This window comes from Acanthopagrus latus, chromosome 23 (assembly GCF_904848185.1).
Source record: "Acanthopagrus latus isolate v.2019 chromosome 23, fAcaLat1.1, whole genome shotgun sequence".
Classification (NCBI taxonomy): domain Eukaryota; kingdom Metazoa; phylum Chordata; class Actinopteri; order Spariformes; family Sparidae; genus Acanthopagrus; species Acanthopagrus latus.
Genome location: NC_051061.1, coordinates 2,564,365 through 2,708,543, shown reverse-complemented (window position 1 = coordinate 2,708,543; position 144,179 = coordinate 2,564,365). Strand labels below are relative to the sequence as shown.

Below are 144,179 nucleotides of genomic sequence, written 5' to 3'. Positions count from 1 at the left end.
GCTGACCAGTAAACAACATGTATTAACATACCAGTAGACAGCCCAGGTTTCTGCTGCCTGAGAATGAATGAATGATGAAACAGCTCATACCTGAACTCAGTCCTACATACTGTACAGGCTCTGATCAAGCCATGATCCAGCTGCTTCCTGTTTCTCCTCAGACAGCTGCTCCTCCAGACATTTTCCTCACAGCACAGTGGTTGAGTTGAAGTTGCAAAATTGTATTACTCAAGTTCATAGTTATTCTATAAATGATTACATAACAGCTGACAGAAATAGCCTATGTAGGCCCACTGTGGTTTGAAATGTACTTTAATGAATGCAAAACACTTCAAAAACATCCTACTCTTGGATTGTTTTGCAAGTCACAGCCTGTGTGTAACATTGAATACACTGGCTTTTGTTCCACCTCTGGCACTTACAATGTTGCCATGGTATAATATTGTTTGTGATGAGCAAGGTGTGCTGTCATGCTGATTTGAGACTGTTCTAAAAGTCGAGTTGACCAGTTGGCATATCGGCAGCGCTTTTGCATATAAAGGAAGAGCTATGTATGTATGGGGAATATGATGCCAGCCAATCCCAACTTGAATCCGGTTGAGTCAGTAGATAGTAGGTAGTAGGTTTTAGAACTGGTCACCACCCATAGTGCTTAAGTACCGCTCACAGACAGCCCACTCACATTCCTGGATTTCTTGATAATGCAAGGCACCGTAGTAATAGGCATGACTATACTTCATGTCCACGTTGCGCACCCTTGCTCGTGCATGAGCATCCATAACGTGGCAAAGTACACCTCATCCAACCGTGCCAGGGTGGTACGGAGCGCTCACACTTGTGAAACAAAGGGGACTTTGTGTTATGGTGTAGTTACATTTCTAGGACCTGAGCTGCTGCTGCTGCTGCTGCTGCTGCTGCTGCTGATGCTGCTGCTGCTGCCACGCCGCCACAGGGAAGGAGCAGGTGAGGTAGAAAGGAGGGGGGAGAGGCAGAACACAGCAAACACACAACCAGGCTGCCGCAGCAGCACCGGAGCACTTTGGGGGTCAAAAGTGCTTGGGCACAGTTCGGATTTCCTAGTGTGAGTGCGCCCTCAGTAGGCAAGTGGCAGTCAGTCTCTGGCATCTCATTTAGGTGTAGTTCTGTGTGTGTGGGTGTGTGTGCGTGTGTGTGTGTGTGTGTGTGTGTGTGCGTGTGTCTAAATGAACAGTCGTTTCCTGATGTAGCCACCATACTACACACAAGGAAATTCTTCTGTTCCTGAACAGTTTGCTTCCTTTGATTTGAGCTTCTATGAACTTCCCATGTAATGCTGCAGTGCACTTTTTCACTCTCTGGTGCGGGCAGTGACATTTTTTATGTGGTGTATCCCTTCGGCTATATAATGTACACGGAACAATGCAGCCTGAATGAAAGAGATGTGTAGGGTGAGGCGAGTTCACACTTTATACAGGCCTGATAGCTTTCGCGCGTGTGTGTGTGTGCGTGCGTGTGTGTGTGTGATAAAGTGATAGAAAGTGGATGACAAAGGCTGAGGAGGAACGAGGGCAGAGAGAGAGAGTGCGAAGGAGATGAAAGAGACTACGGGCGAGCAAAGAGTGCAGAGATAATGGACGGAAGAAAAGAAAAATAAGTAGGGCAGAGAGAGAGAGAGTGGGGTGGGGTGGGGGGGTATTTGAATTACAGATACTGACGATCACATTGACACAGAGAGTTTTAGAAAGCAGGAGAGGGAAGGGAGATGCAAAGACTGTCTCAGTTATACACACAGGAGTCCAGATCCAACAGTCCATGCGGGTCGGAGATGCATCGCCACAGTGTGGGAAAGGTCACAGGGGTCCTCTAGACTAACAAAGGACCTGCATCTGTATTCACTGTCATAGTGCTAAGAGTTACTCCTAACGATGGAAATTCTATGAAATTTCTTAGAATTATGACGTCTTCTGCAAAAATTAGATTTCATCTTGGTAAAGAAAAAAGTTATTCACAAAGTATCCTCTCCCTTACAAGAGCTCCTGAGGTATAATCTGCCAGTAGTGGAAAGGAGGACCTTTCAGAGCCTTAGGAGTGTCCTAATGGTAAAAAGATAAAGAGAAGGAAGAAGGAAGACTACACAGTGGCCCGACTCTCCCATCATCAATTCAAGATCTTGGTGGAAAATGAATGCAACTCTGATGGGAAATAAATGTTGTGACATTGCATAAGCTTATCAAAATGTTGTCACAGCAAATGGGTGCCATAATCAAAGCTAAAGATGGTCCTAGAACCAGTAGTGTGTTTGTGTGAGTGTGATTTAAATATTTAAAGATTCAAATGAATTGAGGATCGAAAAATATTGTTCACAAAATCGATGAGCATTTCACAACATTTCCTATTTTTAGGATGCAGACATAACAATTTGATAATAGATTTTTTTTCTTAAGTACATGACACTTGAAAGAGAAAAAGTAAAACACTTTGTCAAGTTTATCAAACCCCACTTTGTTCCTGATTTATCCAGGACAGCACCGGGCTTCTTGTCCTCCCTGGGACTCACAGTTGCATCCCTGCACAGAGCTGTCATGAGCATATTTTCTTTTACTCCCGACAGTAGGACAGAAGAGTGTGTGTATCAGTGATGTCGGCTGAACTCAGCCTCGTCATTAACCGTCTCCAGCATGATCTTTTTCTTTCTTTTGTTTTCTGAGCAGCTCCAGACAAACAGAATGTTACCACTCAGTTTTGCTGGCTGTTCGTTTCTCCTGCTGCAGAGATCCTCAGGGATCATTAAATTTTCATTTTGCTGTCCAACACACACACACACACACACACACACACACACACACACACACACTGATTATGGATTTACATTAAAAAAAAGTTCTCGCTGCTTGGGGTTAAGATATTGTGCAAGCTTGACAACATTTACATTTACATTTAGGGCATTTAGCAAATGCTTTTGTCCAAAACACCTTACATTAAGTACATTTGTCATAAGAAAGGAACTATGACATATCACCATCAATGGTGTAAAAAGAAAAAATAGAACAAGCTGACAAGTGCAAGGAAGCTGGGTTGCCCCTTGCTGTGTGCTGTTAGTAAGTTGAGGCTGCTCTTCTAAATCAGAAAGGAGAGAAGATGGCATTCAAAGGTTCACAAGTCTGATGAATTCATTGCTGAGGAAATTGATTAGAAGCGTTTCAAATAAATTTGAACATGTGTTGACAGTATAGATAAATGTACATAAAGTATTGTGAAGTCAGTATAAGTAATGCTTTTAATTAAAAGTGTATTATGTGTAGATTTTTCTTAGGACAAAATAAAACCAAATCAACCAACTTTAATTGCTTCTTTATCAATTAAGATCTGGACAGATACAGTGTAGGCTACAGCGATTCATTAATTAAACAGGTTTCTTTAAAAGTGATGGGAGACACAGTACTCCCATTAAATGATGTATCATGTTGTTTTGATCCACAGGCTTTAAATCTGCAAAAAGTAAAAAATGTCTGTTGCCGTTTTACTTTCACATCTGCCAGCTCTACTCGGTTTGACTCTGTGTAGCAGCCTACAAAGATGAACTTGTCCCAGTCCCTGAAGTTCTATCGAGGAATCACTGCTAACAAAGTGGCTCCACTATTCAGTTCCAAACATATTTCATTCACTTTAACTATTTCACTATAAAAGACCCCCGTTATTTAGTAAGTTAAAAGCTTTAATCATGAAGCAGCATCACAGGAAATGATGTGTTTTCACCTGCAGAGAGGTCCGACACCCATTCCTGTATGGATGCCTCCATGAACATCGCGATGAACCATGTCACTAGAAATAGAACAGGCAGATCAGCTTCATCAGCGACTATTGCACCTGATATTAACAGAGTGACAAGTCACAATTCATTAGACAAACGGGTTACCATTACCTAGAACCCCTCAAGCAAACATAAATAGAATGTTGTTAAATCTCATTGAGTTTCCATCCCGCTTTTCTCCTCATGATCCTAATACAAACACTGGAAGTATGGCATTTCTGTATCCAACCCAGTTTCATCCTGTCTCAGCCGTTCACCCAACGTTTGCCCTCCTATGTATGAAAAGAGACATTTGTCAACCTGTGAGGCATTGACATCAAACATTCTGCTATCTATAGCTATACACACACACAAATATACAGCGGTAAGTTATATATAGCGCAAAATCAGGGATCATGTTGCCTCAGGGGGCTTACAATCTGTACAGTGTACAACAGCCTCTGTCCTTAGAATGAGTAGATTTCACATTTATGAAACAGACCAACAAAATTACAGATCCCTGCATTCACCCAGCCCGTTCTGAGGGCCAGCCCGTACCACCCAACCCATCAGGGTATGCACTAAACAACAACCCATACCCAGCCTGACCCACAAAAACAACTTCAAGCATTATATTGTCTCAATTGTTAGGACTGAGTATTAAACAAAGAGCAGAACTGAGCGCTGTTGTGTTCTTCAAACTGCTGATCCTGTTTGTAGAGACGGAGGGTTCCGGTGCACAGTGCTCGCTTTCTCTTTTAGATTCAAATGGTGGCATTTATTGTTGACTGGCAGCAACAGAAGTTTGAACACTTGAACAGGTTTAAACGTTGAACACAAACTCTTCTCTTTCTCGCACACACAAAGGAACAATGTGTTCTTCCCATCGTAATGGTGAACTGTTATGTCGGGGTCTTCAGCAGTGTTTTAGCCTAGTGTTTGGTGGCAATACATTCACAGAATTTAACCTATTTTGGCATGCCTCAAGCATACAGCCAGCCGGGTTGAAAGCATGTTCACTGGAGGCACTTGTTTCTGGAATGCACCACACCAGCATGCTCAAGCCAGCATGGAGAGGAACCGGTATGTGTAATGGTAATCTCTCAAAAGAAGAGTAAAAAGAAGAAGAGGGAAAGAAGAGGAAATCCCTCTGGTGCATTTGGACAGTGATGTGAGTCTTTATCCACCGGCCCAAACCTGTGATTATTTGCTTGTAAGCTGACCCGAACCCACCCAACCCAGTAGCAGGGTTGGAATTTTGTCATTTTAGGGGCAAGGCCACATGACAGGGCACAAAGGCCACTGAACAAAATTTGATGGTTTATCAGATTGATGCCATAACATACTAAATTACAATAAGACACTACACTGCATATTAGGGAAGTTATTGAATATATATAATAGAAATTCCCCCAAATTATGGCAAAGCACATTTTTCCAAACAAACAGTTGAATCATAACCAGGAGGAGACCAGTGATGTGTGGAGTGATTTTGGTGACACTACATTTAATAATAGTTAAGTTATTGAATATTTTTTGCAGTATCTCTTTTCGGTGTTGCACTTTGTAGACGGTCCCTGCACACTCCTCTCACAGACGGCCGACCACAGAGATCAATGTTAATGTCCAGCCCGGAGGACCGCTTGTTTTGATGAAAATACAGTTGTAGCTCATTTGTCTACCTTACTACGGTAGTAAAGAGTTGTCGTTTGTGTTTTAACAATGTTTCACTTATGAGTTATTGATCCGGGACGTTAGAATCTCTTAATATATTTCCAACTTTACCAAACTAAATCCTACCACATAAGTCAGTTACGGATTCGATCAAAACCAGCTTGTGCTGTAAGTGTCATTCTTCCGTTTTGCTGCTGTTTGAGAGGCTCAGGCTTTCACATGAGATCATTGATGTGATGATGAGACTCCACCTGCGTGAGCCAACACCTCACTGAAATTCTATTCAAGGCAAGCCCACTACACTGCACTGGTGCTTTTTACATGGAACTTGGACAGGCCAGGGGCACAAAGGCCACTGTGGTTGTACGATGAATTTTTTTTTTCACAGGGCATAAAGGCCAACGTGTGAGGCATCAGCGGCCATGGCCATCATGGCCGCCATGAAATTCCCACCCTGCCCAGTAGTCAGCTGGTGGGTCCATCCATGCATCACTACTAGGGGCTTCCTAGTACTAGGTGTTAGGGTTCAGTGAGGCTGAGAACAATATACAACAATTTTACCACAATTATAGGCAAGTGCTGAACTAAGGACTAATTGAAAGTTAAGGCAAAGAAATTAGCTTTGGATTTGGATTTAAAGGCCTCAGTGGGGTCAGAATGTCTAGTGTCAGGGAGGTTATTCCAGAAGAAGATGGAACAACTGTTACAAATTGAGTAAAACCAAAAGTATCAGTAAGTGCCAAAAAGTCTTTACTCAAAGGGTTAGAGGCCTTATTCAGGTGAATATTGAAATTACCAATAAATAAGTTCTAACCAAAATGAGTGACAAGATCAGGGGTAAAATCTCCAACCTCTCCTTAAATCTGGTGGCCTGGTGGTCAATAATGAAGCAATATGAGGTGAAGTCCAATTCCCTGCATTAGTATAGCTGGGTGAGGTGGCTTCATCTGATAGAGAGAAAACTTTAACTTGATTAGGGTTTGGAAAAAGACCTAAAGCTGCAATCCTTCATATAATAACAATGGATCAAACGAACGTGTGTTATGTGCTTTGCATAGTTTAAGCCTTAAAATGGTAAATTACTTTCAATATACCTTTTTATAACTTCACAACTGTAACACCTACTATGCAACATTTCAGTATTGTGTTGCACTACTGCGTTGTAAGTACTGGTGGCTAAACCATCAGCAGGCTTCCATGTGTTGATAGGCAGCCTGCTCAGTATTGTCAGTATGTCAGAAATGATGTTTATATTACCCATATTTATTGTAGATATATTATTGATATATTTGGCATATGGCAGAGGGAGGGTTGTGCTCCTATTTATTTTGGTAAAATGGGTAGATGTTTGGATTGTAAATAAACTGGGATTCTTATTTATGTATTTAACTTGGTGGCAAATAAACTGGGGAAAGTAGTGAATATATTAGTTGTAAATACATTTGCGAGTCAAAAGAAGAAAAGGTGAGAAAGGGCAAGGGATATTTATCATTTTCTACCTACTCCTTTTCAGACACTGCTCCTATTTTTCGATTTTATTATTATGATGGTTTAATTTTTGGTTTGAAATAAAGTAATTAATTCTTTCTTTCTTTCTTTCTTTCTTTCTTTCTTTCTTTCTTTCTTTCTTTCTTTCTTTCTTTCTCTTATGTTTCAGTACATGGTTATGGACCAACAGCCTGCAGTGTCTTGAGTCTAACAGATTACCTCTTTTTCCCTCCCTCTTTCTCTCCATTGTAAATGTCTTTCTGCTCTTTACTCTGGCTAAGCTGCAGGGAGCCGCAAAATGGCTTTGGCTCAGGATATTTGTTTGTGCGTGAGAGTGTTTGCATGTGTAGCCTGCAGTGAGAACAAGTTGCAGCAGAAAGAATTAAAAAAAAAAAAAAAAAAACAGGAGGAAAATATGGAGACTGTTCTGAGCTCATGCCCATGTGCTCGGTCCTATACGTTTCTTCCTACAGCTGGCGTTCACCCTGCATCATCTTCTTTTCCTTTTGCACAGTCCAGCACCATAACAGCAGACATCACACCTGCAATTGTAGCGAGCAGGTTAAATTATCCACACCCACTTCACTGTCCTACATGCTAAACGTCACAAAACAGGAAATAAATACCTCTCAGGGAAGCTCTGGTCCATGGAAACCCTCTGAAAGGGAGGCACACAGGAGGCACCCTAATCAGATTTCAGTGTGAGGGAGCAGCAACTCTACTCAGAGTTTGGATTTACCAGGTTTGTCCAGCCGTCTCCCATGCCATCTGATTCATCCACCACCAGGTCGAGATCGGTTGATGGTTCTGCTCCTCTCTTCACCTGAGTGTCCAAGACATACAGCTGCAGATCTGATGATACAACTGCAAAGTCAATCAATGACCTCTGGTGGTCTGGTGCCATCTACACGAATGGACCACCTTATACCTGAACATGGAATACTTTCGTCCAGCACTGCAGCACTGAGCCAGGGGCTCTTGAGTATCCCCACGCCTGCCCAGCACCTCTCAACACAGGGCAACTCTGGACAAGGAGAGCCCCTGCAGGAGTTACAGGAGTTAGTATTTGGTACCTCTCTACCTGCTGCACCAGTTGCAGCTCCCTCCCACCTAGAGTACCAAGGGCTAGTCTGCAAAGACAGGATCAGGACGCCCAGGTCCCTGCCGTTGCTATCCATCACACACTGCACTCAACGTCATTTCTCTCTCCCTGGATGTTGTGAGGGGGCCAGCTCTATTTCCATCTGTTTCTTCAGGCTGAGCATTACTGGGCCCCATGGGCTGAAGCCCAGATGCTGGCTGGCAGTCTCCCCCTTCCCAGGTCTGACAACAAGTGTACGAATGACTGTGTGCGCATCCTGCACCTGCCATCTTTTGTTTGAAAACAAATGTAGTCATGTCCTTTAGTTTTGAGCATGAAGCTTGCTGTAATCAATAGCAGATGGGTTGTGGGTTGATTAAATAGGGTGAAGCATCTCCCCTTCATGAGAGATTCTCTTCGCATTTACTCACGAGACACAGTAGTGTAACTTAATTGATTATCTACATCTCCAGACACATTGACAGCATCAGTGGGGATTTATTGTAAATTAATGTTCTACTAATCCAAGAGTTCACACATACAAGCTAGTGAAATACTCTGGAGTAAAGCAGCCATCCTGTTAATCCTGAGCTCCATCAGAGCTGTCTAAAGATATTTATTTCAGAAGAACATTGGTGTGTGGGATTTTTTATCTTTGTTTTCAAACCATAAAGTTACTTAATGAACAATCTATTATGTTGTTAGACTCAGGAGGCAAATGGTCTACTCCACTCAGCCCTCCCTAAAAAAAACCCTTGTTGTGATAGAGATCCCCCTCCTCTCAGTCTCTGCGTTATCTTTGCTCTACGCCACAGAAGTGATGTGGAGATCGATCTTCTAGTGGTGGACCGCAAATCATTCAGCTCTGACTTCCCTGCAGTTCAAAGCCATGTTTGACATGTCAGGGAACATATAGCTTTATCTGTATGACCTGTGACTCTGTGCGAGGACACAGATAAAGAGTTACTGTGAAAGAGAGAAGGGGAAGCTGCCCTGACCTCTAGCATGGCAGCATGTGTGTGCCTCTGTGCATGTGGAGGTTCTTCCATATGCCCCATAAAGCCTCCTTATTGCTGTATATTACCGCTGTCAGTCTCTCCTCTGTGTGCATGTGCTTGTGCATGCAGTCATCCTTGTGTGGGAAAGTGGGGAAGTCTTTTTGTATCTCTCTAGATGTATTTATGAGTTTGTACATGCTTGTAATCGTGTGTGCGCGTGTGTATATCTGTGTAGGTGTGTGTGTTCATCGCCTGCATAGCTGCACACTCGGATGACTGAGTGTAATGTGTTTACACTTGAGAGAGTGTCCGGGCTTAAGGCTATTTCCTCTCCAGTTTCCATTTCCATCGTTTATCCCTTTTATCTGCAGCCCATAGAGACTGAAGGACTGTTTTTCTTTGTCTCAGCACAGGCGCTATCTGATCTAACCTCCGTGCTCCAATTTTACAGAAGCCAGCCCTTATACTATTTAACTCCTCTAAGCACCAACATACAGACCAGGATTAGATGTTAGAGGAGCAGGCCATCTGATAAGAGCCCATGTCATCAAGGTCATCAGATGGACAGCAGAGGTGTGGCTCAGTGATCAGAGACGCTTTCCTTAATCTAGAGGATGACACCTAAAACAGGACCAGTGAAACAGAGGATCCAGAACACTCAGGTGTCCTCAAGCAAATCACTGTGCTTGGTGTTTCACTGCTAAGCCTCACTTTACAGCCAGAGTCCATAGCCTGAAGGCTCTGTCATGCTGGGGCCTTTCTTTGTATAATTTTCAAGTGCACCCGGCAGGTGCTCCAGTTGTCTTCTCAATTACCTGTAGGTGTGAATGGCTGTCTGTCTGTGGGCCTGATCAGACCTACCCATTCGACTCTGTCCTGAGTCATCAGATCACAAGTGGACAGGACAGTCTCTCAGTTCACACCTCGCATTAACATGCATCTTGAGTGACCACTAGTGATTAGACCTCATTTCCCGGATCTAAATGAAAATGAACATGTACAACTGTCCACCAGTCCACCTCTAAATGTGATCTGAGTGATCAGATCTCAACTGTCTGTCAGTCTGTCTCCCAGGCACTCAGTTTTGTACATAGAGCTCATATCACTTGTGATAGGTGCAAAATATAGGTGCATTCATAGAAAATACTAAAAATACTAGCCCCTTGAGCTCTTTAGCATGTTCCCCTGCCCAGTCCTGAACCATTTTTCTGGTGTGGCTTGGTACATATTCATATTCATCTCTGGCTCGTCAAAGTTTATTATAAAACAACCTTCTGCTGATTCTCAGTTAGTCTCAGCTCCAAACACTTTTGAAAATATCTCTCTACTGAAGAAACCACACCTTGACCCAGGATCTCTAACTAATTACAGACCAGTATCCAACCTTCCCTTCTTCTCTGAAGTCTTAGAAAGTGTGAAAGTGTCCCAGCAACTTTCAGGTTACCTATTGAGTAATAATCTCCTTGAACCTTTTCAGCAGCTTTCAGAGCCTGTCACACCAAAACTGCAAACTGCATTTGATACCACAGATCATGGCATATTTTTAGACCGACTTGAAAGTCAATTTGGCATCTCTGGCCTGGCTCTAGCTTGGCTTAAATCTTAACTGTCTGAAAGAACACAGTGTGTTTCTAACAATAGCACTACATCAATATTTACTGGTGTGAAGTGTGGTGTTTCTCAGGGCTCTGTTCTGGGCCCTTTGCTCTTCTCTTTATAAATTTCACCTCTCGGCCAAATTATTCAGAGCTGTACTGTTTTAAAACAGTATGCACCTAAATGGACACTGAGAGACAGAGACGGAAACCAGTACGCTGAGTAGTTACTCACGTGTGCCAGTATGTATCTAATATTGCACTTTGTTAGGTAAAATGTGGCAGTAAATTTACTCTATCATGGCGCACAGTGTGCATAAGGTTAGGATGTTGGGGACTACATCTGAGGGGTAGTATGTGACGGGTTGTTATGTGACAGGAAGGAGTCACTCATCACAGAGTAATTCAACTCCAGGTCGATCAGTGCAGTGATCTGTTGCTAATGCCTCGGGGCTCTGGTAGATGGTAACACGCCCTGTTTCTTCAGATGACTGAATTCAAGAGCTGCCTGTGGTTCTCCTCATTCCTCTCCCACCACTATTTCACCTGTTCAAGGGTACAACATTTGCAGTGAATTCAATAAATTGCATTTTCCCTCTTAAATAGGTTTCAAACCATGAGAGCAGAGGTGAGCAAACTTTGGGGGATAAATCTGTTGTCAGTAAAACATAATCTATTCTAGAGTAGGTGTGGTGATCACAAGAGGAGGAGGAATACTGTTTGTCCTGAGGGTCGAGGAATCGCCATGCATCTGAGATTTCATATTCTGGGAGAGAAGAGTAGTACCTAGTAAGCCAGGTTTAGGAGAAGAACGGTCTAGAATTGTGTCCATCCAACAGTTGAAGTAACTCCCGAGGATTAAATGGATGGAGATGAGAAAATGAATGAATAAACGATCAAAGAGGCTGACATCATCTACATTTGGCATAAATATGTGGGCCAAAACAACCTTTATATTGAATAGCTTTCCTGGGGCAGTGACAAAGCTGCCACCTTTGTCGGCTGTAATTTGGATAGTAGTACATTTTGTGTTACGAGGATAGAGACACCCCTCGCTTTTCCCTGAAAGGTGAAGTGGAAGTGCTGCAGATATCTGGAGTTTTCCAAAGGGCACATACGTGCTTTCTTTTAACAAAGTTAAAACAAAGTGAACAACAAAGTTATTAAATCCCTTGATATTCCATCTCAGAATATTCAGATGGCTACCCGTTACATATTTTATGCAAGTCTTGTTGTTTTAAAGTGCTTGTATCGTGAGAGAACTGTCCCAAAAAAAATCCCCAAACAACAAAACCGTCGCAGATCCTTCGTCTTGACTTTCCCTACTCTGTAGATACACTTCTCAGCATTAAGGCCGCAATACCGCATTATTTCAGGTGCCTCAGACATGTGCACTAAAAAATTGAAAGTATACAAAAGTACATAAATGAGGAATACACGTCCACATCTACATTAACGTGCAGTCATAGGATGGCATGTTGAGCTCCCTCGGTTGTCAATGTATAGGCAGGCTGACTGAAAAGTGGGATTGAAATTAAAATGCACAGTGATATCAATAAAAAACAAATCACCAAGAATAATAGAGAGAATCTGTGGTGACCCGGTCCAGAATTCTTTCTACTGATACACAACAGGAGAAGAAGAAAAAAAAAAAAAACACAGACTTGTGTCTTTGGGGGAATAAACAAAGCTGGAAGGATTAGTTTCCATCTCAGTAAGGTAGAGGAGGGGAAAAAAAGGCTTGTGTCATCTGCCATGTTGCTATGGTTTCAACTGTGAGACTCAACAATGAGATGATGACTGAGGGCTTGTTTCATCTATTTTTCTGCCCCCCCACCCCAGTCCCTTTTCTTTCTGCCTCTCTTGAACAGTCATCACAGTGATGCTGAAAGCCATTCCACTAAATCAGTTGACCGAAATTTGAGTTTCTCCCAGGAAATGGCTCTTAACACAGCTTCAATCTCAGGGAAGAAGGGTGCAGGATACGGCTGGTGTCTGCAGAGATAATGGGAGGTGGAAGAGAGGGAAGGGGAAGGGAAAAGAAGATGACTTTGTAGGAATGCTTAAAGGAAATGGTGGAGGAAGAAATGTATGAGGTGGCTGGAAAGGAAACTAGGTGGATAGATTGGAGGAATGAAGCAGGGAAGAATGGGTTAGGATGAAAGAGACTGGGGAGGAAAGATGGAGGGAAGGATTCCAATGAGGAGGACAGGAAGGGCGACTGACAGCAATCCACTGAGATGATTACATAAAGAGAACGGAAATGTTGGAAGAGGGAGAACATTTAAGGCAGAAAGAAAGGGAGGTTAACCTGGGATGGAGAGAGGAAAAGAGAGTGATGTAAAGGTGGAGTGAAGCGAGGCGAGAGAGAAAAACAAAGCTGCCAGCAGATGCCTCTGTGGGGACGAGAGAGCAAACAAATGCAGGAGGGAATGAGTGTTTCATGGAGCCTCGTGGTTGTTTACTGCCCGGGTGGACGGGCCTGATAAGGGCGGAAGCCATCCACGAGTGTGTGTGTGTGTGTGTGTGTGTGTGTGTGTGTGTGTGTGTGTGGGTGTGTGTGTGTGTGTGTTTGGGGGGGGGGGCTTAGGTGTGGGAGAGAGGAGAGGGGGAATAATGACTGAGAGGAGGCTGGAGGCTTGATAAGAAAACTCATTCAGTCATATTTACACACAGCACCGCCTGGTGTGCTGTGCTGGGAACACACACACACACACACACACACACACACACACACACACACTAAATACAAACTGAATGGGTTTTTACCTCTACCGCACTAATCCCTATCTCTGTCCGTAACGTAACTGGATTTCTAACCCTTTCCTGTATCCGTCACGTTGAACATGTTTCCTTCCACCCCTTTTCTAGTATTTCAAGTTATTTTTAAATTGTATTTTGTGTTTACTAGCTTGCAGTCTTCTCCTTTACTGCCCGTCTTGGTGCATTACCGCTAGCTGTTGATCAAAGGAGTAATGTGAAACATCCTCTGGATTGTGTATTGCATCACTGGCATGTATGTGTTGAAGACACAGATCCACTGCTAACAGACTGCTAAGAGTCACAAACTCCACGGGGTACATTTAAGTACATTCTGAGTGACTGTGCTTAAGTATTTTTTGTCATCTGCTAATGTCCTCTGCTAGGGAAGTGTTCGACTTTTTGCATAGTAATTTATAGAATGAGAGTGTGTAATTATCCAAAAGAAAACAATATGTAAAGGTCTAAACTGTAGCTTTATATAATCAGCTAAAACATAAAATGCTGTATAAACAGTGATGAACCCATAATTATCCAATGAAATACACTGCCACTCAAAAGTATGGGGTAAAAAGAAATAATAAAAAGATACATGATTCATTCAGTTGGCTGGATTTCTTTCTTTTCTTTCAACATGTTGTAGGTCATCATGGCGTCTCCGCCGGTCATGGCTGTCCTCATGTGGGATTTGTTACGTTTAATAAACAAAATAATGCTCCCCTTCCTTGTGTTATGCATATGAGCAGAAAACACATCCACATCCATTCACATTTTAACAGCATCCGGTTTTCCTTTACGTTTTTACACATGCACAGACGTATAAAAGAACCAAAGAGACCTGACTGACAGTGTACATGCACTAAACAAAACATATGTTTTGGTGAAAAACTAGGTGTGTTTATCTAGATTCTCATTATTTTATAACTGCTTTTATCCAATAAAGCATATTGCATTATGTGACTCACAGGTTCTCATCTGGCAGCTTTATTAGATGGTACCCTCAGAACACTAGTCTCATCAACAGTAAAGAGACTTCAGGATGCTGGCGTTCCAGGCACAATGGCAAAGGAAAAAAAAAAAAGATTCCTTGTCCAAGTGTTGACTGTATTTTCTATTCATTTGGCCTCCAACCTTTGAGCGGTATTATAATGTCACTCTTACTGGTGTCATTTTCCATACTGAGTACGTTTACTTTGGATATTTTAAGTACCTTTTCCTGTAAATACTTCTGTAATGTTACTGAAGTAGGACTTCAAAGTTTACCTACGTTGAACTCCACGCAAGTTTCCCAACTGGATGTAAATGTTTTATTTGCCCCTTTGCTTACATGAAATGGAAATAAGCCGTTTTAACGTCAGGATTTTTCTTGTCTGGTGAGGACATTTGGATCCTAGAACTCCAACACACACACACACACACACACACACAAACACACACAGTCTCTCTCTCCCTTCTATCTCTTTCTTTCTCTCGATTGCTCCCTTACACACACAAACACACACATACACATACACTCTCTCTCTCTCTCTCTCTCTCTCTCTCTCTCTCTCTCTCTTTTTCTTTTTCTCTATCACTCCCTTACACACACACACACACATATAAAACACAGGCACAGAGGCACCCGAGGAAATAAAGAAATAAAATGCTTGGCTGAATAATGCCAGCAGGGAGGAACAGAACAAGAAGACAGAACTGAAAGAGAAGAGTCTGGAATAATGAAAAAACAGGGAAGTGGGGAGAAAGGCTTAAAAAGACTGAAAGGCAGTGAGATAGATAGAAAAAGAAAGAATAATCGACCAGGGTTTGTAAGATCCTTGCTAAAGAAAAAAAGAACAGCCTTTACAGCTTGGGTAGTTCTACTCAGCACTTAAAGAGACAACAATAATTTGTACACAACTCAACCCACACAGTAGATATCCAGAGAAAAGGACAGTGGAGAAATGACCAGCTATCAAGTGCCATATCCAGTTATTACACCTACCCCTCATTTGCAAGCCCAGTTCCCGCTCCAAACTAAACACTATACCTGTAGATATAACACAGTCAGCTGCCGCTGCCTTCATCTCTGCTTTTGACCATAAAAGAAGAAACACATACTTATTGTGATGAATAATAAGTGATTACGCCACAGTTTCTCTGAACTTTAACTTTCCTCATGAATTATGAACAGTTTTACAAAACAAAATTTGCTGCTCAGGCTCTCTTCCAGTTTAATTTTCGAGCGCTGCGAGCGCTCTAGACTATATTGATTGCTTGCTGATCAAACAAGCCACAGACCCACAAACAATGATACAACGAGCTGCTTGACAGATTTTGAGGTAAATTGAGTTGTTTTTACCTGCTGCTAACCTTAAATGTCTCAGCTCAGCCTGTACGAGAGGCACTGAACTGGAATATACCAGATGTCAAAACACATCAAATAGATGTAGAGGAGAGGAGAGGAGAGGAGAAAAGAGGGGGGGAGGAAGAGAAAAAAATCATGGGACGAAGCAAAAGTAGGAGAGTGAGGAACAGTTTATTGGGACAGTTCATTCAGTGGACCGAAGAATCACAGATGCCCTAGCAGCAATGAGACACCATAAAACACTACGACACAAGGGCGAGAGAGAGAGTAAGGGTCAAAGAAGGATACAGAAAACATAAAGGGAAGGGTGGTGAGAGAGACAGAGAGGGTGAGACAGGGAGTGCGAATAAAAACGGGTTAATGAGAGAAGATGAAGAAGAAAGCAAACAGGAAATCAGAGAGACAGCTAATAGGAGTCACTGACTATCTGAAACAACCTAAAGAGAGTTTATTGTTTCCTGTGTTGGGACACATGGATGAAGTTGTTCTTTTTGGATTTCAAAATGGACTCTGAACTGAACTCAGTTTCCCAGAATTCCCCAGTCTTCACACCGAGGTGCAAATTCAGCTTTGAGCCACTATTGGTCAGGGTGACAGATCCTCCCTCTAACCAGACAGTCATCCAGCTCTTTCCTTTGTGCCCTCTCTTCTCCACCACTCCTCTCCACCTCTCTCCTTACAGGGCTGCCTGTCCTCAAGCTCTCTTCTCATGGATTCTTCTGGGACTAACAGCTGCTGAGAGCTGCAAACTACATTTCCAGCAAGAACTTCTGCTCACTGCCGTTACACGAGGTCCTGCTAGTATTCCAGATCAGTTAGCGCCAGCAGCTGCGACACAAAGCTTACCAGCTGACTTCACAATCTGAGGACCACAAAGCAAGTTAGCGCCGAGCCGCTATCCCTGCAAAGGAAAGTCAGAATGCTAATGGTAATGTTGAACTGGGCCTAGATAGCATAGCATAACATAGCTCTGGTTGATGTAATGCACATGTGTCCAATCTGTGTGTTTGTTCACTGTGTTGGTGTTACTGTGATCTCAGGTCAGGTTACTGGTAGATTGCTTTGCTACATGGATAATTTGATGTTAGATGAATGATGCCTCACACAGTCTCAGGGTCTCTGCATGCAGATAACCATCTTCTATGACCTGGCATCACACACACACACACACACACACACTCCTTCAGCCTGGACCATATCATACCTACACGTGATATCAGTGAGCACGTGATGTGAGAACCACCATCGTTTTTTTGTTCTGCCAGACACACACACACACACACACACACACACACACACACACACACATGCAAGCACACCTATAAATCTCCTGAGACCCAGGAAAACATGTCCACTGCAGTGCACAACAGGGTTTTCTTGTTCTCAAGCGTGAAACATTTAAAGGTTGAGTACGTACCTGGAAAGATCCACTGGAGTCGTCCAGTAAAATACAACACCAAATACAGAACAAATAGCAAATGTATTTTTATCCTTTTGTAACCATTTCACTTGAAGCTTTTGTAATTTCTTCATTAGACGTTTAACTTTAGGTGGCGGCGATGGTATTTCATGAAGCATTCTGACTTTTTGGAGACACAGAGGGACACGCTGCACTTCATACATCTCACAAAGGTTTCCTTTTGTATCCAGGCCTTCTGCATCTGGAAGCACTGTGAATGTTGAGCATTTAGGGTAAATGGATTGCACTATATTCCCTTAGACTCTCCTCTGGTTGGGGCTTCCTTTTCTTGATTTCTGGGGAAATACTTCGTCGCTTGAGTCAGTTTCATCCCGTTCAATTTGAACTCCAGGTCTTTGCAGGTCGTTGCAGGGCCTGGCTGTCTTGTCAGTATTGAATCCGTTAGTTGGTTATGGCCAAATCAGTGAAGTGAAGCATGGTATGAACTTCCACTTCTTGGTTGGGCATGCAATAAAACTTGTAGCCATAATCATAATAATCAGTCTCTTAGCTCAAAGCAAAGCTTCACAACTTTTCAAGACAGTCTTAAAATATTCAGGAATCCCTATAAACATACACACAAGTTGCTGGCTGTATCATTCTTCCTGTTCACACTGTCTGATAAAAGAGCTCTTTCTAATATGTTTAGAATGTTAGTGATGGGAAACAGAATCTCAAGTCTGTCATCTGTACAAAAAATGACTCAAAAATCCATCAGAAGTTAATATGGCACTTTAGCAGCAGTGTGAAATAGATTAAACAAATAGATTTCTCTGAGATAAGTCTTAGTCAGTACATAATCCCACCTATTTGACAGTATCCTACCATTGCAGCTGAGCAAGGAAACACCTGTCTAAAGGAACACAGCCATAGGAGATACCACTTAAAAGGCCGTGACTACTGATGATGATGGATTACCAAAAAGTTTTGTGCAGACACTCGTGGTTTTCCCAAAAACAGATATGCTTCAACAGCTATTAAACTGATTGACTTGACATTTAGTTTGGACATTTCACTTTTCTTCGAGTGCCATCACCAGGTCCAAAAGCAATTACATTCCCATCCTCTCCGGATATAGACACACATAATATACCTGCTAAACATTCAGCTCAAAGCAGCACCATGGCTAAGTACAGCTCCACAGAGTTACCAGCGTGGACCATATAATCCTTACCGAATCACAGCTAAGTGCTCTGTGCCTGATCTAAATCATACACATGTAGGTAGAAGATCAGGAAATTCTCAGATGAATATTTTTGTACAGTGAAAGTGATTGGAAACAGATTTGGAAGGCAGTGACAAGTATTATTATTCCATCATCTTCTGATTTGGGAAGCAGCGTTTCATTCCAACAACTTGTGGAAGATACACTTAAAGATAGACATAGTCTCTTAACATGACATATAACTTACAAAAACAGTGTACTGTAGGTAGTAAGTACTGCTACTCTAATAAGGGACTTTCACAAAATCTAGGTTGCAATACCTAGGTTAAAAAGTATGCCAGTGTGACAAGATGGATCGTAGATGGATTTAGTAGTAGACCCAAAAGCAGACAGTGAACAGGGATCTCCTCTCTGTTCGCTATCTGCATAAAGGTGAATTTATTGAACACGATGAAGTATGGGCAGGTGGTGGTGAAGAGCTCCAACTTCAGCAGGTGGCTCCACGTGAGGAGGTGGAGGAGACTCACCGTGGTGCTCAGGGAGTCCAGGAGTGCAGAGTAGCAGAGGTGCTGGTGGCTGGGCGTCGTTTGGCCGAGGCTCTGCTCCAGGAGAAGTTCACACAGCGAAGAAGTGAAGAAACAGGCAAAGTTGGATGGAATGCAAAGACTAACTTGAAATACTAAAGATACAAGAAAAGACTGGAATCGAATCTCGTTAGTAGCCATGAAGGGAGAGATACCTGTGGCTGAACTGGTGGGTGAATTGTGTGAGAGGAGGGGTGTCGAGAGGTGACAGCAGAGGGCAGCTTCCAGATCTTGATTACCCGTTCCGTCTGCCTGGACTGAGGGTGGTATCCAGACGTGAGGCTGGATGTAGCACCCACCACTGTAACACCACTGATGCCACCGATGTATACACCTCGTCTTGCATTTATTGTTTGGTTTTGATTGTTTCAGTCACATTCAAATGCCAACAGCCGGTAAACACAGTCCATCAAGTTCGATTGAGACACCAAGCATCATCGAATCCACCTCTCCTCGTCCTGCTCAAGTCCTACGGTCTGTTGGCTCAGAATACAGTCTGCCTGTCGACTGAGTGCGACAGCTTGATCTGGGGTGAGGTGGTGGAGTCTGTTTTCTTGTTGCCTGGCCACCCTTAGTCCCAGACATTAGCCAGGAGCAGCTTTAAATCCAAGCTTGATTAGCATGACTCTTATCCCTACACTCTTCCTCTCCTCCCTGGAGCGGTCCGGTGGGTCAGGTCGGATGGTCCAGAGATGCCGCGGGCAGTGGCAGTCTGGAAGTCCACTGCTCTTCACCCCAAATCTTTTTACAATGCTTATGCATGTATTCCTGACATTGGTGATAAGTGCTGCAGCAATAAAGCCAAAAAAATAAGATCTGGTTTGGAGAGAGAAACAACTGAAGCTACAATGTGCTGTCAAACTAGTTTAATAATGACGTTAGCCACCTTAAGATACGTGTCACACCAGAACAATGTTACACAGTGTGGTCTCACTTTAACACATACATGGTAAACACATGTTGATATTAGGCACTTTAACGGCAACATGACCAATTCTGTCCTTTTTCTCGGAGGGCGAAGCTAAATCCTGCTCTAAATGCTTGTCACTAATAACATGGATTTAGGTCTATAATTGTTGGTTGCATGGCATTATGTAAAACACATCTGTTGGTGAGTTGTGCATTTATAGATTACCATTTACAAATAGAGAAGGGAAGGAAGGAAGGAAGGTAGGTAGAGAGCCCAATCTGTAGTTCTCCACCTCCACTGAAGCTGAAATGCCATGAAAATAAATCTATTTTCTCAGGGTATAAAAATACCACCAGTTCTGATATTCTTGCTGTCAGGGTAATGGCTTCTTTATATGGACTCTCTGTAGTCAGGAATTAAAGGGAAATGAAATGTAGGCATGCAAAAAATATACAACCTCTGGACATGCACGCACGTATGCACACACACACACACACACACACACACACACACATTTTGAACACAAGAACAAGCACATATGCAAACACCAACACACTGACAAACTCACACAAACACGCAAAAATACAGCCTCAAAACCAAGTCCACACACACACACACACACACACACTGCTGGCAACAACAACATGATAAAGCCAGTTAATGGGAAGCTAATTATTTGTGCAGCAGCAGCGTGGCGCCCTGCTATTCCAACCTGAGGCGTCCTTCGTCCAACAAGCCGTGTCCTGACTTATTAGCGAGAATTTCCAAGCTGCTGCAAACTATGTGATTATGTCTCAGCATCGGTCCGTCCATACTGCACTGAAATGTGTTTACATGGGGAATGATATAAAATACATCTTTATTTACACATGTTGCACCAAGGCATCTGAATTAATATGTGACTATCAACTGGTGATTGATACACCTGAGGCTTTCAGTGTCTCTCCTGATATTCATTTTACCTGATGGTGCCTCCTGGACCTGCTGCACTTCCCTCTATCCTCCTCACTGATAACGAATGCCCTGTGTAGCTTACTTTTCAAGGCAGCTGGAGCCGCAAGATCAGATGATCATGTGATCTTGCCAATGCATCTTGCAAGGCTTCAAGCGGTGCGCTTGTGTCCAAACACACAGGCGTTAAACCAGTCAGTGCGTTTTGCAGGACTGCTGGCAGCTAGAGATGGCAGCTGCAGGTGTTGTTCAGCTGTTAAGAGCAGCGAGAGAAGCAACTGTTTTTTTGAAGACGACATCTGGGGCACCTCCATAGTTTAGCTAAGTTAGGTTGCACAGCAGTAGAATGACAGCAAAGTTTCTTGAAGTGTTAATTCAAACCAAATGCCGCATTACACCAGATATAAATTCATGACAGGGTGCTTTGCTTGTTTTCTACTGCCACCCTCACCTCAGATCAGTCTGGAGCTGTAACATGGAACAGTCACAGTGTGGACCAGTCGGCACGAGAACAATAAAGTTCATGTGCCAATACAAACCTGAGAGCAGGCAGGGGCGCAACTTTGGCATGTTGATCCCTGTATAGGTGAATGCTAGGGGGAAAAAAAATTGAAAAACAATTACAATTTGTACCAGTGCTATTACTACTAATATTTCAAAATAAATGATATAAGCTCAGCACAGCAACATAACTTCATAGCAAACCCCAATAAATAATGGTTTATAAATTATTGATACTGTAGCAGAAACACAAGGTCCAAAAGACTGAAACCATACTGTGCTCAGGGAAGGAAAACAAGGAAAGAAGAGGGGAAAAAAGTGTTAACTTGCTAGCTTACTTCAGACAATAGTAGCATTGTTGAATAATAAATAGTATCATTGTTTAATGATCATTAAATAGCTATCTATCAATCAATAGATAGATGTCGACTACTTAAGACTAATATAGACTAATGATGAAAATACAATGAGATAGGATGTTTGTGCAATGCCTGATTTATATTATATTCTTAATTTATCACTTGTTTCTTTCTTCAGGTTTTATTTGGTGTGATATTTTTGACTGAAAAGAAATATAACCTTCAATATTTACATGCAGTTTCTCTGTGGGTGTATGAAAATTGATTGTGAATTTGACTGTGATGCAAGGGGGCGCCAGCCTAGGGCACCAAATTACTCAGGGCCGGCACTGCTGACAGAGTGAACTATTTGCAAGAATCATGCCGTATTCCAGAGCTCAAAAATGTTTCACCTCCTGCTGGAAACGCACAGTGAAACATTACTCAACATTAAGTTGTAATTCCTATTTAGAACTCCATCAACCTCGACTTCATCGCGAAGCAGTTTGATAACACACAACAAGCTCCCATGGGGAGGGGATAGGATGTATTTGTAGAATACAGTATTTGTATCAGGCTAGTGAATTGAATACTTAGACATATTTTCCATCTTAAAAAAGGCCCTTTTTTTTCTTTTCAGTGCCGCCAACTCACTGAAGTTACCTGTGACTGAGAGGTGACATGAACAACAGCTGATCAACTATCATGTCAATAAAACCAAAGCCCTCTGGTGTCCAGGGAAGAACAGGAAAAATGAGGAGAAGGGGACGAGAAACAGGAAACAGACCAAGGTAATTTGATCATCTGCATGGTAGTTACCAGGGATGTAACGATATACAGGAAATTGTGATTGAAGATGCCACTATACCAAGACTGGGACTGGGACTATATCTAACAACCTATCACATGGTTATTATTTCATGGCTTTAACAATGGAAATCAGTATAGTTGCAGTCTCCTGTGTCTCCTTATCAGACAGCTCAAGAAGACAAAATCATTCTCATAAGATCCAGCAGGCTTCACCTTTGCCTGGTTGGCTACTTTAAGGTAAGCAGAAGGACCTCAAGTAAAAGTAAAAACAGATTGTACATGAATTAAAAAAAACTGTACACAAAACATTTGTTATTAAAGGACATTATCATTTCTTCCCTTTTTTTTAATATTGTAACAAATATCACAGACTATATATTGCGATGATATTGTACCATGAGTTTTTGGTAAACTGGTCGACTGGTTTCCAGATTTTCTGGGACGCGTGGGAACAACTGTTGGTTCACTTTTGGTCACGAGTTACAGAGTTTGAGGGAACATTTGTGCCTGAGTCACGTCAGATAGATTTGTATCAGCAGTGGTAGCTCTTATATGGTGTGCAGTGAAGTGAATTTCTGCCTCACGAAACCCAAACAAGTTTAACCACCACATCATTTGTTTTTCTTTCCCAAGGAAACCTTCAGTCAGCAGTTGAGGTTGCAGTTCATAAGCACCTTCATGGATCGCTGCTGCAGTCGGGCTGTTAAACTGGAGTGAGGATAATTCCCAAAGGCTCTCATCCCATCTGTTATGAGGGGTTTAATTCTGGTTGGCGTCCTGTAGAAGTAGGCGTGGTTTATGCAGGGCTGATGGAAGCAGGGTCAGAACTGATGCTGCACCTGGGGGCCAGTGACTCTGACTCATCAGCCTTCATTAGTCACACCTGTGAGAGGAGATGAGCTTTGAGTTGAATGGACACCAAAGGCAACACATATGGAGACAAAAGAGACACTGAGTTTATGGAGAATATCTTGATAGCAGCATAAAACACCAGCTCCAGATCGGAGCAGTGCCCAATGTGACTACAGGTGTTTATTCCTCCAAAAAGCTCTGGCTCCACAACCAACACCCTCGTCCAGAACTGGCAGGCTCTGAGCAGCTGAGCAGTCACAGCAGATCATATCCTTCCCCCAGAACACATTAATGCTTGAATTAGACACAACGCTCCCCTGTTGTGAGCTGCACGCTCCCAGAACTGATCAGACAGCTGGCAACAATTGGGTTCCTGACATGGGAGTCACTGATGATGTGTGACGGAGCAGCTCTGTCACTAACTGTGGGCAGCACACACACACACACACACACACACACACACACACACACACACACCCCTGTCCGCTACACGGCTCTCCAACCCGTTTACGTCGCAGTTGAAGACATCCCGTAATTATTCATTCTCTTAACTGTTTAGTAACATGATCAAGGGTGCACACTTTTTACATAATCAGTTCCCGCTCGCCTTGTCCTCGGCCATGCAGGCGAAACAAGGGTGAAACCGTTTGCTTTGTTTGTTTTTGAAGTGTTTAAAGTAGAACCCTGCTACAAGGATTTCTGTATGGTACGTTTCCATCACAGCTGATTGGAGCTGGAGCGATAAAAACCTGTGTCTACACTACTCCAGAGGCCTTTTACATGGTAAGTGATGCTGATTTTACCCTGATTTTCTCACTGAAGACAAAAGCAAGATGTCAGCGGGTGTTAGTGGGTTTTTTGTCCAGGGCAAATAAATTATGTAGGCAGAACTGCCATTTTGCCCTGAGGGTAGTGCCAGAGGAGAGCTCAAAAGGGAAAAGGCTTCAGTACAGTAGCTGTGACATATCTCTACCCACACAAGGGTTAAAACCTTATGTTTGTTCATGGATTTGAGTCAGACCATGTTTGCATTGACTTGTTGCAGAAGCTAAACGTAAGACACTTGAGTCACTCCGGCCCCACTAAGGACGGAGAATCAGATGTCTGACTCACTCTGACTGACATTGTTGGACATTTCAGTCTGTTGAGTAACATTATTGTAGTCCTTGTTACTTGTCTTGCTCTTTTATTTGTCCTCTTTCAGTCTCTTTCTGTTTTCATTTTCCTCCTTATCTGTTGTCAGTCAGTCTTTATCTACCAGTCTGACACTGAAAGCATTTGACAGAAGCTGGCAAGCCTCCTGTTTCCCACTGTTTGTCTCTTATCTGTCTTTTCACAACCACACTCAGTTTGTGTCATCTCTGACAGCAAACACTGTACATTTGAGGGCTGTATCATTTTAATAGTAATCAGTAACAAGGGATTTGAATGCCAAGTCAACAAGTTGAGATAATAATATTCTTCTCTGATACATTTGAACTCTTGTACTGAAGGCTTGTTTTGGTAAATTCTACAAGAGCCCAGGCAGAGGTGTCTATATGATGGTCGTCCCAAATACCTGAGCTAGACCATTCATTCAGCATACATAATCTCAATACTGAGAGAGAGCACAGGGGAAAAAACAGGCTTGATTCAAAGAGACTGAAACTGAAATAAGAAAATGAATCGCTTGTGATTTGGAAATAATAGGCTTTTTTTCTTTCATGCATGAGATCTGACCTTCATCTGAACTGTATAACTGTCACCCATTTGTGGTCACTGTTGCATGCTGAGTGAACTAGAGTAGAGCAGTCAGTAGAGTGTAAATGACCCATGAACAGGCCAAAATGTGACTGCAAAAGACTTGGTAATCGCTGGTTTTAGGCTAGCCAATTGTCATGAGTGCCTGCTATGTTGTAATGCATGTTGTGAAATGGCAAATACTGCGGAAAAGACAAAAGGCTTCACAACGCAACCTGGTCTCAATGCACCAAAATTTGGCACCACCTGGCCTTAATTCAGTACTTGGAAGAGCCAACATTATTCTGTCAGTTAAAGTGTCGCCAGTAGAAACTAAATTCCAAACTGAAGCGGTTGTGAATCACTTGAGCTGTTTAGCTCTGCAGGCGAGATGACACCCACCGTTGTTCCAAACAAGCACTAGACGCAACTAGGTAGTTTAAAAAATTGGCCACTTTAATTTATCATTTTAGAAAATTCAATTTATTAAAAATGTTGCGATCCAGATAAAATACAGAGGACATTACCTCCGTGTCCTTTTTTTGCCATGTAACAATAGACACCTGGGAAGTGCTGAAGAGGATGTTGAGGGAATGGCTAAGAACATGGACACTTGGGGAAACTCGACCTAGCCTTACTTTGTGATCAGAGCCATGTTCAGATAATAATAGCCCAGTAAAAACCACAGCCTCCTCGTGAGCCCAGTCACTGCCAAAAGGCTGCCAACACAGAGCAAAATAACACTGAAGCAGGCTTAACTTTTGCTTGACCACAACATGATGTAATGCAGCAAGGTGCTACAGTGGCCAGTCAAATTTCTTTGGAACACAAATGCCATATGTCTACTATTTGCTTCACACTACTGCATCAATGGACAAAATATTGTTTGATAACTTCCTGGAGTTATATTAAATGTCTGTATTAACTGTCGCACAGTATTTAAGGTCCCATTTGTAAGAAAAGTTGATTTTTGTGTCTCATTCCTAACCTGTCAAATAGTGACGTATTGGGATTGTAGGCTGGACCGGCCAAGCTCACATCATTCTGAACTGCCTGGATCACATTTGTCCTCTCAAATGTACCTGAACAACACACAAACACAGAACATTGCCTCTTTGCGGTGCAGTTTTTCTCCTCCCTTTCCCTGCCATTTATTTCAAGTCCTGTCATTCCTTCAGTCATGTTCTCTGTCTTTAACCTTGTCTTTTTTTTTTTTAATAATGGAGAAAAAAGTGTATTTTATGTCCTCTCTCAATTCATTTTTCTCTGTCTCTCCTTTGATCTCCCACTGGCCCAACAGCCACCAGGAGTCCCATTGCTGTTGAATACATTTTTATTATAAGAGAAATAAACAAACCTTATTTTTTTCCATGACTGGATGAACTGAATAAACAAACTGACCTTAAAGGACAACAAAATGTATACTGTTTTACTCTGTCTACACGTGGCGGACCCTGCCACCTCTCTAGCTTCAAACAGTATTCTGGGACTTTATTTTCTTCTTATGGACAAAATACACATTTCTGAGTTTGTGTTGTTACTCAGTTAGGACTGTACATATTAAAATTCTGTGTTTGAGTTTCTGTAAAATAACAAAGTGCACCTTGAAGTATCTGAACACTTCTTGCTCAACTGTTTTCCTGTTTAACATGTTTTAACAAACATATAAACACAACACGTTTGGTTTTGCTTGTGACATCTGTGGCCTCTAATTGTGACCACTCCAAAGCACACCTGTGCATTAACGATGCTATTATTTTGTGCTCAAAATCTGTGAGAAATTGTAACTTTCTGTGCTTAAAGTAAGACTTAAATCTTTCACATCAACTAGTGAAAAACTAGAGTTAAAAAAAAAAGGTGGTGCAGTTATATTTCTGTCGATTGTATATTCTTAATTCTCCTCATAGGGTCCTGGAAAAGCTGGGACCACCCCTGCACCCTGTCTCTCCCTGCTCTTGTCTCGTGTTTTTGAAACCGTTTCCTCTCTCTAGTCATGCTTCCAGAGTGATGTGCAGCAGTTATCACTGTCTCTCAGAGTGTGCCCCATATAATGTTAGAAGCAGTTATCAATCTGTCCGTGCGAGTCTCTGAATAATACGAGAAAGAATGCTCTGAAGTCATTACCAGAAATACTGGCCAGTGGATGATTTGAAGATCAGCAATGAGCCTCTTGGCCTCTGAAAGACAATTTAAAAATGAGCTCCTTATCTCATCTTTCCCAGCGTTCAAATCCAGTCAGGAGCACCTGACCCCATCCCTCACCGCCGATGTGCATTAAAAGGTTGTCCATGGTGGGCGTAAATTTGAAAAATGTCACATGGCCATTTGAGAAAGGATATGCTCACCACAGTTCATCATTCAGTGTCTCTAAAATTGTCAAAGCTTGTGAGAAAGTGTCATCACTGTCTGAGAATCTCTTTCAGTCCTTGAAAGTGAACAATTATGTGTTTCAGTTTGGTTATCAATCACTTGTGTATGGTGTAGATGTCACTTTTTTTTGAGGGCGAGATCTAATCTTGAAAGGACTCCAGGTGATGTTGATTGATGTGACAATGAAGACTGCAGAGTTTGATGTTTGAATGAGAATGCTCATCTGTTCTGCTGCAGCGGTTTTCAGCTCAGAGTCACGCTGCAGTGATGATGAGCAGAGCGGCTGTCTGCCGTTTACTGCCGACTCCTCCTTAACTCTGTTAATTTATCTCCGATTAGGTCACAAATTCGATTCAAAAGTGAAAATCGATCAAAATGAGCTTTCAGTTGTGATCATCAAACTCAGAGTATTCTTTTCTTCTTACATTTTTCGCCTTACATACATGTTTGTTGATGTGAAAAGGTACAAAACACAAAAGTCAAGTAAACTCCATCTGCTTCAGCTTTCATTTAAAACAGCTGACAACGACCCATCTTTCTTCAAGCTCTGCCCCACGGTGTCAGTGAAGGAAAGGACCCAGACGGGCCCAAGATTCTTTAACACTGCCACCAAGTGGTACAGCGCTTTAGCATCACATGTAGTATCCATCCATCAATTCACACACACATATATTACCCTGTTCAGGGTTGTGGGGCTTGAGAGTGCCAATATAAATAAAGGACACCTACAAGTTAAATGCAAAGAACACTGAACTGATGCCTCTATGACCTACATAAGCAAACAAGACTGGCCATTGTTATTTTTAATGCCTGTCACCTGGTTGGACTCTGACATATCCAGGTCAGACAAGCACGTAACAAACTGCTGGTTATTGTGCTTATATAATGCTATTTCATGTAAATACTGTTCAAACTGTTTAAATGTATTGTCACCATACTATTATTTATCTATTTTATTATTATTTCCAGTATCGATAACCAAGTCTTCCCGGTGCAGTATTGTTTCTGACCATTTTTTTTAGGATGACATTAACAGTAAATACGAAAGACAGACTAAACTACTATTTGTTCTCTCCAGTTGTGGCACCACCACATTGTTTGGGCCAAATCTACAAGCTTTTAACTGTAAATGGCAGCAAGTAGTGGTCAGCACCATCTGGTCCAACCTCTTTACCCCTTTTTAACCAGGGTGGTTCAGATGCTCGTTCAGAGCCAGTACTTTCTCTGGAACTAGTTCTTTGTGTTTTGAGAGCCAAAGAACTGGCTCTAGGCCAGGTAGACTGGTTCCACAGGTTTCTGGTCAAGAACAAATTACATTGACTGCCATCTTGAAAGCCAGAGTGAGTGGAACATCTTCTGAATTATCCATGGGAGAATAAACAAAAGTTTTTTTTCACTATTTTCACTAATCAAAGTCAGTGGCAGATGTAACTGTTGGCACGCAAAGCCAGGAGCAGCAATCACAGTCAGTGTAGATTGCACACTTCCTTAACTGTGTTTTAGCAATACTGGGAAACGGGAGACATATCCAGCGACCGAATGACGTGACTCTGCAGTGGCTCTCATTTTTGTGGAAAAGCAAACCGGTTCTTAAAAGGTTCACATGTTAAGCCAACTTTGAATCAGCACTAGCACCAGGCCAGAACCAGCACTTGGTTCACTTAGGTAGAGAATGGGTTTGATGCCGCCCCCTGGTCCCTGCAAAGGTCACACAGCAGCACCAGAGTTTGGATGCCTTCAAGAGTGTAGAGCAGCACACGACATTTCATGTGTTGGCTGCAGTCTTCCTCAGGGAGTGATTCAGGAGGGGGACCAGAAGGAGGATGTTTTTGTCCAGATGATAAATGGCCAAAAGTCCAAAGAGAAACTGGGCTGAGTCCCACGTGAGAGAGGCTTTCACTTTTACAGGTCAAATCTGAGGGATTGCAGATCAGCAGCAGGTTGTGTTGAGTCACCCCGAGAGTCCTGTCAGTTCTCAGCAGGAGTCAGCGTTGTCTTGTCAACAGTTATGGAGGAGTGCAACAGATGGTGGATTTGCTTTTTGGTGTGCAATTAAGTGTGATGTGGCAGGATGCAGATGTCAGGAGATACGCTGTGAATGCATAAGAGATGCAGTGAAACTCAAGGAAGGGAGTGGTAGCTGTAAATATTTGTAAGATACAACAATGAAGGTAATCTCATAACAATTATCAACTGGTTAGTTATGTAATCGTCACATACTCAGTCATAAACATTATAACGTATAGCTCAGTTCTTACATTATCAGTAAAATACAAGAGTGGTAATAATCAAAATAAAATAGTCATGTAGATTAAATAGATTAAAATGGCGAATGGTGGAACAATTAAACTATGTGATCGATAATGATTTAAGTAAAAATGAATCAGCATTAATGCTTGATATTTCTCTGACCTGGTCGTTCTTTTCATCTTACAGTGCAGGGGTATGCAACTAAGATTTGTATAGGTCTAGTTAGAGGAAATTTCCTTAAGCAAAAGTGATCATGATAATGTTTAACTGAGGTTACAATTAAATGTGATATACAGTATATTGTAGTAGCCTAGTAGTTGTATCAATGTCTGCATGTAATCAAATAAAGAACAGTTCAAAAACATTTCAACAATATTTATTGTCACTTAACATTTAACTATACAGATGAATAATACTGTATATATGTATGTTCTTCTCTGCATTAAAAAATAATATAGTGAAGATAAATAAAATAGCTTTTTAAAAATGGTGCATCTGAAAAATTAAGTGTAGCAGCAGCAGCTTGTTTCCCTTTTTCTTACTTTTTCTTTCTGTTAATATTTCACATCTTAACAGTCTCAAGCAGTTTTACAACAGACAGATCTCGACACATCTTCACAATTGAACAGTTTTACAGTATTTCTTACACATTTTGTTGCTCATGTTGGGCTCTCAGACTGCTTATTTTCTGTGACCTCAGTTCAGACTTGAGTGAGTATGTTTGGTCAAAAGAGTTGTGCTTTCTCCCATAGTGTCGTTTCACATCGACACTTATTGTGAGTGCCACAGTCCCTGAGTGTATGAGAGTGGTTCTGAGCTTAGCGTGAAGAAGGAATATTAATGTTCTGTATTGCTCACTCGTCTTTCCGCCTGTCACTCACTCTCTTATCTGTCTGTATTCAAAGTCGCAGTGTTCATCGCATGCAATGCACAGATTTGACTGGCTGAGTAGCATTGCGTGGACGGCTTAACTCACATGCAACTGGTCTATTGATTTCCAGATCCGCTAAACCAGTACTGTAATGTAAAATACTTAAATAATAATTTATTGACTATAAGTCCAGGTCAGTATATGATCGTCCTGGTCAGGTGACCTAGAGTAACCTGTGTTGTGGTATATCATGGGTGAAATAAGGAAAAAACATAGTCCTATTCATGAAGATCAGAAGATCAGAATAAGATATTGCTTAATTCTATGGTATGCAGGATGCTGCTAAATATAGTAAGTTGGGGTGAGTTGCTTGGTGTGACGATGCTGAATGCATTATTAACCAGATATGGAGGTAAATACATGTATTTTGATTTGGCACACACACACCCACACTGCTAACATCCTTATGTAATGTTAGGGTGTCCTAGAGGTGACTTCACCTTATTATTCACATGTTGCCAGCTCCAGAGCTTTGGACAAGAAGCTAATCCCAGAATACAATATTGTTAATATCAGATGCAGGTAAATAGTGAACACCATAGAACTCCATGTCATAGTGACATCCAGTTCGCACCTTTGCTCACCTTTACCGCTGTTATTTGTCACAAGATCTCCTGTTAATTCAGGACCTGCTGTTCACTCCGTGTCCAACGGTTGTCCGCACGGTGTTTTCACCTTGCCTCTTCACCTCACCTCCACACCCATCTGCTTACCTGCTCTCAGCATTCACTCTCCTCATGGCTCTGGTTTGCTTCCTGCTTCATTAGCTGCTCAATGCTCACTGTCTTCATCAGCTTCATCAGAGGGGGAAGTGTGGAGAGTCAAGGTCATTCTCAATCTATACAAGTGAGCCCGTTCACATACCAGCATACATGTGATCCATTGTTTTTTTTTATCAAATGTTGGATTTAAACTCAAACCAAATGGCTTTTTTTTTCTGACAACTACAAGAACAGTAAAAACTCAAAGGAGTTCGAAAGAATCTTTACTACATATCACATTTTGAAACTCTTTCAACTTCCATCCAGTCATCTGTTAAGTCTTAGTACTGTATGAGAAGAGTGGAATTGAACCGGTGAAGGCAGGAACAAGGAAACAGCCTCCTGTGAGAGCCTGTTCTGCATACCATGTTAAGCTGTGAGGCTGCCAACACAAATGTGGGGCACACAGCTCGCAGCCACAGGTAAAGTAGAAGAAGAGTGTGTGTGTGTGTGTGTGTGTGTGTGTGTGTGTGTGTGTGTGTGTGTGTGTGTGTGTGTGTGTGTGTGTGTGCATAGCTCCTCGAAAATTGTGCCACACTTTTATTTTTTAACCGTCATTTTATTCATCTTTGCTGCTGCAACACAGCGCGCCTATGGCAGAAATACAGTCAGAATCATGGCCACACCACCCCAGGGAGGCAGAGAGTCAGAACACCAGCCAAACTAATCCAGCTTGGTTTGAGGCTGCTTCTGGCTAATGTCTGGTAGCGGGACATGAAATCAGAGACTGCTGTGTCCACAGAGACCTGTCTCTACCACAGCATCTCAGATCAAGCTGCTGCACTCAGCGGGCGGACCGTCTTCTGAGCGGACAGAGCTGGACAAGGATGAGGAATGGTGGACTCTGTATTTAAAACATCAATGCTTGGGAGCCCCACCCCTCGTCGAAGTTGATGGACAGAGTTTCCCAGATGTTGTACCTCATGATTAACACATGGAATCTTGATGGAAAATGCTTGCTGCAGATACTAGATCTGGTGATATTAAATTATGGCCAGCAATTATGGGTAGTTAAAAACTCCAGTCAAACTGGACTATTGTGTTTGAAATTAGATAAGGCTTGATTGAACTGAAGGGGAGTGCTGGGCCTTGGCAGAGGTATGCGCAATACTGGGTGCCATGCTTGTTAACAAAATCATTTGGACAAGAACATTTTCACAGTGTGGCATCTTCTTTTAACCATTAGTCGGTCGATCAGAGGATCTCCAGGCATATTATTTTTACCACTTTTCCATGAGTCTACACCAGGTAGCAGCACAATAACGTTGTTACTGTGAATTCTTTTGGACATGATGATCATGTAGTGAAAATCTGATATCATGTCAGCTGTAATTCACACTTTATGGTGGTGCAATACTAAGTTGCTGCAGTACTCTTATAGACAAAGTGCATGACAAACCCAAGACAAAGTATGTGAACCCTTCGGAATTACCTGGATGTCTGCATATAATGCAGATGGTCATAAAATGCATTCTGATCTTCGCAACAATAGACAAACACAGTCGTATTAAACTAATACCACACAAAAATGATGTGTTTTCTTGTTTTTCTTGAACACATCATGGAAACATTCACAGTGCAGGGTGGAAAAAGTCAGTGAACTCTTGGATTTAACAACTGGTTGACCCTCCTTCGGCAGCAATAACCTCAACCAAATGTTTCCATAGTTGCAGATGAGACCTGCACAAAGGTCAGGAGGAATTATGGACCGTTCCTCTTTACAAAACTGTTTCAGTTCAGCAGTATTCTTGGGATGTCTGGTGTGAATCGCTCTCCTGAGGTCATGCCACAGCATCTCAATCGGGTTGAGGTCAGGACGCTGACTGGGCCTCTCCAGAAGGCGTATTTTCTTCTGTTGAAGCCAGTCTGTTTCTGTTTATTTCTGGGCTTTGGGTCGTTGTCCTGTTGCATCACCCATCTTCTGTTGAGCTTCAATTGGTGGATAGATGGCCTTAAGTTTTCCTGCAAAATGTCTTGATAAACTTGAGAATTCATTTTTCCGTCAATGACAGCAATCTGTCCAGACACTAGGATGACGTTTTGATGTTAGTGTGCTGTGCCTTTTTTTTCTCCGCACATAGTGTTGTGAGTTCCTTCCAAACACCTCAACTTTGGTTTCATCTGCCCTGTATAATGTGGGTAGTGAAGGGGAAGGTTATGGTCTGTTTTTAATGGTGGTTTCTCCTATTAGCTCAAGACACGGTAGGCAACACGTGGCGATTTCTGCATGACCTTTTATTACACTTTATGGACCATACCATGCCAGCTCTCTATGGCACTAGTTATTACATGCATACATGAACTAACAGTCTGATGATCCTACACCAGCACACTACAAAATAAAATAAAAAGGGGGTTTTCACTCTGTTGGCAGTGTCTTTACGCAAGATGGAGCGGAAGTACACCTGCTCTTCTTTTAGGCACAGGTTACATTACCCACTAAACAAAAGGAGGCGCTACATACAATAACTCTAACTGTTACAACAGGATGTTCTGCCAGTAGTGCTGTGGAAGATCCAGGTGTTCTTTTGCAAACTTCAAACATGCAGCAATGTTTTTTATTTTTTGGACAGCAGTGGCTTCCTCCGTGGTGTCCTCCCATGAACTCTATTCTTGTTTAGTGTATTTTATATATCGTAGATTCGTCAAGAGAGATGTTAGCATGTGCCAGAGATTTGTGTAAGTCTATGTGTTTTGGCCGATCGTCCACATGGACCCTGTAAACGCACTTTTTTAAAATCTGGTCTCTGGGTGGAAAAATTCGAAAGCGCTGCCCTTGCGTTCTCGTGTGGACAGCGAATCTGCATACTTTGCGTACGCATGATGATGCCATCGCCCCAACCGTCGACCTCTGGCCTTCGACCTCTTACCCCCGCAAAGTCTCATTACAACAACAACAACGGCGGACTACATGCTTGTGTTTGTGCTGCAGAAGATATTGAGCCTATCAGGGTTGCTAGGGCAAAATATTCTGCTCCTCTGCCACTACGCTTAGCGAAAAAGGAGTATGGACAACCATCTAGCCATTTTCATCTTCTTCTTGCTTTGTTCGGTTTCTACTTCTACTGTCTGTTTGTATACAGCGTGCAAGCTATATGCGCATCCTCCGTCTCTTCTTCTCCGTTCTTGGTGAATTTCGCGCCACCTATAGGCTGGAATTTGAACTAAAGCTTGTTGAGTCATTTACAATGGATCCATTTGGGCATGAATATTCTTGAAGCGATGCCAAGGGAGACGGGGATATAAAGATTATTTTGGTATGTGTGGACATGGCCTAGGATTCTTCTTCAGCTCACTGAGCATTCTGCGCTGTGCTCTTGCAGTCATCTTTACAGAGCGGCCACTTCTAGGGAGAGAAGCAACAGTGCTGAACCTTCTCCATTTATAGACAATTTGTCTTACCGTGGACTGATGAACATCAAGGACTTAAGAGATACTTTTGTGACCCTTTTATAGGGCAGGGAAACTTTAGCCAACACCTCCAACCTCGTCTCACTTTGACTCTCCTCCAGGTTGGCTGACTCCTGACTCCAACTAGCTCTTTTTCCACCCTGCACTGTGAATGTTTACATGTTGCGTTCAATAAAAACATGAAAACATATAATTATTTTTGTGGTATTAGTTTAAGCAGACTGTGTTTGTCTATTGTTGTGATTTAGATGAAGATCAGAACACATTTTATGACCGGTTTATGCAGAGGATAAATGTACAAGGTGGAAGCACATGGGGGAAGTGACACAGAGCTGTAAGTCAGTGCTGTGGGTGGCTGGCTCTGCACCAGAGAGGTTTCCACAAAGTAATGACGCTCTGGGCACGTATCACACACACATTGTGCATGTGAGAATCCTCACGTATGCCTAGAACGGCATGGCGATGGGTGTTATGTAAGCCCTCAGCTGTGTCTTACAGACAGCAAGAGCTTTCCAGTTTTTTTCAGGCTTCTGTGAAACTGACTCGACTGAGCTGTCTGAGGTAATGTAACACAACCTCCCCAGTCACGTAGGAAGACATTTATTATTATTATTATTATTTGCAGTTATTTAAATTAGTTCTTAAACCATGTATCAACTTGACCTTGAACTTGTAACTGTTTTTTGCTCAGTTCAGTCAATTTGTCTTCTTAAAAAAATCTATGATTTCTGTAGTGGCTGAGCTGGGCTTTAATCATACTGCCTATAATCGTTTCCAGTGTTTTAATTCGATGATGTGAACATGGATTTTGGCTAACCACTTCACTTACTGTCACCTTTTATGGGTTACATTTCAAAATTACAAAATAAAAGTACACAAGGGCTCAATTTGTTTAAGGTCTTTGGTATATTCATGATGCATTCAAAAGACCTCTACAGAGCTGCTGGGCAGAATTTTTGATCAACTCATGAAGTGACTGCCTGTGAGACAAGAATAAGGGAATACAAACGTGGTCTTTCAGCATCATCCTTCAAACCGTCAGAGCCCGACGACACAATTACCACATCCTCCTACTGGGTGACTCTGCGCGTCAGTCCTGTTGAAAGCTGAACTCTAATTGGACAGTCCCCGGTGAGGTCACGCCCCCGGCTCTGCTCCTCCACCGCTCGTGCCTCTCCTTCCTCTCTCCATCGCTCTCATTTTACAACAGCAGCTCCTGTCAGCCTCCGTCTGTCTCTCCCTGCACGTAGCACCAACCCGGTGAGTTTCCTTTACTCCATCCACGAATTTGAAACATTAGCCCAGAAAAAAAATGGCACTTTTACTTATGTTGACTTCATAAGTCTAGCTTCGCGTCGTTAGTATTGCATTTATCCAAGCACTTGTGACATTATTATTATAGTTACTACTTTAAAAATGTACAGAATTGTCTTCAACAAAACATGACTTTGCCACAGTAAAGTGTCTGGATGAAGGTGGAGTCACTTTTCTTGCTGAAGTCCGTGTGTTGCTAGCTGGGAACTCCCAGCGCAACTCAAAGTCACTCTGATGGCTGGTAAGGACGCGGAAGTTCCGCCATGAGAAGCTACAGTGTGTTACTACAGTATATTCGGACACTGCTGTGGGGTACAGACAGGGAAATACTGCTGGCAAAACTAGTATTTCCTGAAGGGACATGGTCTAACTTCCTGGTACTGAAGACACTCGCTGACCGTGACGCAGTTTTAACCAGTGCTTTATTATCGGCTGAAGTTATGCGGCCAAGTGTTCGGATACCGGGGGGGGGGACACTGAGGAGTTTATACAAACTCAGTTTTACGACAAGCGCATCAACAAGAGGTTCTTGGATGAAAATAAGGTCCAATAACACTGTTTGAAGCTAGAAATGTGGCAGGGTCCGCCACATACAAACAGAGAAAAACGTTTTAAAATGTGTTATCCTTTTAAGGTCATTTCATGGAAACAGAGACAGTTTGATCATTTATTTTGTTTGGGCAAAAAGTTTTCTTCTGAGACTGTGATTGATATCTTCTTTAAAACGACAGGGTGCTCCTTTAAATTGCTGAAGAATTGGAGTACAACAAAATACTCAGCATCAAGTAAAGGTCCTTCATTCACCATCGTACTTGTCAAAGTATTACAGCATTATTAACAAAAGTGGGTTAGTCTACTAACTTTTAGGTAGTTTAGCCTAGTGGTTCCCAACCTAGGCACCAGATATATTATGAGATACTAAATGGGAGAGGAAAGAAGAAAAATCACAGTTCTGATAGACATATGTGTACCCTTCATTTAAAGCTTTCAGTCATATCATATCGGCACCAGTGCCACTCCCCATCAGCCTTACCCTCTGGGCCCTGAAAACCTCCCTCTTCTGAGGTCCACAAACTAGCAAATGGCAACTACTGCAGTTGCTCAAGTGATATGCTGCCCCCTATTTGTTTAACATTTGAATTTGATGGAACAAAAAGATAAAGATATGAAAGTGAATGTGTGTGTGTGTGTGTGTGTGTGTGTGTGTGTGTGTGTGTGTGTGTGTGTCATGAACAGTATCAGTGAGGTTCAGTTTGAAATAGTTTGTACAGAAGAATATACAGAGCTGCTGAAGTGGAGAATGCTCTTGTCAACTGACTTGACAAATTTCTTGGGTCTTTCTTCACGTTTCCTTTTCAGGAGCAGTCATTGTGTGGTTTGAGTTTGAGTAAGGCTGCGCAATCCCCCACTGTTTCTGTGACAAAGAAATAAGTCAATATTGCTCTCTCTCTTTTTCTGGTCTTGTCTCCATCCCAGTCATCATGACTCACGCGTATCCCTTCCTGAGTACTGAGCAGAAGAAGGAGCTCAGTGATATCGCTCAGAGGATTGTAGCTGCTGGAAAAGGCATCCTGGCAGCTGATGAATCCACAGGTAAGACTGCAGGAGGCACAGACTGAGTGACCCCAACCAGCACACGAGAAGGGGGCAGTAATGAGTGACATGCAACTGGATCACACTGATCCTGTTAACCACAATGACCAACCACAGTCCACTCCAGCCTCACAGCAATCACATTAAGACAGTTAGAACATCTTTTAGCTGAGTTTGTATTTGAAAAAACAAGGATGTATATCCAATACAAGGCTGCTGAAAATATAAAAGCACATCCTCTATTTTATACATGCGACACATTTTAGTAGAAACTGACTGATACATGAGCAAGACCGGTATTACTGGCTAAGTTGAACTCATCTCAGATAGAACTATTGATGCAGAAATCAATAAAGTCATAATATGAACATACAGAATATACAAAGTTTGAGGTTTGATCAGCAGAGTGCACTGACCAGCTTCACCTTACACCATGAAATGTGTCAGACACCTGGAGCCACAATTCATTAATCACCACATTTAAAGCTCCTTCTCAGACGTGTTGGTGTAACACTTACAATCACCATTATTTAAACGTTATTTGACTGTTAACAAACAATGAAATGCTTCATAAACCATTTATTACGCAGTTGTTTAATGTAAAGTTACAACGGATGTTTTAAAACATTTGGGATTCCTTAAATATATGATTTATAAAGCATTGCTTAGTTTGTTAAGTGAAGTAACTATTAACTTAACATTTAATCAACCTGTCAAATCTGTCATCTACAGTCAAACACAGTGGCTAAAATGTTGGTACAGCAACATTATTTGCTGCATGCAGTAGGGTTGTAGACAAAATAACTGAAACTCCACAGAAATAAAGAAACACTGCTCAAAAAACATGAAGGGTTTAAAGATACAGAGGCAGGGACATTTGTGGTATAGTTTTGTCATGTTTTCCTTTCTAAGTACTCAACACCAATGATTACACTGAGCTTTAAACAGCAGTCACCGCTTTCTTGTCTCCTGTAAGTTATTCTAAATAAGATGCAGCAATTACGGTCCCAACTTCTCTCTCATGACACCTTTTCCAATAATCATATATACTTAACATTTTCACTAACTATTTTAGAATAAATGTTGTTAAGGTTTAGAGTTTAAGAAAGACATTTTTTACCTCTTGAGGTGTTAAAAAAGAGAGAGCCCGAAGTGCTCACAGCTCATAGACATAAAGATTGGCCTTTCAAGCTGCAGTCAACTTCTACAAAGTTTGTAGGGCTGCAGATTTCTATTATTTTCAATCAAGATGATGTTATCAAAGCTCTTGAACTCAGTCCACAACCCAAAGATATACAGTTTACTGTCATAGACGAAGAGGGAACCAGAGAAAATTCACGTTCAAAAAGCTAGAATCATTGATAGCTCAATAATTGCAGGACTTGGCAGTTCTAAAAGTTTGAGCATCCAAGGGAGCCAGTAGTGTAGAAGCTGAAAAACACTGGATTCTACACATCCTAAAATGCAGCTTAATGTTCTTCTTGTAAGATTCTGGTGAATGCCCATGTCCTTTACGCTCCAGTTTGCACTGCACGGTCTCCTTTAAAAATATGGGGCGCCGCATAGCTCAGTCGGTAGCGCGCGCGACCCATGTGCCGAGGCTCTGCAGCGGACCCGGGTTCGACTCCCGGCCCGGGTCCCTTTGCTGCGTGTCACTCCCCGTCTCGTTTCCTGTCCAACTCTTCAAGCTGTTCTATCAAATAAAGCCAGAAAAGGCCAAAAAAATACTTTAAAAAAAAAATATGCAGTCTCTCTCACTCCACTCGTCTTTCCTGTCTTCACGCACCTCTAGGCAGTATGGCCAAGCGCTTCCAGAACATCAACACCGAGAACACGGAGGAGAACAGGAGGTTGTACCGCCAGCTCCTCTTCACTGCCGACGAACAGGTCAACCCCTGCATCGGCGGTGTCATATTCTTCCACGAGACGCTCTACCAGAAGACGGATGACGGCAAGCTCTTCCCCCAGCTGGTCAAAGAGAAGGGCATGGTGGTTGGCATCAAGGTGGACAAGGGTGTGGTCCCTCTCGCTGGCACCAACGGAGAGACCACTACTCAAGGTGCAGTGATGCCGTGTACTACTGTGATAGCAGGAAAACTACCGGTACTGTTGTTATGGCCTAAGATGCTTAAGTTGCCAATATTGACAAAATGAGTGATTGTTGATGTGTTTTACTATCATGATGGAGGGAACCATGGCACAGAAAGGCTTTTAGTTTATAAAAACTTAAACATAAACATGTGTATTGTATAACATTGTCCTTGGTTTCTTTGCCACAAAATGTAAGGAATAGTCTCTCCGCGGTCCACACATCAAAACATATCCAAATAGAGCATTAATACAATTATTAAGGCAAGTTTCAAAATAAATCATGTATAAGTGGATCAAATTAACATGCATGAATAAACAATGTGCCAGGCAAATGGCAGCTAATGAGTACAACAGTACAGCTACGCTTAAGCCCTCAACCATCCATAAAATTAGTGACAACTAAGAAGTCATCAGAATGTGTACTAAGTACAGGCGGTGTTGGTGAGTAGTAATGCAAGCTTAATTAAATTTAATTCAATTACATTATACAGTAGCAGTTTGGTAGCATAGCTGTTTTTAGAACCACATAACATTTCCACCAGGAGTATGGTAACCAAATGCTCTGTCACTGCATTTTACATTCGTCAGAGGATTAAAAAGCTCCGAATATTTAAATGCTCCGCCACCCTGCAGAATTTTAACCTTCAGCTGGCACCATCCTCTGATTCAGGAGAGAATCAACATAGCAAGTACTGAGCAGAGAGACAGAGAATGGGACTGGCACCCTGTTGCAGCCTGACCCCTCACTGAAAAGTAGCTTCCCCAACACAGTATGGAGCTGGAGGCAGGACTTGGTTAGATTGTCTTGGCACTGAGACTGGAAGCAGGAGGAAACACCTAGCTTGGCTCTGTCACTAGTGTGACAACATACACCTACCTGCGGTGCTAATCAACCCCACTGTATCACATGTTTGTGTACAAACTTGAACATGAACACTTTGTCAGGTTTTGGACGAGTTTCATGTTGGCTGTTTTATCAACATTTTCATCTCACTCTCTAAAACAAATGTAGTTTTTAGCTCTACCTTTGACCAAAGTTTCTGACTACAGGGCAGATGCACCTTCATGTTTCACCTTTCGGCCTATTACTCCACTGTCATTGCAAAACTTCCCATAGTCAAAAATCATGGGTACTTATTATACCTATGCATGTAGTTTAGACAGCATATTGACATGCATGATTATCTTAACACACATACTTTGTATATGTGTTTGTGCAGATATTCTGAAACGTGATGAAGTGATGAAATAGACATACTTTTCCAAAGATATTTCAAACTGAAATAGACACAGTCAGTAAGCCGCTCTGGTTCGGTCAAAAAAAGTCCTCGATTCACAGAGTGAAATATGGAAATTATATGACTCTATGTGCCATTTACCCCTAATGCTGATGTCTGACTCTGTCTCCACTGCTGTTTCATTTCTCCCATCTTCCCATCTGCCATGTCTTCTCAATCCTGGAGTCATAGTCCTGGTCAGATCACCTGCAAACTGTATCCCCTGTCTTTAGACTGGCAACAGAGTCCAATCTCAGTTCGGTGTCGATCCATGTTCATTGGGGCGTCATATTTTACAGATAATACCTTTAATGTTTTCCGGTTGTCCGCTCCTTCTCTCGGCACTCAAGCTTACTGTCTGTGCTGTGTCTCTGTCAGGTCTGGATGGGCTCTATGAGCGCTGTGCTCAGTACAAGAAGGACGGTGCTGACTTTGCCAAGTGGCGATGTGTGTTAAAAATCACCTCCACCACCCCGTCCCAGCTGGCCATCATGGAGAACGCCAATGTGCTGGCCCGCTACGCCAGCATCTGCCAGATGGTTAGACACACACACACACACACACACACACACACACACACACACACACACATACATACACAGTCAACCGCCACACACATTTACATTCCAGTCAAAGAACCCTGTTTTGTTAACGTAGTGATGTGACACAGCAGTTACACCATTCAGTACACAGTTGGCCCAACAAGTAACTGTGTAAAAGTTGGTAAACAAGTCACAACCCCAATAGAGGAAGTGCTGTTGTCTGTTGTTGTGACGCTGGTAGCTCTGTTCGCTTCCATCCATTACTTACCTTCCTCCCTTGCTGTCCTCCCACCCCCAGCATGGCATTGTGCCCATCGTGGAGCCTGAGATTCTCCCAGACGGTGACCACGACCTGCAGCAATGCCAGTATGTGACTGAGAAGGTGAGTGATGGATACCGTAACGCAGAGATGAACTGACTGGCATAATAACAGGTATTAGCCTGTTATTGCGGGTCACACCTAATATGATGGAGAGGAATGCAACTGTGACTGTTGCTAAAGCAGGAAAACACCATCGTCACTGTGAAGGTGGCATGCTCCCAGCAACAGACTGTGTGCTGGCCTGCAGTGTAGTGCCATGTGATGCATATTTTCACTTTTGTTGAAAGGGGTCATGTCTGATCTTGTTGTGCCTGCTTCTCCTGATGTGCGTGTCAGCAAAGGCATACAGACGGTATCTAGGTAACAGCTGGAGTTAACTGTGAATGGCTGGTGTTTGTTTAACAACAGGCTTTCCATTAAAAGCACAACAAATTCAATATGCTACAAGCGTGGCAAAGCTAACTCAGAGCACACGTTTGTGAGGACGCACTGGATTTATTTTGTTTGCCATAAAATATTAGCTAAAGTCTTCAGTCTCGAAAAGGCAGCAATGAGACTTAAAATACTATACCAGTTAACAAACATAGAGGTACATAGGTGTTCTTTGGAGTCCTCTCACCTGTAAGTCTGATATCAGACAATATTAAATCCACACCATTTCTTCATCAGCCATTAATCTCCCTGATCAACACTGCTGCTAGTATCACTAATGAAACACTATATCAGCCTTTAAAGCCACTATGATTCATATTTATGTGAACAGCTTTTCAAGTCACTGTGATGGCCTGTGCTGGTTTTTTATATATTTAAAGAGTTTATTATAAGAGTTTTCAAATGCAGACAGTGCAACATACGTTTATTTAATGTAGATTAATTAATTGTAGAACACCTCAGACAACATCAGAAACATAGGACATGAAAGTAAAATAAATAAATAAATACATTTACAACACAAAAAACAACAATACAAACGATAACAAAGTGTGTGTGGGGAGGGACCTACGTCTGCTGTCTAGAAGTGAATTTTTCTTTGAAATAGAGTAGAAATGGGCATCAAACCTTATCAAACCTCTTGGATGAGCCTCTTGATGAATATTTCAGCTTTTCTAACTTCAGAAATGACATACCATTGTGTACACATTGGGAATGTGATGATGGTTTGGCGGATTTCCACTTTAACAATAAGAGTCTCCGTGCTAGTAATGACGAAAAGGCCACTGCGTCACCCTGTGCCACTGACAACGAGCTTTCCATAGAGGCAACCCCAAATATGGCGATTGCTGGATCTAGTGGTATCTCTTTCTCACAAACATATGTAAAAGTCTCAAAAATGGCAGCCCAGAATGGAACCAAGGCAGGGAAGGGCCAAAACATGTGACAATAGGTGGCCTCATCCTGATGGCACCGGGAGCAGATCGGCTCTGCATCTTAGCAAGTTTACTTTTTGAGAAATGGATCCTGTGGATGACCTTGAATTGTAATAGACCATGCCTCACACACACAGACGGTGAATGGATGCGTACGACCACACACTGCCAGACTGTGTCTGAAACATCCAACCGTGGTGGTGGCTCTGTCTTACACGTGTCATAATGTCACAGCGCCGGCGTTATTGCTAGTTTCTGCTAGTTTTACTGCATTTTTCACACCCAGCACCCATTTGGTACCTACACCCCGTTGCAAATGCACTTGACGGCACCTGTGCACCCATGGGTGCGTAGGTCTTGAAATGAAGTGTGTTCATGCACACTATTGGTAAATTGCTTTCTTTAGGCAGCAGAAAACTTACTGTGGAAAGTGTACTATTATTCAGATAGCACGATGTGCCTATACTGGAGGGTTCACAACGACCGCACACTCTGCTTTAATGATTCTAGAGGCTGCTTTCAGCCATTCTTAAGTTTTTAATGTGAAAGAGCTTTTGGATGTGTAGAATAACATAGAACATTAATTAACATCAGATCCTGACCGAGCCTGTCAGCGTGTCGGGAGATTTAAGAGAGACCCAAATGCACATTTATGCTCGACACTCAGCTGCTTAACTTCATTGATTATATAATGGAGAGACTCACTTAATGTGTCTGCTTCTGAGGGATAACTGCAGCTCATGTCACTAATACTTTCTTTATTAAAGATGTAGTTTTAATTAACCTGTCCATTGTGTAAGCACGTCTGGCTTTTAAAGGGAATAGGAGATGACCCTCTGATTGGCTCTCTGTTACAACGAAAACACAGCTATGATTAATTAAAAGTCTAAATACAACCCCTTTGTTTGTCACGCCTTACTTTTCCAGTCTCTCTCTGAGATAAAACCAGGATATCTGGTCCATAATAAGAAACTTTGCCCAATCTCTGGTCATTTCAGTGAGAGAGCATTCCTATTGGCTATACAAGTGTGTGTGTGTTCGTGTCCCTTCAGATGGGGAAAGCCTGATTCAGTAATGACGTAAGTGCCTGTGTGTGTGTGTGTGTGTGTGTGTGTGTGTGTGTGTGTGTGTGTGTGTGTGTGTGTGTGTGTGTGTGCGCGCGCGCGTGTGCATGTGTGTGTGTGTGTGTGTGTGGACAGACATCAAAGCTGCTTCTCGTGAAGCCTGGGGTGCCATGTGCCATGGGGCCATGGAGAAGGGCAACTAACTTATTAGTTAGTTAGTAACTTATTTTGCTGCTGCTTAAACTTGTGGGTTTGGTGGGAAACAAACTCAATATGGAATTGGCTTCAGGGGAATTAAGTCATGTTTCTCTCTCTCTCTCTCTCTCTCTCTCTCTCTCTCTCTCTTCCAGGTGTTGGCAGCTGTCTACAAGGCGCTGTCTGATCACCACGTCTATTTGGAAGGCACGCTGCTCAAACCCAACATGGTGACTGCTGGACACTCCTGCCCCAGAAAGTACAGCCCTCAGGAGATTGCCATGGCAACTGTTACTGCCCTGCGCCGCACCGTGCCCCCTGCGGTGCCAGGTGAGCTGGACACACTGAACTGGATGGTTACCACTAGTTTACAGTACCATATTTCTACCTGACCTCGCTTCTGTCCATTCTCCTCCCCCAGGTGTTACCTTCCTGTCAGGCGGTCAGAGTGAGGAGGAGGCCACCATCAACCTGAACGCCATCAACCAGTGTCCCCTGCACCGGCCCTGGGCTCTCACCTTCTCCTTCGGCCGGGCTCTGCAGGCCTCGGCACTGAAGGCCTGGGGAGGCAAGAAGGAGAACGGCAAGGCCTGCCAGGACCAGTACATCAAGAGAGCCCTGGTAAGGAGGGGGGAGGAGGAGAGATGTAGTTCGGTAGTTTTTGTGTAATCCTGCTGTCAAACCAACTAACCAACAAACAGGACAGGGGTGAAAACATAACCTCCTCGGTGGAGGTAATAAAACAAGTTTAATTGTATTGAATGATTGTTTTCTCTTTGTTTCTCCACAGAGTAACAGCAAGGCAGCTCTGGGGAAGTATGTGTCTTCAGGAGAGGGTGGAGCAGCAGCTCAGGACAGTCTGTTTGTGGCTGACCACGCCTACTGAAGCCTGCTTCTCCTCAGTGCTCTTCATCCCCATTCCACCCAGTCACTCCACAGCTTCCCATCACTCCCAGCTGTGACAGGCTGTAACAGCCTGAATCACACACGCTAACCAATCATTCAACATTATGTTATTAGGGATAAGAGTTCCTGCTCTATAATGCCTTAAAATCTGACTTTGGACTTACAAAGTCAGTGTTACTGTATGGCCACTCAGTGTGTTGTGTCACTTTATTTTTTGTTTGCACACTTAAACCCCACAGATAGAAAGAGGTCCCCTACTGAACTGCCCCTGGTTTATACTTCCATCTGTGGTTTCCAACATTGTCATAATGATCCTAAAGTATGCGTGCTTTCATTATTCGACTGCTGGAGGGACACTTTGTAGAGGACGTTATACTGAAAATACAGTGTTAATAAAGTGTATGCACTGGAAAGAGAGAGATTCAAATTAAAATATTCCACGACTGATGATGTCCTGTGTTCTTTTGGTCACTTTGTGTACATTCATTAAGTTCAATCATTGATTTTGTAGGGCAGTGGTGATGTGCTGCACTGTAATACTTTACCTCTAGTGAATATATTGCATGTCTTATCTAATCAGTGTTTTGACCGTACAATAACTTGTCTTTGGGATGGTGTTGCAGCGACCAGTATTTGATGACCGGGGTTGAGACTCAGCATCCAGCTGTCAGTGCTTTCTGTCTGACTGACAAAGGATGCTGAGCACAACTTGGCTTAAGTAGGTTCTAAGAATCTCATTGTAACTTACCCACATGTGGTCTGTAAATCTCAATCTCACACCTGCCTCCTGATTTCCCCTTACATAATGCAGCACAAATGAGGGTTTAGTCAGGAATATTCAACAAAGCATTTAACTTCTGAAAATGAGATCATCAGTGACTGTAAAGGAGACTGAAGCCAGGCCACTTGTCTCTGATTCATACTGTTCATAAAACTAATGCAAAGTTCACTACAGGCTTTGATACATACGCGTCGTGAACTGCAAGACCCCTAAATGTCTAGCAAGAAAATCCTTTTATTCAAGTGTAGTCTTTGACATGGAAATGATCTTATTTTAAACCAAAGTAGGGTTTTTATGAATAACTACACTCTCTTCCTGTTTTTAAATGCTGTCTTACAGTAAAGTGATTTTCTGAACTTAGCTCAAATTTGATCCAACATACTGATTTTTGATTTAGTCATCACATTCGCAAAGTGGTTTTGAGACGATTTTAAAATATCGAGGTATACATTGTAATACAGCCTAAAGATATTTCCATATTATTTTAAGGTGTGTCGCCCAGCCCTATTATAAGGTCAGGGTATTTGTTGAAAATTCAATTGACAACAGAACTGATGCATAAAAACTACACCATGTTTTTGTAGGCATTTTTATTTTAAAACATTGTTTGGGTTAACGAGGCCTCCATCGTGTAAGCAGAGCAAAGTGCATCTCCTACCAATAACGTGCAGCTTAAGTACTGAGTTTTCATCAAAACACTTCAGATCTCCAGATGTACAGACTAACAAAAGAATTTTTTGCCTGCATCGTCTCAGTGGAACAACAGAGATCACTTCAAAACATTAAAGTCTTTACATTTTGTGTCATTTCTGTCTTGAGCAGGGGTTAGGGAGTTGGTGGTGATGATCAATCGAGTGATCCTTTGAGTGATCCTTCCCCTGGAGTCTGCCACTGGTGCCAGCAGAGTCAGCATGCAGACTTTGAAGAGGACGTCCTCCTCACATGTTGGTGCTCATCCTGGTCTGGCTGTTGGCTGGTGTCAATTCACCCTGGCTGCCTTCTCTAGGCGGTGACTGGGAAGACACAGTATAGTTATTATCATAGGCTACCCAGGAAGTGCAGACACAGGTGTGTGCAGTATGATCACCCCTCATTTGTTGAATCCTATTACTTTTTCACATGAGCGGTAATACAAGGTGCTTTTCTCCCAGTCTACTATTTAACTGCTGCTGAGATGAAGAACTTCTGTATGAGCCATGACGAAGAATAAAAAACACTTTCTCTACCTTGACATGGATCTGGTTGCGCAGCACAGCGGCTCGGAGGATCATCGCTTTGGCTCGTCTCTGGAACTCTTTGCCCATATGGAGTGACTTCTCAAACGTGGTGCTCCTCTGATCCACATCCCTCGCATAGAGAATCTATCACAATGGCAGTGTGAGTACTCTGTAAATGAATACTGACTTGTTTCAACAGTGTGTGTGTGTGTGAGAGCTAGTGAGCTTGTTTCACCTTGCTATGGGAGTCGATCCGTGCATTGATAAGCCCCTCCAGTATGAGTTGGGTGAGCTCATCTTCCAGAGCTGCTACTGTGGTGTTGAAGGCCTGCGCCATCTTCGTCATGTCTGCTGACACGTACGGGCTGAAATACTGAAAACACACACACACAACTGTCATGTGTCTATCATGCTGCTAATAGACAGATGCTTCTTGTTCTTCAATGCATACTTCCTTTTTACTGACATGACTCAAAGAAAATACTTATTTAACTTTGAAAATGACAAAAAAAAAAAAAAAATAGGACCGCTTTAAATGCATCACTAGTACTAATTTGAGTGGTGAGTGACTGACTTGTGTTCTGAACAGAAGTAGTGCAAGCAGTCGCAAGGTTTCCATCCAGATCTAGCGCTCATTTGAACAGAATTTCCAGAAAATTGGGCACAAAAAATATAAATTAACGTGTTTCCAACTACTACTGTGTTCTAAGTATGAGGAGGTTCATGGAGCCGTAAAGCAGGTGGCACTAACACCTCAGTCTGTGCCATTAAACCAGCGACAGAATAACAGGACACAACAAGATGAGGTGAATAAAAAGTTGAGCCCAAGCATTAAAAAAACCATATGGAATACGCAATGGAAATGGAAATATGACATTTCTGTTTGTTCACTGAAAAGTCAACATGTATATTAGAATTTTCTATATCTTCAAAGCTTGAATGGATATTTCAGTCAAAATGTTTCATGTACAACCGAGATTCCAAAAAGGTTGGGATGCTGTCTGAAACGTACATAAAACAGAATGTGATCATTTATTCACGATTTATTGATCAGGTCAGTTTCCACTGAACACCGTCACGTTTCATTTTTAGAATCCACTTTTTTCCCTCGACTTTTCCCCTTCAGGATTTTGAGCACCATTTGAAAATGCATGGAAGTTCACTGCGTGTCTCACCTGAATGAGGGCTCTGTTCCTGATCTGGCTGTACAGAGTTTTGACATGTGGGGCCAGGTACATGTCCAACAGGAGGTTATCCTGCAGGAAACATCACAGTCACTCAGCCCCGTACACACACTCAAATTGATCATTACAAAATACATTGTGCACTGCCATGTCAGACCATCATAACCTGTGTGCAGTCACAAACTGAGTTAAAAGCGACAGTTACTCTATCACAACTGTACTGACTGTAGGTTTCTGCTCTGACCTTCATTTCATCCAGCAGCTTGAGACAGGACGCGTACTTGGACTCATAGAACTTGAAGATGATGTCGCGGATCTGAGGCTCCAACTCTAGAAATAACTTGAAGGAGCTGAGGACAGAAAAAAAAAAGATTAATACAATTACTCACATGTACCAAGACATTTTTCAGTTTCTATATACTGAACTACTGCCACCTACCTGCTGGAGATGACGTTACGTTGGAGCTCCTGTCGGTCAAACGTGGCCAAAGCGCACAAGCCTCCGTACACAGCTACGTTACTGGGTGACAGGAGCTGCAGGGAACACACACATTACTCATCAGGTTTATTCTGTTGTCACTCGACTGCAGCATCACTACTGGCAACTGCAACTGAATCCTCATAAAGAATACTTATAATCCCATATGTATATGTACTTGGATTGATAGTTCACCGTAACACTTTCTCTTGTTATGTTTAACAACCCAATGTAAGTGATTGGCTGAGTTAAAAAAGCAAAAAAAAAAAAGAAAAAGAAATGTAACTATTTTACAATTTACTGCAACATTTGTAGGCAGTGGTATCTGAGTAAATAGAAACACCTACCTAACAAGTCTGTAACTTATTGGACAGACAGAATGATGAGGCCTCATGTAACAGATTTCTTTGCCTGTGTCTTTAGATTGACATGAAAAAGGGTTTGTTTGTGGCGTCACTCACCTCTGGACAGTCACAGTGGTCAAAAGAAGCCTGCAGGAAGCACTTGGCAGCTGGTTTATATTTGCGTGAGGCCAACTCTGCCAGGCCTGAAACACCAATCAACAAATTCAGACTCACATTATACCAAACTACATTATTCCCCCCCAAAAAAGGGACACATAATTACTCTCTACAGACAAAGCAATTATGTGTCATAATGTTTTCAGTGAGGCAGCCCTTACTGATGGCTTTCAGGGCAGTTTGGTCAAACAGTAAAAGAATTTACTTCATTTTTTTTTAGACATGATTATCAGACAGCTAATTTCCAGGTCATGTTCAAACCCAACTTCAGGTCGTACCGAGTGACATTATCATCATCACAGAACATAATACGGTCTTACCTGCAGCACATTTTAATTTGGTGAGGACTGCTTGATTTTGGCTATCTCGCTCTCCTCTTTGCTAAACAACAAGAGACATAAACAGCATCAGCTACATGCACTTGTTATCTCCATTACAAGCTTTGGAAATTGTATTGCCAAGCAATTGTTTGTGTGATGTAGCTGTTTAGATCTTGACACTTAACGGTTGAGACAGTGGAGAATACGGGTACTCACCTCTGCTATTTCTGGCGTGGATTCTGCTTTGTTGACGTAGCTCAATACATGGGACCAGTTCTGGAGGTAAACGCTAACCTGTGTGCACAGAGAAGAGGTCGTGCTTCTTCATATACTTCTTCAATATATCAAATTCAAAGAGAGGTTTGTAGTGCCGGTTTAAGGAGGAAAAATTCAGGACATAAAATTGTGAGGCACTTTGATGACCTGAGAACAATCAGGTACTGGAAAATTAGAAGAGTGAGCTGCTGTTAGCTGATGAGCACAGCACAGCTGGATGAAAGTGGGAGGGTGAAACTTGTCTTGAAGATAGAGACAAAACTTTACTGTCACTCATTGACAGAAAAACCTAATCAAGTTACATGATTTTTTTTTCAAAGCGCAGGGATTAACTTTTCAGTAAACGATGGAGGCAAGATATTTGTAGCTAACAGGTTGGTTCCAAAGAGTTCTACAACTCAACTGTCTCTCAATTCAACTTTTCACCAGCATTACCCAGAAAGCCCCATGTCTACTCACTGAAAAACTTGTTTTGTTACGTTACACTGGCAAGGCTATCATTTTAATTTTAGAGGGTTAATTCAATTGTAGTGGACAACAATGCAGTTTGATTTAATGATGGAAGTGAAATCTGATGGAAGACAACCTCATTGTTTTATAATATATCAGAGTAATCGGCAATGATCGGCTTTATGAAGTCTGCTTCATAAAGAGGCCTGGTATATTCTGCAGTCAAGATAAATATAGACTCTAAAGGTCACTATTTGAGGGCATAACTGTATCTCAGCTTAAGGGTGCTTAATGCCATTAACTTAAAGGATCCATATGAAGTAATCACTGACAGACACATCTAAGGAATATATTCATATGAAAGTTAAGTTAGTTCAGCACAATGGCTGCTGCCATGACACAGAAGTAGAAGATTGTGTACCTTGATGACATTCAGACACATGTTGATGACATGCTTAGCACTGGTACAGTAGTCTCTGGCTCGGGAGTAGCACTTGAGGGCGTTACTTAGATCACCACAGTCTAGGTAATGGTCCCCCAAGTCATCATGGCCTCTCCTAGAGAGAGGGAGTAGAATGAGAGGAGGGTGTGAAGAGGTAGATAATTTAAAGTAAATTGTATAGCACGACTTGAACACTGCTAAATTTATTACATTTAGTTTTTATTGTTTTTAACAAAAAAAAATTCATCTACTTGAACATAAAATTCATGACAAGTAGAGACTTTGGGTTTCTGTAAAACCATGACCTGTGATATCATACCTGATGCTCTCTTTAATGGAGTTTCCTTTGTAGTTCTTGAGATCGGTGTCCAGTTTCTCCAGTTTGAGCAGAGCCTTTTTCCTAGTGGACTCGGCCCAGGCTGAGTCAAGAGGAGGAGGAACAGCCCCACCTTCAGGTACTGTATCCGGCACACCCTGCACCTCCCTGTTGGTACATAATTAATAAACAAACTAGAATTACCTTGTGTCAGATGAATGCCTCTGCCAACCAGTCAAGTTGAAGTTAACGTCCATGTTCGTCCAGACTTATATAACATATGAACAAGCCAAACTCCTGAACTCCAAAAAAAACACAATAAAATCTAAATGCAGTCCTTTCCAAATGAACTGTTAACTGACAACAGTTTTACCAAGTGTTCCTGAGCCAGCCCCAGGTAGTAATATCCATTATATCAGCATCACACAGTGGTCACCCCAGCCTTGCTTGTGAAAGACTGAGCCTTTTGAAGCCCCATCGTCCCATGTCCCATTTATACCCAGTCATGATATCACATCTTCCCAATGAACCCGTTTATCCCCATGTCTCTGTGTATGCAGAACAACCACAAACCTCTTTGGTAAACGTGCAAAGCTAAGCTCGCTAACACACCGCTTTCAAACCAGAATTGCCTCTTTCAGACCAAGATCTCAGTTATCATGCCATGTCATCAACTATATTACCGTGTGGCCTCTGTGAGTTTGCGGTGGATCTCTTCATAAGTGTCGACATTGAAAGTCCTCTGGACGAAGGTGAGGGCCATCTTCAGGGCTTCCACTCGGAGCTGAGGGCAGTGCTCAGCAATGAACTGAAGCCTCTCAATTCGCATTAATCCACTGTAGCTGGTCGCATACTGCTCCAGGTCCTGCACACAGAGAGGCACAGGACAGAGATCTTATGGAAAAAAAACGTCAAAACTGCCCATCTGTAATGTACATGGGACATCCGCAATCATCCGCAATCATCCACACCATCAGCAATCAATTTAACTAGGTGATAATCAAAACTCACTGCTACTTATAAAGTAATAATGATAAATAATGTACCATAATATCCTTTTTTGTGAGAACAGAAACACTTGGAGTGGCTGAGCCTTTACAGTTATAAACTCATGACGTTTTAACAGGGTTAGTAGTGACAATGATTAATCAATCCATTCCTGTTCTTGAAATTCTATTGGTACATTGCATGCTTCAACCTGATACCAGGTCACATTTAAATGACATCAGGAAGAGACACAGGGCACAAAACTTTTATGCCAGCAGAAGGAGAGGTCAGCAGACACGTCTGTTCTGCAATGTTCCAATTGAGCATGTGTACAGTGGAGTCGGTGTAAACCCTTGGATGAAGGAACGCAACAACACTGCAGAGAAGAAGACTTCTATCATGGAAAAGTTCCAGATTGCTGAAGGCCCACATGCACTAAAAGCGCCTGAACTGAAGAATGTCATTTTATGCACCTAATGCCAACTCCACACAATCAGCAGTACTTTCGGAAAAACCCACTATATGTGAAACTCACATTCATCTGTAATGATTGCAGCCCAGGTGCCCAGGGATTCCTCAACACACGCAAATACATAAAACACATGCAGCTTATCAAATCCAACACAAAAACACTACCTGTCTCTGCACTGCTCTGATAATCTCCTCTTCCCCTGCCTCACAAAAACCATCATTATCATTATTATATCAGCGCTCTACAAATGGGTAATGTGGCTGCAGAAAAGCAGCTATGGTCAAGTGTTTTTTTTCTATGGTACAGCGATGATTCACAACAAACGAAATATAGTTTACAACCTGTAAGAAATGTGTTTTATAAAAAAGGAAGCCCGAGGCCCGACCCGACCCGACCCGGCTCATTTGCGTACATTTCTGGGGGTCCGGTCAGGTTTGTCAGGCCATGATGACCCACTGAGAACTCTACACAGAAGGGGGGCCTGAGCCGATCCAAGCAGACATTTTACAAGAGGTGGGGTGACACTGCACCTAACTAACACACACTTACAAAATATGTCTTTTGTGTGAGTGACAAAACAACTTATGTCAGTTTAACTGCTCGCTGGCAACCAAGGACATACATACAGAGAGTATGCTGCATGAGAAAACACAGCAGTACAGACTGACTGTAGCGAGATGGCTTGCCTTTAATTGTGTGACTTTATGACCTCACACTACATCACAGAGTCACACATTTGCATAATGTATGCCTCACAGCTAGTTTGGCAGATAAGATTTGTTGAGGAATCGCTGCTCTTTTGTTGTTAGCGGTACTGGGTCAGGCATGTGTGAGTTGACCAATCAGCAGAGACCGGGCGTTCAGAAGGAGACAGCTTCAAGAAACAGGAGTTACAATGGATGGATGGATGGAAAACATCAGATTAACACACAGAAGAACAAAAAGAGCATCCTGTCATGGTTCAGTTATAATCCAAGTGCCCTGTGGAGCACCTTTCAGTTGAAGTGGACAGCAGTAGGGAAGGCTGCACCATCATCTGGCTCAAAAGTAGCGCAGCCACTTCAATACCAGTCAGCGCTGGAACTGACAGTGTGGGAGCAGTGAAGAGAAATGAGACAGGCTGCTTTGTATCATGCTGCTCTGCATCACCAAGCTCTGTGTTTGCACCACAGTTAGTTGTGCAGTTGGAGACAAGACTCTGTTCAAGTTGACAGTCTGCCAGGCTTTCGTCCGAGGTGTATTCAGTGTATATTGATGCAGCTGATGAAACTGTTCATTGATTCAGCTCACAAAAAGCAAGTCGACACAGGGGAGCGTCTCAACTGATGATTCAAACCAACAACCTATAAAAAGGGCAGCACTAGAACCTGATGACACCTGAACGCCTACAAACAGGGATTTCCATCACTGCCACGAAGGCGTCACGCAGATAATTACTGTCATGGGACTGACAGATTGTGTGCCATCGTTGGGTTAGTGTTAGGGTGAGTGAGTGTATCATATAAAAGTCTATCTAGACAATACCAGTGTTGGGTTCTCCACTATGTAGTTGGTGTCTGGGGCATTCTGCTGGTCTTCCTGTGGGTCTGCATCAATCTGCATGGGCTCCACAGACCCCTGAGAGAAACAAAGCAGAAGTCAGCAGAAGCAACAGAATGAGACATGATCCACATTTTAGCTAAATAACATAAAAAACAAAAAACAAACACTGTAATAAAAATGTTGCATATGCTTACACTTACATATAGACTCAGCCCTTTTATAGCTCCCATATTTTACAAGTTTAAGTCAAAGATATGAGGCTTTGTCTGTGTATACAAAAGGCATTTTTAAGGGTACAATTCCTTAGAATCTGTATATCTGTTTTGTGCAGGACTAGTATTACCTGGGAACATCACGTGATCAAATTTCATAATTGTTCACATGTGACAACAGAACATACAGAACAGATGAAATGGCCTAGTATTACCACATGACATTTGTCTTTAGCGAAGATTATAAGACTGTCAACAAGTGAATAATTACACCAAACACTGTAAACAAGGCTGAACAAGGAACCTCATTTCACAACCGTGTGCCATCTGTAGAACGAGCTACTAACCAGCACTAATGCAGTCTGACCCCGACCCTCTCTCTGCTTAGCTCTACGTATGACCCACATCTAAAACTACTACGTCTATAAGTGCAGGGTCTCTGCAGCTCTGCAGGATAATGTGTCACACCTGCAGCGTTCTTGAGAACCCCTCATCCAAAAACTTCGCACTCAACCCTGGACTCCCCTGAGCCCTCAGCAGTACATCTACCATGTGTGAGGTTGATCGAATGGACAGTTGTCAAGAAAACTGAGGGACAAGACAGATTTCTTCCTTTTTGGTTAGGTGGCAGGCAAAAAACAAGGTACAGTATCAGTATGTTGTCCACACAGGGGTTTTTTTTAATCATTAGACGGTAAATTCATAATGTCGCTGGGGTACAGCAAACACAAATGAATTGTAATGCAATGACCTGTGGTCTACTGTTATTGATTAAGAGCCCTGACTGCAATGTAAAACATCATCATGGGATGGTTTAACATTGCTAATGGTAGTTGCAAATGCATTTGTGAATGGCTGTGTGAGAACCGATTGTATTGACAATGCTGTAGTGCACAACGGTGAATGTTTGCTGATTAAAAGAGAGAAAGAGAAAACGGCTCTTAAGCCTTGTGTTGATGTATGGTTTGCAACAAGCAAGGCAAAATGACCATGTTCGATTCTGAAAAAAAAAAAAAAAAAAATACAGCATTAGACTGGCAGACTTACCAGACCAGTCACCGGCAGCAAGACCTGCACATGTTGTGTTTTGGTGCTGGTCTCAGCTGGTTTTTCCAGCAGTGAGGTAACTTAGTCTGGCGTTGTCACTGATGCAACAAACATTATGCTAACACTAGCTTTAACAGCCTTTAATAAACAAACACTGATGATACTGGTTATCAAGGTTGGACCTAAGAGAAACTTATTGCAATTTATTAATGGTATACTAGCATACGTTAATATTGCGTGTGCTTCCGTATACCATATGTACACGGAGAGAGATCCCATTCTCGCTACTATTCAGAGCTAACGTGACACTGCTAATAACAGGAAGTTGGCTTGGTAATGCTAGCTTTCGTTAGCTACAGCCTACAATGATGACAACAAATGACTCTGCAGTCTCTGTTATGGTTTAGTTTATTGAAGAATCAAACTTGAGATGTACGTACATTAGTAAAAGCTAACTTCCGGTGTCATTCGTGGTTTTGTTAGTGTATCGCTAACGACAGGGCTGTTATCGTCAATGTTAATGTTGTTAGCCAACGGAGGCCTTCAGTCACTTGTTAGCCTTCAACTCCACACTCCATTAAAACGATCCAATTTCAACACCGTTTGGCTTACTGATATGTGCATTCATTAAAAACGTATAAAAGACTTTGATGGTCATTCCAAGCAGTAATTTCTTCAATAAATTCGTAATGTATGAGCTATCCCTTCGTTTATTTACTAAGATACACTGTAACGTTAGTGGATTGCAGTAAGTTAGCGTTAGAGTTAGCAGACATGCCGACCAATTTTAAGGTAGAGTTCTTTAAAATGTAGCTGTGTTTGAATCCAACAGCATATTGCTCCGTATATGATTTATAAGCCAACACAAGCTAAGACACTAATGATTATTGCAATGTCGTTGGGATCTTTAACGGCGTACTGAAGCGTTTCTATAGCTAACCTAGCTAACGCTCGCTAAGGTTACACCGGGGGAATGAAGACTCGTCGTGTTCAGTTTCCAGCTGTCTTTGCTGGTTGGATTTGCACAGCTGCGATGGTTAAGACTTACCTGAAAGTTAAAGACTTGCACGGGCAAAGGCATCTTATTTATTTCTGATTTCGGTGTCCTTGTAGTTTGGCTGTCAGCCTCTGAGTGGGCTGGTTCCACAGCTATCTGGTTGCAGTGATAGGAGCAGGAGCGTTGCTACGGCTCGCGGGAAGGCGCAGTTTGACATCTTGTTCTTCTTCTGCGTTGAACGAGCGCGAAAGCAGGAAGTTGCACGAAGTCACCTGCTGCACCGGAGTGTACACCGTTTTAAGAAGACTTTCTGGAAATTAGACCTGAATCCAGAAAGATATTACTGAAAGAAACCTCCTCACTTCCATCAGTTTTCCACATTCTTTTCCCGAGTCTTCATTGCAAATGTTTATTTTCCTTTGCACTGCACTGCTCAGACTCAGTAAACGGGAGCATGCCTATGTTCCCACATTTCTAAGATTTTAATTTCCAAAATTAGGCCCTATGTTCCCACATTTCCTAAGCCTAATTTTAACCCTTTCCTTTCCCTAAACCTAAGTCTTAAATTGAAGGGAGATGTAGGAATACAATACCTAATTTTGAAAAAGGGCTTGTGCGAACATAGGGCCTAATTTTAAGAAAATGCTTAGTAATATGGGAACATAGTGGTGTGGGAACATAGGGCTGTGGGAACATAGGGCTGTGGGAACATAAGGCTGTGGGAACATAGGACTGTGGGAACATAGGACTGTGGGAACATAAGGCTGTGGGAACATAGGGCTGTGGGAACATATGGCTGTGGGAACATAGGGCTGTGGGAACATAAGGCTGTGGGAACATAGGACTGTGGGAACATAGGACTGTGGGAACATAAGGCTGTGGGAACATAGGGCTGTGGGAACATAAGGCTGTGGGAACATAGGGCTGTGGGAACATAGGGCTGTGGGAACATAAGGCTGTGGGAACATAGGACTGTGGGAACATAGGACTGTGGGAACATAAGGCTGTGGGAACATAGGGCTGTGGGAACATATGGCTGTGGGAACATAGGACTGTGGGAACATAGGACTGTGGGATCATAGGGCTGTGGGAACATAGGGCTGTGGGAACATAGGGCTGTGGGAACATAGGACTGTGGGAACATAAGGCTGTGGGAACATAGGGCTGTGGGAACATAGGACTGTGGGAACAGAGGGCTGTGGGAACATAGGACTGCGAGAACATAGGACTGTGGGAACATAGGGCTGGCCCCCAGTAAAACAATACTGACAGTGTCCCCATTCTTTCTCTATTCCTTTTAGTAGAAGTACACTACCCAACAAATATTGCCTCTGTTTTAGTTCAGCTGTAAAGGAAGAATTTGTGAATGTTAATGAAAATGTATGTATTTTATTATTTTTGTTTTATCCGCAAAACCTTTCTAGATCTTTCAAGCAAAAACAGAGTTGCTACATTTTCCTAAACAACTGCAGTAGCTGGGGACTTGTTTTGAAGCATTAGAAATAACAGCAAAAAAAAAAAAAAACGTAAATCATCTTTTCCACGCATCATGATTGTTGCACTCATGATACCGTGGTTTGTAGTCACCCGCCAAGTCAATCGCTCCACCTTCCACTTCCCTCTATATCCTCAGTGGAGGTTGGTACGTGCACTAGGACATGAGCTGCTGAGCCTCCATTACAACCCGCAGCCAACCAGCACACACACATTCAGAACACTGTGTCAAGAATCATCCTCCAGATTTGCAGTGTAGCATTGTAGCATTGCTTTATCAACTTGGATCATTTTCTTTTTAAACAGTCCACAACACTGATAAGGGAGTGAAATGCTAGACTGCTCCCCAAAACCTGTCGCCTTCATTACACACTATGCAACGAAGTGAGCTAAAGATGCCATGAAGCATTTAAAGCCCACTGATAGGTGATCCTGAGTCACAGGACGCTTATTTCAGTCAGATGATGTTTTAGAGAAAAGCAGGCCTGATTTCACTCGATCCTGTCAGCAGTGCGTGGGAGCCCATTTCTTTAAAATTTGAAATCATTTTGATGGTACAGTATCTTGTATCAGGATGAATGGTGTCTTTGTCACAGCTCCTCTGCCCACTAGCACTTGTTTCGGCACTATGTAACTTGAGTACGAGGGTGGGATCACTGTTACATTACAAGATACAACAATTTCATGACATAAGGCATTCTGTTAGTAGTTAGCACCTACACTAGCTCTGACAAATTATGAGAGACCTGAGGTTTGTATTTACAATAGTGGTGTTGCACTCTGACACTGCAGGGGGCGCCAAATTGCTTCATTTACCATCCCTTCCACCTTTTCCTTGCCTTATGAGAATGTTCTGAAATGTTTTGACTTGAGCCAGAAATGTTACTAATTCATAACATTCAGCTATTTTTATTTCTTTATTGATTTATTCTTCCTGCTGGCAGTGATGACATGGGGACGGAGGCTTACGTCACAGTCAGATGTAAATTCACACAGGGGCCATTAGACGTGCAGCCACTAAACCAGAAACCTTTGACTGTAATCCATATATGCAAATAGAGACGCACTCTCTGCAAATGAGCTTCACCTCAGTCAGATCGGAGGGTGCGCGCTTCTGAGACTGAGCCAAGAGGTCAGGGACACAGTGCTTGTCTGTTACAATCCCAGTTTTTTATGTTCTCTTGTTTCCTGTTTTATTTTTAATCTGTTCCTTCATGTGTCCAGTCTTGCTTTTCCCTCCCTCCTTCCACTGTTCACCTTTCTTCCACCTGTCCTTTTCCTGCCTCACTCCACCTGTACCTGATCTCCTTGTTAGTGTGTGTGTGTATATAGTCTTTGTTCTCCCTCATGTCTTTGTCAGTTTGACCTGTCTAGCCACGTGATGCCACCCTGTTAACCCCACCACTGTCTCCCTCCGTGTCTCCCCACTGGTTGAGTTTTCATTCATTGTACTTTGTTTTGTTGCACTTTGTTCTAGCTTTTTGTTGTTATTTTTGTCTGTTGTCTTTTGTCCTTGTGACTCCTTTTTGTTTTTTCTAGATCTCTCAGTTTTTGTACCATTCAGCTTTTGTTTAATGAGGCTCGCAGTTTGTTTCCTAATCCTGCCTCCCGTGCCTTGTCTGTATGTGGGTCCTCACACTGTTTGCCAAACCATAACACTTTTCTACCTCTTGTCAATAACTCTTCTTACAGTGTCTTTCGTCTTACTCCTTCTATTTGTATTTGAACTATGTTTACAAGCGCAATAAAACATCTTCCACACTGTGTAGCTGCAGTCTGTCCACATCTCTTCTCCTACTGATGAACCCTAACAGCAACAAGTGGAGAGAGATGTTCATTAAAATGCAGTGGCTACTGAAGGATTTCACATTTTTTGTTGTCTGGTGTCAAATAACAATCTTAAGAGTGTTGTTGTCCTCACATTAGTGTGGGCAGGAAATCAAATAAATGTGTGACATGCATACAAAGTGTATATTCATCACATAAGTATACATGTATTTCCATTCTTAGGCAGCTTAGAAATGCCTTGGAATAATGTTTGACAGCATTTTGTTTTTATTCTCTGTATGAAAATTGGGAGATTTGACCAAGAAGTCATTAACATTTAGAATTATCATGGGGGAACAGTGAGTCTGACTCATGGTCTACACTGGAACACTGTTGGTGAAGTGATCGCTCAGAAATGTCAAAGTCTATTGTCAGGTCCACATGACATCATTAAAGATGTGTATGAAATAGTGACACCATTCTAATCTCCCTCCCTGACTCCTATCCTATCCTGCCAATGCTGACCAGGCACTTTTCTATCCTTTGCTGCACGTCACAGCTCACAATCCCTATTATTAATGCTATAAATAGCCAATAAGCTACCAGCGGTTCATTTTACACCCACAGGACTGCCACAACTCGAGTAGTGGATGAAGCGTTCAGATCCCTCACTCGAGTGACTGTTCACAAAAGTAAAATGAAATTGATCAGTGAAGGGAAAGCTTCATTTAAAAATACCGTACTAGCTTCATCATCCCTCCCGAGAAGCTCAATTCAGTAAGTGGCCGAGACAACATAACACTTGTCGTCCTCCTTTGGCCCCGGCGAAGAACGGCAACACGGCCCCAAATGAAATGAACTCAGTGCCCCCCGCCCCGCCCCCCCCACTCTGTGAGTACGCGCTGCAGCAGAGACAGAAACGGACTGGGTTCAGGAGTGGAGGTGCATTTATATAAATGTCCCTGTTGTTGCTGTGGGCGATATGTGAGCGTGTTCGTTGTAAAAATACAGATAACACACCCGGACAACCGAATTCGTAATAGGCTCTCAGCGCGCGCACACATGTGTCAGCACTGGCCGCGAGACTGCGGTAAAAAGCGGCTGTCTGTCGCGAGCTCCTACTGTGACGGAAACTTTAATTCATCTGAATGAGTTTAGAGATTTGCGCGTGCCGTGTGACGGAGTGTGGTAACCGAACACGGCGATTAATCTCACGAGAGCTCGTCTAAGCCGCATCCACCCATCCAACCATCCATCCATCCATCCGTCCGTCCATCCACCCTGCACCCAGGAGTGAAGTTCGTGAGCAGAAGAAGCGGACGAACAGCGCAGCGCTCCTCCATTCAGCCATCACAGCTCCCGTTGCGGTGTGATGTAGCGGTCCGGTCTCTCTGGAAACAAGGACAAACCTCGCGCCCGTGTCGGTTTTTTTCACAGTGTTATGCTCGGCTCTGAAATTAGCAGTCGACCAGTACAGAAAACCGGCTTCCCCTGTTTCACATGGGCGAAGACGAGGAGCGGTTGTGCGCCCAGACTCGCAGCGGAGGACACGAAGCAAACGGAGATAGCGGAGCATCCCTTGACCCGGCCAGAGAGAGGAAATATGCGGAGCTGTTCACTCAGCTAGACCTGAATAAAGATGGAAGGGTTGACATCAATGAACTGAGGATCGGACTGGCCGCTCGCGGTCTGCACCAGGGAGAGGCAGAGGAGGTGAGGCCGCTGTTATTAGCCTGCTCCAAGCAGGGGAGGCAGGCTGATGCTCGGACAGGTGCACCCACACTTCAGCTCCAACACGCAGGCTAAACCTCCAGCTAACTCTGACGCAGCCCCATCTGCTTTATTTATTATGATGGAGGGAGGCATGCAGTGATGAAGTGATACTGGACCAGCTTATGGCAAATTATAAACAGAAAAGGCTGGCAGAGGTTATAGCCGCAACATAACATGCTTATATCTTAAAGGGGCACTATGTAGTTCAGTTCAAACTCATTTTAACATATACAGTAACAACGAGGTAACAATGCAAACTCTGAAATATTAACTTTTCCATAAGTGAATAAACAAGCTGTTCTCAGAGGGAAATAGGGTCCCAGAATACTGTTTGAAACTAAAAAGGTGGCAGGGTCCGCCACATGTAAGCAGTAATGTTGTTCACTTTGTTGATTCAGTCATGAAATCAAAGAGAGCTTTTTGTTGATACCGCTTTTCCAAGGAAATGAGCGGGTCTACACAGGTTTTTTTGAAACGCAGGTCAACCCACAAAAAAATCGCCCATTGACCCCATTACCACTTCCCGCAGGCAAGGCAGCCCATCTGTGACCTTATCTGAAGGGTTACATTGTACGTCACTGACATCACATTTCACAGTCACGAATCTGCCAGAAGTTGTAACAGAAGAGAAAACAGAAATAGACCCATTGTGAAAGCAGCGTCTGTAAAATGGTGGATAAATTATATTGAGCGTCTCAACCTCCCACGAAATGCCTCGTTTCAGTGTCATAATTTGAGCTGTTAGGTCCACGAAGATTTGGAAAGATTAAATTATTTTATCCCCATTCAAGGTAGCTGGGCGCTAAACCAGAAGTTAGTCGGCTCAGGCGATGAGTTAGGTGTTTTCATAGCCGGGAAGTCGAGCTTGTTTTGGCTTCAGAACACCGCAGCTTTCACAGGATTAAATGGGGCTCCATCTCCAACACTGTGTCCAGTAATAAAACATACTTGAGAAGACCACATCCCAAACACCTGGATGTTGATAACGCGTCTTCACTTCTTGCGTCGAAATTCAGCATGTTCACCTGGGTCTTATGTTTAGATCAGAGCTGAGCTGAGATGATAAAGACCTGTGTCACCTGCAGAGTCAATTGACCCAGGTGTAAATGCCGAGTTTACACATTCCCATTGCACACAAACGCCTGATAGTAGCGGGTTTAAGTGGGAATTTTTGACCAGTGGAAAAGGGATATTAGTTTGTTAAGGCATGAAAAAAATCAGTCAATGAAGAACTTTCTCTTCTGATTAAAATTTCTTCCCAAAAACTACAGAGTGCTCCTTTAATCGGCTGACTTCAATCCAACCTGATTAAGAAGCCGAGCATAGCACCGTGAATGACCTCCCTTCGACATTACTCATATATCCCCAGTGACAAACATTTATATTCGTGTATTCGTATTCTCAGGGAGCTTCTAACTTTGCTTCAAACCTCTAGCAAGGAGTCTGAGCTTAAACGTGACTCAGGAAACTACTTAGAGCAACTCTGAGAGAGGCAGGGACTGGAACTTTAATCATAGTGAGGAGGCAGGGTTGACACCTTGCCTTTGCTTGGTCTTTAAAAGCTGTGATCGGTGATAATGGGCATAGAATCGGCTGATTAATCATAGAATTTATTCTTGATTAAGACATGGCGTAATAATGCACGAATATCTTGCAGACCTTGTAGGACCTACTCTGCTCCTTGCCTGTTGACATGTGACATAGCTTTTTTTCTAACATGTATTCACTATGTGGGTTATTTCAGGAGGCCTACTGAGTTTTTGTATTAACAAGTGTAAAGCCATACTAAAGGGCGCGCACCAGTGAGGAGAGTTATATCACAAGTGGGAGACCACACACAATCTCCATCTGTTGTGTCAGAAATCCCTGTTGTTCTGAGCCAGTTCACTGACTTAGTAACCTCCCTGGTAACATTGAGACTTTTCCAGTACACCACCTAAAACACTGCTCAATAAAGTATGAGAGCACTGTGTGAGGTTACACTCTCGTTCTCTCCGTTACAGCCAAGGCAGCCGCTCTAGTGTCGACGCTGTTGGACGTTTGTACAGCAAACAACAAAATCAAACTCTTTTTTTTTTTTTTCAGAGCAATTTCTCAGACTGTTGAAGTGGTCTATCTGCACACAGTTGCTGAGATGTTGTCCTAGTGCATGCATGGAAGCACATTTCTAGAAAAAGAAAGTATTTTGCATTCCTCTCAGATAGCAAGTTGACACATGCACAGTTGTAGTGCCCACATAACCCACCTCCTCCAGAAGTTAATTAACTTAGATGTTGTTGTGCTTAACACACAGTACACAAACCTTGTTATATCTTTTCATAAAAATTGGAAATTTTATGACTCTGGTGTTGTAGCATTTTTTCCCCCTGTGGTATTGAATATTTGAATATCACCATTTTTCAAGGCACTGTATCACAGTTGGAAATTCCAGTTGGCCTATCATGACAACACTAAAAGCCACATTATGTAACTCCTTTACCTTAAAGTAGCAGCTTCAAAGCCATTCAAAGTTTTCATGTTGTCCTAGTACGCATTACACCATGTAACGTACTGAGTTACTTTATAAAATGACGACTGAGCACTGAGTAAAGCTGAATAAATCTCCATACCTTTCATCTGCATTTTTGTAGCCAATAAGGATATCCAGTCACCAACAGGCCAATGAAAACCCTGACATACAAACATAAAAGCCGGAACTGTGCAGCAGGTGCAAACCTCTTTGATGCCTGCTATTGATAATGCATTGAACAGTTAAAAAGTAACTAATGCCCTGAGTCGAGTTTAGGATGAGTTATTTTGTTACCAGTACTCTTAATTGTAACTGAGTAATATTTAAGCAATGTCACGGCACTGTAGATTTCTACATATTGTTGCTTTAAATAAGTTTAGGGATCTTAAAGCTGGAACCAAATTTATCTGCAAACTTGTGCTTCATTCGCTCCACCCAGGTTATTCAGTGGATGGTGAAGGAATGGCTCACCCCACTCTGCTTCTGATTGGCTAGTACTTGTGGGTTCGGTTGGTTGGGTTTAGGCATGAGGAGTAATGATTGGTTAGTGTTAGGGTAAGGATATCAGGGCTACGCCAAACAGAGTCAGAGTAGGTATCGGAAGTAGAATGGATTTATTAAGAGAAATCTGAATAGATTTGGAGCCATAGCCTTTTTCGTTCCTGTGACAGCTACTTAGTGGTGAATGAAGCCAAAGAAGTTCAAATTGTACATACAGATAGTATTTTTTACCATCACTATGTAGTTCAGACTATTTTACACTGTTTGTTCTGGCTTTGAATAGTATTAGTACGATAAAACAGTGCAGCTGTGTCTCTTGGGTGAGACTGTCATTAATCAACCTCTAGCAGGTCAATCACTCATTTGTGTGGCCTGGTTATAACACCATATAAAGACAACCTGTCCCAGTTTGTAAAGGAATCCAACCCTTAGTGGATGAATATTTTAACAGCCTATCTGCAAAACAAACCTGCTACACTGCTGACCTTGGCTGACAACTGATTTGTCAGTCCTGCTCTATTATTTTCTACTATTTTATTTGTGCCTAGAGCAGACAGTCATTTGAATGGTTGTGAATATAGCTGCATGACTCCTTTTACCACATTCTCTTTTATACATTATCTAGGCCATCCAGACCAAAGCCCATCCTTATCCAATCGCTTAAAGTGAAAGATGGAACACAAAATCCTTCACTTTTACTCTTTTTCACAAACTTAAGAAATTAACTTGTTCTTCTTGCTAATGCAGAATTAAAAGGTAGCTCCCAGGAGATTTGAAACTCTGTTTACAAGTACATTCTAAACTACCTCCTCTGATTATATTTGTGCCTTTAACTCATCAGCCTGTGGTTTATAACTTCAGTGTCACATAGACAGACGGGAAATTTGTATATCCATCTCAGACTTTCTGAAACCTCACAGTTGAAAATATTTCTTGCATATACACACAATAATTCTACAGGTGCAAATGATATTTGTGTGCACAAAACTGTTTCAGCAAGAACTATTTCCACAGTTGCAGGCCTGTATTATTCATTCGTTTTTAGTTGTTTTTGTTGTTGTTGTTGTGTTTTTTACAAAGTTCCACATGCAGAGTTGTGTATGCACTCTTTTCACTTGCACACAAAAGGTGATGTAAAACTGCAGGCAGTGACAATATTGTGAACATTATTTCAAAAGATCAAAATAGTAATGCCTCTCACTTGCTTCCAACTGGGCTTTATATTCAACAAATCTTCCAAAACGTTTCACTGTCAGTGGCTTCCAAAATGATTCATTTACTGTAGGCACTGGCACTGATATGCCACCAACACATAGATGAAAGCAGGCATTGTTGCCTGTCTTCACAGGAAAGGCAACATGCAAGTCTTTAGAGAGATATCAGTAGGGTCTGCAGACACACACAATCTGAAATGGTGTGGATGAATGTCATTAGGTCTACTTAAACATGAACCCCTTGAAAAAATAAGGGTCAGGGAGACTTAATTCAGTTCACTGAAGAGTCCTTATTTCCAAAGTATAAAAAGCCAAGTCATTCCCTCAAATTTAGTACAAAAACCTACTCTGGCATAGAGTAATTAGCTGAAAGCACCTCTATAACTTTTGAGGGCTCTCATGTTGAAAGGCACCCAGTTGCTGATGTGTTCCCAGCTAACTAAGTAAATGAAGTCAAATTAAACTTGGATGTTTTTATACAACTGAGGGCTTGGAGGCTCGAGAGGCAATTTAAAATGTTTCTATGAAATTGAGGCAAATGTGTTGGTTTGGTAAATATAGAGTTACTGAGCAGTCATATTAAGGGTGAAAGAAGAAGAAAGAAGAAAATAAATTCTTTGGAAAATCACCAACAACTAACCCATTATTCTTCACTGTGCAGCCCACCCCCCCAGTTTTAAGGTATCCTAGTAACAAATAGACAAACAAATGGTACTGAAACTCAACCTCATTAAATACAGAGCCTGTGTCATCAGCTGTTGACAGCCCCTAGTTCCAAGCAGAAGATGAATGCTAACAGAAAGTAGAAACAGATTTTTGTACTTTTTTGTTAAGTCCTTACTTTACATAGGAATGTTCATTTTTTTGTGATACACTTTAAAATGCACATATTTGTCATGTTATCTTTATGGAATTGATTTCCTAATATTTCCAAGACATTGACATGGATTCAAAAACCATGTCAATTGAGACTTTTTTTTTTTTTTTTACATAATTGGATTCTACTGGAAGTGTAACATTTTACAACAACTGTCCAATGACAGCTGCGAAGATACATGATATAATTAATATTAATATTTATGTAAGAAATTTCAACTCAAATTTCAAATTCAAATTTTAACTCACACATTTCACGCAATTCAACTCAATACAGCCTGTCAGTCTCCTGCAGTAGGTCTAATGCCACACTGGATCTGAAAAGTACAGTAACTACACACTTTTTTAAAGAAGTGCAGTAGACTAATTTTTTTAACAAACCAAAACTATGCATAAGTCCTGGGTTAAAATATGTCTTCATTTTCACACCAGGATCAGCAGCAGCCAGTGTCAACTGCAAGTGCTGAAGGAGAGCAACGTGTTCTTATTTAACTTTTTCTGGTACAAGCTATTTTTCATTTTTAACAAATCATGCTTTTCAGAAAGTGGTGGGGACGTGTACCGTGTAAATGAAACCTATGTGTTTACTGACGTCATGTTACATTCTTTGAATAATTGTTGCTGCTGTAGGCCAAAAATGTGACGTGCAGGCCTTTAGTTTTAATTTAAATGTTGCCACACTGGTATGTGTACTTCTGCTACAGTGAAGGTGTAGAAAAGTAAACAGTACATGAGAATGTTTTTCCACCCTTCTGTGCACAGGAACTAGTATTCTATGTCTCTCTTTCTCTCTGTGTCCTAGAGATTTTGTTTGCAGCCAGGTAAGATGTGGTTTACTTCTTGACTTTCACAGGGAGCACAGTGCTTTACATCCTGTCCTCTGCTCTCCTCACTTGTGTATGTGTCGCACTTTCTATTGACCACTGTCACTTCCATGCCATCTACATTACCCTACATACCCTCATCTGCACAGCCATACATCTACCCTCTCTACCCGCTCATCACATCCTAACCAGTCTGTTGTCCCTGCTAAATGACTGACAGCCTGCCTCCGTCCCCACAGATAGTCCTCGAGAGTGACATCAACCACGATGGTTTGCTGGACTTCCAGGAGTTCTCCCAGTACCTGTGGGCTCATGAGAAGAGGCTTTGGGTCATGTTCCACAGTGTGGACCGCAACAATGATGGTGTGGGCACACCACAGTGGTGCACATATTCAGATATATTAAATATCAACTTCATACAGAAATTCAATATCACGTTCATATTAACATTAAATATCACTTTCATATCAACATTAAATATCACCTTTATATTAACATTAGATATAAGATATATAGTGACATTAATTATCACCGTTTTGTTTTTTTTTCAAAGAATGCAGAACACTGTTTACAAACAGGTGCTGTTCTTTCTTGTAGGGCGAATTGATGTGGGAGAGATCCAGCACTTACTGCAGAAGCTTGGCATGGAGGTCACCATGGAGCAGGCCTCCAGAATACTGCAAAGGTACAGCATGTGTGCTGTGTGTGCTGTCTGTGTGTGTGTGTGTGTGTGTGTGTGTGTGTGTGTGTGTGTGTGTGTGTGTGTGTGTGTGTGTGTGTGTGTGTGTGTGTGTGTGTGTGTGTGTGTGAGTGAGAGAGAGAGAGAGAGACCCACAAAAGGAAAGAAAATAAAAAGAGGTGGTGTCCAGTAGTTTCCTCCTAATGGCAAGAATTTCACTTTAACATTAATGAAGGGATGGGTCATCTTTAACAAGACGAAGAAGTGCTGACAGGCATTAGCAGGCATTATCTACTCACTCGCATGCCAATGAAACGTGAAGTTTCAAAGTCCTAGATATTTCTGGAGTTTCACAGCACAAGAGTGCTGCGGCATTCTCCCGAACCACTGAGGTCGACCGGGACTTGTTTTAAATAGAAAGAAACAACTCAAAAAACATAATGGCTCCATATAGTGTGCCTAGTGTAATCCAAGATCCCAAATTGATTTGAAAAGTTCTTATTTACACCAGTTTATGACAGCACATTCTACCTCCCTGATCCCAAATAACAATAATAGTTACTTATAATAATATGAAGAATTCAGAAGAGGTCTAATAGAAGGTTTGACCTATCTGGGATCTAACTGATACTAAACATAGATAGTGTCAAGAGACCTATGTAACATATACAAGAGATCATAAATCCTTTTTAGTGCATTACAGAGCGGTACCAATTAAGTGTTTTGCTACAAATTCATTAAGGCAAGAAGAAAACTACACACATTTGAAGAAAAAAAAAAGGTTTATTTTGAGGCAGTGAGGTCTGTGGGACCCCAAACAATGAGAATGTAAAGTGAGTCAAAATCGGAGAACTGGCTATTAGTTATTAGGAGTTCAGTGGAGAGCCTGCTGATGCTGCTCTCTATTCCATACCAAGTGTCATGGCAAGCTGTTCAGCAACTGTTACAGATACCTTCCTTTTGATTACTGTGGGACAGGCAATTGACCAACCAACCAACTTTGTCATTGCAATCCAAAATAATACCTTCTGTTACCTCATATTATGATTATACTGATAGATTAGCAGCTTCTGTTTATTTATGTGATAAATTAAGTTTATCAATTATTTAAATTGTGATGCCAGCAGCCATATGTGTTCTTTATTGGTATAACTCTCACTTCCAGTATGGACAGAGATGGAACCATGACCGTTGACTGGACTGAATGGCGTGATCACTTCCTGTTCAACCCTTTCCACAACATGGAGGAGATTGTCCGCTACTGGAAACACTCCCATGTGAGTTTCCAGCAACCAGTAACAGTAATGTTGCAGATGTTAATGATAGGTGACTTTAGACTTCTGAGAACAGGAGCAGGACACATATAGTGTAACAATGCAAAACAGGAAAGGACAGGTGAGACTTAACATATAGGGTCAGTAGTGGTGCAGAAAATTAAGCAGATGTGTCCAAGATTGTACACTTAACTTAACTGAAAGGTCCTTCAATTTGTAATGTCATACAGATGTTTGACATTGGGGAACACCTGACCGTGCCAGATGAGTTCTCAGAGCGGGAGCGACGGTCAGGTCTGGTGTGGAGGCAGCTGGTTGCTGGAGCGATGGCAGGGGCTGTGTCCCGGACAGGAACTGCTCCTTTGGACCGCCTGAAAGTCTTCCTGCAGGTGGGTCATTTGGCTGCCACTCCTGCTGATGCATTATTATGGATCCCACAGGTTTACTTGCAAGTCCCACCCATCCTACTAGGCCACTGATTGGTTGACTTTGGTGGTTGCATTCTCTACTCCTACCTCAAATTGTTAACAGACATTGTCCTATGGTTATGTTGCTTTTTCTTGTAGTTCTGATACAGTGCTTTATCAGCCTTGTTTTCTCAGTAAACACACTGACCTCTTCAGACTTTGTTCCAGTCTGTTGCTGCTCCCTTTTAGGGTAACCCATCTGGAATGTCTTTAGAATATGCAGAGCAAGCAGATCAGGTGACCATAGGGTAGGCTGGTACCACGCTGGTCCAGTAACTACTCACTGCTGCTGTGACAGCTGAAGAGGACAAGTCATTGCACCAGCTCAGCCAATGGGTGTCTGTATAACAAACCATCTGTAAGAAAAGCACAGACACAGAAACACCAGACAGCCAGTGAGCATGAAGTTAGGATGTAGCATACCAGCTTGGCAATGCAGAGTAGGGTGGGTCTTGCAAGAAAGCCAGTGAACTCCATTATTACACCCTACCGATACCCAAACTTTAAGATCAGTGATGAACGAACTTGTTTAACATTGTAATGTAAGATGTGTAGTATATGCATTATGTTATGCACATGGTATTTAACAGGTCATCATTGTCTTGTGAATCTTCTATCTTGCAGAGTCTGAGCCTCACTCTTTTCCTCAAATCCGATCAGATATTCACTTATACAGAAATGAAACAAAGCACATGGTGGGTAGTTCGGGTGGGTGGTTGGAGTATTCCCAGCTAAAACACAGAGTGAGGTTGGCTCTGCTTGCTGAAATGTCAGCAGCAGCACTCACAAACCTCCTCCTGATTTATAATAGTCATTTTTACAAAGGGCTGATGAAATATTACCAATTGAATATGGTTTAGCAGGTTTGAACATACATGAAGCGCACTCATGTGGCAGAGCATGTGCCGCATATATAGAGGCCGAGCGCCATATAATATCCAGGCAAACGTGAAATTACACCATTAGGTCATTTAATTATTATTTTGGCACTCGAAAATAATGGTGACAACATTCTGTATTTGTACTGCACCTGTTCTTTCCTGGGGTTGGATGTGCACCCTAGCCTACAGTAACATCTCAGATTTTGCCAGATGGTAATAAAATGACTGACCTGGGGGTATGTGTCCAGGTACATGGCTCTACATCTCGGGGGATTAATCTGTGGTCCGGGCTGAGGGGGATGGTCCAGGAGGGAGGCGTCTCCTCGCTCTGGAGGGGAAATGGTATCAATGTCCTCAAAATTGCGCCTGAATCTGCCATCAAGTTTATGGCCTACGAACAGGTCAGTGCACTCCCATCAGTCATCTTGGAGCATCAAATCAAACTACTTTTAATTCTGTGTAAACTTTTTCACTTCCTTTCTTTCATGCTGCGTCATATCACCTCCTAACATCATACATTTTTTATGACGCCCCCCTCCAACTGGTCCTTCTCTTTCTCTAGATCAAATGGCTGATCCGTGGCAGTAAAGAGGGGGGCAGTTTAAGGGTACAGGAGAGGTTCATTGCCGGCTCTCTAGCTGGAGCTACTGCCCAGACCATCATCTACCCCATGGAGGTCAGTTTAACTTTTGTGTAACTGAAAAGTGAAACGATAAGCACGACTGACTATCAAAGGTTTGTAGCCAAGCACCGTATCTCACTGGACTAAGGATGTTCTGAGGATCTTTAAGTATAGCATTGGAGCCTTTAAGCCTCCTACTTATTGTGCAGGGTGTGTTGGTTAGTTTACTTCCTGTCTTCAAAAATTTACTTTTATCTCCGCTATTTTATACTAACTAGGTCCCAACAGCTTGCAAATGTTTTTCTAGTGTATTTATTTATCTAAGCATCTTCACACTGACTAAAAACTGCTTAATTCTGGGTTACACGAATAAACAAGAAACTCGAATATTCTTCAAACTAACGTTAGATGAATTAATCTTAGTTGGTGCAACCCACACTGATCTTAGTGAACTCTGTTTTGACTGTATGAATGACTAGGACACTGACGTCCTGCAAGGTGAAGCTTTTGTAGCAAAGTACCCTAAATTACTGTTGTTATGTTTGAACTGAAGCAAGTCGCAGCATAATAATAATAATAATACAAGTGCATCCAGCCTACATTCCTTTCACCATGTTTCTTTTGAATTCTTCTACTTTCTTCAACCTCCTCCTGTCCCACTCCTTTGGGTAGGTGCTAAAGACCCGTCTCACATTAAGAAAGACAGGACAGTACTCAGGTATGGCTGATTGTGCCAGACAGATCCTGAAGAAAGAAGGAGTCCGGGCTTTCTACAGGGGCTACCTTCCAAACACACTGGGAATAATCCCCTATGCTGGCATCGACTTGGCTGTGTACGAGGTGTGTGTACATGTGTCTAAAGTATTTTTTATCTAATGTTTTGTATAGTTTAACCACTCTTACAAAATAGGTGAACTGTAGTGGAAACCCGGTAACACATCTTTTTATAGGTCTGGTAATTTCATGTTAAGTAGCTGGTAATTGCAGTGTAACATATTTGATTTTCTGACTCTCTGAAGGAAATACAAGTCATTGTTGTGTGATATTGTGCTGTACTTCATGTACTTCCATGATGGGCAGTGTTGTGAAAAGAAGTCTAACTTCGTTCTTTCTTTCTTTCTTTCTTTGGTTTGCATGCTGGTGCTGAACTGCCACTAATAGTGGTGCCCGTTTTTCTGCTTAGTGGAAAGTAGCAGAACAGTATTATTAAATCATATTGGAGTCATTTTCGATGTATTTTGATGTAATTATTTGGGTGTTTTGGGGGTAATTTCAAGGAAACTGCAGATATGTTGCCATGAAATTCGCTGACCTTAAAAATGAAGTGTTACTGAAACCCTTACCGTAACAATAATCACAGAAGGTCTGAGAATTGGACCAGAAATCATGTTATTTGGAGGTAAATAGATTGCTGGTATAAGGAAGTAATGTCAACCTCCAAAGAAAGAACTAATCATTCTGTATTTTTCTTATTGTCAACTGATCCCATGAAAAGACTCAAACCAACAATGTGTTCTAGTCTTCTCTCTTCCCATATACAGCCCTGGAAAAAAATAAGAGACCACTATTTTGTTTTATTGTATTAACTACTGACAACATTTCTCCCAAATTCTTAATAAAAATATTGTCATTTACAGCATGTATTTGGAGAAAATGACAAATGATCTAAATAACAAAAAAAGATACAGGGTTCAGACTTAAATTAAGAAACAAAGAAAACAAGTTCATACTCATTTCTGAACAACACAATACTATGTTTTAAACACAACGTTTTAATTTAGGAAGAGTTCAGCAATCCATAAGTGGTGGAATAACTGTGATTGTCAATCACAGCTATCATGCGTCCTGCCATGCTCTCCACCAGTCTTTCACATTGCTGTTGAGTGACTTTATGCCACTCCTGGTGCAAAAATTCAAGCAGCTCTGCTTTGTTTTATGGCTTGTGACCATCCATCTTCCTTTTGTTCACATTCCAGAGGTTTTCAATGGGTTCAGGCCTGGATTAGGCTGGCTATGAGAGGGTCTTGATCTGGCTGTCCTTCATCCACACCATGATTGACTTAGCTGTGTGGCATGGAGCATTGTCCTGCTGGAAAAATCAATCCTTAGTGTTGGGGAACACTGTCAGAAGCAGAGGGAAGCAAGTTTTCTTCTAGGATAACCTCGTAGGTGGCTTGATTCATGCATCCCCATCACTGATCCACCATTAAATTTTCAATGTGGGTGAGAAACTGTGGCCCGTGGGCCTCTACATGTCTCCATCTAACCATTAGACAACTAGGTGTTTGACAAAGCTGAAAAATTGGACTCATCAGAGAAGATGACCTGACTCAAGTCCTCTATGGTCCAATCCTTATGGTCTTTTCAAAACCTCAGCCTTGCTCTTCTTTGCTTTTCATTGATGAATGGTTTTTTTCTAGTTTTACATTTCTTGAGCCCTGCCTGTAGAAGCCTGTTTAGAACCATTCTCTCCGTGCACTTCTCCCCAGCTGCCATTTGCCATTCTTTTTGATTCCAATTACTTTTGAGGTACTAGTTGAAAAAAAAAGTGGTCTCTTAATTTTTTTTTGCCTCTTGCACCTAATCAGTGCTTCATTAAGTAGAATGAGGTGTGCTTGTGTTGTAATTCAACGGACACTGGAATTGAATGGCTTTCATACATCGTACCGATGCTGATTTCAGAAAAATTTGCAGTGGTCTCTTAATTTTTTCTTGCCTCTTGTAACATGACTTTTCCTCCACACTTTTCCTGTGTTGTCTAAACTCTTTCTAACTGCTCCTGCTTTAAGACTCTGAAGAATGCCTGGCTCCAGAGGTACTGTGTGGATTCAGCAGATCCAGGAGTTTTAGTTCTGCTGGGCTGTGGTACCATCTCCAGCACCTGTGGCCAGCTGGCATCTTATCCCCTCGCTCTCATCCGGACACGTATGCAGGCACAAGGTGAGATATACTGTTGATTCAGACAGATTCTAACAGTGCTGATCCATCTGTGGATCTGCTTCTTATATGTGCCCTCCCCAGTAACCCCTATCATCCTCATCTTTCAGCCACCACTGAGGGTAAACCCAAGCTGACCATGGTGGGCCAGTTCAAGTACATCATATCTCATGAAGGTGTACCCGGCCTGTATCGCGGCATCACCCCCAACTTCCTCAAAGTCATTCCAGCTGTCAGCATCTCCTATGTGGTGTACGAGCACATGAAGAAAGTCCTTGGGGTGGGTTTCTACTGAAACAAAGAAGAGGAACTAAGGCAAGGACTTTATTATACTTGAGCGAGAAGAATCAGAAGAGAGGGGATCACGCAGTTCCTCGGACCCCCGAAGAAAAGGAGAGGAAGTCTAGAATGAGGAGACAGCCATTTAACAGACCAGCGTTCCACTGCTGTATGCTGTACTTCCTGTTGACTCAGTCAGGTTCAAGCTTGTGTAGCTTTCCAGGAGGTAGATCATGTTCACTTATGTTTTCATTCATATTCATGGAAGTGCTTTTACAGAGTGATAGAAATACATGGAATGAGACATTAGCTGCTTTGTGGTAAAATAAAATAGATACAGGTGCACCTACTACCTACTGTCTGCTCATGTCTAACTCCTCAGCATCCTAGCACATACTGTGGCTAAATGAGTACTGTGAAGTGGTACCAGCAGCCTGGGAGCACTTAAGTATTTGAACAGCACCCCGGTGTTTAGTTTGTGTGCTACTTTGAAATGATATATGGGTGTGAGGTGGAAGAAGCACTGATGGCATTTATGATGTTATCACTATAATATTGCTGTCTACATACTTAAAGAGTCTCAGGGTACTGGATGTTATTCTTACTGGTAATATGAGGTGTCAGTGGACTCCAGTTTCACGGCAGTGTAGTAAGGCAGTATTACAGGTAGAGTCCGTTCATTCTGGCCTGAAACATCTTTCTGTGGAAAGTTCCTTCCACGGCCCATTTGTGTGATGTATTGTTGTAAACTTTAAGCCTTCAACACTGCAAACCTTAGCATAGTTGTAATTTAGCATATATTAGTTTCATTTATTCAGAAAACACTGTTATCAGTCTCTGTATTCTGTCCAGAGTCCCTTCAGAAAAAAAAACATTTGTCTGCCACAGTTGTAGTAGTGAAAGATGTACAGAGTAGATGTGTCACCCACATCTGGATCAACATACAGGAGACAGGAGATTAAAGCCAGAGTGAGCGCATACTGATGCTGTGTTATCTGCTGTGTCCGCTTGTTTTCCACCAGGAAACTAGAGGTCAGTGACAGATGATGAGTCATCCCAAACATACAAAACCTTCTGATTGTCCTGACATGTATTTGATTTTCTAAACTTAAATCCTTTTTTGTTTTTTCAAATATTATGTTAATTGTTCCCTGCACTGGAGCTTCAGCCAAAAACCTGTACCTTAGCTACATCCTTAGTCATAGTATGACAGAGGGAATCTACTGCAATTTTGAGAGGAAATTGGGAGCACATGATTGAGTGTGTTTGTGTGCATGGTATTTTATCATATTTAGGTATAACTTGAATATGAACTGCACAAAGTGTTCCTCTGTAGTTTGTTGGTTTAGTTCTGAAGTAGCTGCATGTCAAGGGAGTGGTGACACACTCCCAAAGACTTTGAATGTCATTATTTGCATCCTGGGCAAACACATGTATTATCTGTATAATTATGCTTATGAACGCTGATTCCCCTAAGATTTTTATTTTTTTTCTTCCCTTGCAAGTGAAACTATGAATGCTTGTTGCCACTGAGGCCTTGCAAGCATGACAGACAATATTTGTAAAGCATGAGTGCACGTTTCCAAGCCTTTTGTCAAAGTTTAGCCAGCTAGCTTCACTGTGTGAGGACTGTATTGCCTTTCTTCTATGAGCTATTTTCAACCCATAAGAGAGAGCTATTGTCGTATTTGAGAACAAATGCCGCAAAGAGAGCATTCTAGTTTTGATAAATGATCGATATCAGTTGAATGTGTAGTGCAAACCACATGCAGTGATGAAATCAAATCAGTGACATTGTACAAAGAAGAGGGCTCAAATTGTTCACTGGTAAAATATGTCCGCATTGTGCAATTATTTACATCTATATATCCGCAACATCCTAATTTAACATTTATTTATACATGTTCATCTCTAAAGCTGCACTCATTCATTTCTGGCCACATGGAGGCAGTGGAATAGTAAGAAAAATACAAAACAGACATATTAGCAGCCAATAACATTGTCATAGTCCACACGTTATAATGCAGTAATATTAGCACTGATTGGGAGTCACGTCCCCCTTTCACACACATATGCACACACACAGACACACAAACACACACACAGACACACACACATGCACCTTGATCATTTTCTGATAGTCCATAAATTCTCCACTGTGATCACCAGCTATTCTCTACCTGCATTTGTGTACCTTATGCTGCTGAGAAAGTACTGTACAGTGGCTTTATTATAGCTTTTTCTTATTTTTTTTTTTTTTTTACTAAAAACAGCTGCCTGTGACAATGTTGATGAGAAATGGGTCCAAAATCTAAGACAATGTGAAAAGGGGCAAAAAAAACGCTGAATTGAGCTACAGAGTTGGTGATAATTCTTGGTGGGTTTGTCACTAAAAGTCACACCTTACGCAAAACTCATAGTTCTTGTGACTAAAAAAAATATTGATTGGTGCAGCTTTATATACACATTTAAATATAAACAACATAGCTGACAAGTTTTTCTCTTATATTCAGTTGGTTGCGCTGAAGAAATATTATGTGGATGAAGGTTCTCAGTTATCCAAGTCATGGTAATTCTAAGTTCTGTATCGTAGGCAACTGGAGGTCTTTCACTTTCTTGAAGACGTTTTACTTCTCAGCCAAGAGGCTTCATTAGGCTTGTGTAGGAGTGTCCCCACAGAGTTGTTAATGACACATGTGAGCTCAGAGTTTCAAAGTCTTTAGGGCCACTTGTGGGTTGTTGAACCAAGAGGCCTTCGTGTGGGTGGCAAGGGCAAGGTGAGCCTAGGTGTGAATGGTTGTTAGGCTGTCTGTGGAGGGAACCCGGTGCTGCATTGTAGGTGGGAGATTAGGAATGTTGTAGTCCACCTCCTCGATTCAAAGGTCATTCCACTTGAGGTAGATGGACTTCTTGGACTGTGCAGTACACAATGCAGAAGATGGAAGCCTCTAAAAGATCCAGAGCAGACAAAGAGGAGGAGACATGAAAACATAACAATAATCATTCCTTATGTCGCAGGAATATCTGAGAAACTCAAGAGGATCTTCAATAAACATCATATTCCGGACTTCAAACCTACCAACATGCTGAGGCAGAAACTTGTCCATCTAAGGACAAAACACCCAGGCATAAGCAGAGCAATGCAGTTTATGCTATTCACTGCAGCCAGGACTGCACAGATTTGTAAACATAGAAATAGAAATATATGTTTGGCAGATTATTTCTTTGTTGTAACAATGCGTCTTGGCAATGCAGCTTAAACTGTTGAAAAGTATTTTATTTCCCTCTTAAATGGTGCCACATCTATAAGGCTCATGCATGTGTGGGACACAAATGTCCTTACTTTTTGTGCTAGGTTTACCTTACTGACACAAAACAACCTCTCCATAATCTTGGCTTCATCTTGGCCAGAGACGACTGATGGTTTGAAAGAGGAGTAAAAGAATCCATCCATGTCAAACTGGAATGACCATCTTTGAACAGAGGAGGTGGACTAGTCCATGACACATTGAACAGCATAAACTACATTAATCTGTTTATGCCTGGGTGTTTTGTCCTTTGGGATGGACGAAGTTCTGCCTCACATGGTTGCTAGGTTTGAAGTGAACCAAGATATGTTGTTTATATAAGATCCTTGTGAGTTTCTCAGATATTCCTGCAACATAGGGAATAACGATGTTGTTACGTTTTCATGTCTCCTCCTCTCTGTCTGCTCTGGATAATTAAACTGTTTTGTCAAATGTCCAGTTTGGGTAGCCACAGGTTTCAGTTGCTCCCCTGATGTGCTTCTGTTCCTTCTCCTTCCCCTCTGTCTTTGGTGGTCTCAGCCGGATGATTAAGGCCTCTGCTGACCACCAGCTTGTGCTACGGTAGGTGACGATTTTGTACATTTTTTGTACACCTCAATGTTGAGGCTTCTGTCTTCTTCAGTGTGTACTTCACAGTCCAAGAAGAAGTCTTTGAACAGAGGAGGTGGACTACGACATTACTTATCACCCTCCTACAATGCAGTACTGAGTTCCCTCTGCAGACAGCTTAACAACCATTCACACCTGGGCTCACCTAGCCCCAGCAACCCACATGAAGGCCAGCTGGTTCAACAACCCACAAGTTGCCTTAACAACTCTGAAACTCAGAGCTCACGTGTCTTTAACGACTCTGTAAGGACACTCCCACACAGAGTTTAAAAGCCTTCAACTCCCCTCCAGTTAGTTAGAACTGAAGAAACCTCTTGGCTTAGAGGTGAAACATCTTCAAGAAACTGAACTCCAGTTGCCGACAGTATAGCACTTAGAATGAATAAATATTATTTTTTTGGTGATATTGTACATTGTTTATGTAAAGTCTAGAAAATAAGCTTGTGCACTGTACATACAAATTATTTCCATACATAGTTTCTTAGTTCTTGTTAACTACAACATTATTTGTTCTAATTTTATGAGTTCTAACTAGTGATCTTAAAGCGATACTGTACTGAAATCTAAAAAAAAAAGAAAATATCCACTTATATAACCTACTTTTGTAAGAGATTCAAAAATGTTGCACACAGGCAAAGTAAGGAAGAAAAATATTAAGAGATAATACAATTGAGTGGTTGATTATGTCCCAGACTTGGAATGGTAACAGGCATAAATAAATGCTAATCACGTGATGTTTGGTGTCTAAATTGAAGTATATGGATTTGTAAAATGAATAATAAAAAGTAAAGAGCCCAACAGACATCAAACACCTGAAGCAGTTTGGGGCTAACTGTACAACTTATTGGAGAGCTTTATTACTCAGAAATGATGAACAACAATGCCATATGTGCATCTGAAATGTGTCCACATTGGAGTGTTCAAAAAGCAAAATGATAATATGGTGTGACATTTTTAACACATTTTTTACAAGGTGAACTTTGTTCCCAAACAACAATGTATTTCATCTGTAGGAAGATGTATGACTGATGTGAGCTGTATATGTTAAGATGGTTTTAAAGTCTCTTTAAATAAAATAAAAATATGTTTAAGTCTATGTTTTCCTGACCATCATCGTCTCCTTCTTTTAGTTTAAGTTGTATTTGGGGCTTGCACTGAATTAAAGCCTTATCAGAAGTCATGTGATCAGTGGGTCTGAATGTAGTAGAAGTAGATGCTCTCTGAACCTGTGAGTGTACATATACAGTCTGTTCCCTGTGAAGTTGTCAGTACCTTGTTCAGATATGTTTCAGTGCTGCTGATGTAATGTGGAGATGGGTACCAGTGATGTTCTACCCGCTGTAGAACCTTCCTGTCCTGGGCCGTGCACATACTATGTGAATTTGCCTCTTGGCATGCTTTCTGTTCCATTTCCTCTGTAAAAGTTGACTTGGCACCACCTTCCTTTCACCTCTCTTTAAGAAATAGAGATTTTCTGTGTTTTGTCACCCTGCATGTTATACTCAGCAGTATTCAAATCTGGACCCACAATGCAGATGCTGTTCTAATGAAGAAAAACAAAAGGGTTCAAAATGAAGCAGCAGCTCCCAGGAAGTCCACAGTGGATCATCCAGAGCTGGGTTTCTGCTGAGACAACAGAGGGAGACAAACATGCGACAAGATGGGAGGGGAAAGCACAGGAGAAACAAGGGGGAAGTGACAAAGCACAGCAGATGCTAACACTGCATATTCATCATGATAACATTTAGTTAAGTTAAGGATTCGGCAGACCACAGATACATTGAAATGTGTGTGACATAGGCAACCATATTAACATGTCTAAAAACATGCCTTATCACGTTCACATTACAACATTACATCAGGACTGGCAAGCCAGTGACTGCAGGTTAGGTCTGTGTCGCAACAGCTGTAAATATGACACCACAGGATATTTTAAAGGAGACCATTAGTAGCCATATTTGTGGTGACAAAAACAGAACAAAACAAAACAATTTTTTTTTTTTTTTTACTGAAAATCAGGTCATTACCTCATGTAATAGTGATTGTAAGGCACTTATTATTTGTACATCACCTAAAAGTGTCATGGACTTAAAACAGAACTTTGCTGATGTTCAGCCAGGATTGTATCACTGTTATATTGGTAGTAAAACACTCCTCCTCACACCTCACACTGATACTAAGCGTTAAAATTAAAAAAAAAAAAATGAACATTTAACACAAACATAAAGAGGGATGTTACAGCGTTACACAATCTAATATACTGTAACCTCTCAGAAACAGTGTATTATCTGACAGAGCAGATGTGTCCAGTGTATTAACTGAATTGTTTATTAAGAGTCACCTGCTGGGCTGGGACACCTGGCATGTCTAACAGTGAATGAATTTATGAGTTTGTGTTAGGACCAGATCCTAGGCAGGCACATTAATGTTTGTATAGTGCCCTTGCTTTGGAAATTTGCATGTGGTTCCTCGGGTGCTTCTTGACTTCTTGACAACTCATTTAAAAAGAACAAGTCATCCATAACTAAGCCAGTAAGCTTAGTACGCTTAAGCTAAGTACAGTAGCTCCATTATAGTAAAAAATACTGTAATATAAAAATACTCCATAATAAGTACAAGTACCACGCTGCAATTGCCTCTTAAAATATCAGAACTATAAGCAGTTGGTAAATTGGCCCCCGTGATTGTTTATTACTGTGATTATTGACACTGCCTGAGGACTAACGCACTATAAATAAATAAATAAATAAATGATAAGTTCCGGTGAACACTTTAACCGAATGGTAAAAGAAAAAAGAAAAAAAAGAAGAAAAGGAAAAAAAAAAGAAAAGAAAAGAATCCTCGGCCGTCGTCATCTGACTGACCAGTAGTCTGCCAGAGCGTGACGTCGGCGCTGCCAGCGTGGAAGGCACGTCGCCAATCCAGGAAGTAAACTGTCCGGTTTAGCCAGAGGAGTGCAGAAGGAAGCCGGAGCAGGACGGACGTGTCAAATTCACTGAAGAGCAGAAGACCCGTGAAGGCACCCCGCGACGTTTTCTCCCCACAGGCCTCCTGCATCCCCCCTCCTCCGCGGCAGAGGCGGCCGGGCTGTCCGCTGCGTGTGCACTGACGGTAAGGAGAGCTCGGTCTGTGCTGTGTGTTGGTTGCTAACCCTGTGTCAGCCCTGTGACAGGCAGCGAACACACACTTCCTTTGCGGTGCTCTGTGACCCGCCGGCTGCCAGAACACTTAGACGAAACGTCCGTTTTCAGAGTAACGCTGCTTGCTGCTCTCGCCTCCTGTGTGTCCGCTGAGAGACTGCTGCTGACATTGCGGGTGTCGAGGAGGAGACAGCAGCCGTGGGGCTGCTCAGAGGATCCTCCTATTAATGACATCAGCGGTGCACCTGCCAAAACTGTGCCACGTACTTGATCTGACTCCATGCAAAATGTAAATAGACTGATAACTGTGACAGGGTCGTAGAGGCGCTGCTATAACTGTGGTGACAGTCAGAATCATAATAGTTATTAAAATATTCATTTTCACAGCAAAAAGAGTTCAAACATCAGACCGTACAGAATGGCAATGTGTTGACACATAGGATGAAACATCAAGAAGATGAGTTGAACCTGTTGTATTTGTAGAGATTATTATTATTATATATCTACAGTGGAAACATTTGAGCGCTTAGGATGATAAAAAAAAAAAAAAAAAAAGAAGAATATTAACCAGCACATACTTCAAAACTAGCATGAATTGCAAAGTTCTGCAGTGACTGGGCCCCTGACAGCACCGTCAGGATAGAGTTGCTTTGATTTTTACTAAATTTAGAGGGATCACTCATAAAGACAATATTAGGCATATTTTGCCCAACAGGAGGTCAGCCATCTTGGATTTAAGGATGCAGTGATTAACTAATCTCACTTATAACCATGGTTTAAAGCATCCCATTTTTTTTTTAACAGTGAAGGCTCTGGTACACCGAAGTGATAATGTGACCAATGTGACTATTTTTGTATGTAGGAAGTGTTGTATGGACAAACTACATAAATAAAAGGAAAAGAAGCGAGCCTGACATGTCGCTGAGGAGGACTTTTCTTTTTCTTTTTTCTTTTTTTTTTTTTTACAATTTCAGAACAGGACAACTTGATTGTAAATGCAGTACATGTTCCACTAGGAAGTTTTTACACAACAAATGATGCTGTGAAATATGAAATCACCCCTCTTCACCCATTACATGTTAGTCTTTCTCAGCTTCAGGTGTGAATAAACAACAGGTTAAGAGTTTGTTTTTTTTTTAATGCAAAAATATGAAGTTATTGGTTATCATATCCGTTTGGTCATGAGAAGCAAGTAGTTATCTGAAAAAAAAAATCCATATGAAGCATCCCCAATAACTGTGAAACCAGGAAACAGGGATTGTTTCCTAAGGCTATAATCACAACACGAGAATCCATCCCTCCTTGGATTTCACACGTTTACTTGATTTCGTTGAAATTTAGCTTTGAGGCCTGTAGGATGCCTGATATTTTTCACTCATGTTGCTTGATTCCAATGTGTTCTAGTTGGCATTTGTGGTATTACAGAGAAAAAATCCCCTGCAGCCCAAATAAAGCATTTTCCATTTAAAAGCAGACATCTGTCAGATTGTTGTGGGGACACTTCCAACTGCAAACTAGGTCGATTATGACCTTTTGAACTTCTATAATTTTTTAACTTCCCTCAAGCTGATACAAGTGATTTAAGAATATGTGATATCATCACAATGTAAAGACTAGAGGCAGAGTGGAACCTCGGGGGCAGGGCCTACAGGGGAAACTCCTGCATATATTCAGCGGGCTGTATAACCAGGAAGTAAAGCTGGAGGTTAGAAATGTTTATTGGTGTGTGCCATACAGACACCGTCTTTGTGTCCTGTACCAGTTCTATTATACTCTACATCTATGGTTGCCCCCAAAGACTAAATTAACATCAGATGATAGCTGATGTGGCAGTCTTTTTTGTAATCTATGAGAATGTTAATTTATCTGTATGTACCATTTTACTAACAGATTGATATTTGACTTAAAGTGCTATATCAGCCTGTTTTTCCTTGGGACATTTACAGTGTGCTGCTGTATTTCTGCTCTAAAAAACTTACAAGTCCAATTTAATGTGTTCATTTCAGGCCTTGAAATAGTGGAGGCTTTACTGGGTGTGTATTACAGGATTGGTGTGTTTACTCTAAATGTTGATCCATGCAGCCTGTTCAGACAGGACAGACCCTTGGGTTGTGCCCTCTGTAGATAACTAGCTATACTTTGGTCTTTTTATGGCTCACATTCCCTCTCAGTGTACATGTAGATTTGCTTCATGCAGCAAACAATGTCTATATTTGACGCTGATAGACACATTGTATATGTTTTTATATGTAAGTGCATGCTGTGAATGCATTATCATTGCATCTAAATGTGTGCATCATAACATTTTGTATTGTGTCACTCACACACACTCACCGCTGTTGCAGTGTTTGTAATGACTGATTATGAAATGTTTTTCCTAATATTCTCTTTAACTGTCTCCCAGCACACACACACCTCTCACACACGCACACACATACAACACACACACCATAGATGATGGTGGACTCCACGCTGACTCAAGTGGGCAAGAATCTGAGTGAAGCCATGAGAATCTTGGGAGATGGACAGAGGTAAGGACAAAGACTACTGGACCTTTTCAACAACAATGACTCTGACAGTTCTGGGATGTCAGGGAAATTTGGAGCAAACTTGCCAAATTAATAAAGCATCTTTAAGTCCATTTTAGGTAGAATTTTTAACCAATGAGAAAATGAAGTCAACTTTGTATAATCAACCACGTTAGATCATCTTGGCATCTCTGTTTGTGCTGTGCCTCTTTTTAGAGAGCTGGAGGTGGGAACAGAGAGGCAACGCTTCAGCAGAAGCAGCATCCCTGGACCTCTGCAGGGGGAGTAAGAGACACACACACACACGCACACACACACACACACACACACACACACACGCACACACACTCACATACACAGACATATACATAATGAGATTGGGTTGGAATTTAAAGTTAGTTGTATATAAACATTTTTTAAAAAACATGTTTTTTTTAAAATCCATTTTTACACAGAGACTAGTGCTTACATGCAGGTTTTTAAAAGTAGGTGATCCTGATGATAATGTGTGGTCAAACACTTTTCCTCATTGCCAGTAGACAAGTTTGCCTTTCTGTGTTTTTTTTCTTTTCTGGTATATCACTTTCTATGAAACTAAGACACTGGAGATTAAAGCCGTAGAGGGCAGAATGGTGTCCAGTGACAATATGACAATGGTCACCTTTTCATACATTCTGTCAAACTCAAGGCAGACTGTATCATGCTTACGCACTGCTTGTTCAAAGACTAATAGAAAGCCATTCTTGTTTGTATTTCTTTCTCAGATTTTTTTTCCACTGTTTTTCATGTACTGTATTTGTTGGGTTTGATGCATTTAAAAGGGCTCTCTCAGGACGAGCATTGTAAATTAGCTTGATTAACTTGGGCTATAAATGTTGTAGTGTGTGGCAGGTTATGTTACACACCTTTAAAAATAAACATCAGGTGAATAGATAATAAACGCCAACTGTCAGATCTTCAGTGTATGTCAAAGTAAAGTGCAGGAAAATGGGGGGAAAAAACTGAGGCTGCTTGTTTCTACAATCAGACATTATATTTTCACAATCCAATGTTCATTTTTTTTTTTTTTTTTTTTTTTTTTTACAATTTGATATATATTCAAACATTCACTGACTGAGGATTTTTTTTCTTGTTTCTGGTTCACTAACCAACTAGATAATTAGTAGTAAGCACTAGTATTTTCAAACTAATCAACACCTGGTTTAAAGAGTACAGATGATTATTTTTTTGTGACTTTAGATTCAGACTTAACTCAGAGGTATCATTAAGGACCCTCGCCAAGACCTTTATTTGTTTCACTTACTTAATTACTGTAGTCATTTATTTAAACCACAAAATAGCTCTTATATGTGGTAAATGTCTCTTTAATTACCCTGCAAATCTTCCAGTTTTTAGTGAAGTGTGAGATTTAGTACATTTGGCACACTTATGAGTGACAGAATTATGAAAGAATGGTTAAAATCAAAGCAGCAGAGTCCGCGATGCCTTGACTTTTAGCTCAGAGACACTGGATTCTTTAATTTCCATTATTCAACACAACAGCATCTTCTATTATACAACTGATCAGTAAGAAAGCATGAAACTGTCCTGGCACTGTCAGTGGCAGAGATGGGTGTGAATTTTCCACATGTTTATGTGTGTGCAGCTGTGTCCTCATGCAAATTCACAGGATAACAATTGCTCAATATAAGATCTCACAAACTCCACAGAATAAGTCTGCTCAAGTTGGCCAATAAAATATGTTTTCCCAGCGTATTCAAAGCAAAGAGCTGTGTAGAGATCACTGACACCACTCTGAGCAGTTCATTTTAAATAGAAACTAATTAAACCAAGTCCAAATGTATTACTGTGATTGATGAATTATCCTCTGACAGCTGGGGCAAAGAACAGTATCTTTAGTATTTGGGGCAATGTGTAAGGCCCACTTACTAGCTTCTCCTAAACTTGTAATTGCATTTCATTTTCTTACCACAACTACAATGCACCACAGTTAAAGGTCCCATCTCTGCTGCTGGGTCTGCACGTCTGGTTGGGAATCACACTCAGAAATCAACTCCTTTAACTAAGTCCCTTGTAGGTCAATAAAGTGAACATTAGACACAGCACTTAACATGATTATTATTATTATTATTATCTAAAGTGTGTTCTTAGTTAGAGACTATGGTTAGCTGACTCTGCTGAACAAATCATTATGCAATATGGGTTTGTACTGTCACAAATGTTGGCGATAAAGCAATTCAAATGTTTAAGTTTAATGTCGTCCTCATGACATTTTTAACACTGTGGGGACTGAATGTCTCTCTTGTCAGTTCCGATCTCAACCAGCAATATGTCTAAGTCTGGTTACTTGGATAGGTGCATTTAGTAAGAGAGGGTGAGTTGTTTGGATGTTCATATTTTGCATTGTGGCCAGAGTTTGAAGTTATTTTTAGGAAACCTGAAGCGCTGAAGCTGATGATTTGTTTCCTTGTGTTTCCTGTGCAGTGGTCAGGATGTCGCCGCTATACTGCACCTCGTTCACAACCTCATACATGAAGAGGAGGAGGAAGAGGACAAGCCCAGCCAACAGTAAGTCGGACTAACCCGTTAGAAACATCACAAACACAGTGCTGTGAGCATGTTGTAATTTGACTGTCACAAGTGAACCATTTCATGTTAAGACTATTTGAATCTCCCTTTCTGCATCATGTTGAATCAAAATCCACAACATAAAGAATGAATTGTAACTATGAGTTCAGACTATGCAATTTCCAGTGTTGGTGGAGAGTATCTCTAGGTGTAAAGTCATGACAGTGAAAAGGCTGAGTCATGTTAGGTGTGTCATCTACTCACTGCTCTTGATTATAAAAAACACATTAATTTACAGTACCTGCATCATGCTAGTCTACTTTAAGACTCTTGTAGAGAAGCAGATCATTCAAAAACAACTCCCAAACTGGCATGATGCTAGAGGGAAGGAAAGCAACAATATAACAGTACAACAAAGCTAATGTAGTTTTACTGATCAGAGAAGAGATACTCCTTCATGTCAATAAGTAATGGTAGAGGAAATAACACAGTATAAAGTGTGTGATGTGGCTGCTGTATGCTGTCTCCAGTAGGATGCAGAACGTGGGAGAACAGGGTCACATGGCCTTGCTAGGTCACAGCCTTGCAGCCTACATCTCAGTTTTGGACCGAGAGCGACTGCGGAAGCTGACCACTCGGATACTTTCTGACACCACACTCTGGCTCTGCAGACTGTTCAGGTAGGTCTGGCGGGTAAAACAAGTTATTTCACGGGCATTGTGTTACTAAAAACAAGTTCATCCACCCTGTTGTGTCTTTCACAAGTTTAACATTATTGGAAGAAGTGTTTTTGGGCCATCATGTACATCACATGACGTTGCAGTTACATTGCATATTAGACGACACATATAAACAATTGTTATCTGAAAGGAGGTTTAAAAGAGTAAGGGTCACAACAAATGAAATACACATTTCAGTCGAAGAGGTGAATATTTGGAACAATTTCTGGAATGATTTCAAAATCTTAAAATTATTATTTGATATGCCACCATGCTTTGTGTACAAGATCAGTCTCTTTTAGATTATCATGTTGATATATTGTATTGATACAATCTATGTATGAATGCAGTACGTATGTGCATACAGTATGCATGTGTGGTAGATTTCTATGTAGAGTATTGGGTTGTGCTCAAAATGTCAAGAATGGTCAAGATGATGTTTGTGGAGTTTTCATTAAAAAAGAAAAAAAATCAGTATGAGAGATTGGACTTGAATGACATTTAATTTTTCACAGCGTTACTGTAAAACCTATGAGTTCTGGTACCAGCCTGTTTTGATTTTATTCATGCACCAACCACATAATATGTAATTTCATCCAGAAGTCATCTTATAAGATAGTTGCCAGTGTTATATGTCTAGCTCTCAGAAAACTGTTGGATTTAATGTGAAAACTGGATAAAAGACATCAACAATAATGAATGCTGCATTTGAGTGAAAAATGTATTTAGTCAGATTCGTGTTGTTTGCTGTCTTTGTAATATCTCTGAGCAACACTTTTCAACACTTTTTTGTGTAATGTAACTTAATACTTAAATATAACTTTGTGCTTTCAATCTGCTGCTCAGATATGAGAATGGCTCAGCTTACTTCCATGAGGACGACAGGGACGGCCTAGTGAAAGTGTGTCGGCTGGTCATCAATGCCCGATATGAAGAATATGCCTCTGAGGGCTATGCTGTGCTCAGCTTCAAACAGCCAGTTATCTACCAGAGTGCCTCTGGCAGGCCCGGACTGGGACAGCATCTGTGCAGCCAGGTAGGAAGAGTGCAACACACACACTCACACACACACATTAATGATGAAGATTTAAACCCCTCTGTTTGTATTTCCTCTGAATGTTTCCAGATAAGTCAATAATATGAACATACCCCAAATCTAATCCATAGTACCTCAGTGAAATATTCAACATGAAGGGGTTTCAGTGAAATGAATGATGTAATCTATGGCTTCATATTTACCTGGAGTGGGGTACTCTGGAATTTCAGCCCAACATGATTTATCAGTTGCCTGATACTACTGGCCAATATTTGCCTATCATATCATTGTTTTTACAGAACATAACTAAAAAGATCATGAGCTGAGAATAATATGCTTGAGATAATTTAAGATTATTCAATTAAGTGTACTAATAATATTGTACAGGCATAGGCAGAATTGGCAAATCTGTGACATTAATAGTACTTGCTGTATATGGCCACATAAGATGTGATTGATATGGGTATTCAGAATTACTTAGAGATATTTTACAGTAAGTTATCCAATTGCAAACATAATAGAAAGTGATTTTAATGTCAGTCTCTGTCTCTTTAGCTTGGCCTGCCCCTCTCTAGTCTGTGCACAGTCCCGTGTAACACCATCTTTGGATCCCAACACCAAATGGTAGGAGAATCCAAATATTGAAAACATACTTTCAGATTGTTTGAAATAATTCATTTTGACTCATATTCTGTTTGTCATTGTCAGGATGTTGCACTGCTGGACAAACTAATCAAAGAGGACATAGAGGCTGGGAAGCTTCCTTTGTTATTGATTGCCAACGCAGGTAACACACCCGTTATTGCTGACAGGAGTTTGCTACTTGGAGAACACATTTTAGTTCAAAGGGGCATGATGTAGTTTTGGAGAATAAGTTAAGAATTTAATATCTCAGAAATATTGATCTTTTCTGAAAAAACAAGCTGGAAAGTTGGAAAGGTGGCAGGGTCTGCCACATATAAACAAAGTAAAACAGTATTCATTGTGTTGTCCTTCAAACTCAGTTTGTTTTTCACTATACAGTCCCCTCCAAAGCTATTGGAACAGCAAGGCCAATTCCTTTATTTTTGCTGTACACTGAAAACATTTGGGTTTGACACCAAAGATGAATATGAGATCAGTATGTCAGCTTCCATTTCCAGGTATTAACATTCAGATCTGCTACAAAACTTAGAAGATGGCACCTTCTGTTTGAACTGCTGCCCATGAGTGTCCTATTACACTGACAATAAACAATAAATAGCACTGAATGTCCACTCTCAGTTTCAGCTTTGGGCTTTGCCTTTGCCGGCTGCATTTATAGATAAAAAAGGTGTAACCAACATGAAGAGCTGTCTATGGGAATAAGGGAAGCAATTTCGATGCTGAAAGAAAATGTAAAATCAAGCAGAGCTAAGTTCTGTAATAGATCTAGATGTAAATACCTGGAAATGAAAGCTGAAATGCTGATCTCTTATCCCATTTTCATCATTTGGTGTCAAACCCAGATGTTTTCAGTGAACAGCCAAAATAAAGGAATTGACGTCGCTGTTCCAGTAGTTTTGGAGGGGACTGTATAAATATCTGGTACATTACAAGAGTTGAAAATGAAATGAATTAGTTACTTTTAGTTTTTTTGAGTAAGTTTTTATTTATTTATTTATTTTTCCAAGGTACCCCAGGGGCAGGACATACAGACAAACTGGCTCGTCTGAAGGACCTGTGTGATCAGTACAGCATGTGGTTCCATGTGGAAGGGTGGGTCAGCTGCTTTCAATTTGAATATAATACTCTGCAAATCTTTATGAGACTGTAAAATAAAAAAAAAAAGTAATGCTCACACCATAAACACATATTTTTCTATGTGCCCTGCTTCCTTATACTGTTGTATCAGCTGTAGGTTTGCTTTTGCACTAAAGCAGTGCAACTGTAACCACACGGCAGAGAGAAGAAAATTAAGTAATTGAGTACAAAGTAAATACCTTAAAATGAATATGGTACTTCTGATAAACAGGCAGCATCTCCTTTCTATATAATAATTGAATTGAAATTATTACCCTCATTTTATCAGGCATGACTCCAGTATAGTTCTCCCAGCTTTCTGTCACATTAACATGTATTATGGTGTTATGCTTTTTTCTGTAGGGTCAACCTGGCAACCCTGGCACTGGGTCAGGTCACCTCTGCTATCATGGTAATCTAATGTTAAAGCTAGACGTGTATCTTAAAATAATACTGACCTACCTAGATGTACATTTAAGGGGTTATTTGTTGTAACTGTCTGTGCTAGCCACAAAGTGATCTCTTCTTAAAGCAGATTCAAGTAAGATTCCACAGATCCACAGTGTTCATTTATGGGACATACCATACCAACTCAGCTAGGGCCTTTCAGTTCATGTCATGGATTTTCTTGAAAAAAATTAATGGGACCTTGCAAAATCCTGTAGCTATACTCCAAATCATTTGAAGTTATGATTTTTTTTGTTTTGCCCTCAGAGCTAAAGCTTCAGCACTTTTGTAATTCTTTGTAGAATGTCATAACTACAGCAATGCCACAAAGCAGCCCCCTTACAATACGCCAAACAGCACAGAGACGAGCCTCAAAACTTCTGGAACAACATTATTTGGATTGATGAGACCAAAATGTAACTTTTTGGCCACGCCCATAAATGCTACACACGGCCAAGTTGACCTGTCATTGGCTACAGCAGAAAAAAGTGAAGGTTCTGGAGTGGCCATCTCAGTGGCCTGATCTCAGAGTCGTTGAGCCACTTTGGGGAGATCTCAAATGTTCAGTACATGCAAGACAGCCCAAGAGGTTAGAAGTTAAAGCATGTGTGGAAGGTAGACACTGAGGAGATGCCATCTCATGTTGACTTTCTTTTGTGACGTGTGTGTATCTGTGTACATGGTTCTCTTACCTCTAGGCAGCCAACAGAAGCGACAGTATGACACTGACACCAGGTCAGTGGCTGGGACTTCCCGCTGTAACCGCTGTCACCCTCTACAGACATGAAGACCCAGCACTGGTACGCTCATATGATTCATTCAATACGTGTTTCTAGTATTTATCATCTGTTGTTCCTCTTGGTCAACTGATAACAGCTATGGGAAATTTGTGCTTATTATAGTCAGACTAGACTAATTTACTCTTTAGTTTAACAACCATTACTTAATTTTATTAAGGTGAGCTGTATTCTGTCCAGCTCTTCATGGCCAGTGTTTTTGTCTGTTTGTAAATGACTCACTGCTCTGTGTCTCTGTGCTTTGTGTCTCAGTCTCTGGCAGCAGGTTTGACTTCCAGCCAGCCGGTGGCGAAGCTGCGTGCACTGCCCCTCTGGCTCTCCCTGCAGTACCTTGGTCACAATGGAATTGTCCAAAAGATCAAACATGCTGCCACTCTGGTGAGCACCACTGAAAAGAGATTTCTGTTTTTTATTTTTTTGTTTCACATATTTTGGTGTGGTATTGTGTACAAGTGATTAATAGGTCCAAAAAGTTTTTAAATCGCTCTATTTGATCTGTATTCCTCGTATGCTCATTCAACCATTTAAGTACAGTATGTCCCCCTTGTTTTTGCCACTGACTCAGAATGTTATTTCAAATGTCGGATAACATTAATCCGAAGAGATTCCTTTTTTTTTGTTGAAGAATAAGACTCTTTTTGTTTAACCAGAAACGGCAGCTATGTTGCTCTTGCCAAATCCACCAGACTCCATTTACAGAAACTGCAATATTATCGTCATAAAAAACACACCTCTCAGCTTTCTGGAAACTTTCCATTACAGGGGAGGTTGCAAGGTTTGGTACCAGGTATTTTTGGGAAAATATAGAATTTCACCTTTATCTCTCTCCACTCTAGAGCCAGCAACTCCTGCAGAAGCTAAAAACTCTGGCCTCCATCAAAACATCGGTAGGTGATCTCTTCATGTTCTGCCATAAAATATAACACAATATAAGCCATAATAAAAGTTAACTTTTGGGTCAGGCTTCAGATATTGTCAGTTTTGGGGAAAACACACACAGTAGCAGGAAGACAGCACCAAGTTAAAGATACAGAGGGGTATCTCTGTGAGGAAAGTTGACAGATGACTCTTTGATAGTAATTTGTGTGCATATACACTTTGTAATTAGACACAAGATGTCAAAAAATATCATACACCCATGATGCAAATGTTTGATTTTGCCTCACATCTGAGTAAAAATTGAGTCCTATTGTATACCAATCAGCCACAACAGTAACATTGTTATATTTCATAGTGCTGCAGTGAACTATTCACAGCACTGCCCACTGCAGTAAAACTCTTTTAATAGCCTGACTACATACCTTTGAAAAAGCTCAACGTTCATCTCAACTAAAACTAGGGCATTTTTGGTGGGTAATGAAAGGATGAATATGGAAGAAAGAATTTCATGAAATAACAGCAATAATAGAAAACATCATTCTCAAATTCATTCTGATGTCTCTCTGACTTTGGCTTCTAGTTTCATTGTTGTAAAGTGGTGGTAATGGCCTGCAATGCAGGGTGTGTCGATCCTACTGTGGGTGCCTACAGTGTGAACATGTGACACTGCAGTAGCATTTTATATCAACTCAGCTGCAACTGAACATATGCTATTGTATGATACATTAAAAACTAAGGTAAAGTTGGAAAAAGCCATGAAATACAATACTGATACTGTATAGATAAACATAAGTTACTTGAGAAATATTTTCAGATATTGAAAATAGAAAACATATAAAAGTATTTGAAGAATGTTTAGCTCACTGTGACCTTATTAAACCTACCAGATATGTTTCAGATTCCAACCAGAATTTATAGTTAACTTTTTATAGAACTACATAGTATTTATTAACCATATACAAAGTATTACAAACATCAGTTGCAATTTTAGAATTAAACTTACCCCTTTATATTCACTCCTTCTCCTTAATCGTCTGTCAGCAGTTGGGGGTAATTATTCGTTCACCTAAAGGCTGAAGGATATCAGTGGTGAACAGAAATTGGCTGGATAAGCTCCCTCCACTATGATGAGGTTAAGGCTATGAGGAGCTGAGATGACTGTTAAAGACAACCCACGTTAATCACAACCATGAAACTAGATGCCTTTATTTCAGTTTAGACCTGTTCTACTGAACTCAAGAGTAGCATATGTGAACACATGTAGAAATGACCTCCAGCTGTTCAAAGACAAACCCTGCTTGTGTTTATAGGATGCGCTTGAGACAGAGATATCTCTCGTCGAGGCTTTGACCATGGTAAATCCAGAGTTGTGATGATACTGGAACTGTCTGTGGGGTACAGACTTACAGGTTTAAAGGCTTGTTCACTGGCATCCACTAAATACACTGAGATGTGATGTAAATTCACCTCAGAAAAGTGGCTGGGGTTAGATGCATTATATTTACACGACTGTAATCCAGATGCAGTGAACAATCAGAGTGTTGGGGAAGAGAATCATCACACAGTGGTACTCAAACTCACAGTAAAGGTGAAATATTGATGAAATTCGGCTTCAGCACAGTCAGCCATATTCACTGTGGGGATGCTGCACTTTGAGTACCACTGTGCCAGTCAGATGTGAATGTGTATAAGGCTGCAGGTTGATGTGTGAGTCTTCTGTATGTGTGTATAGCTGTAGTTAGTGTGGGTTGCCTTGGTTCCAGGGCGTGGTGTCGCCGATTCCGCCCATCTCCGGTGCCTCACTGCGGGACGTTCTGGGCTCTCTCATGCTCTCTATTGTAGGTGGGACCAAGCCGCTGCCTGTCGCCATTAGCCCCCCTTTCCCCTTCCACTTCCCTGACCTTTCCTTCTCTTCCTTTTCTTTCCTCCTTTCACTCCTGACCATTTCCCTTCACTAACATCAGCTCAGCGATATTTGGGTCTCCATTGGCTGATGGACTGTTCACTTCTTCCTAATTGTTTAGGATGTGGACCACTCAGGCATGTCCTTTGAGGTACTTCAGGGAATGCCTCTCCACACTCATTATGTTTTTGTTGCCTTTGGAAGAACTACAAGGGTCATGAATAATGAATGAATGTGTCATGTGCTGTTGCATTTCATTATGTATTTCAGAGAAAAGAATCCAAGTACCATTTGGTGATGCTGTGTTAGAGTGTCCTTAGAGACTGAATTTCTTTCGGTGTTTGAGATGGTATGGGCATTGCCTTGCCTTTCTTGCCATAAAGTCTTTGTGTGTGTACCTTAAGGTGCTCACCCTCTCCACAAGAGTATCATCAAGTGTTCAGTGTTTCCCACAGAATCTGACTTTAATTGTGGCAGTGGCTGTCCAGCTGGGGAGCCATAGAGCATGCGCACTCAAGACTTCCGCCAACCGAGTCGTCTAACTTCTGTTTTATTTTGTGATCAACTTGTGTTCGACCGAGTTGCCCAAATTCTGACAGTAAAAGGAGCCATTTTGCAGTGGTTGTGTGGCTCGGAGTATCACATGACGATGTAATTACACGGCTTGGCCACAACAAAAACTGGCTTCAAGGCCTGACGCTCTTTATGGGGGCTTGATGGTGACGATGAAGCCAGTCGTCTTCTTTGCAGAGGAAGATACAGTCAATCCAACTCCCATAAATGCATAGCTGGATGCTTTACGACATGGATTTTGGATCAAATGATCACATGATCACACAAATCCAGCTGCCTTGCAAGATTGGACAGTCAGCTGAGCCTGTTGGAGCTTTGTGGGCTTGGGCACCTTGCAAATAATGACAAAAAAGTATTTTTGACGTCAGGAAAAACAAATAGTTTATTGCTCAAAGACAAGAGTGAACCTCATTTATTGCAATTTGAATAATAAAAGTAATGACACTGATTTAGCTATTCAGACTAATGAACTGTTTATTGATGCATTAAATAAATAAGGCATGAGGTAATGCTGGGGCACTAACAATGTCTATCTGTCTGTTGGCAGGTTGTGTTAATAACAACTAAAGGGTGAACATAGTAAACATCATACCTGCTAAACATCAGCTTGTTAAACCATGTCCTTCAGCTCATTGTGACATTCCCAGGCCTACTGGGACATACTCTCCAAATACTCTCTCTCTACAGCATGTTCTGGTTCTGCCACTGGGTCTTTTTCCACTTACAGGTGCTTGTAATATCCCCACACATATTTTAGTCCAAAGCAACCCATATTGTGTTTAGTGTAAGTTTAAATAATGTTAAATGCAGCTATTACATCGGCCACTAATTCTCTGTTATGAGTATAACTAATGTGTGCATTTATTTGCTATCCAATAGACCAAATCTGTGGCACTGATGACATACTTCTGTATCTCTCTGTATTTATACTATATTTAGTCTCAGACTAACCTCTGTTGTCTTATTTTTATGTTATTTTTTATCAGTTTTGTTCCAAATTGACTTTCCTCTAAACAGCAACTTCTAGAGTCTGTTATGACTCATCCAGTGATCTTTAGTTTTCCTTGTCTATTTTATCTACTTATTTTATCTATCTCAAATCATCTTGTTTTTTATATGTGTGGGCTCCTTGTGTGGACATTACACCTGTTCACTAACCTCTGCCTGCTGGCCTGGTCACCACTGAGTGGAGAAACCCTAGAGCTGGTGTATGTGCCTCAGCCAAGTATCAGTCTTCCTACAATAGAAATATTGAAACTAAGGTATCACCAGTATTGACAATAACCGTGATATTCAAAAAATAAATTTTGATATCGTGTTAATAATAGATATGACAGTAGCGCCTCTTAAATCTGTTTCCTTCTGTTCTTGCGTAATTATGGTAGGCGCCGGTAATGTACCTGAACAATGGTTGCCAAATGCCATACAACAGAAAAAGAAGAGGAAAAAGTTGCAGTAACAGCTAAAGCCCTCCTCCAGTCTTTATTTCGTAAAAAAAAAAAATGGGGAAAAAAATGGAAATGAGATGAGAGTGGGAGATGACATGCAGCAGGCACATGTCACTCAATTATTTGTTTAAAATATTTGGCAAATAGTGTTATTGCCAGGAATTAACTTGAAAATATGAAATATCATACAAATATTAAAATACACTATAGCTAGCAGAATATTATAGCCTTTTCTTCAGTGCTGCAGGTCTGTTCCTGTGTGCTATATGTGCCTTTTTGACCAGTAGTCAATGAAATACCCAACAAAGACGAGGTATTTAATGGTCAAACTGATAAACTTTGTTGTTTTTGGCAACAATATACTTGCCAAGTGATGACAGGTGACAGAATTTGAATGATTATGACGTGTAAAATATGACAGCAGACACCACAGACTTTTGAGCAACCAAATTCATACATCAAAGCAGAATGGTTGGGTATTTCTCTTTCAAAACTTCAACAATTTGTTTTGTGCTGTTCCCACAAGGACATCTGACACAAGACTACAAAACAAAAAAACAGCTGTCATGTCTCCTGTTATGGATAAACATAGTACAGTTATTTTTCCGGTATTCTAACTTGACAACAGCACACATGCTTGCAAATTATTCATGACCCTCACATCAACACCCTAGAAACACTAGCCATCATCTCAGTCCCATCCAGGCATGATGCTTGTCTTAACGTTTCACCTGGATGTCATCACTGATGGGCTTCACTTTGGGTTTTCTTTCCTGTCTTAGTGGTTCAGAACATGAAGAAATGTGCCACATGTTGCTTCACTGAGAATAGTTGTTCTCTGGTTAAATGGCATAATGCAATTTGACAATGATAATAAGGTACTGCTAAACAGGACTGAACAACAGATGTGTCCAGGTACTGCCTACATCAATAACCTGATTGCATGGTTCATAGACTTGCTCTTGAAATCTTTTACAGTGATAATGGAGTAGTAAAAACCTCAGATGCCACATATCGATCAGTTTGCACCAAAAAGTATGTTTAAAAGAATGTATTTATTCCAGTGGCAGCTCAGTCACTGGCAGCCAATTATTCTGCCAAACCGAATCTTCTAAACTGGAGCCACAGCTTTGGTTTGGGCTGCTCCATACCACTGAGAGGCAAGGACTCAGCACCACAAATCAAACACAAACTGTATGCAACAACAGTTCCATTTAGAACACACATAACATTTTCAGTGGTTTCAGTAACTTAAGTAGACATAGAGGCAAAGCGAAATCTTAAATCCATGTTTGCATTGCACCCTTCCAACTGATAATTGTTTTGCATGTCACACAGCAGATGTTAAGTGTGATAATGATGATTCTCAGTCTCAGATGCCTGAGCTGTGTCTTTGTGTGTCCAACAGGTGGAGGATGAGCTCAGTTCCCCTGTGGTGCTATTCAAATTTTCCCAGGAAATGAGTGCTGGTAAGGGTTACACTTCATGGATCCTACAAACAGACTAAGACAATTTATTGAAGGGTCTCTAGTAGCTTGGTTGTCATCAGCTACACAATCAGTACTGTGCATATGCAACTCTCGACAGAGGTTAAATGTCTCACTCCTTGGCAAATTCCATTATGAGCTATGGGGAAAAAGTGATGTGTTTAAGTCAGGATTTTAATGACAAAGATTTTTCAAACAAGTTTTCATAGCTTCTGGGTGTATTCTGATGAGATATATGAGCTGCTGCTCTCTACTGTTCCCCGCTTTTCCGGGTTTATCCATGAACATGAACCTGACACATAAGGGAAACAACAAACAGAAAGGCAAATTCATCATTTGGCAATGTGAAAAGGTCAAATGTATTTTTAGCAGGTTTACACTTGTTTAAAAAAACCCTCTGATACACACACTAATTTGGTTTAAATGTGGTATGATATATTGTATTCCTAACAAAGTTATAAAGTGCTTAATAAGAAGAACTAAAACCAGACAAGGTGGGCAAAATAAGAATGATGATTAGATATGAATTAAAACATGTAATAATCATGTTCAAAAGCTTGCAGAAACAGAAGCTTTTAGAGAGGTTTAAGAAGGGATTTCAAAGAGGCTTGGGACTTTGCGAGTTAAATCAGCTGAAATTTAACAGGGAGCCAGTAGAGGGACACATACACAGGGGTGATGTTATCATACCTCTTTGTCCTGGGAATGAGTTGAGGAGCAGTGTTTTGAATCCATTGCAAACGTGGGAGGGCGCCCTGGCAGTACCTAATTACAAATAATTGCAATAATCAAGCCGAGAATACATAAAAGGCATGTGCATTCTTCTCCTGCTCAGCCAATGATAAACATAACCTAATGGAAGAAATAACATTGAATAAAACTCTGCCTCTTCAAAGCAGAGATTGGCATCAAATACAGCACTGATGGAATAGATTGAGACAGGATTTAATGTTTTAATATTGAAGAGGTAGGAAGTGAGATTTATTAAGTTGCTATGATCTGTGTGTTTTAAAGTCACGGAAAGATGGATGTTGGCATAGAGACATTTTATATGGAAAATAGAAGGGGGCAGAGAAGGGAGCCATGAGGGACACCCCATTTTAATTTTGCCATTGAGGAAGAAGAGTTACCCAGAGACACAGTGACATTTCTGTTGTAGAGATATGAAGTGGTATGCAAAGAGCCAAGCCCATGAGCCCCTAAGGCTAGATTGAGACCAAATCCGGCATTGTAACAATTTGCCGCAGGGTTGTGTGGGAGTGTGTGTTTTGAACTTTAACTTCACCTACAGTGATCTTTGGCATCCACAGATGTGTTTTAAATGATGCGCAATGCTAAACTGAGTGATTACACATGATGCACATTACAATCCACAGTGGTTATAGTCATTATACTGCCAGTCTGAATGTCAGCTTGCGTGATTGGCCACTGCAACGTGACATTGGGCTGCTACCAGTTTTATTTTACATGTACTGTTTCTAAATATGTTGTTTATTCTTCCTCTAATATCCATTTTTCTTTCTCCTTTATCTGTTAGCATCCAGTGGGGGTTCAGTAGACGGTTACTGTGCAGGGGAGAAAGAGGTGCTGGATGCCTTCAACAGATGGGTGAGTAATTTCCTTCCTTCAAATACACTGTCCCTTGTATGTTTGTGCCTATGCTAGTTAAAATGCAATAATTGATATTATTATGATTAAAACCTCCTCCTTTTCACCTTTTGTAGCTCATTATTTTAGTTTCACATCTGCAAACTCAGATCTCAGAACTCAGATCAAAACTGTTTCGCTACCTGCTTTGCACCAAATATTAGACATTTAGAGACTAGCTGGAGAACATAGTGGAGCATTTAACAGCTCAAGCCAGAGTTCTTCACAAGAGTTGGTGGATACCCATTAAAAACACAGTGTGTTTCCCTAATAACAAAGTTATTTCACAAATCAATTAACTAATACATATATTCAGATATATAACAACTAATTTGCAACACCTGTATTTCAAATTCTGTGGGTTCAGTTCATTGAGTTGATGCTATTTATATGGACTATTACTGTTCAGTATATACAGTTATATTTAATTTTGTTGCAAACTCTAAAATATCAACAGGAGGAAATCTCTGCTGGTAATATACAGTATATCAAAATGATTTGTGGTTTGTTGTTTGAATCACAAAACCTCAGGCTGACTGGCTTTCAAATCTGTTAATCTGACTATGTTGCCAGAGGAAAACTGATGAACATTGTAGCTCCTATGGTGCTCAGGTGCTTATATATATACTGGATTTAGATATACAATTTGATACAAGTTGTCATTCTTCTCACACCTATAGATACAGTCTCAAAATCCAAATGTGACAATTTGGTAATTATTTTTTATATCAACGACACTATATTTAATGTTTTATGTTACCTCACAATTTTTATGTATTTATGCTTATTGTGAATTTGATGACAGTGACGTGTTTCAAACAAGTTGGGACTGAAAGTTGTGGAATGCTCCAAAAACACCTATTTGGAGTACTCCACAGATTTATTGGTTGCAGGTGATAGTATCATGAATGAGTATGAAAGGTTCATCCTCAAAAGGCTCAGTGGTGCAAAAGCAAAAATGGGGTGAGGTTCACCACTTTGTCAGACACATGATCGTTAAATGGACATTACTTGGCTCAGGAATAGTTTGCAGATGGTTGCATTCTGGTTATATTTGCGTTTTACTTTGTTGTAAGCGTTCCAAACACTCATTTTGTCTGACCACACAGTTGAGGCATTCATTACATTTTTTTCCTGGGTGTAGCTCGGTGAACAGCTGGTGCAGCTTGTTCCCACCAGTGGGGTAGATGTGGTGGAGCTTGAAGACGAGGGCACATGTGTTCGCTTCAGTCCCCTCCTGACTGCTGCAGGTAACATGAGCAAAGACACACGAAAACAACATTCTGCTGTTTTGTTTTATATATATGTATATGTGAAATACTGGCAGCAAGGCTGAAAACTTCACAAGGAAACAGTGATGACCATGACCTTCTCCCTCCTGCCCAGTTCTGGGGACCCAGCAGGGTGATGTTGAGGCCCTGGTGGAGAAGCTATCAGAGCTGGTGCCTGTGATGAGCTCCACGATGTGCCTCAGACAGGACTTCAGAGAGGAAACCCACCGACACTCACCCTCACTCATATACATGGAGGAGCCCAGTTGGCCTGGTCTAGGTGTTGTCCGGTAGGTATGAATAGGCTTATAACTGTGTTTTTAGAAAGGGGCTGTATTGATTGCTTTGAGCCCATTATTACTTGATATTTGGTTACATGTCCTTCAGTATTCTCAATACAGTATTCACAAAAGACTTGTTCACCCAGAAAATGAAACAGCATTTACTGACATCAGAGCCGGATATATGTGCAGTTTCAAAGAAAACACTTAAGAAATACTTTTTGGTCCACAATAATTGTGAATTAAATTTCTGTTTTGTTTTGTTTTTTTAATTATGAGCAAGTTAAGTTGAACAAGTTGCCTGCATATGGAAACTGGATTGAGCCACAGAAAGAGTGATATGTCACTGTCGCGTTTAAAAAGAGGCCAAGGTCAAACGTTGGAACATTTCTGTTGATGTCACATGGGAGAGGGAGAGTGCCAACAGAGGATGATCGGAACTCAGTCAACAGTCAGAGCAGACAGATACAGTTCAAAAGGGTGTTCGCAGGACCTGGAGAAAGGGACTGAGAGCAAGGCCAGGCAAAACAAGCCACACAGTCCTCATGACACCTCATGACACCTTTAACAAGTGCAAGTCTCAAACGAGTGCTGTCAGATTAGAGTTTGCCTGCTTGATATCGTCTGACAGAGCCATGTATACAGCGACAAAGTCAGTCAGCTGATTCAGTGTGAGAAGTGTTTTGCCTGTCTCGATCTCACATTAGTCATTATTTAAGGCGTTAGCAGCATAATTAGTATGTCAAAGCCTGTCACTGGTACAGCCTGTATAAGAACTTAGAACAGGCTTTGATTCTTCCATACTACACACAGCTCCCTCCACACACCAGACACAAAATGTCAAGAATTATGCCCTGCCCAGTTTTGATTAACACCATGAGAAGATTTTATGCTCTGGATGACAAAAATCCATCACTCTAACAGACATATGAAACCAGAGGTGCTTTCCTTTCTAAAATGTTGGAAAGTGCCTTGAAAGGATTTGCTTGGTGCTCAGTGGGACTGGAACGTGTGACAGCGAGGGATGTTTTGATGTTCAGGTACGAGCCTCAGGCTGAAGGAATGGATGAGAGCAGGAGGAAGCAGGAGTTGGAGAAAATCAACACTGAGCTGCTGAAGAAACTCCAGGACCTTGATACTGACATCACCTTCTCCACTGGTCAGTAGCTCTTCACATCTGAGAGGACCGTGACAAATGCAGCGCACAGTATTTATCTTACTACACTGTTCCGTTGTTTCCATCTCGTCCTCTCTCCCCAGGCCCAGAGTTTGGGACAGAAGAGGACTGTATCTTTGTTGGCATGGTGACCGAGGACGTTGATGTTTCAGAGCTGGTGGATACAATAGCTGCCCTCGGGAGGGACATCGAGGAGAGCGGAAGGGTAACTGCTATAATCATTTAATAGGACACTGGAAGGCTGTTAGATAGTAAAGGGTTTTCAAAGATGAAAGGAACAGGTTACATTCAGTCAGCAGCTTCTCATCCAGCTCTAACAGAGTGGTTGCTATATTACTTTGTGGGTCAGTGTGCAGTTGGTTATAGAAGAAAAGAAATAAGAAAAAAAAAATGGTTAAAAATATTTTGTTGATCTGAAACTTTGCATTTTGTTTCTTTGTGCTCATGCATGATATCAGTGTAGAATATTTGAATCACAAGTTGAATTTAGTGGTTGTGCATCCAACAGTAGACCTAAGAGTTTTTAAACACCGTCTAAAGAGGCACAGCATCGTAAAATTGTTTACCCTGACCCTCATTGCAATATTTAAACCTAAACACTGACCAGTTAGCACAGGTTTATTGAATAATAGCTCCACAAATGAGGCTTGACTAACGGTGATGGTAATAAACACAATGCACTTCCCAAAACGTATGATTTAAACTATAATTTCGAAGTAATCACACTAAAACATTACAGCACCTGGCCGACCAGATAACATCCACAGGACTCAAACATCCCAACTTCGCAGCTGTGTCTATTTCTGATAAAGGATTCATCTAATGAATACATGTGGCCTGATGTTCACATATTACATTTCTAAATCATAGTGATTCTGTTTCGTGTAGCTTTTGGAAAACATGACGGAGGTGGTGAGGAAAGGCATCCTGGAGGCCGAGATTCAGCTGCAAAAGGCCAACGAGGAAAAACTCATGGAAGAGGTGTGTGTGTGTGTGTGTGTGTGTGTGCGTGTGTGTGTGTGTGTGTGTGTTTGCACATGTCTGATCTTCACTCTTTGAAATATTTTAGGATCAGTGTGTAAATTAGTATTCAGGATTAAAGGTGTTTTGGGGATGGATTTCTAATTAATTAATGAATGAAGTTGTGGATAGAGAATGGTGAATGGTGATTGGATGGCCAACCTGTCTGTTTGCTGTCTTGCTTTGCTTCATTAATCATGAGTGTGGTGTTGGGTTTGCATGAAGGTCTCCGTGTGAATTTATGAATCCCCACAAGCAAATGTTTGACTTCCTTTGTATCTGTTTGTTATAGGGAGTGATCAGACAGCTTCCTCTTGTCGGCTCTGTGTTAAACTGGTTCTCTCCAGTTCAGAGCTCCGTAAAGGGCAGGACCTTCAACCTGGCTGCAGGTACTGTGTGTAGAGCTGTCACAGTTGAAGGAGTTTCCCCTGCTGTGGCTCAACAGCCTGCAGTGCAGCATTAGCAACTCTGTGTTTTTGCGCATTATTTTGTAAGCGGCATTAAATTAAGTGTGAAATGTGAGTGTAACTTGAGTATTTGAGTGTACAAACCCAGTCCAAGAGGGTAGTAACAGAACCTGTCCTAAATTTGACAGGTGTTCTTGCTTTTTTTTTTTTTTTTTTTAACTTACCATATACAGGTAATGTCAGCCTAAGCACTGTGTGTCACACACTTGTTTACCTTTGTTTTACATCTTCCATCCTCAGCTACCTAAAACTATGAATAAATGTTTGACACCTGGAAAGTAACAAATAAACATTGTGTTGCACTCAAAGCATCGCCATGTAAATAATCCCAACACAGGTCCATATTAGACTGATTAGCTCACATAAGATGTACATATCAAAGTATGTTAATGGTTGTGGTGTGTCTATAGGTTCCCTGGATTCCACAGAGGTGACATACTCCACCAAGGCCCAGACGGGCAGGCCGTCCCTGCAAGACACTCCTTCCTCGTCGTCAAAGAAACTGCCAGGTAGAATTGTCACTATCACGGACTACTGCCAATTCTCACATAAACACTAATAAAAGCAACAATAAAGCACATATATTTGGATCATCCTTTGAGTAGGTTCAGTTGAACCTGTCAAGATGTAGTGGAAGGTAAATGTGATTTCCCATCTTCTCAAATGCAGCATAGAGATAAATCGCCACTTAATCTGTTAACCATTAACTTGAATAGTTAAGCTAGCGTTCACAGTTTGCTCCTTAGGGACAGGTATCGTAACGGATATTATTGATACTGGCACTGCTTACTGTTAAGAGGTACTCTTGATACTACTCTCCATTATTTGGTTAAAAAAAATGAACACACAACATAAGGGTTGTTGTCATGTCCAAAGAGTAGGAATACAAACTGCACATCAACTCAATTTATAGAGTTAATGAAATGGGGAAAAAACCTCCCCAAACTTGCTAAGTTTCAATAAGAAAGCAAGCTAACTGTCACTTAGAGGACAAGAAGTTCTCACTGTTATGGAAAAGACCTATTTGTACAGTTTGTACTGGTGCAATGTAGCTTATAAGCAATGACGGCCTCCGCCAGCTTGGACTCTGGCTCTCCATTCCCTCTAAATGATTTTTTTCCACATTGCCTCAAGTCTGCACAATGAAGGCAGTTTGCTATTCAAATTTGCATGTCACAGTTCTCCAAAGTGCATGAAAAATGAGCACAGATTTACTTTACCCCTGTCTGTGAATATATTCATTGTGACAGTTCAGTTGGAATTATTGATTTTGCACCTTATACACCTTAAAATTCTCAAAGTGTAGCAATTGCTTCAGCAGTTCCTGGAAGAAGGTAAATAGGGAAGTCTTTTTAAAAGCAGGCACAGCGGTCCTATTTTTTCTCTCTATTTCTGTCTTCAAGAATGTTTTTTTGTTTCCCCTCCTCATGTTACCTAGTGTTTGTATTGTCTCCCTGCAGTCTATGACCTCTTTTTCTTTTTGTTGACAATTAACTATTGACACTCATAACATTCCAGTTGATTCTGGGAGATGACATCCCTTCTGTCTTTTATGTTCTTCTTAAGGTCAGAGGTTGTTCCGGCGCTCAGTGGCAGGCTCCGACTCCTTTAGTGAAACTAGTTCCATCGGACAAGCTGAGGAGATAACCAGGGATGGGAGTACCACTCCAAGCCGTAGCATCCACCCACCCATCTCTCAACCTGCACCTGAGGACTTGCACTCTGCCAGTAACGTCTTCCCAGAGAAAATCTCAGAGTCTTCTGAGCCGATGCAAAGGCAGGAGGAGGCTGAGGTGGCCTCAGAGGAGAGGCAGCCTGAAGGCCAAGAGATGGAGCAGAGCGGGAGATAGAAGGACACGTTGTGCATGTGTCCACCAGCCGTCCTCTAAATGGTACCAGCCTAACTAACAGATGTTATCATGTTGTAAATCTAACTCTTCCAGTTTTGAAGGGAAAACCAATGGAGCTATGTTGGTTCTTTGTCTCTGTCCATCTGTTTCAGGATACAGGGATTTCAAAGTTAATGTAAAAGAAATCCACCCTTGGATACTATTCTTCTGTGATAGGTTCAGTGTCCTCTTCTTATTTAGCGATAACATGTCCTGATATGATACTTATCCCAATAACCCCAGCCCAGTTGCCATGATAGACTGTTGGATATTTACATTTATACCCCAGATTTGTTCATGTTTGTACTTATCATACATACCAATACATGTCTTATAACGTTGACATTATATGCTTACGACCTAACTTTCCCATCGGAAGGTGGTGGGGACGTTGGTGGAGATAAAGCTAGGTGACCACAGCCGGTAACCAGAGTTCGAGACGGTGTATCAACATTTACAAGTGTGAAACCACTAGATACTTAAAAGGAGGCCTGTTTTAGGCAACAAAAGCATCTCTTGGTGTGTTTTTGGAGACCAAACCAAGTATTTTATGCCAAAGCATGATCTTTTCCTAACCCTACCCAAGTGGTTTTTGTGCCTAATCCCTAACCAGGGCAAAAGCACAGTGTTGTCACAAAGTAAGGTAGAAATGATCTTAAAGAAATGTATAGTTCCAACATGTCTCTGATTCGCAGAAACATACATTTCCATCATTTATTCTGGTGACTGGGTTGATTTTTCCACAGTTCAGATCTCAGTATGCCTTTTAACCACTCCAATAATGGACACTTAAGAGTTGCTTCCTCTCAAAAATGTATCGGCATACATACAACTTTGTATGTATAAATGTTTGTATGTACGTATGTATGTATGATCTTTGCAATCAAGAGGGGATTTTTCTTGAAAGGTAGGATGGAGAAGAGTTGACATACAACCCAGCTGAATGTTGCTTTTTACAGCTGGTGACCTTCAGCTGTCCTTTTGCATTAGAGGGCAGAAGGGCAGCTGTATTTCACACATAATTCCTTCAGCTTTAAAGAGAAATTTGATTGGTTCAAAGCCAGAATCTCCTTTTAATACTCCATTCACTTTGGAACTCAACTGGAAATAAAGCAGCTCAATATTAAAGCCATGAGTGTGGCTGCAATTAAAAAGCCTAGATTTCTCACTGTAAATAGTCACAGATGATATATGTCTACTGTAACCCACCCAATTACTAACTACAATTATTTATAATGAAATGAGTCTGTATAGAGGGAGTAGAGTATTATAATCTATTTAATTAAAAAAAAAAAAAAACTACTGATAATAGTCACCTGCTTACGAGCTTCAAACACTCCTTTCATGTTTGCACTGCCCTACAATCGCTGCTAGAGAAAGGAAGTCTTCATAAAGAATGATGTCTGAAGATTTTGAGAAAAAAGTCCAAATGTTATGAATATATATTAGTGATTTTCTTTTTTTTATTCATAGTTTTACATGAAGAACTAATTTGAGATCAAGTTGTAATTCTATGAGGAACTAGAATGGCAGTTGTAGAGCGTAACCTCTGCCATGGCCTTTATCAGATCTCAACTTGACAGTTCTGTAAACACACTTTATGGTTTAAAACAACCATAAGCCATTACTGCTACCATAATTAAAGCTCACCAGATCTCAGATCAGAATCAAATAGGTCTCATTCATAGATACCAGCTGCAGAAATACATCTGACTTTTTTCATCCAGATTCATTCACTGTCCCCGCAGAAATTATTGAACATGTTGAAGAACACCCCATCTCACAATGTTAAGAAAGAAAGACAGTGAGAATGAATTTCTGGATCCGTCTCTTGATCTGGATCTGCACCAAAAGTTAATGGGGTCTATTTTGGGCCGAGACAGATCCTCAGTCCCAAATTTGTCGAAATTTGTTTGGTTAACCAATCCACCAACAAACGGACACAGGTAAAAATGTATGTATAAGTCACCATAGGTTCCATTCAGACGGCGTCCAGCTCAGTGCATGGGTAGTCTCAGACATGTAATTGGTTTCGTTTCAGCGTAATGAGGTGCTTCATGGTGAAACCTTGAAACCTCTACATTCCTTATTTTGGCACATAAGCTGATGCAAAAAAAAGACTTTTTTCTTAATGTTGAGACAATTTTTTCAAAATTTCAAAACTTGATTCTTAATTGAAGTTCTTTTACAACAGTAAGCCTAGTACTCATTGTACAATGTAAACTCCTGCCACAGCTTTGGGAATCAAAGTTCCCTTCATAACTGTGCATGTAGCTGGGGCCAGAGTAATAGTGAGTTTTCATTTCTTTGTTCATTTCTTTTTATTTTGATAGATAATAAAACCTGAGCGAAAAGTGGCCTGCTGTCACAGAGGAGTTTTGCTTCACAGGATTTAATTAGATGAGGAGTATTTCTTTTCACTCAAACATCCTGCCAGGCATGGTCAAAGTACTTCCTGTCCTTGATCACCCTTTAAACATTAATAGTGCCATATTATCCAGTCATTTGGGAGTTGGGATTCTTTCTCCTCATTTGTTCTTTTGTTTGTCTTTTTTGGGGGACATGAGTTGATTCTACAAGGCTTGAAAATCCATCCACTCACTACTTGCATGCTAACGTTTTTGCTATTATCACTTTGACGTCTTTTGGTATCAGTAATCACCGTTAGCAAGACTGATAATTATGAGCATGTTGTGTACACTTCATTTACATTTCTTTAAAGGATTTCTTTGTTTAGAAGTTCACAAAGTTCTAACCGTGTATCTACCACATAATGTCACAGACATTGGTAGGGTAGATCCTAAAGACACTGTGTAGTTTTGGTCATTCCAGATGAAAGTCAGTTGATCTTTAGAGTATTGTGACAAAATCTGTGGTCATCCATCCAAACTGTAAGACATGTCCACTAACAACTTATCTAGAACTATGGAGACCAAAGACTGTCTGCTTCAAGATTCTGACAGGAAAATTTTACCACAACCTACATCTACAAACCAACCAAGCAGACTACAACATAAAAAATGACACCCCAATGTTAGCCCCAGGCTAAAAAAGCTGTCAAAAGCAAAGGGTTGCATATTCTGATTCTAGTCTGTTCCATACTCACACCTTTTAGCCCTTATATGTTAAGTCAGTTCTCAGGGGATAACCCCACAAACTCAGGGCCATCAAGCTCAGCTGAAGTCAGGCTGAGCCCACTTAGAAATGTGCCAGGATTATCCCAGTGTGAGCACTGTCTCAGTCAGTGGCTAACAGCTCTCTTAGAGGGTTCTAAGGATGGTTTTAGTCCTAGTTGAAGTGTGGGGTGAAAAGCCCTACACTGACACAATGCTGGTACATTACAAAGTGGGTTTACCCCGACTAAAGCCTAGGGCTTGCTGGCCCTGCTCTGGAGCAGTAGAGTCTCAGTCACGTTCAGTATGAATCGTATGGTCCTGAGCTGAAGTTAACCCTGGGTTAACAATCTGTGTGTGAAAAGGGGCTAATTATCCAAGGGTCAGCTGTTAGCCCAGGGCTAGTTGGAAGTGTCAGAACTGGTAAGAAAATGAGAAAGACAGAAAATGAAAGTGTGTCTTGATTGCACACTGATTTTGAAACTGTGTGAACAACTGTTGTCTGACATTTAGAATTTTGATACAACTTAACATAATAGAAGGATTGTCATTGTTCTGTATGCCTTGTGAAACTGAATGGGAGTGAATGAGCCTTGCTAGGTTTGGCAGAATGGTTTAGACTTTGCTCCACTTAAGGTGCCTGAATGTAAAAACAAAAAAAAAAAAAAAGAAAGTCCAGAACACAAATTTTGCTGGAGTTTTCTTTGAGTAGTTTGAACGAGGTACTGATTATACATTTACTGTAGTGAGTTGTGAAATGTGGATTAAATACATTGCTTTGATGAGGAATTAACACAGGAAGAATGACGATTATAATCTATTACAGCTTTATTGCACTTGTTCTGTAGATAATTTCTTTACTACTGTTCTTTATTTAAGTTCTTATATGGTGTAAATGAAGCAGAATCTTTTTAATGATTATTTCTGTTATGTGATTATATTGTAAAGCTAAATCAATAACTTTATAACCTTTAATCAAGAACTTTGATTTGATAAAATGAATTGTCCTGGACCATCCTGCCTCTGTCACTGTCTGAATTATTGATTGTTTTTAATAAGCAGAATCTTTTCTCTTGAATGTTTTGTGCCATTAGTTTACAGTACAGAAACACTGACATGTTGTGTTAATCCTGTCACTCAACAGATTAAATTCCAAGTTTTCTAGTCGTCATGTCAGGCTGTGACTTTCTGTGGATCACTTTTAATTCTAACAGTATCTCGATCTCATTCTAATTGTAATCTGTATTGCTGGAAGTTCATCAATCTGTTCTTCTGACATGTTTGTGGTTGAGCTATCCGATATACATTCTTAAATACATCTGTCTGCACACAGACGTCTGACAGAGCAATAAATGAAAGACAACGAGAAAAAAAACAAAACAGTGCCAGGCATTGATAACTCAAAGTCATTTACAAACAAATTGAAAATCATAGTAGAGAAAGTGTTGTGTGTATTAATGCATTTGAGGACCTTGAACAGAATTTTCCAAGTGAAAGTAAAAGGGTCATATGACAGTACATCTAGCTAGAAACCGACCCAAATGAGTAACGTGTAAAAGATTTAGTTGCTTTAAAACTAAAAGACAAGCAGTTTGAGACAGAAGTTTTGGCATGAAACTGACACTGTATGGAAACTGAATTCATGTATGTGAGCTACCTTATTCTTAAGTAAATACGACCACAAAATGAGATAAAACAGCTGTCATTCTGATAGAAATGTAATTACTAAAAGTTAGTCTTGGTAAGCAGAGGTCCAGACTTGAGTCAGATGACTTGGACTTGAGGCTTAATTGAGTTTTGAATCTCAGAACTTTGGACTCAAAAAAATCAGAATAGATTTGTGAAGTGACTTTTATTCTTCCAATTCATTCGGATCTGATCCTCTTGATTCAGAATGACTTGAAATAAACTGTTAGTTTTCCTGACAACAAATATACTTTTGACCAATTTAACAGCAGCCAGTCGGGTTGGACAAGCAGGAGAGAAAGTTGTGTTTGTCAGTGCAATGTGCAAAGCATAATCAAGACACACACACACACACACCAAGACACAAGTGATCGCCTTTAAATTATTTGAATGTTTATTCAAGGGTAAATTAGTAAATTTAGTTTAACTGGTATTCAGTTTGTTGAAGGGTGCATAATAACATGCTTGGGGACTCGAAACACAAGGTTGAAGAATTGATTTGAAAATTACTTGAGACTTGCAAAACATTGATTTGTCCTAATGTCAGTGGCTTAAATGATAAATGAATTTTTGTTAAAAATATACATTGTTGGATACAGTAACTGGAACACAGGTAGTTTTGTGTGTCCGTGTGCGTGCGTGTGTGTGTGTTTACACTGTAAGGTGTTCTTGTTATTGTCCACATCCTGTATGCACAGGAAAGAGCTCCTGGATTGCATTATATAGAACATTATATAAACATGATCATATAACTAATAACAACTAAGGATAATTAAAAGTGTCACTTTACATATGCCTGATCCAAAAGCAGAGTTGTCTTGCTGTGTCCTCTTCAATCTGAGGTCTAAACCTGGAGGCGATGCTTTTTCTGAATAGGTTTTCCTCTGGTTGAACTGGTTATCTAATGTTTGGAATGCTTTAACTGCCTGAAGGCACATTCAGAACAACAAAATATTGTGAGATGATTCATTCATTCATGTTGTGTTTAAAAAGAAGTGTTCCCATTCATTTCGCCGACACGACTGTTCCACATGAGCTTTAAAGGAAAAGGAGCTCATCATATATGTGTTCGATAGAGGAGATTAAACATAGTACACTTCTATACAGTTGATTCATTCAGGTTTTCTTCAGTTGAATGTGTATGACTTATTGCAAAGTTGTGATACACATCTTGTGCCCAACAGTGGCTGAGATGCATTTATGGATAAAATGAAAAGGGAAGTGAATGACTTGAGATTGGTGTGTTTAAAGACCAAACATATTTAACATAAATACATTTAAATGTTTTAATAAATCATGAAACCAGTACAGTAAAATGCTGTTGTACTGTCATAATTTCCCCTATTACTTTAAGTTGCCAGGCCAGTGTTTAATCATGGTGTAATATGGTTACTGTTACAACAACTCAAATACAAATTTTTTAAACAAATGGCCATGGGACATTTGAATATGAAATTTTGAAAATCCCTAGAATATGTTGGAGACTCAGTGTGAAACATGGGATATTGTGTCTAAGGATAATGAGCTTTACAACGAGTGAACTAAATTGTATAACTCGGCATATAAAAGTCTCCATTTGCTACACAAAACTAAATGTTGAATCTGCGGCTCCTGAAACGTCTGACGTAAACTGCCCTGATTAGTCGATGGGGAATGTAGTTTTCTTGCCCTCGTGAGTCTTTCAAGGCAAACGTCTTCTGCTTTTGAACAAGACCTCATATCCCAGAGTTCAACGCGGGTTGCACGTCGCCTGACGGCACGCATTAGCTCACGCGGACTGTCTCAGTGAGTGCTGACTCGAATATCCTCTCTGGCGTCTCACCGACAGAAACCGGTTGCTATATTTCACCTGAATCGGAGATAAAACATTACACTTCAAGTTGGGACGCTATCCATTACTCCAAGGGGTGACCTTAACATCGGGTTTTGGGCGGACACTTACGTAGACCCAGAACTGCGTAGCTCAAATTTCACAGTAGTGGAAATCCAAAGACCCACGATGGACCCGAGAGACACTGCCCCTGATTCCTGGGAACAAGAGGACGATGTGGAGGCCACAATCGACGGACAACTTGATTCAGCATTCACATCCCTAAATGTGAATGCTAAACCGTTTGTGCCCAATGTAAACGCCGCCGAATTTGTTCCATCTTTTGCCGTGAAAGCAAACTCGGAAAATGTCGATTCCGTTGGTAAGTTCACAGGCACGTTGGGGAGCTACGTTAGCTTGCATAATGCTAGCTGCTAGGAGTCTGGGCTGGGTAGTTGCTAGCTCGCTAACTAGCCACTTCACAGACACGCGTTCCTTGAAGCGCGACAAGCTAGCTTTCTGCTGTCCTGTTGGTTTGCCCGACACTGTGTAACTTTGATTACAGCACATCTATCCTGTAAGCGTTAATCAGAAACTCGGCTATAAAGTGGCACTTTAGCTTGTTGAACACTGTCAAAACTGTCTTTGAAGTCATCAATCCAGCCGGCATTAGCTTGTTACAACGAACCGGCAGTTGCTAGCTAGCATTTCGGTTAGCTTGTGTGGTTTCACTAGTGAGCGCCTGTGTCGCTCGTTAATGCGTTTTAGCAAAGTATTGGCTTAATCAAAAACAGTAACTGAAACGTCGCAAGAAGTACTGCTGACAAGCGCCCTGTCGTATTTGCAATAACGCAGTTTCAGCTTTCATGATAAAAGCTCGTCATTGGAAAGAAATTAGTGGGAACGTGAGTGTTTGGTATGACGTGGATGTTCTGACGCACTGCTGGTCAAGAGTTGAGCAAAATGTGTCATTGGAAACCGCATGGAAGCGGACTAGAGACCAGGCTTGAGGTTAGCCGCAGTAACATAACTGTGCTCATAGGGAAAAAAAATAATGTTTTAATCAGCATGCCCCACATCTATAGAACTCCTTACAAATAGTTTGACACACTGAAATACATTTAAATTCCGCATGGGATCTTAAAACCTATCCCCATGTAGCTTATGAGTGGACAATGTCACCAAGTGTAAGTTTACAACTGTTGGTGCTTGACATGGAAAAACTGTTAAACCTCTCTATGTGTCTGTCTCCAGCCTTGAAGATGTAATAAAATGTTCATAGAACACAGAGTTAATACAAGTGTATTATTTGCCCACACTCAGTTTAGAAAGTCCCATACCCTTCCTCTAACTGAATTGAGCCTGTAGTTAGGGAATCAGGTCAGGTCATTTCAAATGAACTTAAACATTAACTAAATACATTATTTCTTTTCCAGTTGCTGTTGAAAAGATCTCCATCACGGAGGTGTCAGAAAGTGCCGGTATGTATAGGGACTGTGTATAAGCAAGATTCCCTCTGTGCCATGTGTCACATACATGTTGTTATGGCTCACCTCATTGTCCTGACATGTGAATGCCAAACAGATGGGAATTACCAAGCCCATAGTAACTCTAACATTATGGCTTACTAGCCCCATTCACTCTGTTGTTTGGATGCGGGAATCCCGCGCCAATTCTCCACCTCTGTGTGAAAGTCTCAGGTGAAATTTCGCTCCGGCGCCGATACACCTCTGGATGTTGTATCAGAGGTGCAGTATTGGCAAACTGAAGCAGTGTGAATGGATAAGCTGACAGCGCATATCAAGAGTGCTACACGTGGAGAAGCGGCTGTCTTACCAACCCCATGTCACATTTTTGCCAGAAAAACCGCATCTGTCACCGGCAAAAAACTTTAACTCACAAAGTGTTTGTGTTGAAAATCACGGCGAAGGTCAGCCCTTCTGGCAGAGACTTCAGTGAACTTTCCCCCAGAAAACAGCCTCCCTCCCTGCAAGTGACAGTGTCAGGCAGCATCCAGTTTACTGATGGCAATTATGTAATTTAGAGTGAAAAAAGTAACTTTGTCACTTTCCAGGATATTTGGAGGGTCAGGATCTCACTCACTTCACATTATAACATAACAGCATCCATATGATTATAAAGTCAGCAGGTACATGTTTACACTGACAGGAGGACACCTGGGGAAGCACCTTGAAAAAAGCACACAGATGTCATCATCATGATGTGTACCTTCATGCCTCTTTAGGAACCACAGCCCCCTGCTTGCCCCAGCCCCCCTACCCCCCTCTTTTTTTTAATACCTATTTTTTTAGGAAGTTTTTTTCGGTTGCACCTTTTGCCCTCCACTGGGCAGCAGTAAGCGAGACAGGAAACATTTCTTCAGTCTTTTAGCATTATTGGCTTTAGGTCTTGGCAACATGATGATTTGGTGGTGACAATCCACCTTTTTGAGATTTGGCAATACTGTTTCTACCACTGGAGCTCTCCAATAGTTGTTCTGTGTTAGCGGCAGGCTATGTTGCAAATCAGGTCTTGGTTCTCACATGATCTTGCAAATCAGCTGCCTCACAAGGTATTGTGATTTGGGCAGCAGGATTGTTTACCTCACTTTCATGTGAGCAGAGAGCAACAGTTGTTGATGGTAATGCACCTCCAAGATGTACTTTTTTTGACAGTATACTTGGTGGAATATAATTTTGGACTGGTGTCATACTGGTATCTGTTTGCACCTGTTAACCTTAAAACTTTTTGGAATCATAAAACTGCCATTTCGACAGAATGTTTTTATCGTCACATGAGGCATGTCTTTGTATGTAGGGATGGCATAGTCAGGAAGTGTTCCCACCAACTAACAAACCTGTGACACAACCACCAGTTTTACCAATTACACCATGATAACATTGCACATAAACCACCAGGCTTATCACCCACCTTCTTTTTGTATCTGTATTTGCCACATGACGCCTTTTTTCTGTGTTTGACCACAAACCAACTGAATAGTGAGTTTCTAGCATCAGTTCATCTTTTGTTTTGTCTCAGGCTGTCTGCTCCATCACATTCACTGGGACTGTTTTCATTATCTCTTTAAACAGACATGGCCTTGTTATAATGGATGATAATGTCTGTGTGTAAAGGAACATTTTAGAGAGACTTACAGCAAGCACTCGCACAAAGTGAACTAGTGAAATGTTTTTGCCTCATGTAGTTAGGTATCCTGTGGTATTAATATTTAGAAACAACTTCATAGTTGGAAGGAAGAGGAAGCATTGAAAAGTGGTTGGATGATTATAACTACTGTAAATGTACCCATTATAACTGGGTCGTCTGCACACAGCAGGCATTTTTTCTTCTTCTGGAAATTGTAAATGTAAAATTCAGAGCAAATACAGCAAAGCATTTACATGTTTTTTCTAAAACACAGGTTAGGATCAGCACAGTGTTTAATGCAAGTATTTCTTTTTAACCTTCTTATGGTATATTGTAAACAGTCACAACCTCCTCCTGTATAAACAATAACACTATGTACTCAAACCAGAAAATATTTAAAGGGGTAGAATGTTAGTGACTGTTAAAGGTTTAAAAAACAAAACAAAAAAACATCTGAGCTCCTGGTTTGGTTGTTAGTTTGTCAGCAGGATGGACCCAAGATTTGGTGATCGTGAATTATAGTTAAGCCTTTATGAGTAGTTTTAATATTTATAGTCATGGCTTGAGTAAATTAAAGGGGACTGTTTGGCCTTGGCGGAGGTATGCACCTCTATGGAGTGCCATTCTTGTTGATGGAGTAAAGGCACTTCTGGTAGCTTTACTAAAGATCAATTGTGCCAGTGTAATTAGGGGCTACACAAAAGTGGGGACTATAAAATATATAGTTAGTAAAAGACAACTTTAATGGCGCTCAGCAGAGCGCCACAGCCCCCTTTACTTCAGTGTAGCCTAATCCACTGTCCTTTTTGATACTGTACGGTGGTTGGGGGGGGTAGACTTTGAAAACATTTAAATTTGCCAGATCTGGATATAATTTGAATCTGCGCCAATGTTTTACAAGTTGTAGCTTCTGTGTCTTCTATCAGAATCAGCTTTGTTGGCCAACCACTGTTTTCTTGAATGTGATAAGTCACCAGCACCCATGCCATACTACATGTTGGGGTCACTTCTTAAACAGGTCAGCTTTAGGTCTTTAATGTGAAGCAGTTCATTCAAACAAACTGAATTGTTTCTTTATGGTCTTTTCATAGTAAGGCAGCAGAAGAGCTATTGCAGACTGTTGCAGCCCACTGGTTCAGGTGGACCCTTAATTGCTATAACGATTGAAAAGAATCTCAAAGGTTGCTCATATGATCGAGATGATATATGCTGCAGCAACTAACACAACTCAAACAAAAACTATAGTGTGCACCCTGGCAGCTGCTGTGCCATTTGTCATCACCTTTGACTGTAAAGACTTTTAAACAATGCCCAAACAAAAGACTAGCCAAATGCAAAGTCTGCGGAATTAAAATAAAGGACACTGGATCACCTATGTCAAACTTTATCAGGCACCTGAAAACATACCACCATAAGTCAGTTGGCATCTGAAGTGTGTTTGCAAACGTGTTTAGCTCATCATGATAAGCTATTTAATTTCAGCCAGCTTGATGAGATTGGTGTTGGCTGAATAGTTTGATAAGATGAATGTTTGCCTGCCACACGTTTTCACACACATAGTGCTGGCTTTGCCATGACTGTAGAAATTGTCAGGTAATGTAAGAGTCCATGTTCTGCTAGCACCATCTACTGGTAAGGAGGACCTCAATACTTCTCCGTATAGTAGCCGTATGTTCATGTTCAAATACCAAATAACTTACCAGTGCTTAAACTGTATTCTAATAAATGATTGATATTAACGTAGTATAAATACTGACGGCTGAGGCTTTATGTCAGAGCCTTGACATTGTTTTCTTTTTTGTCTCTTCCTTGGGTGCTAAGTGTTCATTGCTGTGCTGTTGTAACACGGCACTTCATAGAGAAAATGTATCAACAACTTTTTCCAACACTGCGGTAGCTTTTCTCCGGATTCCCTGTTTATGTTTATGTCTCTGACATGTCATTTAAAAACCAAGGCACACAATGGTAGCTGCTGCTCATGCTGTTTTCATTCTGTAATGGCTATGTGAAGGTTAACTGTTTATCAGGCTGTTGTCAAATACTAGAATGGAGTTAACCAGAAATTCATTAATGAGCTCCTGATTGGATAAAGAAGGCATAAACACAAAGGATCCATTAGCAGAGGTTTCAACCACAATACAGTATGAGTTGTTCAACAGACAGTTGTGTGCTAATGAATTCTTATGTAAACTGTGACTAGTCAAAAGCCACTTTTGGCTGTTGGTTTATTCATCATCAATAAAGGACAGGTTTCCACCTACAATCAGCAGAACAGCTCAAACATGGTACCAGTCTTACTGGTTCTGCTGCAGCCAGCTGACAGTGGTAGAACATGACTCTCAGTTCAATCACAGGACAATGTGTCAATGCCAAGTGTTTTTTAAAAACATTATATTTCATTTGTACTTAATTACTTATACTTAAAGTGTATGTAGGGACAAAGGTTTCGGTGTTTACTGATTGTCACAGATAAATTACCCCAACTTTTATCTTAACTGATCATGACAGCTTATAGGAATCAAGGTCTTTTGAGACAAAAATGGCTTGGAAAACGCAGTAAAGAAAAAAATGGGAAAAAATACTCATTGATATCCACCTGTGTGTTGGGCTGGCTGCCGTGTCATACTAATGAGCTCTGTATATTTTTCACTAAGTTGGCTTGTATGAAGTAGCTTGCCCCTGAATGTTGTGTGCTGTGTTTTGTGGCTGCGCAGCTCCGGTGGAGAATGGCGACACAGAGATGAGCACAGAGGAGCCTTGGGACCAGAAAGAGGCGGAGCCAAACGAGGAGGAGCCAGGAGGTGGGGACGGGGGGCCAGAGGTGCAAGCAACAACAGAGGAGATGGCTCAGGAGACGATGGAGGAGGAAGAGGAAGCGCCGGTGCCCAAGGTTCCAACTACACAGCCAGATGCCCCCAGGAAGGAACACATCAATGTTGTGTTCATCGGACACGTAGGTCAGTGCATGCACCTGTCCACTGTAGGTCAATGTATCATTTATTGGATGATACAGTAAAAATATATGCATTAGAAGAGGCAAAGTGAACCACCCTTTTTTTGCACAGGTCAGTTTTGACATTTTGATACAGGCTGTTTTGCTTCCATAACATCTTTTAACGTCATCTTTCAGACTAGTGGAATGAAATGCCAGAACACAAATTTTTACCTGGTCAAAAATGCCACTTAAACCCGCTAAGATTAGCTTTTGTGTGTAAACTTGGCATTTATACCCGAGTCAATTGACTCTGCAGTAGACACAGGTTTTTATCACTATGTCTCTGCTCAGAACGTAAGACCAGAGAGAACCCGCTAAATTCGGCAATGCAACGCCATGTTATCAATATAGTTTGGTGGTGGTGTGGTGAATAATTAAGGAATTTGGACACAGTGTTGGAGGCAGAGCCCAGTTCATTCATGTGAAGGCTGCTCAGTGGTGTTCTGAAGACAAAAACGCTTGACTTCCCCGTTCTGAAAATACCTGGATCGCTGACCGAGCCGGCTTACTTCCGGTTTGGCTCGCTTGAATGGGGATAAAATGATTTAAAAGTGTAGCTCTTCTAGACATTCCAAAGATAATTGGACCAAATTGCTCCAATTATTACAGTGAAACAAGTTTTTGGGGGGGAATTGTGATGCTCAAAAGAACTCATTCACCAAATTTAATGAGATAATGCTTGGCTTCCATATTTAAACAAACTTTCAGAAAAGTTCTAATACAAAAAAGTCTTAAACTGAGTAATCAACTTTTCCTTTCATCTGGGTTCCACACACTGTTGGGATGGCAAGCTCCTGTCTTTTTCTGAATTAAAGACATAAAGGGAGTGGGAGAGAATATTAGAGGGAGCCTATGAGACAGCTTCAGTATGCATTTGGCTCCAGTGTTTATAATTGGTAGTAAAGACTATTTCTTTATGCTATGCAACTGAAAGTGTAGGCATACAAAAGGAAAGTAATGTCAGAGTACTGTCTAATCTAAATCTACTGTGTTGCTTCTTCTCCAGATGCTGGCAAGTCGACTATTGGTGGACAAATCATGTGAGTAACGGTCTCCCCTGTTTGGTTCAACTGCCTGCATATGAGTGTAAATTTAATTCGCCACAGACCTTTGACACGTTGTTCATTTCCTTGTTGTTCCCTTCATCTCCTACAGGTATCTTACAGGCATGGTAGACAAGAGAACCTTAGAGAAGTATGAGCGAGAAGCCAAGGAAAAGAACAGGGAAACCTGGTGAGTGAACCAGTGTGTGTAACTGAACCAGTATTGGCATACGTATTAGATCCATCATTATTGGTGTATATGTATCAATAAACAAAAATAAATGATCACTTATCTGTCTCCCAGGTATCTGTCTTGGGCTTTAGACACCAACCAAGAGGAGAGGGACAAAGGCAAGACTGTGGAGGTGGGCCGAGCATACTTTGAGACAGAGAAAAAGCACTTTACCATCCTAGATGCTCCCGGCCACAAAAGCTTTGTGCCCAACATGATCGGAGGTGCATCGCAGGCAGATTTGGCTGTGCTGGTGAGTCTTGAAAATAAACAATGTTGTTGAACTGTGTATCTTTAACACAACCCTAATTGTTTCTACTCAGCATCTGAAGAACCATGAAGACCAAAGCAAAATAAGATGAATTTTTATTCAGGTTTCAGTTTACTTATCAGGAAATTATCAACATAAACATTGTTGCATAAACATCAAATACACCAGAGTAAATCCCCTGATATTGATATAGTTTGCATACAGGATACTGCATGGGTTGTGTTGTCAGAGTGGCAAACTCCTCTTTCACACTACGAAAACCACTGTCAGTAGTGCCTTTTCACAGCCAGTACTGCAGCCCTAGAGCTGTAACTCTAAGGTGGATCAAAATGCAGATTAGGCCATATGGTCCAACTGTGGATCGAACGTCTGGGAGACTCTGGGTCCATGAGCCAATGGATATGAATGCCCAGATGTGAGGTGCTTCACTTTCTGTTCTCCACAGTATACAAGCAAATAGGCCACTACTTTTATGGAACTCCTTTTGGCTCAGAATAAGAGGTTGATGTCATCGTATCTTTAAAGAAATCAGCTGAGAAATATATTACTGTCACAACCTCTTCAGGTTTTAATTGGCAGCTCACATTAGTTCACATTGACCTGGTCTGCAATCAGACCCATTGCAAAGCACTTAACCACACAAGTCAGCTTTCACCCATTCATACACACATCTGTAGACCATTTGCAGAGGCCACCACGTAAGTCCCCATCTGCCCATAAGGAGCAATAACCATTCATAGACACTCACATCAATGGAAGAGCCACCTTGGTAATTTGTAGTTCAGTATCTTGCTCAAAGACACTTCAACACGTAGACTGCAGGGCCACAAACCACTTTCTTTTATGTAACCAGGAAATTTTTTATAGGTCAAGGAACATTGTTATTTTTTTGTTGTTATTCAGATGTCATCCATTTTGTTACACGTGAATTTGCCTCAAAGTCTTCTATAGTCTTCTTCAACTTCTATAAAACCTTTTGTTTTCACAGCACTTGAAGACAAAACCATTTATTAAAAGACTGTGTTGTCCCTCAGGTGATCTCTGCTAGGAAAGGCGAGTTTGAAACTGGGTTTGAGAAAGGTGGACAGACGCGGGAGCATGCCATGTTGGCCAAGACAGCTGGGGTCAAGCACCTGATAGTTCTGGTGAACAAAATGGATGATCCTACAGTCAGCTGGAGCCTGGAGAGGTGGGTAGATGGATAATGATGATCAAACACGAGTTTAACAGCACACAATTCATAACAATTTCAGCACTTTAACACTAAGCAGCTGCCACACAAAAAAACTCCCACTTGATTACAAAACTGTTTGCTTGTGCCAGAACACATAATTGACTTCTTTTTAGTCTAATTCCTTAAAATCATGTATGTATGAAACCCATTTCCTTTGTTCATTGATCAGAGAAAACCTGGATTCTTAATTTCTTTTTTTTTTAAATGTCCATTCAGTGATCCAAATATATATTTTTTTAGATGGTCTTATTAAGCTGTTGAGACAGGGAAGTGTCACTGAGGCTCTATACAGTTGATATGCACATCTGTCCTGAGTGGCACAATCACAAATAGACAGTTCTAAGTACATGTGTGATCATCCTGTTCTTCGTATCAGCTATTTTGTGGCTCGAGTTATGATGTCATGAAATAAAAAAGGAGGGGTTGACAAGGAAGAGATGGATTTTTTTTATTTTTTATTTATTGGTACCTAATCACATCTCTCCATTGAATAAACATGTAATCGCACCATCTGGAAAAATTAAAATTCAGAAATGAGCTCTCGGTCTACACAGCATTTCATAGATTATATCGATGAAATACGCTTACAATTGAAAGAAGAATATCTGATTAATTGCCTGTTGCGTGTATACATAGCTTTTTGAGTACAAAGGTTACCACAGTGTATGTACACACTATGTCTTCCTTCCTGCATAACCACAAGTCTGCAGCTAACCTGTTTTCCTTTGTACGTAAAGTGTTGCTCATTGTTTTGGTGTAAGAGTAATATAAATAGGGCAACATAGGGCAACATGACATGAAATGTATGTAATGTTCTGCTTGGAATACAGGATGTATGGTTAGAAATAGTATAGGTAGGGAGTTGATTTTGGGGGGCAGTGTAATTGGATCAACCGAAGTGAAGAAATTGAATGTGGCTGGAATCTAAGAAGTCTAACTGACACCTGTAGTTTTGATGATCACATTAAAGAAACACCATAAATATCAGATACCACTAACAAACTGGTAGGTGGTGGTAGTTTTCTGCTCTAATCAAAATTATGTTTTTATTATGCAAGCATGATGCCTCTAGCAACGTCTCAGAATTATAGGAGAACTTGTAGTGCTATGGAGCTGTTTTTCTGAGTCACAGCATTATTTGTTTACAAGAGCGCTTAAAAGTCCCAATTTTCAAGTAGCAAACTTAAGATGGGGCCAAAATTAAGAGTTTTGATGTTGCATCAAAGACATTTATATACTGTGTTGCTGAGATATATCCTGAAGTTAGCATGCTAACCAGCTGGCTTCAACCCACCATGTCTCATAATACCACTTTGTACTTCAAGAGGCAAAAGTCAGATAATTCAGGCCCTGTGATATCAGCTGGGAGATGTATGTGAACAGTGAGTTCTCCACATTAAACAAGTTGTCTTCGCCTTTTTTAGTCTAATGAATAGAAAAAACTCAAACAAAATTTCACAAGTGGAAATATTCTTACTTTTTTTTTTCTCTTTATGAAACATATGAAAGAAAAACACTGTTATGCAAAGGAATGTTGATATAGTTTACACTGAAGTCCCGGGGAACCACTGGTGGGCATTTGAGAGGGTCCCAGAGAAATGTAATGGGTCCCCAACAAAACTTGTGCTCTTTGACAAATATTAAGGTTTGTGACACACAAATTGGTCTTTTATGACCTAGTAACATGTTGGTAACCTCAAATATAAATGTTCTCCTTCAGGAACAACAACTTATCAGTATGCTTGGAGGTGAGTGAGAGTGCAGATAGAATAGTTCTTGGGACACACAGATACCTTTGTGCCCGCTAAGCAAGGTGTGAGTAGCATGATGCCTGAGATTTCCACCATACCAGTGGATCATCTGTCAGTGGTAGTGGTGGAATATTTATTTTTTTATTGACTGATCTCCTTTTCAACTATGGAATTAGCCGACACTCAGGAGGCTCTGGTGGTCATGCAGACTGGATTGAATTCTTCACCTTTCTTCTTGTCTCATAAAGAGCTAGAAGAATTTTTTTCAGTGAAATATTTTCCGCTTGGTATTGCATACCTTGGTTCCTGTGTTTGTAGCATTTGGCAAAAACCTTAATTTTTGACCACATTGTATGGGCAGGCGTTCTACTTTGTGATCCTGGCAGCCCTTGGGGACATGAAAGGAAGCTTTGCTTTAAACACTGCATCCACTGCTGCAGGTTGTCTTAAAACGTTAACAATAGCCGCTTTCTCAAGGCAGGGATCGGGATGGTTGCGTTGCGAGTGGCTTTGCATGTGCATGGTGTTGCCTGTGTACTTTACTTGTACCAGACAGTTCTTGCATATCGTATGGTCTTTATCAATTTCATTCGTCCAATGTTGTAAAAGCCTAAATAGGTCCAGACTTTGGACTTCAGTGTGGCTGGGGAATCTCTTAACATAACTGTCTTAGGACAACTTTCTTTACATTGCTGTCCACCGATATCCAGCTGGAAACTTCTTCTTCAGCCAGTTAACTTCTGTCTGAGTTTCACTTGCCACACAAGGAGCCAAGAAGTAGTGCTTCTGGGCAGTCAAATTGACAGGGAAATCTCTTTTAGGGGGCCTTATTTTTTTTTTAAATGTATAAATCGAAACTATATATGACACTATGTATTGCACCAAGAAGGTGGCGATATACTGTCATATTGATATTTTGTCCCACCCATATGATACAGTGCATCACCGTATCCTACAGATTCCCAGTCCAGCTGCCCTTTTTATTTTATGTTAAGACCAGCACTCTTGATATATGCATGCTGCATACTTGAGTGCTAAAGATGTTTTAGTTGGAAAAATAAGAATTGTGTGAGAAAATTGTGATCCCAGACAATTTTGTAATACACATTTTAGCAAGACGTGGAGTAGGAGCTTAATGTAACGTTAAGGATATAGCCTGACAACGCTACTATATTGTGAAATCTTTAATTTCACATACACTTGATGAACCTGATAAGGGCAAGAGGTTCATTCATTACTGTCAAACATGTTATTAAATATGACACAGCCAACACACATGCACCTCTATGAGCTTACAACAAAGCACAGGCTGTTACCGCTCTATTAACCATCATATTATGTTGTAATTGTTTTGTCAGGGTTCCATTTTTACCTTCAGTGGCAGGTCCTCTCACTATACTGTCATGCAGCATTCAACCAGTGTGTAATGTCTAGCTTGCCCAAGGCAATTTCAGCCCTTAGTGACCTTGCTTACTAAGTTGATAACTACTCAAGGTAATATTTTTTAAAAACTTGGAATGTTTATTTGATCTCTGGGAGTGGGTCTTAATCTGCCTCTGCAGGCCCACCATCTTGGTCCATGAACTTTACATATCGAATGTCTACTGTCATGCTTGTATTTATTGTCCCCTGAAGTTGTTGACATCACTCCTGTTTTAAACCCTCAGGTATGAAGAGTGTAAGGAGAAACTAGTGCCATTTTTGAAGAAGGTGGGCTTCAATCCCAAGAAAGACATTCACTTCATGCCGTGCTCCGGACTGACAGGAGCCAACCTGAAGGAGCCCACTGACATGTGCTCCTGGTATACGTAAGTGCTTCACCAACTTTTACATCAGAATGGTTACTGCATAGATTGAAATGATTGTTATAGTTCATCACTCTTTACTAACTGCTGTCCTTCTTGATGGTATTCCAGAGGTTTACCTTTCATTCCACACCTGGACAGTTTGCCACATTTCAACAGATCAAGTGATGGACCAGTCAGATTGCCCATTGTAGATAAATACAAGGTAAGAAACTGTGATTACCTCCAGCATGATTCACAATGGCATTATAGTCCATAAAAAGATTTTGTTTCAGCTGCCAGCAACCAAGCATTTCTGAACAGATTAAAAACTTAACGCAGGTGCAGTATCATGTAGTCTGGCTTTTAAATAAAGTATAGAGTGGTAAATGTGGATAACTGTTATGGCTATCTCCTAAGAGGCTGTTGGTTCAAATTGATTTAGAATGTCATCTTAAAGGTGACGGGCTGAATGCACCCACAGGTGTGTCAGTCATTGTTGGAATCTGCACAGAAACAAATTACTGCTATCAATAGGCATGGTTAGCTTCTAAAATTAGCTAACTGACTGCCCTGTTGTTAAAGAATGACTCCTTGTTGGGTTTTAAATGCTACATTGTGAACTGTGTTCTGAGTAGAGGGATTGTAGTTTAACGTCTGGTAAATGCTGTTATCCAGAACTTTAATATCACACATGTTTCATGAAAAATCAGTCATCTTTCTGAAGTGACCATTTATTTGACACACACCTGCTGGCCAGCTTGGTTTATGTGTTGTTGCCAGAGTCACCTTTTGTAACGACAGACAGGAAGATAAAATACTTTGCATACACTCAAAACATAAATTGGGTGTCCCAGATCACTGCCCTCTACAGTAAAGCATGGATGAATCCTATTCGTGATTGGTCGATGTAATCACATTGTTCTTCTCTCACCTGCTCTGTAACACTCTGTCAATCTGTCTCATCAGGACATGGGCACTGTGATTCTGGGCAAACTGGAGTCGGGCTCAATCAGTAAAGCACAGCAGCTGGTCATGATGCCAAACAGGGTAAGATATCCCATCAGCTGGAACCAGCTCAAATACAAGTTAGCTCTGATATTTCTTGATTATAAATGATGTACCTGCAAAAATTGAAATGCCACTGGCTACCTTATATTGAATTGAAACAAACAATTTAGAATATGTAAGATCTGTCATGTCATCATTTGTGTCATTCAGTCAAATCTGCAAAATACTTTCTTTTGGTTGTAATGAACCGATACAAGAAAAATAAAAATCTTCATTTGTATCACATACAATTGACAAAATACATATATACAACTGTAAATTAAATAACACAACTATTGTCAACAAGGTGCATTTCTGTTGTCCTACAATCACCCTTACCATTGTTTTTAAAAGTAAAACTGAAACCATTGTAGATTTAATCTTCTGATTTTTTCAGATTAAATGATTTGTCAGTGTAAAAAAAATGCGAAACCTACACATTACAATTTCCCAGAGACCAAAGTAATGTCTTCAGATTGCTTCTTTTGTCCAACCAACAGTGCAGAACCCTCCTTCATATACTGTTTTAAATGATAAAAGTGGTAAATCCTCACATTTAAGAAGCTGGAACCAGCAAGTCTTGTCATTGATCAATGTAGTTGACAATTGATCAGTTATTTGGTTCCCCTTTTGAGCACAAGCAAACCAAAAGGCTTCTCACAGTCATTGGGAAATCCTCTTCTCTAGTGTTTTTGTTTCCATTTTAAACCGTCAAATAGTTTTGGACTACATATATGTTTGTCCTTCCCTCTCCCTGTCCTTGCATTGTTCCATTTTTCTCTACTTGTCTCTCCCAATTCAGCATACGGTGGAGGTGTTGAGTCTGCTATCAGATGAAGCGGAGACGGACGATGCTGGGCCAGGCGAGAACCTCAAGCTGCGTCTGAAGGGCATTGAGGAGGAGGAGATCCTTCCTGGCTTTATCCTGTGTAATGCTGAGAACCTGTGCCACTCAGGGCGCACTTTCGACGCCCAGGTCAGTATATCACACTCAGCACAATTGTGCTTGCCAACTCAGCTGACAGCACAATAGAGGGGAAATCATCTAATGCATTGGGGTGATGCTCTATAACAATAATTTGTCTGTTCTATTTTAGATGTTCTCACAATCTGTAACTGAAACTTTTTCCCTCACAGATTGTCATCATTGAACACAAATCCATCATCTGTCCAGGTTACAACGCAGTCCTTCACATTCACACCTGCATTGAAGAAGTGCAAATTACGGTAAAACTCCAACTTAATTGCTCACCTGTTATGTAGAAGCTTCTGAAAACAGAAACAGAGACACAGATTGAAACTGTTGAGGGATAATGTCTTGTTGAAGAATAGAAATGTTTGCTGGAAGACATTTGACCAATTGTAGTGTGATGCTCTCTGTTTTACCTCTTTTGGTTTAACAGATGGAGTGTTAAACAGATGTTGTGGATCATGTTATACCTGTTTATGTGCTGATATTCTGTTACTCTGCGCTCCACCTGCAGGCCTTAATCTGTCTAGTAGACAAGAAATCAGGAGAGAAGAGTAAGACACGACCACGATTTGTCAAACAGGACCAGGTCTGCATCGCCCGTCTGCGCACGGCAGGAACCATTTGCCTCGAAACCTTCAAAGACTTTCCTCAGATGGGACGGTTTACCTTACGGGACGAAGGTACAGCAGGGCTTCTGGGGTGGGGGGGTTGTTGATGTAGTGACTGGAGTTAAATTGAACCTCTGGTTCATCTGGTGGGATGGAAATCTCAAACTATCTGATATTGGAGGATTATAGGCTACAGCATTTTGTCCTCCTGTTGAGAGCTTCTCTCACCTGGTAAACTTAGATCAGTGTAGGATTTCAGTAACAGACAACACTGCTGCTAGAACTAACAATGGCTGCAACTAACACTTTTATTAATTATCATTGAATTCCAAAGGACATGTTTGTGCCCAGGGTGCTCAGTAATCATGATATAGATATGATAAACATAAATAGTAAAATGTAAAAATAAATGTGTTCTCCAAAAAAATCTGGTGCAAAATACACTGATTTATTATGCTATTTTTAACTGACTGTTGTTGGAAAAAATAGGCAGCAGATGAATTCAGCTGCAGATAGTTATGGTTAACTCTAATGATTCTAACTCTGTCTGTTCTCTGGTTCTCTCTGCATCCTGTTCTGTTTGACTCTGACAGACACGAGCTTCAAACAACCCACTTTTTTTGTCTTTATCCCTTTTTTCCACTCTCCTTAATGATTCCTGCACTGAATTTACTGACACAGTGAAGCACAGAGTAAAAACTCCACTCACAGTCTGGATGTTACAAAGACCTCATCACAGGTTACATGACTGTTAACTTAGTTTGCTGTACCGTGGTTGACGGCAGCAAACACTTGGCAGTTCATCTGTGAGCAGTCCCAGTCACACCATGCACTGTTCAGGGTTGTCCCCACCATTATCACATGTAGGTACAGCACCGTAACAGAGTGAAAGACAAAACCAAACTATGGAGAAATTTCTCTACCAAGTTTTGCTGTCATGCAGGGTTGTGCTACTCTCTCTAGCCTCTCCTGTGTTTGTTTGAACAGTAATATTTCAACCTGCTTTGGTCCACAGTTGTTTTACACAACCACAGCTTGTTAAATTAAAAGTGAATTGAAATGAACACTTAGATATTCTTGTGTGCGTGCTGTCAACTTTACAGTTGCTGCTCTAAAAAGTTACATTTCTAAAAATATAAATGAAATTAAATCCTGTTGCGAATGTATTCCTTTTCTAAAATGAATTTAAAGTAAACCCATGACTTGAATAATGAAGATTAACTTGAAGACAGAATCCTAGTGGTATTTCTGTCTGATCTGAATATATTCTATTTCCCACTGAAGTTTTAGCTTGGTCATATGATTTATATCAGTTATAGCAGTCAGCAACAAAAAACTATTGTTTCAGCCTCTGTCCAATGAAACTGACGGTTCAAGTCGGAATGATTTTTTAAATGCTTAGAAATGTAGCTCCTCAGAAGACTTGATAAGAGACTTGAAACACTTGGATTGGAAACATGGATTTTACACTGACTAGAATTCCTTTTCATTCTAGTCAAAGCCATCCCTAGTTCTCATCAGTTGTTTTGAGGTTGAGACAGAAATGTAATGGTTGCTGTTCTTTTGTTTACCTGCCTCAGGTAAGACCATTGCCATCGGTAAGGTGCTGAAGCTGGTTGCTGAGCGGGACTGAAGACCACAAAGCTGCCTGAGAGTCGTGGTGAGAAGGAGCGGGCGGAGCTCAGTCATAACCCGCCCACACTGTTGTCAGCGGCGACGGCACCTCCCTGTCACGCCCCCCTTCTGCGTGCCGAAGATCAGCTTCAGAAAAAAACTCATGTGAAAAAGAAAAACCTGTTTTTAAGCAAATGACAAACCAAGAAGTCCACACGAGTCAGCTTTCTCATATTGAGAGCTCAGCTATGCCATTCCTGGGTTAGCCCTCCCTCCCTCCACCTCTCCCTCCTCCCTACTCTGGTCTACTCATCATTACATGATTTTTTTCTTCCAGATATTTTTTTTGTTGTTGCTTTCATAAATGACAATGACAAATGGCAGAAGTTATATCTGTAAACAGATGTGGACCAGGGTTTTGCTTGGGATATAGAAAATGATTTTCACAAGTAAATTGCAAAAGAAATTGTTTGAAAGAACTTAACCAGTTGAAACCAAAATGTTTTCTTGGGTGTTCATGTCTCCCTTTGCTTTTACCCACTTTTTGGTTTCTCATGTGGCGTTCTGGCATTGTGCTTGAGCGTGATCAAATGTTATTAAAGCAAACAACTATGACAATAAAATAATAAATTGGGAAAACAAAGTGTGTTCATTTTCAGAGCACATTCCACTGTCTGGTTTTATATTTCAGAGTCCCAGTGGGTTACATGATTACTCTGACAAGTGGTTGCTTTTCAATGCAGTTTTCCATTTAAACATTGTTTAGGGAAATCTTGGTGAACAGCACCTTGTTTTAGAAAGTAGGTTTGCTCACACTGAAGTTTGAAGAGATGGGAAACTCTGAATTTATGTTACCTCTCCCTAACCCGCTAACAGGAAGGTTCTCTTCAAAAACAGTTTCTCTCCATATCCTCCCTCTCACACATTCTGTCAGCTCTTCATCGTTCATTTTTTATCATTGAGTTTTTTTTGCCTTCATTCAAATATTTGCTTGTTTGTGCACAAGAGACAGCTGGCAGTTTGTTGGAACAGTTCTGTGAACATTCCTTGCATATAAAGTGTAATCTCAGTCTGAATTGTAAAAAAAGACGCTTTAGTTACATAGGATCATTAGTCATTTCTCAGACATTCTGTGATTACACTGGACATAATTCCTGTATGCAACTTTGTCAGTGTTTCTGAGCAGGATCGTGGTGCAGCAGCAGTGAGTTTTCAACATAGAAGAACTTCACTGTTTAAATCTACCACGTTTGTTGAAAAAAACTGACATGAAGCCACTGGATGCTGTTGAGCCAAAATGCAAATGCATCTGTTACATGTACTGTATTTTAACCTGCAAGTCACCAGCCGTAGTGTTACTGGACTAGTTTGTATCGCTGTGTCCAATCTATACATTTTTATTGTAATTTACCGGACGTTGTGTTTTGTCCCGGTCAGTTTTAATCTGAACAAACATTTAAAATGTCATGAAGACCACGATGTGGCACCCAGTGAGATTCCACCACTGCAACATCCATTGATCTAATTCTGATTTGAAACTGAGTTTCCCATCTTATTCAGTGCAATATTTTGGATTAAATCTTTGTTAAACCTGCTTTCTGAAACAGGCCCCAGTTTTATTCTAAAAATACAGTTGTTCTGCAAGACCAGATTAATCCATTAAATAAGTGTGGTCTTTAATATGAGCCAATATGGGCTCATCCCACATGTATCTTCTGTGCATATATCAGCTGATGGGTAACAAATATTAATTTTCCAAGGTATATTAGGGGCCATCTAGAAAATGTGTCGCCATGAAACTGTTTGTGCAGGAGAAGGCACTGCTCAGTGTTCTGTTACACTATAATGTGTCCTGATAGATATATATCTTGGTTACAATTTGTAACTTTCAATATCAACCTCACAGAAGAAGTTTCGATGTGTTTATACTTGGAGCATTTGCTGTTAAAATAAGTGACTGTACTGATATTACAGGTGTGACAGCGGCTTCAGAAAGCTGCTACACAACATGTTTTACTGGTTACTATCTCTCTACGATTAATTCAAGAGCTGCTTTCCAGTATATAGTAAATTTTCCAACGCATGCTGAAAGTCAAAGAAGTGCCACAGTATACTGAAAAAACACATACTTAACAGTGTACTTACAGAAGATTTTGAGAATTATGTTTAAATAAAATCACTTTTTATTCCCCAAAATAACCTATTTTGTTTCAGTGTGTTTTTAAGCGGTTTTCAACAGCAGTTTGTTGAATCCGTCACTGGACTGGACTGGTTTTCTAAAGCCTCCAGATGTATTCTAAATGGCCTTAGTATATTTTCAATATGTAACTTTTGCAACTTTGCTCCACCACCTGTTCATGAAATTGCAGTTTTTACTCAAAAGTAACTAAGTACATGATCGATTGATGTTTACCTGATTACGTCCTTGTGCCACTTAACGCTCACACTACATCTCTGAGGTCACTTTTTACTCGGCCACATTCATCTGACAGATAAAGCACCAGTCTGGTACTTTTCAGGTTGAGATTGCATATCCAAAAACTCTTAACAAATACAAAAATCATTATCACACCTGTTAAGTGCAAGATATTGTGAAAGAGATTCCTATTTTGCCTTCTGTTTATTGGATTTTTCATATTCAAGACGAGTATTTGAGTAAGTCATTGTGAACATATTTTTCAAGCCAAGTCCTCCTCCCACTCCCTCTAAATGAGACAATAAATAAAATAAAACATGAAAAAAATATATATAGTGAAAATACATGGATAGATTAATAAAAGGGGAAATCGCATAAGATATAAACAGTTAAATTTCTCTAGTCAGCAACTACGTCTAGTTTTGGTGTGATCCTTCAGTCAGCTATGTCCACTGTATTCAGGTGCTCAATCAAATTACCCCAAATTCCCTTTCAACTCTTCCATTTGAGCTATGCATTTATTGGCTATTGTCAAAGCTATTCTTGTGAATCTGATTTTGTTGGCTCTTACGGGCAGCATCGACGTGTCCCCCAATAGAGTTCACCTTGGTTCGGATGGAATATTTGATTTAGCTATCATGGATATGGTTCTAAGTAATGTTTCCCAGTAGTTGGACAGCTGTGAACACGACCAGAATATGTAAAGAAGGGAGCTAACTTCAGACTTGCACCTTGGGCAGTACTGAGAGATTGTCTGACTTACGTTGTGTAGTCTTTCAGGGGTGTGATAGACCCTATGTACCTCTTTTTCCAACAGAAATGTCATGATGCATGTGACATATGAACCCCTTGAGTTCTTTTTTGTTACTCAGTGTATCATCTAAGGGCTGTTTTGTACCTGGCAGAAGTCTGCCCCCCTGTTCTGTTCGGATAATGGTGCTTGAGTTGCAGGGATTTGAAGAAGTGCTTCTTATTAAGGCTGTATCTAGCTGTGAGATCTTCAAATGACTCGGGGACCCCAAATGTCCTAACACCCTTTGTGAACCATACTTGGGTGGTGCCGTCTCTCAGGACCTTTGGTAGAAAAGGGTTTACATGGAAGGGAGTGAGGTTATATAAGGGTTGATTACTTTGGGTCTTTTTACACAAATCCGACCTCAATTCATAGGTGTGTTTTATGAATGGATTTGTTGTCAGCATGCAGAGTTGCTTTAGTGAAGGAACATATGGGACTGACGCATAGAATTAATACCATGCTGTTCCATCTGTACCCAAGAGGGGGGCTGCTGTAAACTTGCTTTCCACTGCCAGACCGCCCGACACTGTGCTGCCCAGTAATAGCTTTCAGAGTTGGGGAGTTTCAGTCCACCCTCCTGAGGTGTTCCCTGAAGGATGGTTAGCCTTATTCTGGGAATTTTGCCCTTCCATATCTTCCATATAAATCTAGATACAGCTGAATGCAGCTCCCTTTTAACAAAAAAATGTCTGTGTCAGGTCGCAGCCCCTCGTCTCTGGTCAGGTGTCCAGAAGTACCCCTCTAAACTTCCCACGTGGCTTCATTTGAATAAGTGTGTGTTATGAATATATTAAAAGGGCTTTTATAAATACAGCTGCTTCTTACAGCCCTACCAGCCAGAATATGGCCACTTTGTTTTCTGATCTTAGAAGCTAAGCAGGGTCAGGCCTGGTTAATACTTCGATGCGAAGACAACTTGGAATACCAGGTGCTGTAAACTGTTTCACTTCTCTCTACAGACAGCAGAGGGTGCTGCAGCCTCTCCACTGGACACAGACAGGAGTTAGAAACAACAAGCAGCTTGCTTCTGGAATTATAAAATGTGCGATTGTTGTGCATCTTAGACATTCAGATTTTATGTTTAAAACATTATTTTGTTAGAATACATACATGAAGATACTTCTGAAATAGTCATGGATCAGTGCTTATTATACACTGGTAGTTATTACATATGGTCGAACTTTGTAGTTTTAAGGAATATATGTTGGTAAGAAGAGAAATGTGTTCATTGGCTGATTTATTTTCTGTCTAAACCAACTGTGATAATTGAACTCTCTCTGAATAAGCAAATTGACCTTAAAGGATGACACAATATATAATGTTTTCACTTTGTTTAAATGTGGCGGACCCTGCCACCTTTCTAGATTCAAACAGTGTTCTGGGACCTCACTCTCCTCTGAGCACAGCTTGTTTATTTACTTTTGGGGGGGAAAAACCCAACATATTTCTGAGTTTGCATTATTACCTCATTAATATTTTAATTATCAAAATTTAAGTTTGAAGTTATTCTCCAAAACTGCAGTGTGCCCCTTTAAATTGTAACAACAGGTGCCTGCAGAGCTTATTATAAGGCTCATTCTTCATTCTGCTATAAAGATCTGTTGTATGTCTTGAAGTAGCCTGTACTACAGAGACGGCAACACAATATGATCCAAAGGGATCTTTAGACAAAACAAAGATTAGAGAGAAGAAACATTTTGAACACAGATTTGTGTTCCCACTCCAGGTACTCTTATCACAACACCTGAGATTTATCTGGGGACCCTGTGCAGGGGCTCAGGTTGGGAGCCACTGGACTAAAGCACCTGTCTCAATATAAAGTTGTTTAAAGTAGCTTCACCTCAACAGAATATGACTTACACAGTGATGGATATATATAAACAATCAAATAGTCAAATATAACAAAACATGTTATATGTATTTTTATTGTCTGATGGTTGGTTGCTTTTACTTTTAATACCTGGAGCAGGATATTGAGAATTTAAACTTTTCTGGATTGTTGTCTCGCTACACTTCCTCCAGGACCCGTGTTCTGCCTCCACCACTGGTTTCAATCTTTTTCTTTTTTAATTAGTGCAATTTTAATCTTTATGTATGTTGTATTATACAACAAGGTCACTAATCCTCCTGCAGGTGGATTAGTATGAAGCTGTGGGTGGTGGGTGCTGGGTGGTGGGTGGTGGGTGAGCTCGATACGGTGGGCGTGGCTCCAATGAGAGCATTTTGTCCAGCAGCAGTGAGTCTGTGGTCACTGTCCGTCCAACACAGAGACACGCAGGAAGGCTTCAGGTAAGCTGGAGACCACGAGTTCACGTTTCTATCATTTCATGCGTATGTGTTTATTTCATGCAGGTGATGAATGGACCATTTATTTAAATCATGTGACATTACAGATCAATACAATGATCTGGATTCTTGCAGTCTGACTGAGAGGATGTAGCTGTTCACGGTGCTGTTGTGCATCATTATGCTTATTTAGAATTCAGGCTTCTTTCAAATGTTTTCCTCATCACACTAGACTGGAATACTGGACTTGAGGGTTGCAGGTTCAAGTCCCACTCGGATAAAAAAAAAAAAAAAAGTGTGATGTGGACCAGTAGTTGGAGATGGCTAGTTCACATCCTGGGCTTTGCTGAGGTGCCCTTGGGCAAGGCACTGGCCCCTAGCACTGCTTGTTTGGCGCCGTGGCATGTGTGGCAGCCCCTTCACTCATCTCCTCTATACATTGTATGTGTGTGTGCATGTGTGTGTGCACATGCCTGTGTGTAATGTGAGTGGAAAAAAGAATTTCCCCTTGCAGCATTAAAGTAGTAAATAGAAGGAAAAAAATGAGGTGTCCTACTTTAAAACAAAGTTTTATACCTATTCTCAATTGAAAACAGTACTGCTTGCTTTATTTTGTTTCCGACATTTTATAAATCAAAATATGTCATTTAATCAAGCAAGTCTAGCACATTTGAACAGGGGCAACAACCGACTGTGAAAGTTCAGGAACGCTCCAAAGACACCAGTCTGGAACATTCCACAGGTGATCAGGATCACTGGTAACAGGTGATAGTATCATGAACAGTTCATCCTCAAAAGGTTCAGCTGTTCACAAGCAAGGACGAGACGAGGTTTTACGACATGGGATCAGGAGCAGCTCATCAAACTGTTGTCACCCAACAGGAAAAGGAATTAAAGATGAACTAGTAAAAAGAAAATAAATAGCTCGGTGATATAACAGTTTGTTTGGTTGAGTTAGTTTATCTAAAGGGACGAGTGAGCGACAAGCAGCAAAGAACGCTTTTAAAACCAGTGAATTTCAAACCAATTTCAAATCCTCTTGTATGTGTCAGGGGTTAAAGAGGTCCCCAAGGCTAAAAGATTAGGGTGAGGCTGAGTGACACAGTGAGCCAGCAGGAACCGCACCAAGATCTGATTTAAACCCTGAGCTTTTCCTTTTGCATTTCCTTTTCACATGTCATGATGTCTACAGGAAAATTCTGTTGTCGTTGAAAACTACTAAACATGTTCATGAGTCATGCTGTTAAACTGGGTGACATGTCCCTTTATAACCATGACCACGCGCACTGTAGCATATGTGGACTCAGTCCCACATACACCATCCTGCTGCTCCAAATATTAACTGGAGCACCAGATGTTTATTAATCCACATTGGAAACTAGCCCCAAACAAATGCTCCGTTTCCTCCTGTTAGAGATACTGATAAAAACTACATTGTCTGGTTATGTCAGCGAATGATTCCCTTTTTTAACCAGACAGAGACTGATTGTCCACAGCCATGTTTCATTGAACAATGAGAGATATTTAGAGGAATGTCAGTGTTGTGTTTGTTGTATCCTGGCCTGTGCTGTGGTGCATCTAATCTCAGCTGTGTCCCTCAGTTTGACCATGGTCCCCACAGCAGTCGCCATCTCACCCATGGACCCTTCCTCCCAGGATGTGGAGGACACTGAGGCCTCCACGCCGCTGCACCCTCTCCAGGATGGCTGTCAGGGCCGCGCCGCTCCATCTGGCTGGCTGCCCTTCTTGAAGCCCATCTTGGCCGTCGGTTTCGGCACACTGCTGTTTGTGTTGGGCACCACCCTGTCCCTGCTCTATTTCACCCAGGTGGGGAACGTCCCCTACCTGCTGGGGCCGCTGTTCCTCGCCGCGGGTCTGATGTTCCTGGTCACTGGCCTGGTCTGGATTCCCGTGCTCAAAGAGAGCCTGGAGCACCACGCGCTCATCAAGGTCAGCCATGGCAAGGAGCTCCACGTGGAGCACAAACACCACTGATGGGGGGGGGGGAACACTGGAACCTGTCGGACCTCAGGAACCATCTGCTTTGAGCGCACACGGCACTAGTACAAGAGTGCGTGACAGTTTTGGAGAAAATGACCGCACAGGTTTGACACTGCCGAGCTCCAGTGTCAATCTCAGCCACTGCTGAGCACACTTCATTTTAATATGTCAAGGCTGACAATCAAAAAGGAATTTCCAAATAGTTTCACTTTTTCATGCAATCAGTAGTCGTGTTGTCGTCTGTCTGGTGGGCTAATCAGTTGATGCCATTTTCAGTTTTGGCAGTGTAGTTGGATTTGTTGGATACACCAGAAAACTCTAACCTGTCAACAAAACTGAACTCCCAAAATGTATTATTATTCTTTTTTTAATTGTTTTCATTTTTTATGTATATAGTTTGATTATGTGTGTTACTGTGTGACCATTTCATCTCCCGATATGTCTCCTTAATATCATCTTTAATGTGCTGTAACAGTTGTGACAGTGTGTTCGTGCTTCGTGCAGCAGCCCGGGGACAGAAGCTGCTCTGTAGTCTGGCGGTACAGCAGCGGATACGTCTGTGTGCGTCGTCAGATGGCAGCAGGGTGAACAGACTGTGGCTGGGTGGGTCTTTGAGCTCTGTGCAGACATCTCACTTCACTGGTGTCACTGACGCTCTGTAGTTAGCACCAGCGATGCTCCGCTGTGGAGCCTTCCTTTTCTGGGCCGTGATGAATCATGCCAGTTTGTGATGTTTCCAGTCCCTTTTTTTTTCTTTTCCATGGTGGCGTTTCAGTCTTACTTCCACATCACTCTGCAGTCTTCCATCACAACACATCATCTAGTGTCATCGCAAAGAGTAGCCACAAGAATGTCGCTTTGTGTGGCTGCTGGTTCAGATTTTTACGTGTTTACATTCCATTATTTATTGATCATTAATTATTGCATCTTAATAGATCCAAAACTGGCATCTCACACACTTCAGTTATGTTTAAACGTCCAATTTTAGAATTTGGAGCCAATAGACTTCTAGTGATTTATGTGTGGCAAGACTTTTTTTTAAATTTTGTTTTGTTGTAATTCACCGCCCCGGATAACTTCCTGCTACCTCCTCTATTCTAACTTAAATAAACACTTTACACTTGACCTACAGCCATGTAAGAGGTCATATGAGGACAAATGAACACAGTGTAGGCATGGGCTTATCGCTGCATTTTAAATATATAATAAGGAAGTTTTCTGCCTTGAAATGTCTGAAAACTATTAGACCTTTGTTATATATTTCACATTATCCCAAACATTCCAACAATGTTCAAACCAGAGACATCTGTACGTGTCATTAGGTCGCCTGTCACTTTAACTCCCAGGAGAGTCCCAGAGTGAGGAAGGAAGTTTGAGAACAAGACTTAACGAGTGCAACTTTATAACATGACTGTGTTCATGAACATTTGTGTCTGATTCACTTCAGTTAGATTTTCTTACTGAGTTTAAAACAGAAATATGCTGGGTGAGGTTACAGATTGGTGAATCGTCAAGAAAGACTTGTAATCTCAAATGTCCATGCAATATAGAATTAGCAAGGAGCTATAGGGAGAAAGGGAAAACAGACCAGTCCAGACATCCCTCATGTTGGGTAGAAAGTGTATTGTAACAGAATGGACAGCGATCTCCCTGCTGCCAGTCAGTTTGTGGTTTTCTCAGCTTGGTACTGTGGCTGCACATGAGCGCCTTTCCTGTAGTTTGACCAGCCAGGTAGATAAATACTGTGCAAAGTGGGGGAATTACATCTCCTTCATCAAAGGTCCCTAATATAACTATGTAACAACATACCAGCTCAAATCCTTAGGAAATTAATTTGAATTGTGATATATGCCGTTTGACTACCTACACATCTGCCAAAGTATAGTTATGTATGTCTGAATGTATGTTTTATGTACTTTTTGTATTTATAATTAGCTGCTGTTATTTTGCATTTTCTTTTGTCCAGTCTGTGTCAGCAGAGGTAGATCTGCTCTCTTGTTTAACTGCGTGATTTTGTGTCCTGTTCTATTGCTTGTTCCTGTGATGACGGCTATCTGGTGTGTTGTCTTTCCTCTTGTCTTAAAACAATAAAAACGACTGATTGCAAAGAAACGTTCTCGAGCAAGTCATCCATGCAGCACTCCATTGTGGTTCCCCAAGCTTTATCTGATGGCTGTTCTAACTTGCTGAAGTAACCATGTAGGTACTGTAAATGCTTAAACATGCAATAAAGTAATGCCATCTGCCACTTTTGATATTTCACACACTACTGTGGGAAAGGGTGTGGCTGAGGCTGCGAACCCTCTACGTATGAAAATCCTGCAGGATTTAAAGCCGGTGTGCTGTAGAAACAGCTCACATTTCCTGTGTTCATTTCCTCTGTTTCATTTGATGAGGATTTCATATTCTGCAGTTTGTTTGTTTTTTTCCGCTGACCCACCACCATCATGCCCATCTGTCTCGCTGTGCCCTTGTTGATTGTTGCTCTCTGCTATTTATTTATTTATTTGTCATCTTCTCCATAAGCCTTCACTGTGGCTGCTAGTGGGCTGGGTAAATCCTTTAGGACGGGATTACTGAGACAGAGGAATGCTACAGACATAACCATCTCTGATTGTTCTGAGGTCAACAGGCTGCTGGTTACAGAGCTCCCAGACTCCACACATACACACACAGTCTCACACACGCACACACAAACACACGCACACACGCTTCAGCTTTGTTCCGTGGCTCAAGGCAAGAGGCCAGCGAACGAACAGCTCTGGCCTATTCTAACCTGCAGCATGTGCATCTGTCAACAGAAAATGTCCAGGGAGACGACAGATTTGCTCTTCAAACTCAAAGTCTGTGAATGTGGCCTGTTTTCTTCTTTAATATTCAAACACTCGGCTTACAACTGCAGACCCTCAATACAAACAGCCGTCAACGTGCGGTGTTAAAGCTGAGACAGTCAGTCACCGAATCATTCAAAAATAGATCACAGGGCCATTTGTCTGCATTGAGTTCTCTTAGCAGACTTTGTTACTTCAAGCACATTTTGCTAATGTTACTTACATTAGTGTTGTCAAAAGTTGACATATTCTTCTCTCACCGCTGTAGTGCCCACATGGCCCGCCTCCTCCAGAGGTAGATCAACCTAGATGCAGTTTTGCTATACTTACAGTACACACGTGTTTTCATATTTATCTTATAACCAAAATGTAAAATGTTATGCCCCAGTGTTTTGTCAGTTTCCCCCTGTGCTATCGGAACATTGTTTTTAGACATGTCGGTACTGTGAGAACACTCACATTCATACATTTGCTCATGTAACATTTTAAAGTACTTTCACATGGGTTTTATTACTAAGCATCCAAGTACTACCTCCACCACCGATGACCACAACCAAAGCCATGGGGATTATCATCAAATGATTGCCATCACTAAGAATTATCAAAAGTTTATGATGTGATTGATTAAAGTACTTTACAAATCATGCATACAGCACTTTAAATATCCAAACATTATTGCAAGAGAGAGAGAGCTTGAAGTTGGGCTGACCAGCTGGAGTCACACTGTGGTTGTGTGGCATGGTGCAGGATGCCCCGTCCAAAGATGATTATTTGATATATTTACCATATCCTATATTCAGCATTTTTCTGATTATTGGAATCTGTTTAACCCTTTTTGTCTGTTTTGTTTTGTTCAATTGCCAGTAAAATAAATGATAACAAAGCTCTACTTTGGCTCCATGACAGCATGCTGTCTGTGAAGAAACTAGTCACTTAAAGCTGCTGTAAACAGTGAGGTTTCAGCTAACTTCCTGTCCATTCTGCAGACCATCCCCTCCAACACTTAGAGTTATTAAAGAGATGTGTGGGAAAAGTAGAAGAAAATGAAAATACTCAAGTGCTGTACATGAGTAAATGCACATTCTTACTTGTCATCACTGTGTACTGTTAAAAAAAATTCTAGTTTGTTGCTCTTTCCATGTGATGTAACAATGTGCCAATATGATTATGCGTATTATATGTGTAAGTAAACTCATCAGTAGTAATGTACATATACATGTGTTCACACATTCTGTTTTTTTTCTGAGGGCCTATGGGGCAGTACACTCGGCTACAGCCTGTATCTCTGCAGTCGCTGTTATAATATCATATATCATAAACATCATTTTGACGCTGACAGTGACTTCCATTGTTCAAGATCTTGAATTCAATTCCATCTCCTGGCATTAATAACTCATCTCTGTTCCTCACATATACATATTTGGAAGTTTTTTTTTTCCATGAGAACCAATCACGGTTCCAGACTCTGGCCCCGCCCGGCTCCACCACAGCTGGAATGTACCTGCACTTTGTGAATGCAGGGAAATATGCATGCAACTACCCACATCTGCACACCTGACCCAAACCCAAACAAAATGGAAAGAAAGAGGCGGGGGTATGTCTCATTTATCATGTCACATAACAATATTATTACATATGATCAACAGAAAGATGATTAATACATGATAATCATTCCTAATTGTTATATGTAACATTTGAAACACAAACACCCTCCTGTCTCCATCAGCGGAGTGGAGGTGGAGCAGGTGATCAGTTACAGGTTCCATGTAGTTCCCATCACTGAGAACCTGTCTTTGTCACCCCACAGCACCACCCTGGTTAAAGAAGCACAGAGAAAGGCTCTGCATCGTACAGAAAGTTAGGAAGGCCAGATTATTGTATTTACTACAGTGATGCTGCACTCAGAAACTGTGTGGTGATTCAAATTTGAATTCATAGCCCGCCACTCTTATCAGCTGTAGGCTGCTGCAAGTGAAATGGAGGGCAGGTCTCACTCTGTCAAATCAATAAGTCAGAAGAGTGATCCGGACAGTGTGGGAGTGACACTGTGAGGAACTCCGACTGATCCAAGAGGAAGGACTGGAACCTGACCCGGGGGGCCAGGTATAGACGCTCGGCCCCTCCCTCAGCGGGCACCACGCCCCTCCTCCGTGGGCGTCAGGCAGGCGACCTGAGCGGGGAGCGCTCACCTGGCTCACCTTACAGCCGCTCAGGAGCTCGATGCCGCGGCACACACGCTCCGGGAAATAAGCGCTCATTGTCAGAGACCTCAGCGTCTCTTCCGCCTCCCGCCGCGCGGACATGGAGCAGGTGTTCGGGGGTCTGGGCCGCTGTGCGTGCAGCTTCTGGCTCGCAGTAGCCTTTGACATCGTGGGACTGGTCGTGCTTCTCATCGGGGTGTTCGCGAATGTGTTTTTCTATGACCTGCTCATCTACGCCGGCGCCATCGTCATCTTCCTCAGCCTCATCTGGTGGGTGTTCTGGTACTCTGGGAACCTCGAGGTGCCCCCGGCGGAGCTGGAGGACGATGTCGGGTTACTGAAGAAGGACAAGGGCGCCTTGAGCGGCATCGGCGGCGCGGTGAGGCGCCTCTCCAGCCGCGTGTCCAGCGGCATCAGGAACTCGCTCCGCAGGAACGGAGGGCCGTCCAGCAGCCGCGCAGGCCGGGCGCAGAGGTCAGGCGGCGGGCCGCCGGTGGCCCCGCAGGCGGAACAGGTGGCCGTTGCCATGGAAACGATGACCCCGCGGGAGGATACCCCGCACACCACTGTGTCATCAGTGGCGGGCTGTGACGTAGAGATGCCGCACACGGCCACAGAGACTTCACCTACATAGTGGAGGCCTACAGGTGAGGCCTCTCACACACACACACGCACAAGGACAGCAACGCTGTTTCACACACAAGATGAAAAAGAAACAGTGCGCATTTTCTACACACCTGTTATTTCAACATCTGGCAGTTCAATATCTCAACGAGAACCAGCGTGATAAGTAGAGGGCAGATGCCAGGGAGCTAGTGTGTGAAAGAAAGAAAGAAAGAAAGAAAGAAAGAAAGAAAGAAAGAAAGAAAGAATTTTGCATTTTGTGAATCATGTCCCTTTTAGTGATGATTGGTTCAAAGGCCTCCTCCTGCTGGATGGAAGTAAATAGTTTGAAATTTGGTGACAAGATATAAAAAAACATTTAAGTTATTTTACCCTAAAACTGTCAGATCCACTATGAGAACTACAATGCATACAAAGCTGGAATAGAATTCAAGTTTAATTTGATCTTGGCCAAACACAGTCTCAACAAAGTTGTTAGTTTTTTAGTGAAAGTGAATATTACATCAACAAAATAAAGTTCAGTCTCTTTGTGTCTAATGTTGGATCATAATGAAACATTAAACACACTATAAAATTGAGGTTATGAACATGAGTTCATTCTGTTTATTTAGAGATGGTTTACCAGGACTCTATTTCATAGACTGTCTTTATTGAATTATATGGTTTAAAATAGGATGACAGGGAACATATCTTGTTTTAATGAAGGCGTCCTCCGCGCTCACGTAAGGTCATTTTCTTTTTTGTTTGATGGAGTTTAAATGCGGAACTAAACGGAAAACCAGTGGCAGCAGCAGTAAAAATTCTTATCCCTGGATAAATGATTAACCACACAAGCCCAGTTTCAACAACAGGCTCACCTGAGACTTCCTTGAAAAGCTGATCGTCCACAGATTAATGCAGACTATCTGATAAAACACACAGACAGAACTTTCTGACCAGCATTTGGGACGTCAAAACCAAAAGTCATCTCCACTCTGTGCACATGATTTAATAATAACACTTCATCCATTGTGTCTGCTCCACAGAGACTTGATCCTGCACCACAGTGTCTTCAGCCTGCTCCAGTTCATGCTCAACTTTTCTACTGTATTTGTGTTTAATGTGAAATTATTTATAATTGATGACTATACCTTGTTGAAGTGTCTTTATATTTTCCAAATAAAGGTTGTTTTAATCCGTCAGATTGGATTCAGTCTTTATGGAGATCAGTACGCAAAGTTTCAGTGGTTTTCTTTTTCAACTGTAGAATAAACTCGCAGCAAATTATAATGAGGACATTTGCACAAATGGGGCCAGTCGCACAGGAAGGTCTGTAGTTGTGCACAGTGTATGAAGGTGAATGGCATCTTTTTTTTATAATTGTTTATAGGAAAGAATCACACCTTTTTTGATTTCTTGTAGCCTCTATGCACAAAACACTACTACTCTGGATAGTTTTAGCAAAGTTTGTGGCTGTCTAATGATTGCTTTGTGTGATCGAACTGTCTGGTTGTGCTGTTGAGTACACGCTGATAAGCCACAACATTAAAACCACTAACAATACCACCAATAACACCACTGTAGTCCAAGTGCACCCCATATTGGCAATGGCACTTCTGGATGGCAGTAGCCCCTACAGAGAAGAACCTACAGAGACTACTCACCTGAATCCACAGCTCCTCTGTGCCTCATGGAAGTTTCAGCTCATTGTTAAGTTGCCAGCCAAAAAAGGCTGTAAAACCCACTATGCCCTATTAGTCAGCACCAAACAACAGAAAAACACAAATATTAGGTGGTGTCCATAGCAACAATTTACTAATTAATTCTTTCGGATATAAATGTTGTCTAAGATTTTTTTTTTTTTTACTATTTCTTGTGTTTAACCTGTTTCTATAATAAATTAATTTGCTGCTGAAGGACAGAACTATCTGGGTTGTGGAAGGTGGCTGTTCAGGATTGAATCAGGGCTAAGTTTATTATAACATGAATTACACACATTGTCCCTGAAGAGCAACACATTAACCACACGAGTGAGATGGCGCTGGTCA

The 144,179-nt window shown here is 41.2% G+C and overlaps 7 protein-coding genes across 13 annotated transcripts; 6 read left to right on the top strand and 1 right to left on the bottom strand.

The window, feature by feature from the left end:
* The first annotated feature begins 35,826 nt into the window (after positions 1-35,826).
* LOC119014402 (fructose-bisphosphate aldolase A-like) lies at positions 35,827-45,840 on the top strand. Its single transcript, XM_037089535.1, has 8 exons — positions 35,827-35,981; positions 37,512-37,628; positions 39,421-39,687; positions 41,375-41,535; positions 41,837-41,920; positions 44,642-44,816; positions 44,908-45,107; positions 45,277-45,840. The coding sequence occupies exons 2-8, from the start codon at positions 37,517-37,519 to the stop codon at positions 45,370-45,372; spliced, it is 1,095 nt and encodes a 364-aa protein (XP_036945430.1). The 5' UTR covers positions 35,827-35,981; positions 37,512-37,516; the 3' UTR covers positions 45,373-45,840.
* Positions 45,841-46,745: 905 nt separating this feature from the next.
* On the bottom strand, positions 46,746-56,718 carry gps1 (G protein pathway suppressor 1). The gene is made up of 14 exons (XM_037089872.1): positions 56,686-56,718; positions 54,361-54,453; positions 52,061-52,242; positions 51,381-51,545; positions 51,041-51,176; positions 50,110-50,187; positions 49,894-49,954; positions 49,514-49,599; positions 49,014-49,108; positions 48,819-48,924; positions 48,566-48,646; positions 47,626-47,763; positions 47,400-47,534; positions 46,746-47,186 (listed from the first exon to the last, which is right to left on the bottom strand). Exons 1-14 carry the CDS (start codon positions 56,716-56,718, stop codon positions 47,112-47,114), a joined length of 1,464 nt encoding a protein of 487 aa, XP_036945767.1. The 3' UTR covers positions 46,746-47,111.
* Positions 56,719-60,815: 4,097 nt separating this feature from the next.
* On the top strand, positions 60,816-75,709 carry LOC119014778 (calcium-binding mitochondrial carrier protein SCaMC-3-like). Of its 2 annotated transcripts, none has more exons than XM_037090232.1 (10): positions 60,816-61,608; positions 67,832-67,955; positions 68,190-68,277; positions 69,437-69,548; positions 69,776-69,934; positions 71,142-71,294; positions 71,456-71,569; positions 72,188-72,355; positions 74,305-74,455; positions 74,563-75,709. In XM_037090232.1, the coding sequence occupies exons 1-10, from the start codon at positions 61,396-61,398 to the stop codon at positions 74,745-74,747; spliced, it is 1,467 nt and encodes a 488-aa protein (XP_036946127.1). In that variant the 5' UTR covers positions 60,816-61,395; the 3' UTR covers positions 74,748-75,709. The 2 variants fall into 2 exon arrangements, with proteins under 2 accessions (XP_036946127.1, XP_036946128.1); XM_037090233.1 differs by lacking the exon at positions 60,816-61,608 and adding an exon at positions 67,575-67,589.
* Positions 75,710-78,889: 3,180 nt separating this feature from the next.
* Positions 78,890-109,966, top strand: pdxdc1 (pyridoxal-dependent decarboxylase domain containing 1). Of its 5 annotated transcripts, XM_037087952.1 has the most exons (25): positions 78,890-81,759; positions 81,982-81,983; positions 84,193-84,319; positions 84,533-84,601; positions 86,801-86,884; positions 87,415-87,564; positions 88,450-88,639; positions 89,195-89,263; positions 89,348-89,426; positions 90,292-90,376; positions 90,764-90,812; positions 91,546-91,647; positions 91,897-92,022; positions 92,481-92,531; positions 94,287-94,361; positions 97,856-97,916; positions 99,472-99,542; positions 100,726-100,831; positions 100,968-101,142; positions 102,174-102,292; positions 102,394-102,515; positions 103,199-103,291; positions 103,623-103,719; positions 104,208-104,306; positions 105,364-109,966. In XM_037087952.1, exons 3-25 carry the CDS (start codon positions 84,243-84,245, stop codon positions 105,645-105,647), a joined length of 2,433 nt encoding a protein of 810 aa, XP_036943847.1. In that variant the 5' UTR covers positions 78,890-81,759; positions 81,982-81,983; positions 84,193-84,242; the 3' UTR covers positions 105,648-109,966. The 5 variants fall into 5 exon arrangements, with proteins under 5 accessions (XP_036943847.1, XP_036943848.1, XP_036943846.1 ...); XM_037087953.1 differs by lacking the exon at positions 81,982-81,983 and having other exon boundaries at positions 87,418-87,564; XM_037087951.1 differs by lacking the exon at positions 81,982-81,983.
* A 2,246-nt stretch (positions 109,967-112,212) lies between these two features.
* Positions 112,213-130,084, top strand: gspt1l (G1 to S phase transition 1, like). 2 transcript variants are annotated; one of them, XM_037087956.1, is made up of 14 exons: positions 112,214-112,677; positions 113,732-113,776; positions 118,157-118,399; positions 119,444-119,477; positions 119,593-119,670; positions 119,785-119,965; positions 121,018-121,172; positions 124,636-124,776; positions 124,885-124,978; positions 125,722-125,802; positions 126,605-126,778; positions 126,940-127,029; positions 127,287-127,455; positions 128,964-130,084. In XM_037087956.1, exons 1-14 carry the CDS (start codon positions 112,485-112,487, stop codon positions 129,014-129,016), a joined length of 1,731 nt encoding a protein of 576 aa, XP_036943851.1. In that variant the 5' UTR covers positions 112,214-112,484; the 3' UTR covers positions 129,017-130,084. The 2 variants fall into 2 exon arrangements, with proteins under 2 accessions (XP_036943852.1, XP_036943851.1); XM_037087957.1 differs by lacking the exon at positions 113,732-113,776 and having other exon boundaries at positions 112,213-112,677.
* A 6,019-nt stretch (positions 130,085-136,103) lies between these two features.
* LOC119013755 (phosphoinositide-interacting protein-like) lies at positions 136,104-136,490 on the top strand. Its single transcript, XM_037088611.1, has one exon. It carries the CDS (start codon positions 136,104-136,106, stop codon positions 136,488-136,490), a length of 387 nt encoding a protein of 128 aa, XP_036944506.1.
* A 4,692-nt stretch (positions 136,491-141,182) lies between these two features.
* Positions 141,183-143,333, top strand: si:dkeyp-72e1.6 (transmembrane protein 238-like). Its single transcript, XM_037087572.1, has 2 exons — positions 141,183-142,175; positions 143,178-143,333. Exon 1 carries the CDS (start codon positions 141,629-141,631, stop codon positions 142,160-142,162), a length of 534 nt encoding a protein of 177 aa, XP_036943467.1. The 5' UTR covers positions 141,183-141,628; the 3' UTR covers positions 142,163-142,175; positions 143,178-143,333.
* The last annotated feature ends 846 nt before the right edge of the window (positions 143,334-144,179 follow it).

Excerpts from the sequence above, each read along its gene's own strand:
- pdxdc1 (XM_037087951.1), top strand. The coding sequence starts at position 84,243 with ATGATGGTGGACTCCACGCTGACTCAAGTGGGCAAGAATCTGAGTGAA. Across the intron at positions 89,264-89,347 it reads TTGGATCCCAACACCAAATG|GATGTTGCACTGCTGGACAA; the intron begins GTAGGAGAATCC and ends TGTCATTGTCAG. Across the intron at positions 102,516-103,198 it reads ACATCGAGGAGAGCGGAAGG|CTTTTGGAAAACATGACGGA; the intron begins GTAACTGCTATA and ends TGTTTCGTGTAG.
- LOC119013755 (XM_037088611.1), top strand. The coding sequence starts at position 136,104 with ATGGTCCCCACAGCAGTCGCCATCTCACCCATGGACCCTTCCTCCCAG.
- LOC119014778 (XM_037090232.1), top strand. The coding sequence starts at position 61,396 with ATGGGCGAAGACGAGGAGCGGTTGTGCGCCCAGACTCGCAGCGGAGGA. Across the intron at positions 67,956-68,189 it reads TGTGGACCGCAACAATGATG|GGCGAATTGATGTGGGAGAG; the intron begins GTGTGGGCACAC and ends TCTTTCTTGTAG. Across the intron at positions 68,278-69,436 it reads GCCTCCAGAATACTGCAAAG|TATGGACAGAGATGGAACCA; the intron begins GTACAGCATGTG and ends TCTCACTTCCAG.
- gspt1l (XM_037087956.1), top strand. The coding sequence starts at position 112,485 with ATGGACCCGAGAGACACTGCCCCTGATTCCTGGGAACAAGAGGACGAT. Across the intron at positions 113,777-118,156 it reads GGAGGTGTCAGAAAGTGCCG|CTCCGGTGGAGAATGGCGAC; the intron begins GTATGTATAGGG and ends GTGGCTGCGCAG. Across the intron at positions 126,779-126,939 it reads GGCGCACTTTCGACGCCCAG|ATTGTCATCATTGAACACAA; the intron begins GTCAGTATATCA and ends TTTCCCTCACAG.
- gps1 (XM_037089872.1), bottom strand. The coding sequence starts at position 56,718 with ATGCCTTTGCCCGTGCAAGTCTTTAACTTTCAG. Across the intron at positions 52,243-54,360 it reads TAGTGGAGAACCCAACACTG|GACCTGGAGCAGTATGCGAC; the intron begins GTATTGTCTAGA and ends CTCTGTGTGCAG. Across the intron at positions 51,177-51,380 it reads TCCATTAAAGAGAGCATCAG|GAGAGGCCATGATGACTTGG; the intron begins GTATGATATCAC and ends CCCTCTCTCTAG.
- si:dkeyp-72e1.6 (XM_037087572.1), top strand. The coding sequence starts at position 141,629 with ATGGAGCAGGTGTTCGGGGGTCTGGGCCGCTGTGCGTGCAGCTTCTGG.
- LOC119014402 (XM_037089535.1), top strand. The coding sequence starts at position 37,517 with ATGACTCACGCGTATCCCTTCCTGAGTACTGAGCAGAAGAAGGAGCTC. Across the intron at positions 44,817-44,907 it reads CGTGCCCCCTGCGGTGCCAG|GTGTTACCTTCCTGTCAGGC; the intron begins GTGAGCTGGACA and ends CTCCTCCCCCAG. Across the intron at positions 45,108-45,276 it reads AGTACATCAAGAGAGCCCTG|AGTAACAGCAAGGCAGCTCT; the intron begins GTAAGGAGGGGG and ends GTTTCTCCACAG.